The following is a 144,179-nucleotide window of genomic DNA, read 5'->3' on the forward strand; positions in this document are numbered from 1 at the left end:
TCTTTTGAACGCAGATTCAAGCACGAAAGCCATGATGCGAGCAATTTAAGTGACTGTTACATATCTATATTTAAGTCGTGCGGAAAATAATGACACAAATATTGTCACAGAGTAAAGTAATGTTAATTAACAAAAAACTATTATTACGCCAGATATAAATTCCAACCAACGTGAAATCACTTCTGTCATTGGCTTTGGTTTACCAAGTCGAATAGCTCTATGGGGATATTGGTGTATTAGCTATGGAGTATGGATAGTTAAATACGATTTTACTGAAGATTGAATGGGTTGGTCTTTTATCAAACAAAGCGTAGTTCGAGGGGCGTGATCAACAAAACCGACAAAGCTGCCATACTGACGTGATGGCACTGATTGTCCCAAACTGACATTATTTGCCACGGTCTCTACTCGTTGCTGAACTTAGATAACTAGCTGTAGACAATACACATTGAGGGTGTAAGGTCTGTTAAAGGTCCAAGATTGGTGGAAACTTTCTTTTCTTGGAACTTTGATCGTATAAACCATAATCTGAGTTTTTGGTTCAAGGTCTTGGATCAGCGTGTTCTTTCCAGTCAAAATTTTCTCATTTAACCAATCAGCTTCTAAATTTTCATGACGTCAGCGAGTATGCCTCTGATCACGTCATTTTGCTGAAATATATTAATCTGTTAGGATGTATATGTGGTATTATTAATTTAATAGTATTTAGTTTGTAATTTTAGATTCATGTAAGTGTCATTTTATAATGTTGAATATGAACTATGCTCATCTGAAAGCTTTTCATCCAACCTATCAGTGACACTAAGGAACTTGGGTAGTGCTGACGAATTATCCAATTTCTTGGGCAGAGAAATTCCTCCAAGTCCACAAATTCAAGAACTTGGACCGTATAAGCAGCCCTATAGTTTCGTTCTAACGCATCGACACCATGCAATAATGGATTTTACTATTCCATTTTGAAAAAAAAAACTGGTAATAAGAACCTCAGATAAAAATTTTATAGCTGCTAATAAGTTGTGGCAGTCACGTATCGTCCTTTCCATTTCAAGAAAAAATATATAAATTAAATGTTCTTACTACCGGTTTTTTTTCTTTTCCTTTGATATGCACCAAAATTAACCTTTAGAGGTCGAAAACATAAAGTTACAGGAAGCATAAGATTGCATTAGGGTAGAAAAATTTGTGAGTTGTCAGATCAGCTCATCTTGATACAATGGAATCTTGTTTTATTCTGTTGTTGCTGTTGTTAATTTACGTCGCACTAGAGCTGCACAATGGGCTACTGGCGACGGTCTGGGAAACAACCCGGAGGATGATCCGAAGACATGCCATCACAATTTTGATCCTCTGCGGAGGGGATGGCACCCCCGCTTCGGTAGCCCGACGACCTGCGCGCGAAGTCGAGCACTTTACGGTAGCACAGTTTAACGAGGACCAATACCGCACACCCTCGGTCCCTACGCAGACTGATCCAAGTGGTCACCCACCCGCACACTGACCGCAGCCAGTGATGCTTGACTTCGGTGATCTGCTGGGAACCGTGTCTTAACGATCAGTCCACTGCGGGACGATCCTTCTACTACTAAAGATATTTCACGTCAACACTGTAGTCGACGTAAGCCAGATGCAGAATTCGATCAGCCATCGCCGGGATTCGTACCCGGTTCACCTCATTGGAAGGCGAAAGCTCTATCCCCTGAGTCATCACGGCTCCAGAAGAATGTTTTGAAAATATGCTGATGTTCCTGTACATTCTAAGCCACATTTTCTCGAGTTCCCTGAAATGTAATTTAGTAAACTTTTCCACCAACGCTCACTAGTGTACCATCTGCGTCAGAGCGTTAAAGTCATGTTCAAATGCTATTTTTATTGTACATGAATGAATTTAAACAATATGCTTCTTTTTTTAAAACTTCACAATAAATATTTTCACATACCACCCGTCTGGACCCGAACATATTACCAGAGATACGCGTACCATAGGTGGAGATAAATCAATTCTCCCCAGATTTCACTTATTTGAGTTAAACATCGAAAATCCAGTTTATTTCTTTTTCCCCCATCAATTTTACGAACGTCCGAAACCGCCGGTTGAGTTGATTTTAATTTACATGACCTATTTCTAATCCTCCCAAGTTGCATCATACCGGTAGATTAGTTTATTTTATTTTTTTAGTTGAAATAATTGTTTTTACTACGTATTGTTACAGCGGAAGCATGCATGCAGCGAAAAAAAGAAGTATTTACGATGCTACGGAATATTGGTTTGTCTGCATACAATGAAGTCATTAGACATCCCAAATTCTTGCTAGCCTTGATATAAGTTTGAAAAATGAGGAAACACTTTGTTTCAATCATTTTATTATCGTTGCACCGAAGAGAAAGAATTGAATAATTACATTTTATTGGCAATAAAACAAATTTGCTTGTCAAATAACACGAGACTTTTATATAAGAGAACATAGAAAGCTAAAATATTATAAATATACATTATTGTGTTTTCTCCGATTATTTCGATATAGAGATTAAAGGTTTAACTAAAGTTCAAATATTTAAAAGGTTTATATAAGCGAGATCAATGTTAATGCGAATTCTTGGTACGGAGTAACTGTTTCAGGGTACGACCTACTTTTTTGCGTCGATTATAAATAATATATAATAATATTAATTTTATTAAATATACAATACTGGTGTTAAAAAAAATCTGATTTCTGCTATTAATTCAAGAAGAAAAAGAAAACTGTCCGTAATTTATACTACTTATTATTAGTTAATATACAATGATTCAAGAGGACGAAATATACTAATTAATAAGAGCAAATGATATTTTAAGTTACGAAACCAAATACAGAAACGTACTTTCTGTGTTTAAATATACCTTTTTTACGATTAGTATTTCTGACGCCCTAAATATAGGGAATATAACCGCAATCTGGTAAGTACTGTACCAATAGTTTGGTCAGGAGAACGGTCTAAGGTTTGGACTAGAAATCGAATCTTAAAATTCGTATTTTTTAAATTTGATTTCTCAGGAACTATTCGACCGATTTCGCTTAAATTTTGTTGCCATGTAAAAATCAATTCTTTTTTAAAGGAGGGAAAAACTATATGCTTTACAGTTGAAAGGTTTTCCAAGTATTATTAAAAAAATAATAAATATTTAATAGTTATTTTTCGCATGGAATTATCCTTGAATAAACGAATTTTATAATTGTGCGCGAAATTTTTTCAATTCGCTTAAAAAGTTCTCGAGATATGGGGGAATACGCAAAAAATAAAATTAACATTAACTGGTCTAAACTTTGGACAGCACTCCTGGCCAAACTATTGGGACCATATTTCCTAGATTGCGGCTACCTTCTATATTTTGGGAGTCAATTATTCCGAATCCATCGAAAAAAAGGTATGTTTAAACGGAGAAAGTACGTTTTTGTGCTTGATTTCGTAACTTAAAACATCGTCTGCACTTATTAATTATCATATTTGAGGTACTCCGTGGAACAATTAAGATTGTGTCCTAAAACATGAGGATCCAATAATTAGATCGAAAGTTATTAAGAAAGATCCGTTTTTAATTTGAACACTGTACTTTTGTGCTTATAAGTTATACCCCATATTTTTACATTATGGTTTTATCTGTATAAAACTACACAGTCAGAACTCAATGATCCAGAATGAATACTCCTTTACTTTATTTGCATTCCACCATCTTATCAAAACACCAGGGAATTCAAGTAAAAGATTAATGGGAAAAGGCCTGCACACGACCTCAGATGCCCAGATATTTAATAGAGTTATGTTCAGTTCATTAAACTAAAGAAAATGTGCTAGCAAAAGTCGTTAATTTTAATCTCTTTCAGTAGATTTGCATTGCCTTTACTACCATTAGGAAAAATATTTTCTGAACTACTATGATTCCGTAGTCGATTGAGTTTTTCCAGATTTACTGGTGGAAGTTCGCAAAATATCCCTTTCTGAACTTCACTGCTGCTTTGTTTTGATGAGGAAGTTAGTATACAAGATTATGCAAGTTCATTGCATCAAAATTGAATTATTCGCTGCCTATTTGATCACACAAATACAAATTGTTATATTGCTGATTAAGGTAGTTTGATATGATCCGAAAATTTTCCGTGGGTCTCAAGGATTTTTCAGGTCAATCCAGATGTATTAAATTGTTTGTGTGTTCATAAAACTAGTCGCATATTCGTTCAACCTGATGAATTTTGCCATTGTCATCTTGAAAGGGGTATAGGTAAGATAGGGGTATCAGCTGCGTATTCGTTGTGAAGATGTTGCACCAGATCATTCAGAATATTAAAATAAACATACTTGTTCATTGAAGTGGTTGTTTTTATTAAGTCTCTATCTATAGAAAGAAAAACGTCCCAGACCCACCTCCAGTTTTTTATGATTTCTCTAGGGATGGATAATTTTTATGCCTAAATTCCGTGTAAACTCTCATAATTTGCACCCGGTTGCAGAAATATTTGTAAAAGTAATGTCGGATGGTGTAAATTGTTCTTAAAAATTGGCTATCTGCAGCGCCACCTTTTAAAAAATGACTTGTTTGTCCATGATTTTCTACTCTGTAACATGATTAAATAATCTTGGAAGGGAACATCTAGTTATCATGCCAGGGTGGCCACAGACTAGAGAAACTTAAATAGAGGTGTCAACTGTTTCATGATGTTGTCGTAAATAACGGCTTTAATTTCATTTCACATTTAGAAATTCAATTGGTCTATTGTAACACAGATATTTAACTTGCAAATATTTTTAGTCGACAGTAATTAGTTGAAAAAATTTGTTTCCATGATTTTCTACTTTTTCTGGAAAACCATTTCCCGTGGTTTTACTCTTGAAAAAAACCATTCGAACTGAAGAAACAACTCAACGTAAACCAATGCGATACGGTTTACCCTGCACCACTATTCGAATGACGTATCTTCGTATTCACAGTAATCGCCAGCACACTAGTCTGGTGTCTGGAGGATATCTCGTGATGCCTAGACAATACCTTTAGTTTCATTGAAAAGAAAAGTATCTTGTGATAATTAGTTTTATCTTCATTGAGATTCTTATGTCCCTACACGATGTAAGAAATCGTGAACTACGATGTAAGAATGCGCTAGTTTTGACCATTTCTTATCTTAACATCAATAATGATCAAAGTCCTCCTGACACATTCGCACTAAATAAATTATTCTGCACAAATTTGCTATTCAGTTTTTTTCTGTTTCAGTTCGTATAAAAAAAGTTAATTCAGAAGAGAAGTTTTCCACCAATGATGCTGTAAGTGGCATCAGCTTGTCGAGCATAACCACTTTACTTCTTGCCAACTAAGTTTGAGAGCTGGATGCAATGCCTTAAAAAATATAAACTGTTGTCTTGTCTTCATGTAAAAAATATCAATATTTAAATTAATCTTTAAATCAAATGCACTCCTAAAATGTTTTTTTTTTTTTTTTTTTTTTTTTTTTTTTTTTTTTTTTTTTTTGAAAAGAAAAATTTTTTGAAAACAATTGGTATCGAATTGTATAAGATCTTCATAGCAAAATTGCTTTATTTGAACTGTTATCCATATCAAAAAGTGTTTTTCCTTTAAGACAACGTTTTAAACTTTAGTTACTTTTAAATTTTTAAAAGTTCACTATCAGCGAGAATTTCACACAATATACAATGATAAAAAACCATTGGAAAATTTACTGTTAAATTGCTATTTCGTTCCATTCAAATAATACTAATGTACTTTTGTTATTATAAACTCATACAGAGTGATCTAAATATATTATGTTTCCTTTCATTGTTTTTAGATTATTAAAATAATTTTCCCTTTCGTTCAAAGAAACAATGACAATTTTTTTTATCTTCATTTTAGCAAAATATTTAAAAAGATTACATTCACTGTTATTTAAATATTTCATCACCTTTTTTTTCTCAAACAAGGAACAAAGTTGAAAACAATCCAAAAACAAACAAGACATTCATGCATTTGAATTTCCTTTAGGTGCATATTAGTTTTTTTTGTTTTCTTTTGTGGCAAAGAGGAAATTTTTTAACCAAATTCTTTTGTCGTGAGGAAGATGAAGGCTGACCTAAATTTTCCTGGAAAAGTTACATCAATGTTCCATATTAAGTTTTATTACTATTATTTTCTAATATACAGTAACAAAATATTTGAATAGAATGATTTATAATTAAAAATAACACCATCTTTTGTAACGCGAAAAAAAATGAATCTTATTTTTAAAGAATAACTCATTCGTCTAATTTGGTTTCATATTTTCGCTGGCTGATGTATCCTAAATTTTCATGGGAAAATTACAATTAAAAAGTAGTGAACGTTGGTGGCTCCGGATATAGAGCGCTCCCATCGAGTTAAATTGGGTTCGAATCCCAGTGATTGCTGGTCGATACGAATTCCGCACCCGGTTCTCTCCGACCACAGTGCTGACGTAAAATATCCTTAGTGGTAGGCGGATCATGGGTTAAAGTCCCCTTGCTGTCAAGGTAACCTTGGGAGGATTTCTCTCCATGTAACTCAAATGCGGGTTAGTTCCATCAAAAATTCTCTACGAAGACAAATTTCTCCCAGATTCAGGAGTTCCTTTGTCATCTGGATTGAGTTCAAAATTACAAGGTTATGGAGTTGAACATGGGTAGAAGTAAGCTCAAAATTCGGCTGTTCAACGCCGGTTATGAAATAAAATAATCTTAATCTATTGGTAGAAATATTCTTTGATATAGTAATGATTTATCAGTGTGAATAATACTTTTTTTTTTAGAACAAAAAATCCTAAGAAAAGTAACTGCAATACAGAAAAACTAAGTCGACTCTTTTTTTAACACGATGAAAAATGAGGATTATTTACTGAATATAGAAAGCAAACAAAAAAGTTATTACCCTGAATAACTTTTGTTCTAATGATTTGGTTTTTCTGATATAAATACCATTCTTAATGGTTGACCTCATATTCTAATTAGTGCTAACTATTAAGTTAGGAATCTGTCTCAAAATTTTGTGCTTTCTCTGAATAGATGTACTTTTTTACGACGGACATAATTTTTTGACCATCAAATTTTAAAGGCGGTGTGCAGTCACAAGATCAGCCGAATGTTTGCTCCTCTTAAAATTTTATTCACTTTTTTATTATTTCACCATATCTCAGGAAGCTTTTAAACGAATTGAAGCATTTTTTACACACAATTGCGAAATCCGTTTATCCAAGGATAATTTCACACAAAGCAGTAATTATTTAATTCCTAATTATTTAATTTTTATTATTTTATTCAGAAGTGGTGGAAAAGTCTTTGAATTGCAATTGGAATTTTTATTTCATTTTAAATTGTCTACCTTGAAGCAGCAACATACAAAATATGAACGAAATCGGTGAAATAGTTCTTGAAAAATAAATGTTTAAAAAATACGGCATTTTTTTGAAATTTTAAAACTCAGAAACTATTTCACCGATTTCATTTTTTTTTTGTATTTTGTCAATTTAAATCATAAAATTAATATACATTGATATTATAGTTAATATCTCATTATTAAAAACATTTCGACTCTAATTAAATAAAATGATAATAAATGATTATTAAGAATTACTTTTATCCTTAGATAAAAGAATCTATAATTTTGTGTATATGTTTTAATTCGCGTGAAAAGCTCTTGAGCTATAACAAAATAGGCAAAAAAGTAATATTAACATTAATAGGTTTAAACTTTTTATTGCTCTTTTGACTTAACTATTATGACCATATTTTCAAAATTGTGGTAACAGCTCACATTTTTATGTTCGAAATCCAAATCTGTTAAAATTAGAATTGGTATATAAATTCAGAGGAGAGCCTTCTGCCTTTTAATTAATAGTTAGTACTTGTTAATTTTCATATTTGAGGTCACCTTTTTGAACCATTGAGATGGACACTTAGTTTGGGAAAACCCGATCACGAGAGCAAAAGTTATTCAGATTGATAAACCTTTTCATCTCCCTGCTCACACTTTTCATTTATACCTTTTATAAGAACATTTCTTATAAAGTAAGGACTTGTGGTACAAATTCTTCATGGTAATAAAGTTAAGAGTAAAGTTATAAACTAGGCATTATTGTCGTTTATCAAGGAAAAGTAAGATATTTTTATCATATAAAATTTATTTATAATATTAAATTCTATGTTTGGAATTCAAACTTTTACGTTAATATTTTTTTAGCTGAACTGAAAAGAAGAAGAAAACATATTAGAATTGAAATTTTTTTGAAATTCACTTAAAAAAAAGTAAACGCACTACTACTTTTCACTACTTTCTGCATTATGTAAAACGAAAACTACTTTGGTAACAATGAAAAAGTTGAGCATTTTTTAAAACAAAATGTTCAAAATGTAGAGAAAACATGGAAAAATTACAGAACAATGAAAAAAGGGGGAAGTAAAATAAAAATAAAAATAATAACAAAAAAGATTCCGGAAAAAAACTCGAAAAAAGGAAAAAAAAATTATTAAAAATGAATAAAAATCCGGAAAATAAAAGATATAATCCTTTCATCAACTAACACGATTATGTCCGCAAAAGGGAGAAATTCTTTTCGACTGTTATGAAATAAAATAATAAAAAATAATAAATAATTATNTATTAAAAATGAATAAAAATCCGGAAAATAAAAGATATAATCCTTTCATCAACTAGCACGATTATATCCGCTAAAGGGAGAAATTCTTTTCGACTGTTATCAAGTAAAATAATAAAAAATAATAAATAATTATTAGAAATTATTTTCTGCTCGGAAGTATCTTTGGATAAACGAATTTTATAGTTGTGAGCAAGATTTTTTTTAAAATTCGCTTGAAAAGTTCCCAGGATATGGCAAAATGCGTAAAAAGTCAAATTGACATTAAGAGGTCCGTTTTTGGACTCTACTCTTGACCAAACTACTGCGACCATATTTTACAGATTACGACTTCCTCCTTCACTTTAAGGTTCAGTGTTTGTTTATTCAAAGAAAGTACGTCTTCGTGTCAGATTTTGTAGCTTAAAATATCGTCAGCGCTAATTAATTAGCATTTTTAAGATCACCCCTTGAACCATTAAGATTGAGTCCTAGTACATGAACATCCGATCATTAGATCAAAAAATATTCTGGGTGTTTTTGTACGTTACAAAATAGATGAGCATCATTTCAAAACTAATAATATAAAGTTTAATAACTTAAGTTTTACCAAGAGAAACAGTTGTAGTTACAAATTTTTAAGTGTTTTCCAATTGCTGATTTGTTGAATTTGTTCTTATTTTCGATTTTGTGTTTTTGTCTGAATTATGAATTAGTCAATTAAATGTTTCGTTATTTCGGTCTTAAAACAAACCTTAGGTGTCAATTTGTCTATCTTTTCATAAACATCAGCTACAAAAAATGCACTGCCTCTATACTCTGTTGCAAGTTAAGAAAAAAATGGAGTTAGCCTGTTTGCATCTAAGTGTACGTTAAATGGATGCCAAGATCCAAGCGCGAACGTATATCAACATCGCGAACTCTTGAAACGGCGAAGCATGGCCTTCTTTTTGCTTAAAAAAATAGCACGAATTAAATTTCTGTCCGACGAGTTTAACTTTTAAAAGCTTTTATATTGTTTTGAAAGCAAAATTATATAATTTGATTGCTAAAAAAAAACGGAACTATATGCAGTCGCAGATGATTATTTAAATCCTTTACCGCAATGGTCTTTTCTTAACTTGCAACGGAGTACAGTTATCGTTTAAAATAATTTTCATTTAGTTTTTCTCATATTGTTATTGAACTATTGTTTTTAACTGAATTAGATAATTCAAGGAGACATTAATCATTAACGCCTCACGCATTGAAGACCTACTATTTTACTCGTTACAATCAACCAGATTAGTGAAATTAAAGCTTTCGTAATCAATAAATTATTACTTAGTTTCCTAATCTTCTCCTAATGCATTACAATCATAATTAATTTATTTTCTACGAATTATGGGTTAAAGTAATAACGAAAGGCAAGGTGAACATCCATTCTGTTACCAAGGTAACGCTGTACAAAACATCAATGACTAATAAAAAAATTGCGTGTCGTGGCAAAAGAATTACAAAATGAACTGATCATCATTTATTGGCCAATGTAACACGCGAAACAAAAATAAAAGTTATGGATTGCAAATAATAGAAAATTCAGATATTTTTAGATCTTCGAACAAAGTTAAAGTGTTTAGTTCATCTGATTTTTTTGCTTGAGCCATGGCTATTTTCACTGTTTCATAATATTTGTTGAACGAAAAAGTAAACAATTATGGTTATTCGTGTGAAATGCAATTATGACGTTTTTATTAATCTATCATAAAGATACTATCGTTAAAGTTTTAAACTTAAGCAACGCGTTAACCCATGAAACGACTTTGTTACCATTTTAAGAACATGCCCATTTATTAAAAACCCAAAAACCGATTGCTCAATTGAATCATTCTTTACCCATTTTGTGCCCAGCATCCTAAAATGAGGACGGCTTCTTTTTCCTAAAAGGAAAAAAATGGTAGTAAATGTGGTAGTGGTTTTGCCTACCATATTTTATTAATAATATAAATACTTATTACTTATCTGACGCACATTGTTTTTATTAAACATTGTTTTTATTAAAGCTTAAAGTGGTAGGTAACAGAAAAAAATATCCCGTTTGACAAAACAAATATGTACAATGAGCAAAATAAATAAATAAAGAAACGAACCACCTTGTATTACTTTTTATCTAATAATCGGATCTTCGCGTTTTTGGACTCAATGGTTTGAGGGGGTGATTTCAAATATGCAAATTAATTAGTGCTGACAATATTTTAAGTTACGAAATCAGACACAAAAACGTACTTTCTCTGAATAAACATACATTTTTGTCAACAGACTTGGATTTTTGACCCCCAAAATATAGGGGGACAGTCGCAATTTGGTTAATATGGTCCCCATACTTTGGTCAGGAGAGAGATCCAAAATGTGAACCTCTTAATGTTAATTTTACTTTACGTATTTCGCCATACCTCGAGATTTTTGTAAGCGAATTGAAAATATTTTGCACACAATTATAAAATTCGTTTTTTCAAAGATGACCATGTAAAGAAGAATATGTGAAAAATTATTTTCAGCAAGTATTTATTATTTTTTAGAATTTTACTGAATAATAGTTGAAAAATTTTTGAATTGTAAGGTATAAAATTTTTTAGGTAATTTTAAAGTATGTAATTTTGCATGGTAAAATGCAAAACTTGAGCGAAATAGGCTGAATAGTTCCTGAGAAATCGAATTTTAAATATTAAATTTCTTTAAAATTCAATCTCTCAGGAAATATTCAACCGATTTACCCGAAATTTGGTGTTTTGCCATGGCGTAAGAAATTGTATACAATTCAAAGTTTTTTGGACTATTATTTAGAAAGATCATAAAAAATAATAAACACTAACTATTCTTTTTAATGGAATTATCTTTATAAAAACGAATTTTATAATTATGTACAATTTTTTTTAAATTGCTTAAAAAGTGCTCGAGATATGGCTACATACGCAAAAAATAAAATCAACATTAAAAGGTCCAAACTTCTGACCAAACTATTTACCATATTGCGGGCACTCCCCATATTATTGGTGCCAGAAATCCGAATTCGTCCTAAAGAAGGTAAGTTTGTCTATTCAGAGAGAGTACGTTTTTGTGTACTTTTTTGAAGTTTAAAATATCGTTTGAACTTATTAATTAGCATATTCGAGGTCACCCTCTCGAACCATTAGATCAAAAGTTATTGGATTAAAAGTTTTTCAGGGTGGTTAGTTTTGTTCGGCGCACTGTACAACCACTTTTTTTATATAGGCATTATAGACCACTTTTTGTGATTAGGCATTAATGGGTCCTTAAAAACTAAAAAGTGGTAGCGAAAATAATTAAATAAGATGTATTTTAATTTATAAGTGTGTATTATATTAACAGCTTCAAACCCTTACATAATGAAATCTACAGCCTCATACATTTTTGACTTTTTAACCACCACTAGTTTAAATAATTGAAAAATATATGTATAAAATGATGGAAAGATCATGTCAAATCTATTATCAATAAAACACAAGCATGTCACAATTCACAAATTTTTCCACTCTTAGACTTAAATACTTACTCTACATCTCAATGATCTGCCCCATTCTAACTTAGGCCATCTCCATCCTGGTGTAACAACTCCTCATCACTCTTAGAGAAACTCAAAAGATGCCAGAACAAAATACTCCGAAAATTAACAGATGAAAGCTGGCATATCTGATATTAAAACATATATCGCGATCTCAACATTGATTTTTAAACCATCATATTACAAAGCTAAATTGCAAAGTTTTAAAAAAAGCCATAAGCCTCAGGCCAATGGCAGCCTATGTTTACAGCGACGCACCTTTATCAAAAACACAAAATATTTAATTTTCACTCCAGTTAGCATTCCAGTTACCAGAAAGAACCAACTTGAAGTTAAAATTCCCAATGAAATGATATGCTTGGAAAAGATCAGGGCCGCAATTGGCCCTAAGTGCCTTGCTAAAAGATCAGAATGTTTCTATATCAGGGCTGTTTGCATCATGGGAAAGAGAAAAACTAGTAAAACCATTTCCTTACTCATTTGTTTTCAAAAGAAATGAATATCCGTGATTACCAAGACTTTTTATCAATTATCTTCCACTTATGAAAACAGTATTCATACTTCATAATTTTCGATAAGTCTTAATAGCCTTTTTTTCCTCCAGAAGCGCGCTAGGAATAAAATGGTTTGAATATAGAATTGCATTGAATTTAGTATCACATTCTCTTTAAAATGATGCATGCAGGTTTGGCATTTTGTAACAAATAACGGTATCTATAAGCATGCAAATTTAAAAAAACATAAAAGCTTCCAAAAGTGTCCGCAGTTTTGATCACTATTCTAAGGATATATCCAATTGTTAATTAATCGTGGTAATTACAGCCAGTTCCCTCCTCCAGTTGAAGGGTAAAAGGAATTGTCCTTACAACCAGTATTTTACCTGTTTCAGGAAAAATGTTAACCACAAAAACGATTTCAACTCTATTTAAAAACCTTTTAGCTCACCTAATCCATTTGAGATTTGCCATTTACGAACCCCACCTCGTGAATGAGCTAGATTTTAACCACACCTCTGACCTAATTGTAAAATACTTCGAAATTCGTTAATGAATTAAGATTTATTAGATCATTTTTTTTTTTAAGGTTACGTTAAAAGATCAAAACATACTTTTTGGCAAACATCTTTATTTTTCGACTGACGCCTATTATAAAAAGCTTTCGCTAGAAAATAACGCAATTATTTTTCTGAAATTTTTTTTCTTAGGTAGGTTAAACACTACTTTCTGGCTTGATTTGATCAGAAAAGAATGTTGCTGTAAAATTATTGATGGATTTTTCGCGACTCCGCCCTGAAATTATGTGCTTGTTTTCTTTTTATATGTTACATAATGAACTAACCAGATTTCATATTGAAATTTTTACATTAAAATAAATAAACTTTTTTTCCGTAATATACTGTGAAAACCTCTTTTATGAAAGAATATTCTTTGCTGGGTAGAAAATTTTAATAAATAAATTTTGTTAAAGAATTGTGGTCATCGCGTGCATACATATTCAAATGCGGTTGATCAAAAACCTCGTTGTTTCAGAGATAAAAACTCTAATAATTTTAGTGGTTTATATTATAGTCAAAAATAAATGGTACAGTTTTTAGCCCACCACCCCTGAAAGAATTAAGAAAGTACAATAATGTTAGAAAACATTTGTATCTATTCTCTTCCAGGACTCATTGTACTCCAACAAAAGAATTCAAGCGATGGTAAACCAATCATGAAAGCAAGGTTGATATTTCTTTGATTTAGCAAACACTTAAATTTAAATAACTTTCACTCATTTGATATCAGAGTTCCTATGTGCACATATTTGGGTTAACTAATTGTCGTGGTGATTAGGAATCTTTTATAATGCAGGAAATCAGGGTTCATCTGCATTTTGCGAATATTGTCTCCATTAAAAATAAAATCTACGACGTGCTTCCTGATATTTCTCAGAAACGAACGGATACAAGAGTTTCTAATAATATCCTATAATATAAGAGTGCCAATCACGAAAAAAAGCGAGCAAATTTTAAACTATTCCAAAGAACGGGTATTTGTAACGTGTGATTTTGTATCGTATTAGTTGTAACACTTACAGATAGCTGTTAGGATCCATATCTAGTTTTTTCGCTCGTTAAAAATTCTAGTAATGAGAAAAGTGCTTTTAGTATGGTTTTGAAAAAAAGGGTATTTTCCAGAGTCAGCTTGAGCAGCGGTTCCCAATTATTTTCGGCTATGGAACGCAATCGACTTTCCTTTAGCGGAACTCCGAAACTTAATGAAAAAAATATTTTTATTAGAAATTGTGAACGCAATAATTAATGAACGACTGTTAATTATTTTAAAATTATTGAAATTTTATTAATCATTATGAAAATATCTGATGAATGTTGAAGAATGAAATTTTTTCATCATATCGTTTTATCACAATTATCCTTAAAATTGGGTTCTATGTGAGACAGTTGAATTTGCAGGTCTTGAGCAGCGTCTAGTCTAGTTCATAATTTTGTTTTAGTGTATGTATATACTGAAAATGAATGAGTTGAAATATGATTTTCATCGAAATAAAAACTTAAAATGGCGAAAATAAATGACGATTTTTCTAAGTTTCTTTTTGCCTCAATCACAGTAGAGCCCGCCATTTACTAAACCTTTAGTTGATTCTGCAGGTTTGAAGATTAAACACTCTCTAATTTAATGCCTTATATATCCAATAGGTTATTTCCATATTTTTATTACTTTCTTAATTAAATTCTGTTATATTATAAATTTTACTATAAACAAAAAAAAGAACAAAAAAACAATCGATATTGATAATTTATCAAATTTTTGTAACAACTATAATCAGTAACACATGTTATTACTTATTTCTCTGTTGGTTTAAAAGAATTAATAGAGCGGGCCAAATAAGTAATCAATAACAAATGTCATTAGTTATTTTTCTGTTAGTTTAAAAGAATTAATAGTGCGAGCCAAACAAGTAAATATGTGTTCTGCCGGGCAATAGAAAAATCATCTTAAGCGATAAAATATTACAAATTGTAACTTTTCTAGATTTGGCATTTTTATAGAATAAGTTATATTTCAAAAATTAAAAAGAACATTGTTTTATCAGTTTTCAAGAATTCTATTTTAGCGTTCTAGCGATAGAAAGAAGATAGTTGTCAAGCCACTTTTCTCGAAATTTATCGTGATGTACTTATCAACGTGAAAATAAATTTAAGAAAACGATCAATAGTAAGAAGTTAAATTATTTCAATCATATCGTAATTTACTTTAGAAGTTAGGAAAAATGTACTGTTCTCTTCTTTGACATTGGAAATTCTTTACGAAATATTCAAAAGTTTTAATATTGGAAGATATAATTTATTTGTTGTATTGTAGACTCTAGATTTTATTGAATCAATATCAAAGAAATAACCAAACGATACAGTGAATTTCGTAAATTCGATTAAAACGAAAACGATAAAATCATCATCCAACACGTAGTTAAGTTTAATACCACAAGAGAACGCTGTTTATGTTAGGTCGAGAAGTATTACCATTTTGTTTCGTTTTATAGAAAGATGTCTCATTTTTTACATACTCTAGCAATAACGTAGACTTATAATAAATTGACGTTAATTTCGATCAAAAAAAAAAAAAAAAAAAGATTTTAAGATAAGAGAACATTTTATTTAAAAACTAGCACAGAAAATACATAAAAATATTAAGTGCTAAAAAAATATTTATACGTGATTTTTTAATAGCTTTTTTTAATTGTTCAAAAATTTCTACGTGCTAACTTGATCTCAAAAGAATATCAAAATAATTGAAGCAGTTTTCAGAAATGAATGAATAAATAATTTCTGTGTAAAAAAAATATTTATATATTTATTTAAATAGAAGATGTTATTCTTTGTTAAACAATCGCATAAGACTTTTCTTCGACCATAACAAGATTGTTTATTTTTATGAGATTTACTTTCAATTCAAAAGATGCAATACGAACATAAATTTCTAATAGGGAATAAAAAAACAACATATAATGATAATAATCTAGCGCCATTGTATAATCTCGAAGCACAAAGCAATCTCATTAAATAAACCAAGCTGTCTTGTTACTTTTGTTGTTTGTGTTTATCTCTATATTAATAAACATTCATGTTCGAGAATACTTATTACTGTTGTGAAAGGTTGCTCTGAAATTATATGAATGACCAAGAAGAAAAAAAAATATTCCGTTGCACTATTATGCATGTGATTAAGGTCGGTGATTTTGCCAGGGTTCTTTGACCCTTTTACATATGACTGTCGAACATGAGGCTAGAATGAAACGTCGGCTTTGATTATGTTTTTATTACTTTTATTATTATTTCCTTCGACCGCAATTGTTGACATTGCATCTTTTTTTCCTCCAGGATTTTTAATAGCCTTTATCTGTGGAGGATTCGAAATTCTAACCTTCAAGTTATAGAGAGTAGCTGTAATTTGGAAAATTACGTCCCTATGCCTTAGTCGCAAGGAGGTCGAAAGTTTGGTTGTCTTTTGAAGGCTCCGTCTTAACATGAAATGATGCTTTTTAGCGAATAAGCTATTTTTTATAACTGCTGTGAGTTTACAACTGTTACTCACGACAGTTAGGTCAAGTTAAGCCTATCTAAAGCTTTGATATCTACGCTTATTTTGAAAATGGCTCAAAACGTCAATATGGAAAAAAGCTACAGCTTTGTGAAAAAGAAAAGCGTTTGTGGTCTAATTCTTTAATATTTAAAAACTTTTTTATTATGCACTACTTGGGCTCATAAAAATTTGCAGAAACTGAGAATAAGGCAATGATTTTGATCAATTTCATGTAGGTGGAAAAATGTCGCCAAATTAACGATTTTTGAAAAAGTTTAATAACTTTTAAAATATTTAAGCTATTAATCTGTTCTAAAGCCCAGATAATACTTCACGGTAAGTGTCAGGATCCTGATTCCTCTCCCACGCATTTAATTGCCCCTTGACCTGAGGGTCAAGGACACTGGAAGTGTCGTCCCCTACATTTGGGGTGGAGCGAAGGACTTTTTCTTATGAGAAAGAATATTTTTAGATCAGTATTAGTTTGAACGTGGAAGAGTTGAGCATTAGCTGGACTAGGAGAGTGAAGGTATGAACTGGAAGGGAGCAGGAGAGCTCCGGACTTTAATGCCATGTAGATTATATATATACTCATATTTTACTTTTCACTCATAATTAATCCAGAGATGATTAAATAAATACTTATACCTGAAATAATCCTTTGTCATCCTTATTGAGGATTTCATTAACACGAACCGAAAGAGAAATGTCTCACACATGGACGGATCGTGAATTTGTGGGGCCCTGGGCTGAAACTACTTTGGGGCCCTAATAGCCATTTTGTCAAAAAACTGTTTTCTATAGTGATGTAGAAAAGTAGATNTTAAACTGTGGCTTTTTTATTTTGCTTGGCGACAGAGCTTCGAAAAACACAGTTAAATATTGTTTCAAAGTTCTTTTGCAACGGGAAATAGTCACAGTTTGAGAGCCTTAAAGTCGAAGTAAAGTTTTACTTTTAAAATATATCACTATCTTGCTAAAGTTTAAACTTTAATAATTTTAAAACAATATATATATATATATATATTGATATTTTCCACTTGCCATTGCTCACCTGGCCTCGGAATTGTTCGCGCAGTTATCAGATCGCTTCACTCGTTCATTTCACGTGTCGTCCAACCCACAGGACGAATCACTGATTAAGCAAGCAGTGTAAAATTAAATTATAGTGGATTGATATTCGTTCGAAGAAACATAACTTTATTATTTTAAAAATTAATAGGAAATTTAAACTATGACATATGGTTGGTTCATCTTGAGTTCTATGACATATGGTTGGTTCTATGACATATGGTTGGTTCATCTTGAAACATAAGGGTACGCGGATGCCAAAATATCTCAATTCCACTGCTAAAAGTTTTAAAAAGTTTCAATCCTTAAGGCAGAACACCACTGCGATTTTCTTTTACAAAATCTATTTAAAGAGAATTTATGAATTTTTATAATTTAATGAAACATATATTTACTGTCAAACTCGTTTATTGTGCATCAAAATTTTATAGGGCTTAACGAAGTAGGGTTGCCACAGAAAAAATGAACAAAATAGTTGCTTTTAGTAGCCTAAAACATGAAAATAGTAACCAAAAACTAGGAAAATAGTTGCCTAAATAAGAACAAAAATTCATCAAAAATATGACTAAAATTTTGTTAATGACTTAATTGTCATATACCATGATCCATTCAGCCAAGTAGGTGGCAAATATGATAATTTTTATATAAGCGTATATGTTTATATACAGGTTGATTCTAAAAAGATGGGCAAAATTTTAGGAAGTGATAGTACACACCCAAGCAAACAATTTTTATCAAAGAGTGCATGGTCGAAAACAAAACGCAAAACCGCTAGAGGGAGTCAAAGTTTATATTCCTATATGAGGCAAAAACACTCAAGGAACGATGAAGTTAAGTTATAAAAGCAAATTTAATGGCATGTGATTACAATAAGTGTTCAAAAGAGTGGCCAGCAGCGGCTGTGCTCGTAGTAAAACGGCGAAGAAAAGATATAGGCGAACATTCTGAAACACAACAGGCATATCACGGGCTTTCCTTGCAGCGGTCGATAGCTTGGCGACAAGTAATGCAGCACAGTAACTCGCAACAGGAATGAAGTTTTCACGTTTGCATCAAACAACTTTTCAAATGTGCCAGCACCTTTGCGTTTCGTTTTCGACCATGCATTCTTTGATAAAAATTGTTTGCTTGGGTGTGTACTATTACCTCCTAAAATTTCGCCCATCTTTTTATATGAAAAGTGAATACTCAAATTCGAAATTCACGCATCGTAATATCGTTCTTTTAAAAAAAAAAATCATGCGGAATTTCGTAGCAATAATCATTGAAAAGGCGATCGAGAAATGAAATAGACTTACTTACTATAGAGTAACTATAGAGTTTGTGCAGATTGAACGAATTAAAAAGTGAAGACTCAAATTTATTTGCAAGTCAAAATTTTCAAAATTTTTTATGAAAAAAAAAAGTTCAGTGTGTGCAGAAACTATCTTGGGTGCAGATTTTCCACTCAATTTATGCTTTTTAACAAAAATAAAAAACGTCGCTAGGGGTTTAGAAAAGTCTCCTTTTCCTGAAAATAGTTGCTTTTTTAGCCACAGTCGCCTTATGCCAAAAATAGTTGCATTTTAGTCGCCTGTGGCAACCCTGCGAAGTAACTTTTATTAGAGAAATTTAAGTCTNGCGGAATTTCGTAGCAATAATCATTGAAAAGGCGATCGAGAAATGAAATAGACTTAATTACAACGGAGTCTGTGCAGATTGAACGAATTAAAAAGTGAAGACTCAAATTTATTTGCAAGTCAAAATTTTCAAAATTTTTTACTTTTTATGAAAAAAAAAGTTCAGTGTGTTCAGAAACTATCTTGTGGGGTGCAAATTTTCCACTCAATTTATGCTTTTTAAAAAAAAATAAAAAACGTCGCTAGGGGTTTAGAAAAGTCTCCTTTTCCTGAAAATAGTTGCTTTTTTAGCCTTTTCAGGCAAAAAAAGTTGCCACAGTCGCCTTAAGCCAAAATAGTTGCATTTTAGTCGCCTGTGGCAACCCTGCGAAGTAACTTTTATTAGAGAAATTTAAGTCTATTTGGTTCTTCTAGAATTTTTTTTTTTTTGCATTCGTCAGAGAAAACGTAGTTATTTGTTTATGAACACTTCATTACTTTGAGGGTGATAAAAAAAACAACCCTTTAGTTGAAAATGTAAGCAGTTGAACATGGGCTTACACTTTCTGTGAACCAGGATCAATCTTTAGAAACCAGTGTGTTATGGAGACGGAAGAATAACAGCTTTTTGCTTTTAAGAAATATAACATGAAGACAGCTATTGTATTTATTGATTATTATTTAAAAATACATAAAATGGTCAGAAGCAAGGTATACAAGAAAGTCGTGATGTATGTCAGCGTCATCTTATCGTTTTTTATAACCGTCGTTGAACAGCCGACCCAATTTTCGGGTTTACGACTACAAATGTTCAACTCCGTAGCCTTGTAATTTTGAACCATATCCAGAAGACAAGGGAACTCCTGGATCAAGTAGTGGGAGAAATTTACCTTCGTGGTGCGTTACATGGAGAGGAAGACCACGAGAACCTCCCACGGTTAGCCTGATAGCAAGCGGACTCTAACCCTAGATCCGTCTACCACTGAGGATATTTCACGTCAGCACTGTGGTCGGTGCAAGCCGGATGCGGAATTCGTATCGACCAGCCATCGCAGGGATCGAACCCCGGTTCACCTTATTGGAAAGCGAACGCTCTATCCCCTGAGCCCTCGCAGCCCCATCTTATCGTTTATAAGCAAAACGGTATACAATTCTTTCTTGTCTTCATCTTTGATTTAACTTATATTTATTTCAAATGTATTTCATTGTAACAGTGCTATATTTTTGTTTTGTGTTAATTTCGATGCCTAATTAGTTAGTTTATGTTTTACATGGCTTCATGCCTGTCTTTGTGTTACTTAAGAAATATATAGTGAAAGAATCTTTGTATAAGAATACAGAATGTATCCTTAAGAGAATTGATACTTGATGGGCATGGCTTACTCAAAATGGAACGGAAAGAACAGGTGCTAACATAAACAAATGCCAAGTTTCAACAGCCAATCAGGATCGAGATACCCACACTAGGTCACTTGCAGGTATCCCATTTCATTACATATCAGCTTGATATTCAAATACTATGCCTATTAGATTATTAAAAACAAACACCAGTACATATTATGTTCAGAAATATATTTTTTTAAGGAAAAATTCAGGTTATTAAAGTTTTTTTAACATTTAAAAAAAAATTTACAAAAATTTTGGGCATTAGCTAAATATTTTCACACTATGGCGACATTATTCATTGACTGCTGCAGATGAGCAATTAAGAATAACAATGTAAAGACTCTGAGTCATATGGTCAAGAATAACGGTAATATAGCAAGCCAAGAGATGAATTAGAAATTGTGGATGGCGATTGAAATGAATAGCTAAAGATGCTGTTATACAGACAATTCCTGAAATAGTGTTATTTATGCATGACTACATGCTTAAACAGATGATTATACAAGTCTTTTAAAAATAAAAGACTTGTTATAAATAAAACTGACAGAATTTCTAGTTAACCATTAAATTGAGAATGTATATCATTTAGCTTTAAATATAGTTCAAAAGTCAATCTAAATCGCAAGAGAAATATGAATTTCTTGTCTAACTACCACTAAATTTTTTTGAGCATTTAGATATTTCAGTCCTACTTTGATATTTTGTTTTGAAAAAAGTGCCTTCATATAAAATACAGTAGATGCTACAAATTTTGTTTAATAAATTCTTAAACTTTTGTGACTACATGTTGATTTCAAAAGTCCAGTGCAAAGTCTTTATGTGACCAGCAGAATCGATAAAGCTTCACGTTCATGCACTTCACATTTACCAACAGCATACCTGCCAACATTTCAGAAATAAAATAACGAAGATATTACTAGTGCAATTTTTTTAGGTTAAGAGTTGAAATTTGATGCATCATACATAATCATGTAAATCAAAAAAGAGAAATTCAAAATTGGAAGTAATATAAGCACTTACATTTAGCAAAGTAAAAAATATGTACATAAATCTTAACGAAAGATTTTTTAAACCATTATTTATATTTATTTAAACTATTAATACTCACTGGCAATAGTACTATCTGTTAAGGAATAAGATAAGTATTTTTTCCATCAGCGGTTATTTTATCATCAAAAGTTTTTTGTTTAACAAATACGGAGAAATGTGAGAATAAATGGGTAAACAGGAGATAGTAGTAAAATACAGGAATCTCCGTTAAAAAAATAGGAGAGTTGGCAGGTACGCAACAGTACCAATGTCTAAAAAAGATGAAGCTGTGATTCCAAGAATTTTTTAGTAATTTAAAGTTTAAAAACACCAATATTTTTAAAGAAGAAAAAGATCTGGTCCAAAGCCTTGAATAAACTTAGTTTTTTATTAATAACAAAATTAAAACTCTTTAATTTTCGATTTATATCTAGATACATGGCCTACTTACGTTTAAGAAAAAAACTGCAATGCAAGCAAAAAAAAAAAAATTAAACAAGTCTAAATGATCAATGCTAAGCTTAATCATAACTGTTCAGTAGTCTATTCTGTTACATACGTGGCACACAATGTTCCCCAAACTGCCTAAATTACATCAATCTTAAATACTATTTTCAAGTTTTTTCTCACAACTTCAATTAAAACTATATTAATTACATCAGTAGGCATTTATCTGTATTATTTACTTTTTAGTTTGTTGTGCGAAACATGCTTGTTTTATAGTAGTTACTTTTAATGGAAATAACATGGATTGAAAAGATAAGTTTATCTAGTCAAAAGGCAAAAACGAGTATCTGAACTAAATTAAATAATTGAATGAAGAAAAAATCATTTGGACAATGAATGAAGAAAAAAATTTATGGTCAAAACAAAAAACTACACTTTTAGTGGCCATGTTTAAAAACATGTTTCAATTTACATGCAGAGTATATAAAAAATGTATGGACATGTGTTCAATTATTTTTTTTTCACCAAAAATTGTGCTTTAACTTAAAATGCCTATATGCAAACCATTAAATAGTTTTTGCCTCCTTTCACTAACGTGTCTCTTTGAATTATGCCAACATTAAGTTTGTGAATCATATGGCCAATCTCCTCATATTTGTAGAGTTTCATTTCTTTTATCAAAAACACATATCATAATGGATAAACAAAAGTTTGTTTCACAGAAAAAAGAAAATTTGAATTTTGCAACAACTTAGGATAATTTGGAATCTTTTCCTTTACATAGCATTTTAAGAAAAACTTAAATATTTCCATCATAGCCATACAATTTTTAATGACAGGAAAAAAAAAAGTATTGTGCTTTAAGGAGTGAATTGCCATTTTCATTATACATGAGCTGAGCTGTATAAAAATGCTTAAAAAAAAATTCAAAAAAATTTAAGATAAGGATTTTTTTAAAATAAAAATAAAGTAATAGAGTTATTTTTAAATCGTGCTTCTACTGTGTGTTACTGGATATTTTTAAAAGAAACAAATTATACTGGTACTTAAAATATATATTTATTTTTAAAAAAATGAGGAGAAACAATGAAAAGCAAATGATACAAAAGACATCATGATCGCAGAACAATGAAATTGATTTTAGCAACAATAATTAAATCTGATTCTAAAAATTTATACCAAATATGATACCCACTGATGAAATATAACATAATAAGGGTGAAAAAACAGGATTATGAAGACTGTAACTACCACAGTATTATAAAATGTTCATAAAACGGTTTTTTTTTCTTCTTTTTCTTTTAAAGTGCACAGCATCTTAAGGTTGATTAGCGGCAGCCATGTTCATTGTTTCACTGCTACTACTGTTGCTTGAATCACTTACATCTGGAGGTCCTGTAACTGCAAAAATATGAAAAATGCATTTAGAATATTGCAAATTAACAGTATTTAGCAATTAACAGTTTTTGGAAATGAGCAATTAACAGTTTTTGGAATGTCTTTAAACAATGACACTTGGAGGGGAAGGAATGGGTTGTAGAATGAAATTGTAACAACGGAGAGGGGACAACAAGTATGACAACATACATTTTATTTAAAATAAAAACATTTAAGGATCGCAAATTAAATAATTTTATATTTTTCGTTTTTATGTTATTTGTTTTATATTTTTGTAATCAAAATAAGTAAGGTTAACAAATAAACTTTTAAATAAGATCTAAAGCATATTACTTTGTTTATGAATTATTAGTGTACGTTTATGAAATTTAGCAAAACACGTGACAAGAGAGGGTAGAAGTATGGTAAAATGTGACACTTTCTGACAAAAGGGAGGAAGGGGTCAAAATATTGAAAACTAAGTGACATTTTTGAATAGCCCCTTTACACAAAGCAATCTTTAGACTTTTAACATGGTATATAAATAGAGTAGAATATTAGCTAGATTGAAACTAACACTGTCAAATAAATTTAAAAAATAAATAAACAGTGAAACTAATATTTTATTAATAATTCAGAGAAAGACATTTTCAATAAAAAGGTTTAGGCAGACAGACATAAACAATCATATAAAATCCTGAAATTAGAGGGAATCAGACACAGAGAAATAAAGTTAAGTATGAAAATATTAGGATTCACAAAATCCATATTTGAGGATTTCTAAAACACAGAATTTTAAATTACCAAATACAGTCTATTCCTGATTATCCATGTAAAAATTATTCACAACTAAAATGGCTATTTGAGAAAGGACAAGAATCCCATTTTTGAAGTTTTAAAAGATTCAATGCTAAAAATGTATTCACTTTCGAGATAAATTATACATAGCAAGAGTTTTTTGTAGCAATGAAGTGTAAGCAGGAACACAATTTCATCTTATTTAGTCTTTCAAATTTAAATTTTTTTATAGAAAAAATTGCTGCTAAATCTTTTTTTATTATTTAGTAATCAATAATTTAAAAGTCAAATAAGAAGTAAAAAAAAAATAATGAAGTAATAGATTTATTTCAACTATTCAGTTTATATGATAAAAATTAATGTTAACAAATCAATAAATAAAAAATGATAAAAGAGAAATAAGCCTCAAGCCCTTTCTGCATTAAAATAAAATTGAGACCATTAAATTGTGCTTAGTTAGTAATCAGACTTATTTCATTTCAGCTCCAATATTTTTTTTTACTCACAAATCTAACAAAATCACTACTAACCTAATTTCATAAATAAATATTCCTAATATAAAATACTGAACTGTAAATATCATTTCTTATTTCAAAAGCATTTTCTTTATGCAAGATGATTATCTCTTGAGATATCTTTCCATTCTAAACTCTATTACTATCAGACTATCATCATCTTTCACGAGGTTTTGTCTTCGGACCATTCGTTCGGCAATATTTAGCCATAAAATTATTAGGAGAGACAGTGATAAGTATTTATAATTTCATTTTTTGAAATTATATTTTTTATTCACTTGCAATAACAAGAGTTGAAAAAACTTTATTCTAAAAAAATAAAAAAGGGAAGATCAAAAATTTTCTTTAATTATTTTGCAAAATATCTTCAATTTGCTTATTCGTAATTGCCCTGGATAATCAAAAGTTTACTGAATTTTATTTACTCAGACCAATCATCAAACAAGTTAACTCTTAACAAACTAATGCTGCCATAAAAAGGACATGACCCTTTTACTTGTGGGTTCAATGATGACACTAGTAACAACTAGTGTGATACACACTAGTAACAACAGTATTAGCATTTGATTTCCCTGTAAATACTTATATTAGTCATTATAATAAATTACTATAATTAATTATATTATAATTATACCTGGAGGAAAGTAAATTTGAACTACTTTGGAACCATTAAGGGTGAATAAAAAAATTTTGGTTCAGTTAAATTGTCCATATATACAAACTCATTAAGAACTTTAAGCATATTTTTCCATTTTCAAAAATTTTTTTAAGGGTAAATAAAAAAACGTTGGTTAATAGTGCAGTTGTTGTTGTGTCTTATACACAAAGTGTTAAAGTGTCCATATACACAAATTCATTAAGAACTTTAAGCATATTTTTTTTTCCATTTTCAGAAATGAAATTATTCAAGCCTGGTCACAGAATTGACCAGGTGATTTGATTTTGTTGGGATTAAAGATTTATGTAGTAAACCTGCAAATAATGGTAATCAGAGCAACCAGTCATTAAAAATATATAAACAAGTTTCTTTTTTTATTGTTACATCAATTTTAATGTCATTTGTTTTTTTTTCCCCCTAAAAAATTCACATTTGTTTATAACTAATATATTATTAATTTCAATAGTTAACTCACTAGTACGAAACTAATTTCTTATTAAAGGTTTTAATTTTGTGTCTTGTTTTAAAAAAGAGCACATTAGCAACTTTTAATACATTCCTGTAATTAAAACAAACATTTGCTTTAAAGTAAATGGCAATAAACTTGATGATTAATTATAAAATGTGAGGATTAATTACAAAACTATTTAGCTGCTATAAAAAATTTAACATATAGAAATTTATCATTAAATTACAGATGGGGAGGGGGGGGGAATTACACACTTCTGACTTATTAAGGCCATTACTTTCTAATTTATTTCTCTAATTATTTCTATTTACTCATTGTAACAAAGTTTCGATAATTAATGATTCATGAAACAGTACATAATTCTCGGACAGAATTGTCCATCCTTATGAAATTTAAAGACTAGGTCAAAACTGTTTTATTTAACAAAAAAATATCAATTTTTTTTTAACCATCTGTTTCTATGCTCTCAGATAAAAAATAATTCCTCAAAAGTTTATAAGAAAATTTTGAATAGAAATATGATAAGCGGACTTTCCTTTGAATTAAATTTTAATCTTGTAAAACAGTAAGTTTTTAGATTTGAAAAAAAAAAAAGTAGTTAATTTCTAAATTTGTTTTTAGTCATTTGAAATAATAGTAGTAATAATTAAAAGGTAAAAAACAAATTTCTTTGTAATTGCAGAATTTTATTTTAAATTTCATGTTTTCAACAAATTTAGTCATTTAAAATAATATAATAGCAATAATGAAAAAGTGAAAATCAAATTTCTTTATAATTCTAGAATTTCATTAAAAAACACCTAAAATTTTTCTTAATGATTATTATAGAATTTTATTTTTCTAAGATAATTAACAAAATTGCAATTAGAAGAACAAAGGTAAAAGAATACAATTTGACTTAAAGGAAGTAGAATTTAAAGATAACAAATTACCTGTTAAATAAAAATAAAAAATAAAAAAAAAGAGACCAAAGAAAATATTTCCTACTGATCTTGGTCATTTTAGAATGATAATAAACAACTCTTAAAAAATTAAATATTTACATTTTATACAATAACAATGAAAACATAAATTCCAATAATTAATTATGATAAAGAACATTTTACATGAAAATAATTATCTTTGGAAAAGATAAAAAAACATTTTTATAAAATACATGCACATAACACTATTCGACATAAATTACATAAATGAGAAAACTATTTGAAGATAGGAAAAATTAATAAAAAAAAAGACTACCTTAGTTCAACCAGAATATCTGTCTATTATTTGTCTACATATTTAATAAATTTTTTTCCAGAATATAATTTGCTTCCATTACGCGTATATAAATCTTCTGGAAAGATAAATCAGTTAAAATTTTGAACAAGTAAAAGCAACACACACAAATGAAGAAAAAAAAACTAATATTTTTACCTTGTTCTCAGCAGTTCTGATATAATATAAATTATACAGAACTGATTCTCAAGGATAACCTACAAATATTTTATGGAAATAAACTACAACTGCTATGTAGTAAAAAAAAAAGATTTTTATCAAAAGCGCATGCATACAGACTTAAAAACTAAAGCTTGTGCACATGCAAAGCAAAGAAGTAACTAATGCGAAGGAATTTTATTAAAAAAAAAACAATAAAAGCATAGTTAACTGTGATTAATTCATGAAATATGCCAAGTTTCAGAGCAAAATATGTTAAAAATACATTGCTAACAGGTATCATTTAAAAACTTTCATAACATTTAAAATAATTTTAAGAAATTTGTAATACTTCAAGAATAAAATTAATAACACTTTACTAGTTTCTGAACTGTTTAAAGGGCCTTTTTCGAGTAATGTTATATTGAAATATTTTTGAGATTGAGATAAATTTATAAAAAGAAAATCCAAATTTAATTATCTAAAATTTTTTTCAAGATCTTTTTCTTTTCTTGATGGGGAGTAGGGTTATTCAAAATTTTACATGCAGTAAAGAATTGGCCATATACTTGAAAATATAATAATAAATATAAATTACAAATTCTGCGCTTATTACAACTAATAAACTTCATGAAAAATGATGAATTGCACAAACACATAATGNGAGCGAGACTCTGTCAAAAAAAAAAAAAAAAAAAAATTATTCTCCACTGTCAGGCATGTATAATATACACAAACACCTTTAGGGAAAAATATTTTAGTATTACTGAAAATGAAAAAAGGGGGGAAAAATCAAAATTTCCTTCTTTTAATGAGCAGGTCAATTTATCAGATATCAATGAAAGAATTTTTTTCTGCTTCATGCAGCTTTACTTTTATCGCAATTATGTAATTGCATTTGCCTTTTAGGGATGAGTTTTTCAGCTCTTTTTAAAATTTAATAAAAAAAAATAATAATAAAAAAAAGAGATTATTTTTTTTTAATTCTTGAAAAAAATTATCTGTTTTTAAGCGTATTCCTGACCATGTGGACGTGGACAAAATTGCTCCATTATTATCAAGAACAGAAAAAGATGACATGAACTACTTTAAAAACCTAGTAAGCAATGCAAATAAAATCATTTTTAAATTTTTAATTTAAAATATTGAAATAGTAACTTAGGTAAAAATTTTTTTAACATGTAATAGGATAGTCTCGATTTAATTGATTAAAATTTTTAAATCTTGTAATTAACTGAACTGTAACATCAAACCCTGTAATAAAAATTTTTTTCCTGTAATTCATTGAAAATTTCTTAGTGAACTGTAAAACCCTAAGATAATTTTTTTAAAATTGCTTTGAGTTAATAATTCATAAAGAAATTAATAATTCATAATACATATTTTAAACATTGAATGTTGAAAATGAACTGATCAACACCTATCAAGATTTTTTAAGGCACATTTCCTACTTCTTGATTACTGAATTTTGTTATAGGTTTTTGAACTGAATAGCATCACATAAAATATCAATTTTAACAATATAAATTTTATAAATAATTGCATTACTTAGACATCAAACAGTATTAAAGTTAAATAGTGAAACAGAATTTTTTAAACATATTTTTAATATTATTTGTAACATAATTTCAAAATAATTTACTTTGAGTAAGAATCATATATATATATATATTATAAATAAAAAAGTTTTTAAAACATTTTTGAAATATCATAATTTATTTCATCGATATAATAAATAAAGTCATCAATATAAAAAAATTTCCTATAAAGCACAGAACAAATAATGCTTTAACGTTGAAAAAAATATGATTTCTAATTTAAGTTTACTTTTTAATGCGTCTTTATATCCCAACCAATTTTTTTTTTTCTAACTGAGAAACATTTTATATATATTTTCTTAATCTTTTAAAATTAAGCATTCCTTACTATTCTATCACAGTTATCACTTTACATGTTAATGAAAACTTGATTTTTAAGGAATAAAAGTGCAATTAAGAAATAGGTTAAATAGAAAAATCAATAGCAGTGCAGAAAGTCAGTGCAAATGAAATTTACGTTTATTTTGTAAGCAGGCAGATGTAAAAAATTTAGAAAAATAAACAGAATACATAAGCTTTTTTAAATGTTTAATTATCAATTGAAAGAAAGATTTATTAAAAAAAAAAGATTTAGATAAGGTTTTAAAAATCAAAAGTAGCAACTAACCCAAAAGAATATATATATTTTTTTAAATGATTTTGGAGCTACAACAGCAATTTTGAATAATTAAACTGAATGAATGATAAAGCAAATCGAATAACTAAAATAAATATTTCTACTATCTTCCAAAGAGCGACAGCTATAGACAGTAAATATCAAATAAAAAAATATAAGTAAAACTTACCTTGTGCTTGAGGAGGACCGACCATTGGATTTTGCATTGGTGGTTCGCTGTTCATGTTAGGATGGCCTTGGGTAGGCTGAGCTGATGGTACTGGTGGCATACCTATTAAAATAGAAAAAGATACATATTAATATTGCAATGAATTTAGTGATAAATTATATTAAATTTATTATCTTCTACATTAAATATAATAAAAAATTCATAACTCTGATTTTCTAAAAATTAAGAAGTTTTGCAATATTTACCAACAGAATATCAATTAATTATAATACATAAGTTCATATTCATTGAGGTAAGTTCATATTATACAGTACAGAACCTCTTATCCGGAAATCAGAATACCGGAAAACCAGAATGAAATTTAATACATTTTCCCGCCATTTTTTTTAAAAAAATTTTTTCCTCAAAAGATTTCAGAATTCTTCTTTATTTTTTAAAAGATGTTTACCATCATTTTAGAAATAATCATTAGTTCCCTACACTCTCAAAAAAGGAAGAGCTTTTTAAAATTATTTTAAATATACATATATTTTTTTTAGTTGAGTTTGACAGTAAAAAAAAGGCTTTTTGTAGCGATTCAGAAAACCGGAAAAATCAGTTATCCAGAATAGCAATGGTCTCGATCGTTCCGGTTAATCGGTTCTCTACTGTACTTATACATGCATCAGCACTCATAGATAATTTTAGATAAAATTCCTTTGCAAACAATTAGAAATTAAATTAAAAGTATTTTCCCACAATACTTTTGAGAAAAATACCTATTACCTACATTTCATACCGTATAATAAAACCAAATAAAATCCAGTTAAATATGTTTTAATGAATGAGAGGAATAATCTAATTTATTCAGTGAGACCTCGATATAAGGTCACCCTAAGGGACATCACAAAAGTGACCTTATAAGCGGGGTGACCTTTTAATCGATTCATTAGCAGTTCGTAACTAACATAAATAGCTAACTAAGTACATAAATAGTACACATTATGATTTTTTAAAAATGGTTATACAAACGAAAACGATCAGCCATAAATTAAATATTTCAGTCAATAAATTTTAACAGAATTAGTAAAGAATTAAAGAAAGATAGATTTTTAAAAAACTTTTAATTTAAAATAAAGTTGTTTACAAATTTCCTCAAAGTGTACATACACACATTACATCTTATCTTATTTAAATAATCATTTATGCGGGTCTGTCTCGTTTCTGGTTTCATTTTTCGAACAATGATTTCTAGATTTTGTAACTTCTCAAAATATTACTCAGCTCCCTCATGGTTTGTAAAAAAAATTCGTATGACATTGAAGGCTTCCACTTGAAGCTAGTCTCAGGATCACTGTCATTGTCCTCAACTTGTGAAACAATTTCAGAAATTGCAGTTTGTTCGTTGGCTGCAACATTTTCCTAAAACTCGAGAGGGGTAATTGCCTTGTAAGGAAGTTAAATAGGCTTTTGTTAGAAAAAAGCTTCCCTCACCTCAGATAAAAATGACCTTATAAGCGATAACGATTTTAACAACTTGACCATATATCCGATAGTCTGTAACAAAGAATTTCTATTCAGTGAGCCGGGACTTTGGAAAAGTGACCTTATATGCGGGGTGACCTTATATGCGGATGACCTTATACCGAGGTCTGACTGTATATTTACGATATTGGGTGCAGACAAACAATTTTTAATAACTTATTTAAAAATAAATAAATTAACAAAATATAACAAGAGTAAACTTTTACTGATAAATAAATTTAATTGGCTTCAAAGTGGTCACCTTAAGCAGCGATGCAAAAGCTTAACCACAAGTTCACAACCTTCAATTTTCCCTGTTAATCTTTAAATTACTGCTTTAGCAAATCCGAGCTCCTTTATACAGCATTTATGTAAGCAAATGATTTCAAATTGTCATTTTCCATGCAATAACAACTCTAAAATAGATTTTTTATTCAACATAGTAAAAGAGCCAGAAAAACAATATGTAAACTAAGAGATATATTTAAAACTAAAGTGGTAGACAAAAATAAATAAACACATAAATTAAAAAGAAATTAGTTAATTTCAATTCTATAATGCAATAACTTGGTGAGAGTTTTTTTTCTTTTTGCTGTACAATGTATATAGTTTAATAGTTTTATGCCAAAGTAATAAAAAAGAAATCAAGGTTAAAAAAAATACATAAATTACAAATCTGATATCTGAATTGAATTGTAAATCTGATAGTGATTACAGTCAGTATCTGATTTAAAATTTTTTTTTTCATTTTAGGTTAAGGAAAATCAATGTCTCTTAAAGGGATAGAAAATGTTACTTTTAACTTAAAAAGAAAAGAAAAAACTTTTACTTTTAAAAACTATAGCATGTTAAATGATTTTCCATACATTAAACATTAGCGCAGAAAGCACAATTCATTAAAGACATATTTCTATTAAAATCTCAAAAACTATTCACCAACAGCCCTATTTTTTAAAAAAAATTTAAATTTTAAATGATAATCAAATAAGCTAAGATTTTTTTTAATATTTCTATAATTCAACATTACGAATTTTTCAAAATATTTTCTTTTCCCTCCTTTCTTTTCTTTTAATGCTCCAAAATGAAGAAAATAAATGAGTAAATAAATCCTATGCACTTAGAAAAAAATTAGATTGATCCACACAGGCACCAGCTTTCCTAACTACCAATAAGTAATATATGCAGTTAGCATTTACAAAATTTTAATTAATTTTATGGTGTACTTAATTCTATATACAGTACAGAACCCGTTATCCGGAAACCAGAAAACCGGAACGTCAGTACATTTTCCCGCCATTTAAAAAAAAATTTTTTTTTTTTTTTCCTCATAAGATTTTAGGATTTTTCGTTCTTTTTTTGAAGATGTTTACCATACCATCATTTTGGAAATAATAATTAGTGTATTACTTCATCGTTTTTTCTTCTTTTTAAGATTATTTCCAATTTTTTTTTTTCAGTTGTGTTTAACAATAAAAAATAACGGCTTTTTGTAGCGATTCAGAAAACCGGAAAAATCAGTTATCCGGAATAGCGATGGTCCCGATCGTTCCGGATAATCAGTTCCCTACTGTAGTATACAATATTAATAAAAACGAGCATGAACTTGCAATTAAAAAATTTATATTCAGATAAAAGCACTAAATTAAAAATTATACACAGATCTCCCTAAAATAAAAAGACAGGATGCTTTTTCAAAAACAAGAGGACCTTTAGTTTTGAAGGACAGTTATCTTGTAAATTATATCTTTACATTAAAAAAATTTCCTGGGAGTGTAGTGTCACTCAGAAAAAAAAATTTAGTTTTTAAAATTTATTAAGCATGCAATATTTTGTATTTCATAATTTGAATTCTAATGTATGAGTGCATTGTTAGTACAGGAAAGTCAGCAGTGTCTGATAAAGAAAATAAAATTATGCATAACATTAAAAATGAAAAATTATAAGAGAAAGTGAAATGAAAAATTATAAGAGAAAGACAGAAAGGAAGAGAACACAACCCATAGAAGCAAGAAACTAAATTAAGGAAAATGTCAAATGCATGCATCTAAGAGCACCCATGAAGATGACATAGCAGAGCAAAGATATCCCTGTTCAGTTGAGAAGACAGGAGCCCAATCTTCCAAGAACTGTGCATTTGTTTAAACTGCAGTGCAACAAAAGAAAAATATATTAGTACCTTCCAGTTTTAAAGTGAAAGGTCAAACAATGACCAATTTAAAACTTTTAGTTTTAAATATAATACTGGTCCAGCGATGAAAGAAAAAAAAATTTATGCAGTAAACTAACTGAATAGCTTCGAAAACAAAACAAAATTTCTTGTTCTATGTATTTTAATACTTTAGACTCTGACTCAAATTGAGTGGATAATAAAGAAATGAAAAGATTTCCAATAAAATTAAATCAAAAAGAAAAAATTAAGATGAGTAATTTTTAAGGTCAGCTACCAGACACTGCTTGTACTAATAAGATACAAATATTTACAATCAAATAAATAACAACTATAAAGAAAAATATTCAAAATACTGAATTAAAACACTTGTGCCCTATGCAAAAAGATACTTTTAAACATTTAAACTGGAGTGGTAATTAGATTTTTTTTTCTTCACAAATCAAAATAATTTATTATTATTTTTTATGAGCCTAATAAGACACTAAACAAATTGTTGTCAGAAGTCATTATCTATTTTGAAATCTCAATAACTTTTTTGTAGAAACTAAAATTTCAATTCAGTCTCGATTCTTGAGATTGAATTTTACCAATGTAGCAGAATTAATGTAATGCAATGTAAAATTCAAGAAACAAGAGCATACAACTTAGTTTTCTTAAAATTCAAGTTAAAATTTTATTGTAATATTTTACAGAAAAATTCACTCTTGTTTTAAACTTTGGTATTATGTGAAAGCATAAATTAAAAATTGTCTCAGTTTGACGAAGTAAGAAATTAATATGGGTACAAAGCAGCTAAACCATTCAAGTATTAAAATGTGAATAGATTATTTATTAAAAATAGTCTATTTTAATAGATTATTTATTTAAAAATAGTTTTGTAGTCTGCATAATATTAATTGTATTTAAAAAGTATTACAGAAAAATTTTCAGAAATAAAATTTGGTAAACTATTTCTACAAATATAAGATTAGACTGATAAATAAAATAGAACCTTTTCAAATGAAACTGTTATTTTAATTTAAAACTAGATACAATTTTATTAACTAATTCTGTGTGCTGATGCAATTGCTTTTGAAAAGCATAATTTCCATAACTTGAATAAACCACAAACAGAGATTAGAATAGGCGAAAAAATCTTTTTAGTTACTTAAATCAAAATTTTATAAAATTAGATATAAAGCTAGAGCCAAACTAATTAACTAACTCAAAGCCAACTGGTTAGTTCTTGCTTTCCAGTTTTTTAGAGAAAAAATTTTATTTATGCAATTCTCAAAAACTGAATACATAAAATTTGACCTAATTTTTCTAGAGCTGTAATACTTACAGTGTTATGTAGAAGCAAATTCATAATTTTTAGAATTATAATTGCTGCAGATTCAAAACATTTTTGGAAATTTTAAATTGTCATAGTTATAAAAGCTGTTAGCACTTTTGAATAATCCTATCAGGGGAATGCACAGAGTGTACCTGAAGAACTTTGCATTTCGCACACTGTAGCTAAACAAAAACCATGAAAAACACTAAAAATTCATATTAAATAAGGTACCAGTAATAATGTGCCTACCATGCTGAGGTCTTGGTACTCCTCCAGGCATCATGCCTGGCGACATCATTCCAGGTCCGGCTGGTCGAAGACCACCGTGAGGCATCATTGTTCCATTTGGTGGATAATTTCCTGCGGGTGGATAGTGAGGACCGGGCATTGGAGGTGGGCGATTATGGTGCTGCATCATTTGAGGGGCCATTCCCATGTTGGGAGGGGGCCCAGGTTGTGGGTGGCCTTGCATATATGGATGCTGTTGCATAGGATGTTGCTGAGGCGGTGGTTGCTGCTGCTGCTGTTGTTGTTGCTGTTGAGGCGGAGGTTGCTGTTGTGGTTGTTGTCCAACATAAGGATGCATTGGCATTTGTTGATTGGAAGGAGGAATCTGAGGAGGTCCAGGAGAAGGTATAGGTGGGGCTGGGGATGGATGCGGAGAAGGGTGTGGAGAGGGTTGAGAAGGAGGATGAAGAGTCGGGGCAGCAGGAGATGGAGAAGGTGGCACAGGACTTGGACTGGGTTGGGGTGTTGTAGCAGTCACCGGTACTGGTACAGCATGCGGGGAAGTTATTGAAGGTGAAGCAACCGATTGATGGTTAACAGATGCACTAGTAGATCCAGGAGACTTGGAAGTGGGATAAGTGGCCCTTGCCTGGGGTGGACACTGACCTGACAATGAAACAGGAGAGTCACGTCCTTGTTCTCCACTGTTACTGTTAGGGGGTGTCATCATCATAGCATGAGCCTGCTGTCTGGCACGGAACTCGGCAGCTCTCAACTGCTCCATGTGAAACTGCTGCCGTTCTTGGATCAATTGTTGTCGCTGATATTCAAGCTGGAAGAGGGTTAAATTTTTATAAAATCTATTAATGCAAAAAGGTCACAAACAGAATCATATAATGTTCATAAAAATGTGAGATTTTTTAGGATATTATATTCTTATAATTCTCACAAAGCTAAAAAAAAATAGAGATTATATGAAATAAAACTATTAAAAGCTTACAATTTTCATGTAAAAAACTTCTTTAATTTGAATTTTAGTTATTAAAACAGAAAACAGTTCTTTTAATTTTGTTAATAAATAACTATAATATAGGAGAAATAAAAAAAATTTAAATAATGCAATTTTAAAAAAAAGTAAAAAAACTTAATGAACAGAAAAAATTTATTGACTAGTCATATTTTTTTGAAATGCTCATTCACGATTTTCTAATTATGAATAACAATAAGTTACTGTACGCTTTTTTAACTTTTAACAAGAAGATAACTCAAATTAAAAAAATAGGTTAGAAAAAAATAATGGAATGCAAGTAACATGAATTTTAATTTTAACAAGATTAAATTGCTATCCATTATTTAATAACTTTAAATGATAACAGGATAGATTTAGATAAAAAGTTGATCTTAGAAACATCATTTTGATTCAAAAAAATCTATAACTTTACAATTGATCATCTAATAAGCCACATTAAAAAATCCATACTTTCATTCTATGATCTCTATTTTTATCAATATAAGAACTCAAAACTGATTTCAATCATATTTTCCAGTTTGAGGTTAGCCCTATATCATGAGGGTAAAATATACAAACCCGTTGGGAAAAAAAATTTATTCAGAGAAAATACGTTGTTTGATATGATTTTGCACTCAAATGAGTTTTTATTATTTTGCTTGCTATACATAAAAAAAAAAAAAAAAAAATTAGATACCTACTTATTGATGTATTGTTTAATTTAACGTAAACTTTATCCCGAACTTTCAAGAAAGAAAATGCAGTATATAATGACTTAATTTTAAAGAAAATTAATACTTACAGTTTCTCTCTCTCTATCCATTATAGCTTCCAGTTCTTCAAAATGGCGAAGTTTGATTTCGAGTTTTTTCATTTGTGTTTCAACTAATAAAGCCACTAAAGATTTGATTTTTCTCTCTTCAACAGCAGCCAAATGCTAAAATAAAAAATAATTTATTGCAACTGACACAAACACATAAAACAAAATCTTTTAAGCAGTTTTCTCACTAACTTTAGCTTTCACTGCAGCAGCACCAAGAGCCGCTGCAGCAGCGGTAGACAGCTGAGCATCTTTTACAGTCCTTTCTTGCTCAGTTTCCGGAGCCTTAGGAGGAGTTGTCTCGATCGGCTCTTCTGGAGTATCCTCTTTCTCTTTTTCACCATTTACTTCAGCATTTTCTGGATTTTCGGGAACAGCTTCACCAGATTCTGAGTTAGCTGCATTTGGTGGCTTTTCAGCAGAAGTTTCAGTTTTATCTTGAGAAGATTGGTCAACATCCATTGGTTCAGTCTAAAAATAAGATAAATACAATACTGAGATACTTATCATACAACATTAAGATATGAAAATTTTGAATTTGAGTAATCACTTCTTCTTGCTTTATTTTTGCCGATTTCCTCTTAAATCCAAATGATTTTTCGACCCATTTTTTTCTTTTGCCAGTTTGTCTACAAATTTCCATGTGGTTTTTAAAATCCTGATACATTTAATATGATACAACAACTTGTGAGTTTTAAATTGTGCATTTTTTTACTCTCTTTATTTACATAAATTTCACTGTAAAACAAAATTTTTTAAAAAAAATAAATAAATCCTTTTTTTAAAGGCAGTTTTTGCTGAGCCTTATTACGTGATTTTGAAAATGCCAAATTTTCAATATATACATTTAAATAATCACTTTTTGATGCGCTTTATTCATACCGATTTCATCGTAAATCCAAGTTGTTTTTCAACTATTTTTCGGTAGTTATTTGATTTACATTTCTAGATGGTTTTAAAAATTGAGAATTTTATTAAAACATGGGAATTTTAAATAACGCATTTAAATAATTACTTATTGACACGATTCATTTGTGTCGTTTCCATTGCAATTTGAACAAATTTTTTGTGTTGCAACTATTGCAATGTTTTTCTTTGTGATTTTAAATAATTCCGTTTTTCCCACAACTACGATGTTATTACAACATTAGAGTATTCAATCATGCATTGAAATAATCACTTTTTGATACAATTTTGAGTATTTTAAATCATAAATTCAAATTATTCTGTCACTGTTTTCCTGGCAATTAGAGCCATGTATTCATATATTTTAATACAATGTAATCGCAACATGAAAAATTCATGAAGTGTCAGAAAACATGAATTTTTAAGCTGCTCACTATTTGCAATTTTTGTAAAAATTTTTGCATAACTCATGTGATTTTTCAGGACAAAACCGACAAAGAAAACGTTTCCTATTTAAAATTCATGAAACCCCGTAATAATTGAAGAAAAAGAAGTAATATCTGAAGTATAATACCAATTAAATATTGAATTTTATTTTATACTATAATAGTTTTACTTTAATCTTTGGTTTTTGTTTAAAACCTATAAATATCCTTCAATTAAAATATTTAATTTAAATTTATATAACTCATCAAAATATGTATTTATTAGTTAATTTTTTATACTTTCATTCTGTAAAGATTATGCTTTTTTTTAAAAAAGTTTTTATTTTAAAATGATTTTTTGTACTAGGTGATATGACAAAAAAAGCAATAAATGTAATGAATTTTACAATGAATTTAATAAAATTTAAGTTTTGGTTTCTAGCAAAATTGGCCAAATTAAAAATAAAATCTTTTCAAGAGTCTTTGCCTTCTTATATAGAGTACTAAATGACACTGTTTTAAAACCTATTAAACCAAAAAGTTTTGGTTCCTATCCCATTTTGGCTAAGAGTAAGCAGAAAATAAGCTTTCATTTAAAATGTTATATTTTGGAGATGGCCAATTTAGCAACTAAAATGACAATTATATTAATCAAAAGGTGCTTGAAAAAATAATCTTGTTACATTAAAAATCAGTAAACATTCATTTAATTTTATCTGCTTTTTAAGTAGAACACTAAAAAAAAGTTGATTTTTTTTCAATTATTAACTGTTTAAAAACTTCACTAACCTTTCCTTCCTCAACCTCCATTTTTATTTGTATGTTGGGTCCAGCAACTGCTGCTGTATCGTTTTGTTGAGCTGGAGCTGGCGCATTTTCTTTCTTGTTTTCTTTATCAGCTCCTTCTTCTAAAGAGAGAAACATAAAACGTAATTATTTTTTAAAAACCCATTAATCCAAAATAGCTGGATGAACAACTAGTAAACACGTAGAGTTTAAGGTTTGAAATTGCAAAACAATATTTTCCCTCCTTGGTTCCTGAATTAGGCCTTAAAAACATTCCTTTTAAAGCTACTTGCTACACTCCAAAGTCGGAGTCACCAACCTATAGGGGATGAAATCTTCCACGATAAGTAGCCAAATTTTTGTATAAAATAAATATTTAATTTTAATCAATCCTTAACTAATTTATCATTTTTATATGAAACTTTGAACATTTTACAAATAAAAAACATAATTTAACAGGAAGTGTAAATTTGGATGGTAAACTATCATTCTATAATATTCAGTTTCTTGAGAAAATATTATTATTGGAAACTCCTATTATTTATGCAGTTTAAATTTTATAGATAACCCTATCGATTATTTGATAACCTTCCATTTTTTTCTATCTTGAAAAGTGTAAATTTTGTTGTTCTTTAAGTTATATATCCTGTCCAGACCTACTAACTTTAGACATTCAAAAGGTCTGAGACTTTCCATTGAATTGAATGTAAGTTTTAATGGCGCAAGGTCCAGAGAGGACAAGCTGCGCCCTGAGACTTTCCATATCCATGGCATAGCGCAAAAAGCAAAACAATAAATATATAAATATTTAAAAAAATAATAAATTTAAACACTTTTTTAATTAAATTTACATAAACAACTTTTTAACGTCTAAAAATTACAAAATAACAAATTAATCTATTTATTTAAAAACAGATTAAGTGGCTTATTTAGCATTTTTAAACAACGTTAAATAAAAATTTTTCAGAAACTCTTTCTGGTATACCTATCAAATTAGTTTGTTCTGATAAAGAACAGAATTAAGTCTGGATTTTCATCATAGGGCTAAATATTTCTTCCCAAGACAATACTGCCAGCTTTAACTTGGCCAACACAACACACTGTTGGTTTTACTTTTCCTGCAATTGATTTTACACCCTTTTGTCCAATCCAATCAAAAGAATAAAAAAATTCTGTTCCGAAATGTCTTTGCACCATAAAGTACAAAACAGAGTTTCTAGAATATCAAGAAACAGGCTTTGCTATTTTTTCCTTGAACTTTCGCGAGCACAGAAAAACTATCACCAAAAATTTGGTACTCAAAAAATAACAGTTGCATTATTACTCAAATTTTCCAAATATTAAAAAAGGTTTTAAAAAGAAATATTAACAATAAACTAAATGCATTCAAATTACAAAACTACTGACATTCGGGAAAGTTTTCAGGGGTGAGCATGGACCCTATTTCAATTTGTACACGTATTAAAAAAAACAAAACAAAAAAGCCTGAAAAATGCTTTTTTGGCTTAAGGTTCTGAGATTGAATGCAAAAGTTTAAAACTCAGGCCTAAAGCCCGAGAGTTAACAGGTCTGCCTACCAATCCTATTTTACTAGCTCTTATATTTACGTGGTTCCTTTAAAATCTCATTTTAAGTCCTTTTATTGCTTTATTAATAAACAATGCTAATTTTAAAATAGATTTTTGAGCAATATAACTAATCTGACTATTGCATTTGGTTAATTAATCAATGTTAGGAACTCTTGACCCAATAATTGTATTTAAAAAAAAGGACTTGTTTCATTTAATGAGAAGCAGAGAATAAAATGATAAATCAAACATCCAACTCAGTTAACAAGAGAGCTTAAAAAAGATAAACTCACCTCCTTCTTCTCTTTCTAAAGTGCCAGCAATGCCAGTCATGTCTAATCCTGATTTAGGATCAGAATTACCATCAGCTGCGGCAGCTTCAACATTTTTTATGTGAGCATCAAGAAGAGCAGAAGGAACTTCGTCTTTTATTTTCGCAAACTCATCTGCAAAATTTATTGGAATGAATAAGAAGAGTTTAGCAATAATATCTGATAAAATAATCAACAAGTATTTTATCAGAAAGTACAATTTATTTATAATTAACATATCTATTATATTTAGATATCAAGATTCCATCAATCTTGGAGAAATTCACTTTCATGATACCAATACTAGATTAAAAATTAATATTTAAAATATATACATATTCTCAACTAGATTTAACCAATTGGCAGATTAGCAAATGGCCAAAATTGGGATATTAATTCTCCACAATACACTATTTCCTCTTCAATAACATGGGAAAACCGGTTTTGCTACACAAAGAAGACTGCGAGTTAAAATACAACTTTGTACGTGCAGAATCATCAGGTGATAAAAAAATGATCACAGATCAAAACTAGAACACATTCAATCAAAATTTTGAACATGCATTATCTTTATTAAAGCCCTTAAATGTTACAAGCCTGCATAAAAATTTCATTGCTAAGAAAATCGTTTTTTCCCCTCCAATAAATGAGATAAAGGAAAAAAAGCTGGTCGGTTGTAAAACAAAGCAACCACATTTTACTATGAACTCAGGTAAAGGATGGGCTACCAGTTACAAGCAAATAAGAAATGGCACTCATTACTTTTGAGTCCTTTCTTACAGCAAAAGTATGGTAAAGTTCATAAAAATCATAAGGGATTTAGGTACCTATAAGATTACACGTTATATACAGATACTGTTATTTAAAACTTTTTTAAAACGGTTAAAAAAATTTTTTTAACTCTTACCCATAGCAGCTTGAGCTGCTGCAGCAGCAATGCGAGGATCAACAACTGATGCTAAAAAGGAGACTGTTGACATTATTGGATTTCCAGCCTTTGAAAATGGAATAGGTTGAAATGCTAGAGGACCTGTTAATTAAAAAAAAAAAAAATTATAATTTAGTAACACATTTTATAAAAATTATTGCAAGATAAAAGATTACTTCCAGATAGTATTTTTTCCCCTAACTGATTAAAAATAAAAAATAAAAAAAAGATAGTTCTTTTGGATAAAGTATTTTTTAAAAAACCCATTTAAATCTATTTCACTGCTTTTACCATTCACCATTCTGGTTTTGGTGTAAAATTGTTAATAACAGATATTCTCAACCTTAAAATGAAACCATAAAGATAAAATAGGTTAAAAATTTTAAGAAAATATTGAGCCTAGCTTAACGTCGAAGAACTTCATCAAAATACTTTGAAACTAATGTAGAAATTTAATTTCTTTTTTTCTTAGACAGTTAATATTTTATGGTGACTTTTATTTAGTCACAAAGATCAAAAATGGCAACTGATAATTTTAAACTGTATCCAATTAAGTTAAAATAATTTTAGGTTCAGTTCGCTCAGGCTTCTAAAAATCCTATGGTGAATGAGTGTACTCTTACAAGGACAGAGGCAAATTCAAATATAACTAAAGGGAATATGTAATTGAAAAATTATGAAAAAAGAACACTTGGTCTAAAAATATTTAATCTTAACTAGATAGAGATTTTTAAACCAAAACTTGTTTTCTACTAGACTTAGGAGTTTTATTATTTCAAGCTGTACAAAAATGTCTTTAACCTAAATGACTAAAATTATAAAAGCATGAAAATTTCTGGCCCATTTTCACTGTATTATAACTAATTTATTTTTTAAAAAGTATATTAAAGTTCCTTAAAATTTACATAACAAATAAATATCTACTAGTCAATATAATAGAAAAAATTACATATTTCAAAACAATTACTTTTGCCAGAAAAAGAACAATTATTTAACAGTATCAAAAGTTTATTCTAAGGATAGCAGCACACTCATAAGTTGGTTATTAAAAAAATTAAAATTATTTTTGCAGAAACAAGCTTTTTGAAAAATATTTTCAAGACAATGATCTAGGCTCATACAAATATTTTTTAAAAAGGCACACTAAAACTACATGGTTTATATTTTGTATTTCACTATTGTTTCTGAAACCATATCAACTTTATAAACTAATTAAATTTTAACTTCAATAGCTGCAAACATTTTTGAATACTTAGAGAATATTTTACCTAGGGCACCCCCTCCTGCTCCAGGATCATCAAGATATGGATCTTCGATCGGTAGTCTTAAGAAATGCAAGATGCATTCATCTTGAGTTCGGCTGCCAACATGCTCACATACTTTATTCCAATCATCTTTATACATTTCTAAAGCTTCTAATAACAGAAGAGTTTCTTGCTCTGTCCATTCTCTTGATACTGTTGCAGCTGCTTTGTTCTAAAGTATTCAATATTAAAGTGATATAATTTTAGACATATTTCAAAATAATTTAAATAATGTATCACAATGAAGCTTTAGCAAAAGTAAAGTAATCAGTAATCAATAAATAAGTTAAATAATAATAAATAAGGCAAATTATAATAAAGTTAAATAATAATAAATAAGTAAAATCATAATAAATAAGTTAAATAATACTTCAATTTCTTTTTATTAACATGTTTTCTTAGATAAAAAGCATAAAAAATGGATCCAGTTTTCATAAATGAAAAAAACACCAATTGATGATCATACTACGATATATGAGAAAATAGTCACCTAATTCTTCAAAGAGTCACCATTTTAAAAAACAAGTGACAAATAAATAAATAAAAAAGGCAGTGGCAAACCCAATTTTAGGTCTTAATTAATTTTTTATCTTAAAAAAAAGTAAACAGAATAGTTTCCTACTCTATTAATTCTCCTGATACGTTGCAGCTTCTTAGTTTAAAAATACTTAATACTAACTTAATGATTTCATTTATACATATCCAAAAACAATATAAAATATTAATCAAAATTCCGATATAACATTTGCAGGCTTCTTAGTGGACTAATTAGAACAAAATTTGGAAATTTTTGTAACAGTATACATATACCAGGGTTGGGTTTTTGACGTCAAAAAGTGGTTTTTGACATGACATGGGTATAATACTNAATACTTCAATTTCTTTTTATTAACATGTTTTCTTAGATAAAAAGCATAAAAAATGGATCCAGTTTTCATAAATGAAAAAAACACCAATTGATGATCATACTACGATATATGAGAAAATAGTCACCTAATTCTTCAAAGAGTCACCATTTTAAAAAACAAGTGACAAATAAATAAATAAAAAAGGCAGTGGCAAACCCAATTTTAGGTCTTAATTAATTTTTTATCTTAAAAAAAAGTAAACAGAATAGTTTCCTACTCTATTAATTCTCCTGATACTGTTGCAGCTTCTTAGTTTGAAAATACTTAATACTAACTTAATGATTTCATTTATACATATCCAAAAACAATATAAAATATTTATCAAATTTCCAATATAACATTTGCAGGCTTCTTAGTGGACTAATTAGAACAAAATTAGGAAATTTTTGTACTGTATACATATACCATACCATTCTTCTTCTAAAGCAAACTAAAAAATATAATTAAGATTATATTTTTAAATTCAGAATGACTTTGTTTAGAAAAAGTTTTATTTTATCAATACTGAATTAATCTTTAGTTCCAGTTTTATTTTAATATTGAATTACTCACAATAGTAAGTCAATTCATAGAAAAAATTTATATCACTGTAATATTTAAAAAATATTAATAATCAGAATCAAATCGATAATATTTCTTCGTACCAATCTTCATATATCTATCAATCTGTATCTCCCTATCTATCAATCCGTATGCTTACTCTAAGGGTGGTCCTCACAATGTCTGAGCCCCTATCCTGTAACATCCACCATGCAAAAGGGCGCAACCACAAACGATTTGTAGCTTACAAATTTTGGGGTGGGGTTAAATTTCACTGCTGAAATCAAAGCTGCTTACTTGCAGGCTTAGCATATCTGATATATTTAGTTATGTATATATCTGATATATTATAAGTTCTGATTGATAAACTTCAAACTAAATGATAAAGAATTTTTTGTAATTACATTATATTTTAGAAAGTACATCACAAAAGCAATTTTTTTTTCAATTCCTTTGTAAACACTTTTAACGCTTTCCTTGGTGGCATCACCCTTCATCATTCTATAATTGTTAGCTATGCTTTTAAAATTGCATCACACTCAGGTTATTATTTTTTAAAAAATACAGTTTACTTTATTCACATTTGTTAACATTATTTCTTCAATGAATTACTTTCTAACTTGCCCTTAAGCCTAACTTTCCTCATGTAAGTATTGATAAAAATTTATCCTAATACAAAAACTTATTTTGTAAGACCAAAAAATATAAAATAAATAAAAAAATTTACCTTCATATAAGCATTTTTCTTGGCATATTGATCCAACCTCAAACCAAAGTTATCATTGATAGGAGGTTTCGTAACTCCTTCTTCAGTTTTGACTTCAGGAGTTTCTTTACCTTTATCCAGATTAAGCATTTGTTGTGCTGCTGAGGGCTAAAACATTAAAAGAAATTGTTTTATGAGAAAAATTTTAAAGAATGTGGGTTTATTACAACAGCAAACTAAAAATAAGAATTGCGGATTATCATGAATAAGTATCAAAAAATGAAATCTCAAATGACTCAAACTTATATCAATAGTGAAAGAAAACAATGTTTGATATCAATAGGAGATAGAGATGATCTCCGGGTCACTTTTAGAGCATTACTTAGCATTACACCTAAGCATTACTTAGACCTAATTTTGTGATCTAGTTAATCAGCCTTTGATGTCTAAACAAGGAAATTAGTAAATTAAAAACTATTCTACCACCAATTGGAAGAAAAAGTAAAGAGGAAAACTGAACCAATCAAAACTCTAAGATGACTAAAACAAAAATTAAAAAGAAAATCAAAATCTTAAACTAAACTAAAGTTATTCGACAATTAGCGCTAGCCTTACAAAGCAAAAGCACCAAACAAAAGCAGCAGATTGCTAAAATTTTCAAAGCTTATAAATTTTATATTATTTATACTTAATAACAGAAACAAATGTTTGTTTAAAAGTGGTAAGAAAGTTGATGAAAATTTTATCCTGTTTTGTTCTTAGTTGATAAACCCGTCCCACACTTTATATAGCCTTCCCGCAAGGTACGGCTAGATTTTGCAATAATAAAATGCTGAATTTGCATTATTCATTAAATCAGATTGCTTTATGAGTTGTAAGTGAAAATGAAAAGCAATACTGAATGCATAAACAAATTTTCATTTGTCAATAAATAACCAATCATACATTAAAGAAAATCATAATAGCCAATCATACATTAAAGAAAAAACAGTAACTTTAAGGCAAACTATATTTAAACTCGGATAAAATGACCCCATTCATAAGTAAAGAGTGGACAGCATTTTTTGTTCTAAATAGAAGAGAGGCACGGTAATCTAAATTGTTTAATTTCGAACTTAATATTTTGAAAAAAAAGACGAAACTTACTCTTCAATCTTAAACATTTGATTAGATTGGCAAGATTTCGCACAGTTCAATAAGGAGACATTGTCCTAATTTTAATTTTTCCTTATACACTTTGTCTTCCTTTCTTTTTATATATTTAGCTTCCTGGTACTCTTTTATTTTGATAATAAAATTCAGATGAATTAATACATTTTTACAAAATATATTTTAGTTAGTGTATTAGTAAGATTATTTAATTCACCTCTAAATTTTAGACTAAAATTGATTAGACTACAATTGATTTTGACTATATTTTCAGTTCACTAAAACTGCATGCCTTTCTTTTTAAAAAATGCTGCTTTACAACTTTAATTTTTTTCAAATTAGTATGTACTAGCTTTAGGTACGGAATAAAATAAGAAACTAGAAAAGTATCTTAATCAAGATACCATTTCTTTTTCTGGAGGAGAAACTAAATGAACTGCAGTGATACATGGCAACAAAATCAAAACAATAAGGCAGGCAAGAAAAAGAAAAACATTTACAAGCAATTTTTGACATTTTATTTAATTATTTACTAACTAACATTATAGGCAACTTAAATACCTGATTAGTGCGAGGAGGATTCAAGGGCTGGAGACCAGAGGGTGTATCAGCAAGAACATGGAAATGCGAGGTAGACGGTGGGCCCATAGGAGTTGGCCTACTGTCTGCATCAACTTGGTAGTTTACGAGACCCCACTGCTCCAAAAAGGCATGCACCCTGTTGATAAACAAGGAAACTAATGTATATTTAAATGAATACTAGATAAGTTATGATTTCTTTAAAAAATACATAAACACTCTGAGAACTGACCTTAGACTACATCAATACAAGGTTCATCTCTAAGTGTTAGCGTTTTAATTCTCTTTCAAAAACAGAAGACAATTTTTAAGCATTCCTTACAATGATTTAATTCCTTATAATATGAAAATATTATACCAACACTCACAGCTTATTAAAATTATATAACTGTATATAAGTCTAATAAAGAAAAGATCAATAAGGTACTCTTAAATAATAAAATTAACCCCTTGAGGCAAATAAATTATTACCTCATGATTGCACAAACATCTCCAGCTAAGTTTCGCCTGCAAGCAGTTACAGTTAAATACTCTGTGGGATTCAGTCGATAAGTATCAATCATAAAATTCCTATATGCAATGTAGCTGTAAACACAAAAATATACAACAATGATTATTCAACACATAAAAGAAATTTAATGCGAAAATATTTTAAAATTATATTTCATATCCTTACACTTCTGGCGTTTTAGATTTGTTTTTTAAGTTGAAGAATTCCGGCAACCCTCTTCTTTCTATAGCATGAACACTGAAATAAAAACAATGTTTTTAATGGGGTAAGGAAATTAAAATGTAAAGTTAAGAGAGTGAAAGAAAAATATGTTTTACCTATTATAATCAAACCAGGCTGCATAACTAGGGATCACAATATGATTGGCTTGCTCAGTCACATTGTCATCTTGGTTGTCTTCAGGCAATTTATCTCGACTCTGACTGTTGGGAGAACCAGGACGTGATGTTTTCATTTTCTCTTCTTTGTCTCCCTAGAGTATTGACAAAAATTATTATATGCTTTTAGGGTGCATAGACAAATCTTCCAACAAAAAATAAGCACCTTTTAAGAACTTTTTAAGCACTCAAAAAAATTTGAAGCACTATATACATTAACAAAATGCAAAATTATTTTCCAAGACTTTACATGATCATGATAAAATAACTAATTTCAAACAAAGAACTTTTTCCTTGATTATATTAACCATCATAAAAAGATCGAAAGGTTTTTCAGTTCGATTTCAGAAGGTGGAAAATGAAGCATAGAACCATCCATACCAGGAAAAACTTTCTTCATGGTATGCTACCTGTTACAAAAACAGTGGAATTTACCTAGAAATGCATCTAGCTCAATTGAACTCTTGAAGAAAGAAAAAAAAAAAGATAATTGTTGCTATAAACAAAACAATCACCCAATAGAGAACTTACAACAATGATCTTAATTTCTAGCTCATAAGCCAAAAGAAATGATAAAGCAGCAAAAGAGGAAAAGTCATTTTGTAAAGTTTCTTAGATGCGATTAATTGTCTACCTCTACCATCAGTATCAAGTACATAATATATTCGTAAAAAACTGCTGCACAGGTTTAATGATTCGTTTTTTATTTATTAAAAAAATAAATAAATAAAAATCCGATTAAACAGCTTCATATGTCACATCTAATTTTCAAATTTAAAAAATAAAATATTATTAATATAACACTTTTCGAAACTTCATGCAGTAAAAAGCATAACATACCTTATCGTCAGTGTCATTTCCATCTAATTCCAAAAGAGTGCCACCTTTCAAAGGCTGAGATTCATCTTTATTGCTTCTAGGATTATTTGCTATAAAGATTAACATGTTTTAACATTCGAAACAAAATTAAAACAACAAAAACCTAAGGAAAATATTTAAAACTAATTAAAATGGAAAATTCCACAATAGATAAACATAAACTTCATATTTTAATTTTATACTATAATAATACACTAATTCAACATCTTTATTTAATTTATTGAAAAAAAATTAAAGCAATTTTGATAGTAACCTAACTAAAGGCAATTTTATTTTAAAATTTCCAGTTAAGCTTGCCTTATCCTAACATTTAATTAGATTATTACTTGTCATCCAAAAAAAAACTGAGTTCTCACAACAGTTAATCTCAGTTTATATATAAGGTTCTCGCTAGTATTGTGACAATTGTCGCCAAACGCTCTGCAAGTGTTGCCAAATGCAATTCAAAATTTTTTATTTTTTAAGAAAAAAAGAATTCAGTGTGATCAGAAGCTCCCGCAGGCTTTCCATCCAATTTATGCTGAAAAAATCACTAGGCGTACAGAAAAGTCTCCTTTTCCTGAAAATAGCTGCTTTTTAAGCCTTTTCAGGCTAAAAAAGTTGCCATAGTCGCCTCATGCCAAAAATAGGTGCAAATAGTTGCATTTCAGTCGCCTGTGGCAACCCTGTGTAAACCATAACAGGAATTATGTAATAGTAAAGTTCGATTTTTTTCTTCTCAAGTTTGCCAACCATATTTAGTTTATGGACCCCTTAATGAATATCTAGGTGGTCCTATTGGACCATTAAATTTTCATTGCCAGTAAATGCAAACCTATATGATCAAGTCTATAAAAATAATGCTGTGCAGGTAAAACTTTATAAGCGAAAGAAATTATTATTAGTGAAGATATTTTTAAAAATGGACAGCCCTAAAATATATGAAAATACCCATATTAGTGAGATTTCCACTTAAGATAATCAGATGATTTATTGACATGAATTAGAACTGGCTACTGGTTTTTAGCAAAAGGCTCATTTTTTGATAAAACTTTTATACCCTTGAGTTTTCCTCGAGAGTTTTTAGAAACTCTGATTAAGGAGTAAAATGCACTTGAAACAAATTTTAAATAACATTGCAATATGAGTTAAGCAACTTTGTCTTACACAAACAGCTTTAATTAATTATTTTTCAATAAAAAATAGATTATACTTACTGTTTTTTTGAATGTGTACTTCTTGCACATTAGGTTCTGGGGATGGCTCTTCCATATCCTTTGTTAAATCATCCATTTCGTCATCCCCTCGCAATGATTTCTTTTTTGTTAGCAGAGTCGGCCCTCTACTGCTCCGACTAAAATATTAACAACACTTTATATTTACATTTCATATAATTACATTTCAATTAGCAAATGATTAATATATGAACCATGAATAACTGCCTAAAAAAAATGGGGTTTTGATTTTAATTCATATTTAGTGAATAACAGCCACAGAATTTGTATCTACCTAGCAAAAAAAAGAACCATGCCATGGGATTTTTACTCTAATAAAAATGCACCATCAATAATGAGAACTGGTTAATGTGTTTACGTTTTTATGTTATATGTAAATATTATAGAACAATGTTCATAAGACAAATTTTAGTATAGTTTAGCCTTTTTCTCTAATTTTAGGATTGAAAATAAAATAAATTTGCAAACATTTTTAAAAAATTGCTTTGAACAATGTAATTTTATTTATATTAAGTTTTTTCATTTTCATCTTGCTGTAGTTCTCATAAAAACTAAAATTTTTTTTTAAATGTTATTAATTTTAATGACACTAATAATAAAAATCACATAAATTTTAAAAATATGTATTTACGACTACATAAATTTACACACTACTCATAATATAAAATAAAAAAACCTTTTGTTTTTGCGCTTTTCAGAAACAGGAGATGGAGATCGTTTTCGTTTCTTTCCTTTTTTGTCCTTTTTATCACTATCAACGCCAGCAAGTAACTGGAAAAAAAATTATGTTTTATTATGAAAATGTAATAAATTTGTCACCAAAATTGTTTTTTAAACAATTAATTATTATTATATAGCAATGAACTTTCTAGAAAAATACTATAAACAAGTTGAAGAATAAAGTAGTTACATTTTTAGCTCAATAAAATAATTATTTTAAATAATAATATAATTTCAAATGCAAAGTTTATACCTCTTCAATAGTGTATTTGCCTCTAGGAGAACGCCTACGTCCCTACAATATAAAAGTTTAATAAGTCAGTTTCAGTATGCATTTAGAAATAACATTTAAAAATTTATAAAATCTAAAAATAAAATCACTCACAAAAAAATTATTTTAACAATACACAATTCAGTTTTAAATAAAGTTAGTGATTCTGCTGGACTTTTGAAATTATGTGTCCTTAAATTTATAACACTTTATTCATCTAATAATATTCATAATATTATATTATACATTGAGAGACAAAATAAATAATTTCAAAAGAAGAGTAACATTTGAACTATTAAAGCTCTTAGGATTGATCAAAGAAAAATAACGATTTAATTTGATATTGAGAGTTATAATAATTTTCAACACTCAGCTATTAATAACAAAGGAAAAGAAATCTTCTGATATATGTTTGAAGTTCAATTTTAATTTTGCCAACATAAATCTTAGTATATATATTTACACACACACACATATATATATTCCTTAGCTAAAGAATTATGCATTCTGAGAAGACTGAGGGGGTGACTTTAAATATTAATTAGTGCAAACAATATTTTAAGTAACGAAATCGTACACAAAAACGTATTTTCTCAGAATAAAAATACCTCCCCCCCCAACAGATACGGATTTCTGGCCCCCAAAATATAAGGGATCGGGAATCTGGTCTCAATAGTTTGGTCAGGATAGCGACGCAAAGTTTGGAACCCTTAATGTTATTTTTACTTTTTGCATATTTCACAAAATCTCAAAACTTTTTCAACATTTCATTTTTAAAGTATTACACGGCAAAATACAAACTTTGAGTGAAATCTGTTGAATACACAGAGATCAAATTTTAAAAAAGTTCTAAATTTAAAATTCGATTCTTCAGGGACTATTCAAACAATTTTGATCAAATTTTGTGTTTTGCAATGTGAAATTAAGATAATTTAAAATGATGTAAAAAATTTTATACATTACTATTCAATTTTTTTAAGACTATTATTAAATAAAAATATAAATATTTATAGAAATAATTTTTTGCATGGAATTATTTTTGGATAAACAAATTTTATAATTGTGTGCTAATATTTTATCAATTTGCTTCTTGAGATATGGCGGAATATGCAAAAATTAAAATTAACATTGAGAGGTCAAAAGGTCTGACCGTTCTGCTGACCAAACTATTAGGACGTATACACCTCATAATTTGGAGGTCAAAAATCCGAATCCATAAAAAAAAATATGTTTATTCAGAGAAAATATGCCTTTGTGTCTGATTTCATAACTGCCTGCACTGATTAATTAACATATTTGAGGACACCAAACCATTAAGATAGAGTCCTAGAACATGAAGTTCAAAAGTTATTCAGGGTGGTCCCCTTTTTTTTGGCGCACTGTACAAGGGTAATTAAAATTAGCATTTATTATACAATAAAATCAGCCTAAAATATACAGAAACTGCAAGTTTTGAATACGCAAGAATACTAGCTTGGTTTCAGGCATGTGATGTTGGAACAATAAGGTCCTTTTCCAGATGTGTGATAATGGACTCATCCCACCACAAGGTTATATTTTGAATAATGAGACCAGTATGGAGTATTAAATTTCAGAATGATGCAAAGAGTCATTTTTAGGCTATTAAATCAAATGTTTGTCTACACTAACCATGTGAAAATGGAATGTAACATACGAACCAATATTCCTTTCAAATTTGTTTTATAAGAATTATGTTAAGTAAAATTAAAATTTTCTTAGCATCTTTAATGTACATCTAAAAGTAAAAAAAGACAAAACAAAATCTCATTTCAACGATATTTATTTTTAAAGCATAAAATTTCCCATAATAGAAATAATTATTTTTACTCTTTTAATGCCTTTGATTTAGAAGTTGTACCAAAACGAATTAAGGAAATACATTTCAACTAAAGAAAAAACTTACTAAAGCATCCATCTCTACTTCATAATCATCAACATTCATCCACTCATTAAAAGTATCCAGATCAAGCAACCAACGAGCATTAACCTGAAAATATAAAATAACTTTGAAAAACAAGTCTTAAAATTTAGAAAGGTTAAAATACTTCAAAAAATTTAAAATACTTAAATTCAATAGTAAGTTTAAATTACAATAAAGCATTTTATCAACAATTCATTTAAATCCTATTGTTTTTATGTTATCTGCAGAAAACTTGTAACTAAAAATCAATCCAACTGTGCTCAGATACAAGTTGTTGATACTAAGTTGTAAATAAGATACTTAATTTAGATTGATAGTAAACGTAGTCTACAATAAATAAATACTAAAAATAATAAAGTGCTCCGGCAAAAGTCTGCTGTTTACTAAGGGGGTCATGATTAAAGCAATGTGGTTAGCATTGACTGCCAGTCACCTAACCCAAAGAAGCTGGTACCCATCTAACTGAAGCTGGGTTCTTCATATTGATAGTTCACGTTAACATGGCTCAACTTAATTTATACTCAATCAAATATTGTAAAAAATATTGTTAAGACAAAAAAAAAACCTTTTACATCAACAGTACTTAAAGCACATTTAATTAAACAGCCATTAACAGTATCTAATAGAAGGAGATTTTAATTTGAGATGTTTAAATCACGAAAGATTAGATTTGAGCTCACATTGCAAACGAAATTAGTAGGACCACTGGTAAGTAAATATGAATCTAGTACAGATTACAAACAAAACTAATAGGTTACATTATTTTTTGTCACTTACCTCATAAGGCCCATCAACAGGATCAGGTATATCTGGTTCTTGGTCGATTTCGGCCCCAGTCACCCAAGTATCGAACCTAAAAAAAATATATATAATTTATCTGATTAAAATTAGTTCGAACAAAAAAAATTACTTCAGAATAAAAAATATTTTTCAAAAAATGAAGACCTGGCTAGTCTAATAGAAAAATCTGTGAAAAATGCTAAGTTAAATCACAGACTTCTTGCAGCTATAATGCAATAAATTTTTTAAAAAAACTTATGAGTTTCAGATCTGTTTAGATAATTATCACTTTTAGGGTTATTTAGGACTCTATTCTCTAAAATTTGAACTAAGTACAGTTGAACCTGTTTATCTCGAACCTGCTTATCTCGAAATTTCTTAGTTTCCCGAAATTAATGATTTAATTTTAATGTATTTTTNGAAGAGCATATAGAAGCACCGAAAGTGACAGTAAAGGAAGCTGAAAAAGCTGTGGAACGTTTAACAAACTTTCTTGAATGTCAAGAAAACGTTGGACACGAGGGGTTCGCTGCTCTCTCCAACATTCGAAAAATTATCGAATCAAAGAAAATCCGACGTCAGAAATCATTAAAAGACTACCTATGAGGTGCGTATGACTGTTAAAAACTTTTATTAGATGTAATTAATATGTAATCATAATTAAATTCTTTACAACATAAATGATTTAGTTTCTTTTAATTAAACATTGCTGCTCGAATTTCATTTTTTAAACTTACCTGCATATCTCGAAACCTCTCTATCTCAAATTTTTTTCCCTTTCCCGTGAGATTCGAGATAGGCAGGTTCGACTGTATTGAATTTCAATCAATCCTATATTTAAACTTCACTGATTTTCCAAAGAATTTGACTGCATTAAACGTGAGTGTTTGTGGTGGAGAGTATTAACATAATCAAAGATTTGAGTAGAAAAGGATCTGCTCTAGTAAAATGGCATAGCAACTGAGAGTTTTAGGATAGAAACCAGTATAAGGCAAAGCTGTGTTCTGTCCTGTCTGTTGTTCATTACTGTCATAGACTGGATTATAAAGAAAACCACCAATAAAAGAACAGGAATTCAGTGGAATTCTACACACCTTTTTGAGGACCTTGATTATGCAGACGATATTGTTATGTTATCAGCCAGATTCAAAGATATCGTATGAAAAACACAAGATACGACAGAAACTGTAGGCCTAAAGAGAAATACTGAAGAAACTAAAGCAATGATATTAAACAGCCACATTGTAACTAAACTCAATGTCCTAAACACTAGATATCAAAGACATTGATATTTTTAGTTATCTTGGTTCAATAGTGTATACTACAGGTGGAACTGACCTGACTAAGATGTTACATCCAGACTGAAAAAAGCATGTGGTGTTTTTGAAACATTATATAAAATTTTGAGTTCTTCAGCATTAGTAATCAATAAACTACTCATCTTCAATTCAATGGTTAAAGCAGTCCTATTTTATAAGTGTGAAACTTGGAAACTTACTAAGCCTAAAGAAACCTTTGAATCCTTTCAAACTAAAGCTCTATCAGGGGTCTGTTTAGAAGAAATTTGTGTCTGTTAACGGACCCTTCACAAAATATATTTTCATAAAAATGGACCCTTCACAAAATATTTTAACTTAAAAACGGACCCTTCACAAAATGATTTTTCTTTTAATTGAACCCTTCACAAATTTGTTTATCTTCTTTATTGTTTTGTTAATTGAATAAATCCTTCCCAAGGAAGAAAACAAGGAAGATGGATGTAAACGAATTAAGTTTTGTCTGCTGCAGACGATTCTTCCATTATTCGTCCGAAATGAATATTTTGCGTTCAGCAGTATAGGCTAAATACCAAATATTTGTATGTTGCACCTCTAATTTAGATGCAGCAATTGCTGTTTATTTTTGAAAATTTAATTTTTTTTAAAATTTAATTTTACAATGCTGAGCATAATCCTGTATCAATTTACAATTTAAACACTCGTTGAAAAAGTTTTTTGCAATAACCGGACCCTATTTTTGCACAAATTCCTAATAGCAGGACCCTGGTTGAAAGAATGTGAGTAATTTTTTCACAATTTCACAAAAGCCGGATCTTTCACAAAATGTCTGGACAGACCCCTGTCTATGAAGGATTTTCAAAATCTTTTATCCTTGCATTATTTCAAAAGAGCAACTATATTGTGGGGACAAAACGAGACCCATTGCTGAGGTTAAATCAAACATTGAAGATGGATGCGGATGATACACATTCTGCGAATGCCTGCCACTTAGCTTCCTCATGTAGCTCTCACCTGGAAGCTGAAGGAGGGACAAAGGAAGCGAGGAAGACCGAAACTAACATGGTGAAGAATTATAACGCATGAAAGAGATGAGCTTCAATGGTATAGCTGAAGCTTGGCTATGGAGGACAAGATATGAAACCTTAGGAGCCAGAATGGTGTAAAAAAAATCTTCATGATGATTCTCTAAAATATTGTACTTTAATTGCAAAAACCATGAACAGAACAGTAAAAATAATATTAAACAACGTTCCCCTAGTTATACAAGATTTTCATAAAAACCTTCCAGATTAAAAAAAAAAAAAAATTACCATTTATAATAATAAAAATAACTATGACAGATACAGCAGAAATATGTCTCAAACTTTGAGAATCATTTCCACAATTTTTTTTTTTTTAAACAGGCATTTCATTAGTTGATTAAAAGGAATTGAAATACTTAAATGTTAACTATTCTTTATTTGATAATGTGAGAGGGAAGTGGGACTATGAGCTTATTATTAAGCTGTTGTTAGATATGACTTAAATGTTTATGCTAAAAAACATGTAGATATTTATTGCAAAAATAAACAATTAATGCAGATGATGACAGTGACACTAACTTGACTGTTTCTATTGTTATCTCTTAGATTACTTTATATAACATACTCAACTTAATCAAAAAAATAACTGCATTTCATTCCTATGCCAGAGCAGTTGCTGAAAAATTCTGAACTTTACATTTTAACACAAAATAACTTGAATCTTTAGATTCTACTTACGAGTCAGGATAAAACCACCAGTGTAGCATGACATTTTTATCCCGTCTAAAAACCACACGCACCCAATCTTCTGAAATTTAATAAAGAAAATTTAGTAAACATTTTAAAAACATAAATCTAAGGTAAAAATGTTTCAAAATAGTAGTCTACAAATAAACCAAAGAAAAATACAAGTTGCTAATGATAAGTACAATGTCTTAAAATAAGTTTTAAATTTTCTTTATTTTTTTAAAGAAAAAGTTTTAGAGTTAAGAATTCTGAAACATATTAGTTTTATTAACTAAAAATAAAAGCAAGAAATGCCTGAAATGTTTACAAGTTTTTACATAGCTGCCAACATGGATAAGAAAAAATCCAGTAGACTTTGCGAAATACTAAATATTTTACAATGTTTTATAATACATACAAAATACTAAATATGATACAATATACTAAATATTTTACATATAGGGAATTTTAAGGATTTTTATTGTCATCAAAATACAAAAACTTAATTAATGGTAAGTAAAATTTACTAGTTACGATTGACATTAAATGATGAACTTAAAATGCTTTTTCTTATGTTAACTCATAATTTTTAATAATAATAGACAAATAATTTATTATTGATAGTTTAAAGATATTCAATAGTAATTCAATTAATTTAAAAAGAGAATTCCAAATAAAAATAAACTCAGAATTTTTGAAAAGAAAAACTTTAAACTGAATACTATATATGAAGCTCACATCATTATGCAACACCAATTTAAATATTCAAGCAAGCAATAAACTGAGAAAAACTCTATTTCAATAGGGATTTTTTTAGGCAACTTAATTTTAGGGAATTTTCTAAAATGTACAAAAACTGGGAGAAATTAGATGAAACCAGTAAAAGTGGCAAAATCCAGTAGTCTACTGGTAAATCCAGTCGAGTTGGCTATGTTTTTATCATAAGATTTATATAATTTTGTATTGGGGCAAAATCTTCTGAACTATAATTATTCTCAATCCACATATGATCAATTAGAAGTTTATAAAAATATTGTCATACAGGTTAAATGACACCAATCAATTGACATGAATAATCATTGTCAATTTGACATGACAAGAAATTTATTGTGCTTAAATTTAAATATTTGTATAAATTAAAATAAATATTTGTCACGTTTAAAGAATTTTTTGGTTTGAATCACAACTGAAATACTTTATGAATTAATTTACGCATATTAACTTCTGAATATTACATTTTAGCAAAAGGAAAAAAAAAAAAAAAAAAAAAAAAAAAAAAAAGAAAGAAATTCATACAAATCTAAACAAATGAATTTCAAATCAAATTCTTATTTTGAAATGAAATAACTCACCAGGTCCATCTGTAGTTGGTAAAGGTGGGTGTACTAAATGAGATGCATCATCAGGGTTTTCTGCTATAGTGCCTTGATGACGCTTAATGATGTCCTTTAATCTGGGTACCAACTGTTTTTCCACTTCAGGCATTATAAAAATGTGCGGAAGGGTTAAACATTTATTTTGGACCAATGTTTTTTCAATCGTCATGAACATTTCTACATTGCGATCCATACGAGATGGAGATTGAAAATCAAATCTGCGCCTGAAATAAAAGAATAAATTTCTTTATTGGATTGGATATCCGTGAACTAGCATTAACATGTTTATAGTAGACATTCAATATAAATTTATTCTGCAAAATTTTTAAATGAGGAAAAAGATATTTAATTACCTTCCTTATTCTATATTCAATGCGTAGTAAACACATTGATTTCCAAATTGAATTTCATTAATTGATGAGCAAAAGAGTTTGCAAGAGGATGAGAGTAGAGAAAAAAAAGGGAGAAATAAAAGATTCTTAAATATAAATAGAATCTTTTAATTCCAGTATATAACAAAGATTATTAGATAAGTGGTTGGAAACAATCTTTAGAAAAAACTCAAAAAGTAATAACAAGAAATTAATTTATACAGTAGAAAGTCCACAACGGAATCATTGAGAATGGATTCCCTGATGAGGAAAATGGATTTTTCGGGATAATAGATATTTAAGGTAAACGTGCACAATTCATTAAAAAAAAATCAACAATAAACAATAATTTTAATTTCACACAATAATTGTAATTTTCTATTTTTTTTCTTTTTTCTCATTTCATGAAACGAATTAACTGGACAGAAAAAAATAGCATTAAGAAAAGCATCATATTCTAAAAGTAAATTTTAATTACCTAATATTATTCCATTTAATAAAAAAATAATAACATAAACATGGAACAGAATTGGGTGGATTTTGCTTGTAAAAACATTCACAATTTGTCTGCTAGTGTTTTTTTCAAACACTATCAATATTAATCTTCATTAATATTCATAGTTTACTCTTCTTATCTAAGTTTATTTTCCTTTTTTTTTAAATAAAAAAAAAACTGCTCTTTTAGGGTGCTTATAGTAGCAAAATAATTATTTAGATATAGAAAAAGCGACAAGGAAAAAAAAATTATTATCCTTTTTCCCTCGCATTGAAATGTTTTTTTAAACTATCTGTTTATTTTGATTATAAAGATGCAAATTATTTTAGTAACTATAACAAAAAGAATTAGAGTGTTGCTTTGAAAATACATACAAAACATAAATACTTATTTTGCAACAAAAATAAAGAAAAAAATTAAATTGTTTTTTGAATAACATAAAAAAATTGACAAAATATTACAGATTACATAAAGCAAACAAATCGTTTTTTTTTCTCAATTACTTGCTATATTATATATATATATATAAAGTGACATATGGTGAAGAAAAAAAATTAAAGATGGATGGATCAAAAAATTTTCCAGCAATTTTAAACCCATGCTTCAGTTGCATAAAAATTATTTTTAAGCACGATTTCATTTTAACAGAAACTATTTGCAAAATGAAATTTGTCAAATAAAATTTCAATTCGCTGAAAAATAAATAAACAAAACAGCAAATATTTACCATCCTTGTTCACTTTTGAACTTGTAAACAGCAGCCAAAATGTGACATAAAGATCCACTAGGTCTGAAGTCCAAAAAACACTTCATCTATAACAAAGGTAAAATATTATTTTAGATAGTCTTAATGTGGAATAAAAGAAATCGAGGCATAGGAGATACTATATTTACCGGAAGTCTAGTAAGAGGAGGTTTGCTGACAGTTCTGCCAAAAGCATCTTCTTGGAATTGTACTAGTTGGTTTACAAGAGCAGCTAAGCCTTTTGCAGTAGGTGGATCAGCTTGTATGTACTGCAATAATTAGTCAAATCAATCATGATGGTTTTACCAATAGACTTTTCAATAATTAAAAATGTTGTGGAAAACAAAATTTATTTAGACTCTGATTTAAAAAATTATAATAAAAAAAAAGCAATTTTCAAAGCAAAATATTTTAATTGAAGTTTAACTGTAGGTTTGGTAAGAATTTGCTGCATGTAAACTGCACCTGGGGGGAGGGTCACCTATTTTCCATGGCAGAATAGTATCGACACAGTCCCAGATTGTTACTAATTTCTAGCAGAATGTTTTATTTGGGTAGCAAAAAAGTCTGATTTTCTTTTCAGCAGAATTCTTTTCAAAAGATACCTTTTTACTAATTTTGCTTTTATAATTTGATAGAAATAAAATCAGTTCAATATTTTTAATATGATATTCATTGATTCAATATTTTCACAGTGTCACAGTCCCAGATTGTTTCCAAGTTCTAACAGAATGTTTTATTAAAGAAGCAAAAAAGTGCGGTTTTCTTTTCTGCAGACATTTTTGAAGAAATGTTCTGCAGAATTCTTTTCAAAAGATAACTTTACTAATTTTGCTTTTTTAATTTGGTAAATTAAAATAGATTCAATATTTTTAATATAATATAACGCTCAAGAAAATTTTAAATGACACATTAAGTCTCCCCTTTTTTGCTAAGAACTCATGAAATTGTAAATGTATGTATCCTTGTCTCCAGTTAGGATCAAAATTGGTTCAATATGGATCCTATAAGAACTTGCACCGAGGGACTTTTAGGAGGCATGTCTAGGTTTTTTTAATATTGGTCCTAGAATGGCCGAATAATGAATATAAAATATCAGGTTAATCTGACAATTCTATATAGAGCCGATATTGGTTGTAAAATGACTGTAAAATATCCAGTGAATTGGATAATTCTATATCGGGTCAATATTGGAAAAATAACGGCTCTTTGAACCCATATTGAGCAAGAATTTACAAATATTGGTACAATAAGGGCTCACGCCCTGTCGCAGAGTCGTGGCAACATGGCGACATTGTCGCAGAACGTTACGGAGTTCTTGCAGAGACGTTTTTCCTTTGGGAAGTAAAAAAACTTGGGTTTTCCTTTCTGCAGAAATTTTTTTTCTTTTTCTTCTGTATTATAGTCGAAAGATGCTTTTCTTGCACATGGGAGTGAAAAAAAATGCTTGTAATTTTTCGGTTCTCATTTAAGGATAATAAAAAATAAAGAGCAATGAAGTAAATAGTTTGTTTTCTTTTCTACAGAAATTTTCGTTCTATTTTTTATGCAGTTATTACTATTAATTTACACATAGCTTTTAAAATCAAATATTTTTAATACTTTATTATTTATTACAACAACTGAATCTCAAAATGAAAACACGCATTTAGTAATCTCTTTTTGAAGAGTCTGAGATTTTGGGGTCGAACTTTTTTTCTGGTAGTTACTACTACGGATTTAACGATTTTTAAAAAAAGGCTACGATGATTTATAAAAGATGAAAAAAAAAACTAATTAGTGTCTTTTCCTTCTACATAATGCAAGAATATTGTCATATTAGAATTAAAAAAAAAAAATATTACAAATGCAATTAAAAAAGTTTTTTTTTTTGTAGTTGACGCTTCTGTTACTTTAAATTAGTAACATGCATATTTGTTATTTTCAAAAGTATCTTTCAGAAAGATATTAGTATTAGAGAGGTATGTTGCAGAAAGCCCGAAAATTATTATGCCGTTAAGGTAGTGTTTTGTGAATTTTTTTCAAGAATTGCTATGATATTACACTTGGAAGGCCAGATGTATTTCATTGCTCAGTTATTATCATAGATATTCAAGCAATCATTCTTTGGTATGCTTAGTTTACATACACTGTAAATTTAAGGGGTCTTTCCACCATTTCTTTTTCACTGTTATTGCTATGGATACTCACATTTTTTAAGAAAAAAAATCTGCGTATTTGTCTATAAAAATTTTATTAGTCCCGAATTTTGATTATTTATTTTCAATATGACCATACTTTTATTATGATGTGGGCATTTGATTATTTACTTTTAATATGGCCATACCATCACTTTTTTGACATAATCGCTTATTTACTTCTTCACACGCTGAATGTACTCCATTAGTATAGAAATCCATGTAATTGTTTCAATTGTTTTTTCGGCAGCTATTCATAATGATTATTGCATGTTTTTTAAAGATCTCAATATATTTCTGATAATATGGGAAAAGCGAATCGTACATTAGAGTATTTACTTTTTTATGCAAAGATTCTAATGTAGTTTTAATTAAGTTCTTGGAAGAAAAGAGTGCGATATTATAAATTAACACAAGATTATTATTGAAATGTTAACACTCACAAGTTAATGCCACAAATTTTAAGATTTTTTAATATCTTTTTCATGTGATTGGGATTTACAAAATGCAAAAAGGGAGACAATGTATGTTTTTCTCCTACAAATATACCCCATAATTGGGTATAATATTAAAAAAAACACAACTACTACCACTTCGAAAATTTTAGTAGGAATAACATGTACTATCGTGCAATGCTAAATGAATGGAAGATAGTGGTTGTTGTTTAATATTGTACATGCGTTAATTAAATTTGATTTGAAAACATTGATTTTTTAAAAAATATGGATTCTATAGAATGTTGTCTGTTAAGATTAATTGGTTTGATGTCTTATTCTGTCTGTCAGAAGAGAAAAAAAAATTCTTAATTTAATTAATAAACTGAGTTTTAAATACGTTTACTAAAAACACTAACTTACTTAGATGAAACAACAAAATCAATTATTACAAAACGAACTTTTCTTTATAATACAGTATAATCTGGCAAGCAGCTATTTAAAAGATCGAACACTTCGTTTGTTTATTGGTGGCTTGAAGTCAGGCTCGCAGAAAATGCCGTTCACTGGGTAAATTTAGTAAGAATAACACAACCTGTGACGCAGGCGATAGTATACCCAATATTAGAATATGTATTCTTTTTTCAGTAGATGAAAAAAAAAAACTTTAGAATTAAAACTACTCACAGTTTTGTTTTGTATGTACTTTGTGCAGCCTTTTTTTTAAAAAAGAAACAAATTGCTTCCGTTACTTTAAATCAGGAACATATAAGTTTGTAACTATCAAAAACCATTGCAGAAAGATATTAGTGCTATAGAGATTTTTCATAGAAAACAAGAAAAAAATTCTTCCACAGAGCAATGACAATAGAACATAATTTGCTTCAGCATTTGTTCAATCCATCACAATATTACAGCTTTTTTTTTTACATCAATAAATAAATATATAAAAAATATTATACAACCATAAAACTCTTCATGGAGTGATCTGTTACACCAAATATAATGATCAATGCATGAATGACTTCAATACTTGTAGAGGATTTGTGAAAAACAAGTAATGTTTGCTTAATGGTGACTGAGTTTGCCTCCTTCAGCAAGACTTTTGCTTAGTTTCTCTTGTGCCACAGAACGCAAGTCCCCAAATCTTGGTGATTGTTTTGGGATAGATCACAACATTGAAAACCACACAATTTCATTATCATTATAAACACAAAAAATAATCACCAAGTCTCGCTGATTTCCAAACAGTAGCCCACAAGAAAACTTTTTAAAAAAAAGATAAATAAACTGAACATCACTGAAAAAATGTACTCTAAGTATAAAACTGCAAACTTCAAAAGTTTTTACTTTTAAATTTGAAAGTTTAAAATCCATTTGGTGTCTTAGTGGTTGTAGTGTGTGCAGCAGATCATGATAAGGAAATATTTCCCTATTGATAGGGTATGTGAGAAACTTATACAACTAATGATACATTAAAATACCAATAGTGCTTGTACATCAGATAAAAACGAACCATTTCAAAAAAAATTAAATTTTATCAAAATTTTATTAAACAAATTTAAATTAATACACCTTATATATCAATAGCAGCCAATACATAAAAACAAATTTTGTAATAACTTCTGCAAATAATCTTACTTAAGATATCAAAATTTGCAATAAAATTCAATTATGTAATTCTCTCTCACAGACAATATCGAATTAAACGGTTTTATTTGATTATCTTAAACTATAAAATATAATAAATATATGAAAAATTGAGGTATTGTTACTACTTAAACTATAATTCAAACTGAAATGCAAAATGAATCATTAACGGAAAAGGTAATACTAGAGCTTCTTTTTTTTTTTCTTTCGTGTTATACTACGTTACCCAGCAATGCATATATCGTTTTATCATATATAATAATGTTTAAATCATAAGAAAGCAGTTACAGAAGAAAATAAGCAAATAGGTGTTAGATAATGATCAAATTGAAACGTGAGTAACAGTTACACATTGAAAGTCTAACAGAAATGACAATTTACCTTTTTACAATTTTTTTGCAGCCATTGACGCACAGTATCAAACTGGGCGATTGTTTCAGGAGATTCGTAGAACTTGACGTTTGGCCCACCATCTTTCTTTCGATAGCAAGTCATTTTTATTTAACATCAAGTATCTTTCTTGATGAAATTATACGTTAATTACATTATTACGTAAAATATTTAATTGAAATTAAAAAAGCTATATGGATCGCTAAAAGCGGCTTTTCTTATTTTCGACATTGAGTCACTTCACTTCAGCTTCATTTTTTTCTTCCTTTATCTCTCATAAACTACAAATTTTAACATTTTAATTATGAAAAAAGTTTTATTTTAATAGAAAAACTTATTCAACAACTTACAACTGAAAATATGATATAAATTTTAAAGTTGAAATTAATTAATGAACGAAACCATACCATAAACATCTCAACTTTTTTAATAACACGACTGCAAAACACGGCAGACGGCAACAACAAATTAATTACTTCATAAAAAAAATAGTTTAGTAAATTCATATGAAGTTTAAGAATTCTATTATTAGCAAAATGGAATCAGGTCTGATGGTAATAAAAGTGTATAATTTGAATTATTGTTTCTATCTATTCTTTTCGGATCAAGAGAACCAATTGAAAATACAAGCTTCATTTATAAATATTGTGCATATTCTGTTACTTTTAACTTGTACCATTAATTAATTTTTATAGTATTATAATTTTCTTTTTTCTCCAAGCTGTAATATTTTTTAAAGATTACCTAGTTATTTAATTTTTGGTACTTATACTTATTTACGAATGAGATTGGTTTCTTTGGTATTTTCTTCCTAATTTCCCATCTATTAAGAAATGTATAAATGAAAATGTAATTTTATAGGAACCTACTCTTTATTCTGTGGAAGCTATAGCTATTCTGGATAATGATGGAAATCGAATATTGGCTAAAGTAAGTTTTTTCCCAGCAGTTACAAAACCTATTACACGGTTATTACTTTTGTGATATTTAAAAATTTATTAAATTTTTGTGAAAATTTTTCGCTTTAGTTGAGGTTATATTAAATTACCGGGGATATTTCCGTATCGTCATCTGTCGCGCCAACTACTGTCGCCAAAGTGCCAAATAAATTTTAAACTTTCGAATTTTTGTTTAAAAAAAAATATTTAGATGTTTGCCCCTTTCTCCCATTTTTTTTTTTTTAAGTCTCTCGCGGACCACTGCCAGGAAGTTGCAAAAGACTTTGCGATTATTCTGCTTCAGAATACGGAAATCTCCCTGCTATGAGTTATGCCTTGAAATTGCAATAACTTTCAAACAATAGAATTTCAGAAAACACCTTCGTAGTACTTTTTTTGGCATATTTACTTAATTTGTTTTAAACTGTTTTATATCCTTATCAAACAACTTTTGTAAATTTGGAAGATCAGATTGCAAAAAATATGCATAACAGTAGCAGATGTAGTAAAAATTTTATTTTATGAATGTGAAAGTATATATATAAATATAGGTATGTACACATAACTTAAAAAAGTTTTTTGCCCCCTCAAAAATTTGCTTCATGCTACACCTATGCCAACAAATAATATCTTGGGAACTTTTATATTTTATTATACTTCATAAAGTCCTTTTTGTTAGCATAGTTATACAGAGAATTTAAAAGTATAATAAATATTAGTAATGGTCTCATATATTATGAAGAAAAAAAAATAGTAAAATATTGTTTGATATTTAATTTATATAACTTTTAATCCTTTAATATACAGTTTTATTTTATCTAGACTGACAGATAAACCTGAATTGTTAGACTTAAAATTTATGAGGATGATATTTCCATATCGTGATTTGTTGCGCCAACTACAATCGCCAGGGCGCCAAATGGATTTTAAACTCGCAATTTAAAAAAAAAGAAACATGTAAAGGTTTGCCTGAGGGTGGTTACATCTTCGAATTGGTACCCTTTAGCAATATTTTTATTAAGTTTCTCGTGGGCTGCTTCCTGTAAATTGCTTAACCATGACAATTATTCTGCTGCAGATCAGGATATGGAAATCTTCCCTTTATTACTTACTGACTAAAAGTACTGTTACTAATTTTCTTAATAAATTAATATTTTTATTTTTAGTATTACGGAAAAACTTTCCCAACAGCAAAAGAACAAAAAGCTTTTGAAAAGAACTTATTCAAAAAGACACATCGAGCTAATGGTAAGCAGATTATAAAACTGAGGCGCCCTTTATAAAAATAAAGTTCATAATAATTTTTTTTTCCAATGTTTTCTATGTTTAAATTTATTTTCCAAGCATATTTCTGATGTTGTTTCTATTATAACATCCTTCGATAAAAATTTGATGATCAAATTGTAATATTTAATAAAACAATTTTTAAGGGTAGTTTCAAAAATATTGAAAATTAGTTATGTTTCATGATCAAAATTATCTCAAATTAAAATATTTATCAAGCAATTTCTTTGAATTCTTTTTAGCATTATAAAAAAAAGAAATGTGTTCTTGTACTTTTATTTTACGTGTTTTGTTTGGGGTAAGTTGTAAAGTATTGAACTACTTTAGAGCCCTGATTATCTGATATCCGTGGGATCAGAGTTATGTTAGAAAATTGAAATAAGTTGGATTATCAGGGGACCTTTTCAAGTTCTTTTTTTTGTGTGTGTGTATATAACCAATTAAACATAAAACTATGAGTAAAAATACTCTAAGTAATTAAGCCAGTATAAAAAAAAGCTACAATAAACTATATTTTTATCTTTTTTATCATAAATAACGTTGTAGAATAATGTAAATAAGATCATTTATACATTTTATTTTCTATTCAAATATTTTGTAGCTGTCAATTTTTGGAATCCCTCTTACTGCAGTAATTGGATGTAACTGCATTAAATGTGGGATTTATTGGTAAAAGATCCTCAATGGAGCAGTAATTGGGTCAAGTCTTGAAAATGTGCTGCCATTTTGGAGCACTTGAACTTGTTAACTGTTATTTCCGATTTATATGTTTTTGAAGCAAATGAAGTTTTTAAAAATTAATATCTTTCCGCTTCAATTTCTTGGGATTATTTATTTAAGTATTAAACCTATTTTAAAAAATATTATCCGTCATTAGATAGTATTTGATGTAGTCATTCACTTAATTTAGAATGCATTTTAAACTATAATTGTTTCATTTTACCGTTTTTTTTTCCTTCATAAAATTAAGAAAAATTGTGTTAATTGTAGAATATAACATTATATTTTTAGCTGAAGTTATTATGTTAGATGGTCTCACTGTAGTCTACCGGAGCAATGTTGACCTTTTCTTCTATGTCATGGGGAGTTGCCATGAAAATGAGGTCAGAAATTTTTGACGTTTATTTGTATTTTTAGGACTTGCTCTTTCTGATTCACCATTTTTTTTTAAATTCATTGATTTGTACCAAATTATAATTTTAATAATAGGTATTTTTATTCTCAAGAGTTTGCATATTGATTTACTTTTATAAATTTAAGAAGCTTTTCTTTTCTTTTTTAAGAAAATTTTTTTGTAGTCCCTTTAGGGGATTAGATAATTTAAAAAAGACCAATGTGTATTTTTTTAATGATTCTACTGTTTCACTTACCATTTAGAAATTACTGAAAAATTTTAATTAACCTTCTAAACCTAGTTGCTTTCACGCAGAGAAAACTATCATAATATTCACTGAGAAATTATGTTTGATATGCAAATGTTTTTACATTGTATCTAAGTATTGCAATAGTTTAAGGGTGTGATGATGATTAAAATTTAGTTCAGTACAGAACCAGTTATCCGGAAATCAGAAATCCGGAAGACCAAAAAAACGGAACGAAATTCGATACATTTCCCCCCGCCATTTAAAAAAAAAAAAATTCCCCTCATAAGATTTTAGGATTTTTCTTTCTTTTTTGAAAGATGTTTACCTTACCATCATTTTGGAAATAATCATTAGTGTATTACTTCATCGTTTTTTCTTTTTTTTAAGATTTATATATATATACCAAATATTTTTTTTAGTTGGGTTTAACAATTAAAAAAAATGACTTTTTGCAGCGATTCAGAAAACCGGAAAAATCAGTTATCCGGAATAGCGATGGTCCCGATCGTTCCGAATAATCAGTTCCCTACTGTATTGTATTCTTCTCTAAAACACCGCTTGTTCTTGACTTTCCTCGTGTGGCTATAGTTGCAACTTTTGGATTCGTGATGTAACATGATTATCTTCATGTTTTGCTTAAACATTGTTGACTTTTCTGTATTTTCTATTAGTATGATTAGTTAGGATATGACTACTTTGCATTTGGACTTTGCTCTGTTTGCTTTCTCTAATTTAATGGAGAAATATTGGGAGTACCTGTGGTTTATTGACCAAATGACTGGCATTTAAAAAATAAATATTTCATTGTAATGAAAAAAATGCCATTTTATCATTATTGAATGCAGGTTTGAATATCATCAAATTCGGAAGAAAAAAAACTATTGCTTAGTTTCTAAATTTAGTAAAATGTATTAAACACTTATAGCATTGTATTTTTAGAAATTGTAATTCTAATTTCTTTGATTTATTTATATTTGCCTTTTTAATGTTTAGCTTATTTTGGTGAGTGTCCTGAATTGCTTGTATGATGCTGTGAATCAAATTCTAAGGAAGAATGTTGAAAAAAGAACTCTCCTTGAAAATCTCGATATTATATTATTAGCTATTGATGAAATTTGCGATGGAGGGTGAGTGGAATGTTTTATTTTGTTCTTTTTCAATGATGGCAAATGAAGTTTAAGAATCATTTAAAGTGTATGAATCATTTGAACTAAATGTAATTTCTTAAAATGAATCATTTTAGAAACAACTTTGTAGAGTTAAATCACAAATATAGTAAACTCACAATGTACTAGATTAGGTAGTTAGAGTGGTCACAATCTACTGGATTAGGTGGTCACAATCTACTGGTGGTGGTGAATGTTTTATTTTAATCTTTTTCAATGATGGCAAATGAAATTTAAGAATCAATTAAAGTGTATGAATCATGTGAACTAAATGTAATTTCTTAAAATGAATTATTTTAGAAAAATCTTTGTAGAGTTAAATCACAAATATAGTAAACTCGCAATCTACTGGATTAGGTGGCATGACAATTGCAAATAAGTTAACTGCAGCTATTTTTATAAATTTAGTAATTACAAAGTATTTTTCAATATAGTCACTACTGCATTACTTTATGAGACAAATTTTGCTGGGAGATTAAATTTAAAAACATGTTTGAAATTTGATATTCATTTGTTATGAAATTTTTCTTTCAATTTTACACTTTTTATGCTTTTTTATATCAGCCAGTATTTCTTTTATGATATGTTAGAAAATGATAAAATATTTGTGAATTTGTTGAGTGTTTAAAAAAAAAAGTAAGTAAAGTACATTAAGAGCATTCTTGTAAGATTTGTGCCAATCAGAGTAAAAAAAATAAATTGTTTTTTTACTAAATTAATGTTATAAAAAATTGCAAAGAATCACTACAAGCTGCCTTTTTTTTTCTTATTGCACTGCCAACTTCACTAGTTTTTTTTAAAAAAAAGAATCACTACACTACAAATTACAAAAAAAGTAGTGACTACTATAGTTTCATTACTTGTAACTTGTAAATTTCCACCCCTGTTAATTCTGTAAAACAAAATACATAAATTAAAATATTTTTGATAAACTTTTATTTTATTTACAGCTAGATGAGAATGATTAAATGCACAAACTAATGCATAAATTATAAGAGTGATATCAATTTAATGTAGGAAGTAACATCTGAAAATGTCAAAATTACAAATTACCATACATTATTGACTTCTAAAAGGAACTAGAAAGAAAATTATCAAAAATTTTTATCCTTGTATGACATACTGCTTTTAACATATTTCTTTCAGCAGTAAAATGGTGAAATGATAGAAAGATATTTGTCGAGATACAAATTTGTTATGCTAGTTTTTATTCACCATAATAAAGTGTAATATCTTTACCAATGGCTTTTGCAGATGCATAACATATCTTGTGCATTATATTTTGAAATGTGTTTATTTGTTTCAATGCATTCTTTACCTTCACCTGAGTTTTGCAAATTTAACTGCATTGTTTAGATCTAATTTAGAAACTTGTATCATTGTTAAACATTTTATTTTGATGCCATAAAATTTATTGTTGCAAGAAAAAAAATCATGAATAATTGTAAGTTTATAGTATTTATATTTCTTTAATCTGTCACTTGGCATACTTCTTTCTTTTTGTTTAAATATGTGTGCAACCTTTGAATTTTAACCTAATGAAGTCACTCTGGAAAAATATGAATTTTCCAAGGACTTCAGCAATTATTGTTTCGGAAGTTGAAAATTTAAATTCTTATTGTATAAAAGAAAAATTTTTCTGTAATGTTAGAAATGTTTTTCTCTTACATATTTCTTACAGAAAAAAAAGTAGTGTAAATGGTGTGTTTCCTTTCACATAAATGCATCGCTGCAAACTTTTATATTCCCTTATAAAAAAAATTCAAATGGTAGTAAGGATGTAGAGCAAAAATACTAAAGTATGTAAAAAAATATTTTATTTTTGTCAGTATTTAAAAAAAAATAAATGTTTTTCTATTACGTCTTATATATATATATATATATAAACTTATACTTAAGTTTAGTCATTATTGAAAAAATAATCAAAACTTAGCTATTATATTATAAAGGAAAAAAAAAACTATCATAGAAATATTCAAGATAATTATATATTAATTTAATTAGAAATATTTAAAATATTTAGAAAACTGAGTAACTGCTATTAAAAAAAAAAAAACTGAAGTGGTAAAGTTGAAAAAAAGAAATAGAAAGAAATATCCTCTTAATTCTTAAAACATAGCTTAAATGCTAAAAATAATATTTTCCGAAAAAAATTATTCATTAAACGTTAGAAGAAATATCCTATCAGAAACGCTTTTAAAAATGTAGTGCTATCATGAAAACGCCCTTAAGAATGATTACATACAAGAAGCAAAACAGAAAAATTGAAAATTGATCATAATTTTTGAAAGAATATTTTAAAGCTGAACATCTCAGTTTTCTATACCANTAGAAATGTATGTAAATCAACACGTTAAACATTAAAATTAACTGAAAACAGAGTTAGTTTCAGTTTTAGAAGTAAAAATCGATTATACGACGTTATCGTTTATACGACGTTTTTCGGTGGTCCCTTCGGCGTCGTATAAACGATGCTCCACTGTATATATATATGGCTTATTTATATGTTGTTGTAATCAGAGTAATTTTAAATCAAATTTATAATACCTGAAATTAAGCATTAAATTTTTTTTTTTTTCATTTTAATAAAAATGTTCCTCGAAAAGCATAAAAGCTTATTAGTATGGAAATGCAGTTTTTTAATTATACTTTTAGTTTGCAACTTGTTTTACATTAAGTTGATGCAATTGTAATATTGTGTTAGTAATTTCCTGCTCAAATTTATTACTTTAATAGAACTCTTAACTTATTTAGTGTGATGCAATTGAAATGTAATTGGAAGTTGGAACAATATAGTTCTAAAAAAATAATATAAAATAAATTTAGTTATGGTAAATTATCATCACTCCATAAATAAAATGCAGTCAATTTGCTTTTTGTATGCATAAATCTCTGGTTTTAAATTTGAAGATTGTATTTGCAACTTTTGTCACAATTGTATATTGGTTGGTGCAACATTTCTGAAAATTTGAATTGGAAAAGTTTAGAATGGTGACCTGTGGGGTTCACTTTTTAAATATACTAAAAAATTTATAAATAAATATCAAAATTAATGCAACAATTTAAATAATAAGTACTGAAAACTTTCATATGTTTTTAGAATTGTACTTGAAGCCGATTCTACATCTGTAGTACAAAGAGTTTCTGTGAGATCTGATGACATTCCACTTGGAGAACAAACTGTAGCTCAGGTATTTATAAATTATTTCTGTTCTTTTTAATCATTTTTATCCTTTAACTTTACTGAATTATTTAGTATGTGTGTAAATCCTCAAATAATAAACTTGAAAAATCTTGCTTGTATGTTAATAATCTTGCTTGTATACTTGTATATTATCCATAATAACTATAAAATGGGTGAAAAAGAGTCAGCTTTTAGGTGCTGCTAGAAAATATTAATAAGTAACATAATTGCTGCTACAAACTGCTTTATTTCATTTCTCTCACTATTTGTCTTGGATGAAAGTTTTAGTGGTAATGACATAAGAAATGCATCAATAATTGCAAGTAAATTTTTATATTTTGTCATCATCAAAACCTTGAATCATACGACTGCCAGACCTTTTACGTGTATACATAATGTTTTAGTTATTCATATATAATGGTGGCCAAATTCTTTTTAGATCTAATGAATCAAGAGTAAGTTATTACCAAATAGAATTTTCACTTTTTAAACAAAATTCTTGGAGGAAAAAAAAAACTGGAAGAATTACCAGTTATGCACCTTAGATGAGATAACCTGTTCTTAGACAGATTTTTTTTTTCCCTTTCTTAAAATTGCTCCTAAACCTGTCCCAATTCATTCTAGTTGTGTTCTAAACTGCTCAAAGGAAATAATGAAATAAACATTTAAAAAAAAAAATTGGTATCTGCTTGAAGAATTTAGTTATCAGGGAGAGGACTATTGGGGCATTTGTCTATGCCCTGTATTTTTAGAAGTCCCCGCACCAGAAGCATTAAAAAACAGTATTTTTTGCTATTATTCTTTATCAAAAAAATTTTTAATATTCATTTTTTTAATACTGAATATTTTAAAGCTTTTTTTAAAAAAAAAATTTGATTGTGGAAGGCAACCTCTGGCAAGGCTTTTTAAGTCAATGAGCTTCGCACAAGAAAACTTTTCTTAGAAATCAGAATCTTAAAATTTTAAAAAAAGCAATAAAATATGTAGAATTTTTTTTAAATGGTTATTTAATAGCTGCTCTTAAATGAAAAATTTCTCGCTTCCGGGGGCTTCACACTTGATATATAATGTATAGAAATTAATCAGTGGTATAAAATTCCTTAGAAAAAGTGTACAATCTATTTCAAAAATGTAAGCAAAAAAATTTTGATTCAATAATTTATATCTATTTAAGTCTTATAACTTAGCAAAATTTATACTTTATGCTTGTAATTGAGATTGCTTTTAAAAAAATAAAATAAATTAAGAATAAAAATTATGCATTATTCTGAGACTGAGAAAGGAAGAGCACTGATTTCTACGGTGGTCTAAACTTACTCTCCCCCCCCCCCTTTCATTCTTATCAAGTTCATTTGAAGTATTAATAGACATATTTTAAAACTGCACACCATTCTTGTTTTTTAATTATTTAAGTTCAATTCCTATTATCAAGTTCTATTTCTATTTTGAATAAAGTTCTATTTATCAAAATCATAATAGGGAGGCACCCTTTTCAACCTGCAATGACATTTTCAGCTATGGTTTGTTGTAAAATTCTCAATCCTTTTGACAACTCTTACCTCTCCGCTTGAAGATTGTAACTGCTGTACTTATAATTACCCTCTCAAGTCGTTTAGATGATAAGACTTGCTAACACTTTTGGAAAAATCATGTTTCTCCTTATCTTCAGTACTATTTTTTCAAGCTTAGTTAATAAAATATTAAAAATTTTAAAGGAAAATCCTATGTTTCAGAGGATTTGTAAAATTGTTAATTAAATATTTCTCATGTTTAATTTAAGCTTTGCATGTCACAATCTAAGTACTTGTCAGTTATAAAAATAGTGATACTTAGAAAATAATTATAAAAATATTTTTAGAATTATAATAATAATTTTTTTACATGGATTATTTTAACACAGTAAAAGATCTATGTAATGCTTTTCTATAAACTGCAACTTTCTATAAACCACATTAACTTTGTGGGTGTAAACAATGAAAAGTGAATTGCAGTTAAGGAATTCTGTAACTGAGCAAAAACTATTAACTTTTTACATTTAATTGATTATTTCTTAAGAGGTAACAAACTTTAAAAGCTAAGCAAGCCAAAATTATTAAAATATTTCTTTTTTTTTCTTCTATAAATTATAAAGTGCATATTTTTTATGTTTTTAATTATTTTTATCTAAAAATTATTTTTAAGCATTTTAAGATTGATCTGTTTCAGACTAATATTGCCATGTTTAAAAGGTAAGTTTAAAGCTATATGAAATGATATGTATATATATAAAACAAAATTCTGTAAAACACAAAACCTTGCATTTCAAGCTCTTTCACAGAATTTTATTAAGTCTTCTGCATTATAAAGATCTTCTACTGTATATGCAAAGCCTCAAATTCCTTCTTCATTTCGTTTCAAAGTATTTTAAAATAAAAGTATAGTAAATGCAAAATAAAATTTAAATTTGTTGTTAACTTATTAAAAATTAAATTTTTGTTAGTTAAATTTAGTTTGTCCTGTTCTAATTAAAACTATTGTATTTCATAATGTCATATGGCTGATTAAATGTTGAAAGTGGATAATTAAATGGTCCTAAAAAGTCCAGAGATTCCATTAATTATGTACAAAAATATAAGTTATGCTGTTATTAGTTGATGAATTTGTATAGGATTAGAATTTAGGTAGCTACAGTAAAGTTAGTGTTCTCATATCTAACCTCATTATAAAAAAACTGTTGATTAATTTCATACTTTGATTTGTAAGTCACTAGTTATTTATAAATTTTTATCTTATATTTACTTGTTTTTATATATTTCTTTTAGTTTATTTGTATTGAATATAGACTTTTTTAGAAGCCTAAAATTTTTGATATGTGTAAATTTTATTTCTCTTTTAACATTTTTAAAGAACTTTTTATTAAACATTATTAAATGACTCTTATCTCTTTTATTGATCATGCCTTGAGTCTGAGGTAATTAAGGTTGCATTCAATAAAATTTTTTTACTAAAAAAGTAACAAGTCANTGCAACCGTGATTTCTATATCACACGAGCAATTTTTGGAGAAATTTCACTTACACTTGCAGTTACACTTGCAGTTGCACATATTTTCTCTCGTGTGATATAGCCATAAAAAAGGCTATAAAGAATTTTTTTTTAAAAATGTTTTAAAATTTTTTCAGTATTTTTTCTGAACGACAGCAATGTTAGTCATTTTGTGGTGGGTTGGATAGAATCATAGTACCTCTTGTATTCATATCAAAACCAAACATGTGTATTAACAGTATTGTCTTTTATGAAGAAAAAAAAACATGATTTATGTTTCTTTAATTTTTTTCAGGTACTTCATTCTGCAAAAGAGCAGCTAAAATGGTCTTTACTGAAGTAAAAACAAAAATTAACAGCATTATGTTTATTGTCTTATTGTAATTTTTTTATCTGTTAAGTATGTTTGTGTTACTAATAAAATATATAAAAATTGAAGCTGCAATTCCTTATAAAATTATTGACTAATATATATATTTTTTTAAGATTATAGGACTGTATACCCTTAACATTGAAATATCCTAATAAATATAAGTCCAACCGTTAATGTTTCATATTAGAAAAACTCAATTTATTAAAATAAATTTTTTAACTTAAATTGTTTTAAAAATGTGTACTTTTTTTAATTTCAATGTTTTTTTTTAAAAATCTGTGCACATCATATCGAAACACTTTCTAATAAATAGTTATATAGTTAAATCTGAGTAAGTTGACCACTTGCAGTGAATTTTTTTATTAGTGGTCCACTTAGAAAAAAAGATAAATCTTTTTTTAAAAAAAAAAAAAAAAAAAAAAAAAGCTTTATTTTGTCTAATTTCAATTTTCATGCTATTATAGTCTATATTACCAATCAAAATATTGAAAAATGTACAAAAAAAATATTAGATAGATAAAATTTAAACATGACTTTAGTTTTATTTAGTAAATACTCTATATATCATAAGAAAATGTGATTAGTTAACATAATGAATTACTATTCCTTATTTAAAATTTATATTAAATTGATACCCTTGCAAACAAATATGTATATGCATACTTTAAAACGTGAAGCATGATAATTATTATTAATAATTTCATAAAGTATCGAAGAACAGAAAGTAGTTTATAAACTTAATTTTTGAATATTTATTTTGACTAAAACATTCTGAAATTTATTTTATACTTTTTTTTTTAACCATTTTATGTAAAACTTATTTACAAGTGTGTCCCTATATGATCAACTTACAATGGAATTTAAGCTAGCTTTCAATACTTTGCGGTTGAACCCCTATTATCCGATCAGTAATATGTCGAAAAATCAAATTTGTCAGATAATTGGGGGACCTTTTCAAGTTGATTGTTTAATTGTATAAACATTAATCAAGTGAAATCATTTAAAATAACTAGTGATTATAAGAAGGTTTAAAGAATCTTACATTTGTCTTATTTTTGTTTCAAAAATAAAGTTACAATGTTGTAAAAAAAATTGCTGCTTTTTTTTCTATATTTTTATTGTCTCTTGGAACCTAATTTCTAATTCGTCGTTAGAACTGTAATTGGATTGAAGTGAATACAGCGTTTAGTTACACAAAGTAAAAAAAGAAAGCAACAGTAATTGTGTAATACTTGTTGTGATAATGATATAATGTATGAAGCATGTATCTCATAATACTTGTGTTGGAATACCGGTGATCGAATAATTGGAGTTCTACTGTTTAATAAAATTCTGATCCTTAACATAATAGAATAAAAAATTTGCTTAAGTTTTTTCATTGATCAGATCATGAATTGTGAAAAAAACAATTTAATAAAACTTCTAGATGAATTAGATTTTTTTCAGTGGTAAATATGAAAGACAGACTAGTGATCCTAATAAAAAAAAAATGTCTTTTTTTTTTAAATTCAAAGTCATTTTGGTTTGTTGACTAGGCAGGATTTACTGTATTATAAGTATCTGTATGAAATATCAATTTGTTAAATTTTAATTTTCATGACATACAATGGATTTAAAATTATAATTAGTGAAATAGAAATTTTCAATATGAAGTAGTATGCTTCGATTTTAAATAAAATCAATTCCAAATTAAAATGCTTTTTGGTTTCTACTTTTTAAGAATTTTCTTTTTAGAATTCAAAAATAATGAAATGCGAGAGCTTTTATTTTGAAGGTTCATATTATTTACAAATAAATCATTTGAAAATGATTGCGGTCTTAATTTTTTTTCTTCTGATTTTTGTAATAGCCCTTTTCAGGAAATTATGAATGAATAATGTAAAAAATTTATTTTATATAATTCTCATTTACACGTTCACTAAGCTTCCTCTCTGGAGTAGTGACTATCATCTCAAAGTACTTTTTTTTCTTTAAAAGAAAAAGTCTGTTTTTAAAATAAACAATTAGTCTCAATTATTTTTCCACCAATTACAATTGTACAATTTTATTAATCGCAATTTTAATTAAAAAAAAAGGTTGCAATTGGCTAAATCCAGAGCCGTTTTTAAGGATGGGCCAAGTGGGCCCTGGCCCAGGGCCCCGAGTTCTAATGGGGCCCCCANCATAATTTGATGTTTCTAAGTCTTACAGATTTTGAGCTGCAAAGCAAACTGTATGTCTTACAGGAAATTGATTTTGATGATGTGATAGAAGATTCGCCTCTCAAAAAGCGCGAAAAGTATTGTTACCTTAAATTTTCGATAAAAATAATGTATATAAGTTTTTATAATTAATTTATATGTTTTTAAAAAAAATTAAAAAATTATTCAAAATAAAATTTTTTTCTCTAAATTAACTCATAAAGGGCCCCCAGATAATGACAGGCCCAGGGCCCCTATAAACATAAAAACGGCTCTGGCTAAATCGTTGAAATTCTTAACTATACAAAATATAAAGGTTGGTTCTTTTTTCTGTGATTAAAGCGAATTTTTTAAAAATTATTTAAATGTAAGGCTGATTTCAGAAAAGTTATAATTGGAGGTAAATTCCTGTGGGTTCGGCTGACCATCCAGCCGAAACATCTGCTCCTGAAATCCAGATCCCGAGGTTAAGAAAACTGGGATGGGTATATAAGACCTTGACTCTTCTTGGGCTGTCCTGCCATGTCACGATCAGTGCACTGAGTTTAGGCTTGTTTTGTATAGTATATTTTTTTGGTGAATTCAGAGAATAAACGGGATTTTGATTTCCAAGGCAGTCTCAATAATGAGAGAGAGAGGTGGTTGTTGTTTTTACCAGGCAAATATATTACCATTCAATGTATCAATCGTATCCCTGATTTTTTTTTTCATGCAATGAAGGGCATTTTCGCTGCATTCGATTTATGCACCTTCGATTACAAAATGCCAGCAATTAAGAATGAGAACCTAATTAATGAAATATTTTCCTCACAAAATTCAGCAATCAGGTTCTCTTCTTTTTCCAACGGCGATCGGAGTTGCATGAATTGTAAGCAACGTGAACGGTTCATGAAACGCTTCTTGGAGTATTCTCGCTTCATCCATTTTATTGCACGTTTATGCAAATTGCGCATGCGCAACCAGCATGATGGCATCGCAAGTAGTGAAATTGCTTCTTGAGGTTGAAATTTATTTTTTGATATAGAGGAACTTAAGATAAACAGAAATAATCAATCAAAAGCTTATGAAAACAATCAATCAATCAAATTAGATAAACAAAACAGCCAACAATTTAATTCTTCCAGTAACATTTTAGGTGTCATTTTTTCCCTTCCTTAATTCATCGAAATAAAATATGTTAAACGAATTGAGAGTCGCTGTTGTCTGTTCCAGTAATCAAAATAGAAGTATGGAAGCGCATGCTTTTTTAAGGTAAAAATCTCATACATTTAGTCTTTTGCCTAACATGGCAAAAATTTATGTTGTATTTTTATAAGAACAGCATTTTTACTCCCGAGAAATTCATAAATAAATATTATATTTCAAAAAGTTGTAATGTACTCTTTTAGATATTAATAATATTTCTTATTTTAAGAAAAATTTTGCACAGCCTATATAAATATGTACATATTAGTAATCTGCTTGGTTTTTATTTATAAAACAGATATTACGAAAATTGTTGTTTTAGTTGTGTAATGGGCATTTTTACAAACTAGTAAAACTATATATTAGGTTTCTTGAACTTTGTTTTCTGTTTTGCATGAAAAAAAATAATTTTAAAAAATATTGTTATTCAAAAAGGTACTAAAAAGAAAATTTCTGTGATAAATTATCGCTTCTAAAATTTATTGCACCAAAGTTCAAAATATTTATATTTATTTCAAAATATCTTGATTAATTAAAATTTCAGGTGGTGAAACTGCTTTATTTGCATACAAAAATATAAAGCAGATGTATTAGATTTTGTTAAAAAAATATTATAGTTATCTGAATTTTATGTATCATTGTATTAGTTCTATTTTCTTTCTAAACCAAAGATTTAAAAGTAGAATAGAAAATAAAGCACTCCCACGTTAGGCTTGTCATTGGTCAAGGGAACGAACTAGAGTTTGAAGCTGCACAATTTCATGATCAATAAAGTGAGGCATTGTGCACAAGCTGCCTTTATTTTCTGGTCGATCTATAGTTTTGAAAGAGATTCTAGTCATTTCTGTTAAATTTTAATACCTATAATATTGCCAGTATTGATTTATAGTAGGTTACATAATTGAGCATTGTGATCTAACAGACTTTTATGTTTTATGTAAACATTGTTTTATCGATTCCTTTATTGTTACACTGTTCTGAGAACTTAAACAAAATAAATTTCTGGATAATTTTTTTTTTTGCATTTTGATTTATAAGTCTCAATTTGTTTAATAATTTTTTAAAAAATAAATAAATAAGATATTTGTTTGCATAAAAATACTTAAAATAAAAGTGTTGATTCTTATTTTTCTAACAAACAAGAAGATTGCTTGTTCTTAAATATTTGAATAAAAACAAACTACTTCTAGAATATTTCCATACATTTCATGAGACAATATTTTGTAAAGTTTGATCAATAATATAGGTGTTATTGGTACAGGGTATTTTTTTCCCCTATACAGGTTATTTAAATATGGTTCTGATGTTGTTTTTTGGTACAATAAAGAAAAAAACTTGCATTTAAGAAAAAAAAAATTTTTTTTTAGCAAAAAGGGTTTTAAAGTAAGATCATTTGGCTCTGGAAATCAAGTAAAGCTCCCTGGACCAGCTCCTGATAAGCCAAATGTTTATGATTTCAGTATTTCATATGAACAGATGTATCAAGATCTGCTATCCAAAGATAAAGCCTTGTATCCTTTATTTACATTATTTTTTTATTTTTTAAATTATTATTTTGATAAATTCTTTTATTATGTAATAGATTTCTTATTCATCATTCATGGGGTTTTGTATAACTGTGAAAATAATATGACATATAACTAATTAAACTACCATAAACATAACTCTTATAAGAAAAAAAAGACAAAAGAATATTATAACTTTGCTTGTCTAAATTTGAACTAAAAATTGTACAAATTGCAAATTTTTTCTTTATATAGCTGTAATAAAAAAAGTTGAATGAAGTGTTTCAAAATAATTTACTTTTCATTAAATACCCACATATGGTAATTAGGAAATTTTATTTTGCATTTTGTTCTGTCTGTAGAGGATTCATATTGTTGGATGATTTTATTAATAATATTTTGATTTCATTGGGCTGTACTTCTGGCAAAAATTCTGGCTTAGTTTGTTCAATTTTAGTTGCGACACATGAAAAATAACTGGTTTGTTTTCAAAATTCAAGCTAGTTTGTAGTGGATAAACTAAATCTGCCCTTAAATTTTAACTTAAAGGACATGATATATAAGTCCAAAATCGGCACATTAAGGGATCTTCCATCAACCTACATAGTTGGAATTCAAATCAACTAAAAACTATAATCATAGATTTGAATTTTCATTTGCTAAAATCATTCAACATTGCTCTTCGCCTACTGATCTTGATTCCCGAGAATCATTTCATATTCAGAAACATTCTAATGATTTTTCTAAAAATTCTTTTCTTTCCCAATATTTGGAAACCTATTCTAGTCAAATTTTTTGCTCTCTGGGGCTCGTAGCGTTTTTAAAAAGTGCTTATTTTTGTTTTTTAAAAGCCTTAAAGGTGCTTTTTTCATTGGGTGTTTTTAAAAAGTGCTTAATTTTCCCTTTTCGAAAATTAGATTTTTTCTTTACCATGTCAATTTTCGCCACATATTATGCAAAAGTGTGCTTTTCCCATTGTTCTATTCAACGTTTTCACAATTCATTCAACCACAATTTATGGTGGCGTATCGTCGGTCCATGCGTATGAAAGCTCTAATCATGTTACAGGTTTGAAGAAATACTTGCGGTTCCACATGTGCGTATACTGAGTTGGGTTCGGAGAGATTATTGCACTCTCATGTGCAATCCTGTTTCTTTTTTAAGGTATTCTCAATTTCAGGCTTTATTTCCCCCATTTAATTTTGAATCAAAAAAATCTCTATCTTTTTATGGTAGCTAATATAATCAAGAAAAGGGTTATTTGTCAGAAACTAGTTTTTTTTTTATATCAGGACCATGTAGTCTTTGAGAATTATTTTGCATTTTGTTACAGTATGTAGTGCTTAAAAATATTTTTTGAGTGCTTAAAAAGTACTTAATAGGTGATTATTTTTTTATTGGAAGATTTGGCTACACACCTTGTGCTAAACCCGCTCACTCTTATTCCTTATTTACCATAACTATAATATGTTTATTTCTATAATATGTTTATTTTATTTGTGTTTTTTGTTTTAACTTGTCTACGTTAGAATCCAATTCTCTTTGTCGGGGATGTCATCTAGAAGAAGAGACATCACGACACATACTCTGTGATTGTGAGGTCTATTCTGCTCAAAGATTTGAGCATTTAGGNGTTTTAACTTGTCTACGTTAGAATCCAATTCTCTTTGTCGGGGATGTCATCTAGAAGAAGAGACATCACGACACATACTCTGTGATTGTGAGGTCTATTCTGCTCAGAGATTTGAACATTTAGGGCAGCATATCGTCAATGCCTGGGAACTGCAAGATGTTCCTGTAAGGTGCTTGCTGAATTTTATTTCAGCCATAGGGCTTTCATGATAATCATGATTTTAGGGTTTGGGTACAATAGACCTCTGGTCGATGTGCCCTGCTCGTCAGAGCTGCCCAACCTCTAAGTCTAACTTGTCTACATTTTTTCAGCTTAAGAGAAAATTGCTTGTAATTCTTTTCATATGTTGTTATCATGAGAGGAATGCAAAGGATTCCTTAATGTGTCAAAGATATACTCAAAATGGTCTACTTCACATGTTAGATCGTAATCGAAGAATCAAATCTCATCCTGAAAGATTCCAGCAGTGTTATGACACTTTTGATGTAATTTTCACAGTAGAAGAGAGGGTATATGACCAGGTTGTTGAAGGTATTTTTATGTGCATTTATTTAGCTTTTTTTTTGTTTGTATTTTTGTTAATTCTTAGTTTTTGTTCAAATTTTTTTTTTTACGACAACTTAATACCAATATGGATATATTTCACGGACTTGTAATTAAGCACTCTTGTGGCGTTGTCGATTGAGGCGTCACTCATTTATCTGGTGGAGAGTTGGTGAATGAGTTCGATCCTGGTAGCCAACAATGCAATTGTCGTGTGGTATGCATGCAGCAAGATGCTCATAAAATCTGTCGTGGCTGAAAGTCCTCTTGTTGATTGTAGTGTGAAAGTTTGGAGATCAGCTCAGGAGTTGTCCTAGTCGTCTCCATCAGGGTCAAAATTATGTGCACTCCTACCATGGCCGTTAAAAAGATAGTCTTAAAAATGGGGCTATGGGACTGACCGTGATTTGGTGATGTTTGATTTGTAATTATAATAAACATAGTGTTTATTTGTATGTGTGTACACATATCTTGTTAAAAACGTAAAAATAGTTTTTTTTTAATTTGGAGCTATCAACTTTATATGTAATGACTTTTAAAATTGCTAACTTTTTATTTTTACATTACTTGGAAAAAAAAAGCAGTCCCTTAATAGCTAAATTAAATTGAAAAAAAAATTTTTTTTTTAAATGCTTCCCTGTCTCATTATTAGAATGTTTCTAATTCTAATTATGCATGTTACACATATTGTAACTATGCATCACATTAAAGAATATATTTGACTTAAATTAATTATTTAAGTTAAGTCTTTTGGTAACTATATTTCAGCATGTTTTTACTAACAATCTGTTTTTTAGTTTAATTTTTTAATTAATTTCATTACAATTGCATTGTATATCTCAAATATTATTCAAACTAATAAAATAGACATAGAGTCGTGAACATTATGTTTTATTCTTAAAATTATTGCCTGTAATGCTTTTTGGGTAACTTTCTAACTTTTATTTTCCCATATATGTAATTTCCCGGCATTTTCAGTTAAATACATGCCGAATCTTGAATTTTGATTTCATAACTTAAATATAATCTACACAGAAATTTTTTTTTCTAAGGTTTATTTCTTAAACCATTGAGGTTGGATCTTAGTACATGAAAATCTAATTATTAGATTAAAAGTTATTAAGGTGTTTTGTTTTTCCCACTTTACTAGAAAATTATCAATTCTTATTTCTTGTCAGAAGTATTTAAGAATAGGTTTTAAAATTTTGTACTTCCTTTTGAATATGTTTACGTGACTATTAATTTGTTGAAAAATTTTATTATTATTTTATTCAGAAACAAATGTTTCAAAATTGGAAATTAGAAATCATTTTTTATGTAATTGTTTGTTTATAAAATTTTATTCTTTTTCTACTGCATTTTTTTCAATAAATAATGGTTTATGAAAGCATTTATTTGCTAAAAAATTATTTAAAAACCGTAGAGTGTTAGTTTAGTTATTTTTTAAAACTAATTTTTATTACATGTTTTCTAATTTGCTTTCCTTTTCTGTAATGATGGAATCTTGCAATCGAAATTTGATCCTTTTCTGATTAGCTAGAATGCTCACATTTTAATTTTAGCTCTCTACTTGATGCCAATAAAAATTTCAATTATTTCCTGACAAAATTTATTCTTCTTTTTACCACCAATTTGAATTTATAGTTACTTAAGGTCCCAATAATTTTTCTCTTTAATAAAAAACCCCAAAAATTTTTCTCTTTTTTAGTTCTTTTTCAAGAACTTTTGAAAAAATTTTCATTTCATATTATTTATCATAATTCTAATAGAAATTGTTACTGTATAGTTTTCTGTATCATTAATATTGAGGGTATATGGCATAAAATTTTTTTTAACGTTATTCAAAGGGGGAATACTGCTTGGTTAGGATAATGTTTGTACAAATTTGTTAAATTAGAAGAATTATTAATAGTTTAATTTAAAATATTCAATTTATATTTCAAATAATCTGCTTCATTTTTTATGAAGTAATACCTATCATATTTATCTTAATGGCACTCTAATTAGTGTTTATAAAATATTAATTTATTTTATTTATTATTATTTTTAGAATTAGCCAATAGGCCGCAGAAAGAAATTGCAGTTGTTCACATCGTTAACATTGATGTTCAGGACAATCATGAAGAAGCTACAATTGGTGCTTTCCTAATTTGTGAAATGGCCACAATGGTATGGGATGTTTTATTGTTTAGTTTTAAACTTTCATAAAACTATGGGAAGTATACTTCCTGTCAACTTCATTGGTTTTTAAATATTGATGGGAAGCTAAGACACTTCTTTCCCACCTTGGTATTTCCACATCAAGTCAACTAATAGTAAAAAAAAAAATTCATGGTCAATTATTGAGAATTTTTTTTTGTATTTTTGTTAAACCCACTTGTGACATGAAAAATATTGAGTTTAACATTTTTTGCAATTTCAAAATTTTCAAACATTTATTAACCTGGGAACTTTTTGATCCTAAAGAGACAAATTTTGTATAATTTTGTTTTGAATCTAATGAGATTTTATAAAATATACAACTTTGCTAAATCATTTCCTAAAATAATTTTTTTACAAAAATTTAATTTTAAAAATCTCAAAATCGAAATTTTAATTGTTAAAGAAAAGAACTTCCTTAGTAAGCTTTTTTTTGTTTTTGGCAATGTTAGTGCCAAATTTCACGATGGTAATCTTGGGATCATAATGAAAAAATAATTTGCTGTTTAACATTGACATAAATATTAAAGTAAAAAAAAAATTTCATTTTCGCTATACTTTAACTACTAATTAAACTAAATTTGTTAACATATATGCTGAAGAGCCAAAAAAACTGGTATACCTGCCTAATATCGTGTAGGCCCCCGCGAGCACGCAGAAGTGCCGCAACGAGCAGGGCATGGATTTGATCAATGTGTGAAGTAGTGCTGGAGATAATTGACACCGTGAATCCTGCAGGGCTGTCCATAAACCAGTGGGAGTAAGAGGGAGTGGGAATATCTTCTGAACACATTGATCGAATCCATTGCGGCACTTCTGCGTGCTCACGGAGGGCCTTACACGATATTAGGCAGGTATACCAGTTTTTTTGGCGCTTCAGTGTATTATTCATTTTATGAAACAGCTCTTATTAACACAAAAAAATTTTTATTTCAAAGATTAATTATAAATGTAAAAAAATGTAAAAATCAAAAAAGAAAAAAAAAATCTTATATTAATTCTGAAAGAAAAATAAAAAAAGAAGCATTTTATTCAACTCCTTCTTAGCAGCTTTTGTGTCTAATTTCATGATTGTGTTTATATAATATCATAAACAAAAATAAGTATACTCTCTGTTTCAATATTATCACGAATTTAAAAAAAAATTATTCAAAACATGCTTAAAATATTCAGTTCTAATGCAGGCATTTCTGCTTTTTATGTAAAATTTGTTTTGCTCTAGCCCTCTCCTCTTTTGGAACTTGATACTACTATTTTGATAAAATGCAATTTATATAAAATAAAGTTGTCTTCCTTGAATAAGTAAAAGAAGGTAATGCTCCATTTGGATGAAGTAAAAAAATTTGATTTCTTCTTTTGCCTGTTCTTTAGAAAGGACATATGCCAGCTACCACTTATTGCCATATTCACAAGCAACTTACCTAGCAATTTCTTGAAAAGAAACGTCTTCAAAGGAGAATTAACATGAACTTTCTGAGTTTCAGTATAGTCTAAAAAAGAATAAATTTTAATTTGAATTTGGTAGTTAGGAAGATGAATGCATGAAACTTTTGAATGCCAGCAATGGACACAGCTTTCGCAAATCAGAATTTTAAAAACTTCTCTTCCACTATCTATTCTTGATTAGACATTTAAAAAAAGTGATGGATGGTAGATTTTTTGTGCCCTATTGTAAAGGTTGATATTTAATGTTAATATCTGGTTTTCCAAGAAATTTTTAAGACTGCAATCCTTTTTATGATGCCACCTTTACCATCACAAACACCTTTTTCATGTGCAGTGGTGAAAAAATGCCACTCAGACTCAATTTCATAAAAATCCTCTTTGTAGTGACAAAGATTTATGAATGATTTGCTGTTTTTGTACTGCAATATAGATGCATCTGAAAAGTAATATTTCTTCAAATAAGACAACACAACTCAAATACTCTAATGTATTTTTCTGAAAATCATGCATTAAAACATTATTGTGTGTTGTACAATCTGAGATGAATGTAATGTTTTCCTGTACCAAAATCTACTTTCTTGTCTCTTTGTCTTTGTAATACAAAGAAATATACGTACCGTAGCCATCGAGTTGATCCAATGGAAACCTTGAACTTCATCTTCTAAAGCAAAAGAATAATTTTTAGCCAAGTTGCGTGTTACTGCAGCTTAATTTTTTTTTTTAACATATCCCTTTAATCAGAAAACTAGTGGGGCTGTTTAGCTATAAAATAATGTCCTTTTAGTTGCACCAACTGGTTGCATTATTCTTCAACAGGTTTCATGATTGTTTCAAAAGTACAACAATCAACAGTAGCCCATTATTTATAAGTTATATTTTCCACCGTTTCCTATTCAAAATATGTCAGTAAAGCTTCTTTTAAAAGTCAATTTTGTCAAACTTCTTTTAAAAGTCAGGTTTGAAAACTTTACTGTTTTCATTTAAAAAAACATGAGTGAGTTAGTGGATTGCACATAATTTTTTCTGTACTTTCTTGGTAAGTTTTAAATGGATTTTCTGCTTGGGATAGCATAATCTTCTAAAAGTTACCTTTAGTTATCATCAGCTTATTATTATTTGTGTGTTTTGCTGGCACAGGCAGAATGAGTGCTACTAGCAACAGCAATGCAGTTTTTAGGCCTCAGCTCTGAAAATTTTTAGAAACCAATTTTTAAATTGGCAAATTTTAATTAAAAATGTCTATAAACATCCTGCAAGTTTTCCAAAATAAGTCTATTTTGTATGCTTATATATTGTTGCTTTGCTTGATTATAAGCAAATCTTAAGAATATAAGTTCTTCATTTTTGTATGAAAAATACTACGAAGTTGATAAAAATATTTGGTGATTATGCTTTAATACTGAAGCAGACTAATTTCAGAGGGCTGAGCATAAAAGTATTCATATACATATAGGTTGAACATTTTTAAAATATTAACATGGTGCGTAATATTTTAAAAAAGTGTTTAAAGGTGCTTATTTTCGTTTTTTAAAAGCTCTTAAAGGTGTTTTTTTCATTGGGTGTTTTTAAAAAGTGCTTAATTTTTCCTTTTTCAATATGAGATTTTCCCTTTAGCATGTTGATTTTCGCTTCAAATTATGCAAAAAGACACAGTTCTCATTGTTCTACTCAACGTTTTCACAGTTAATTCAACCCCAATCTGTTTCGCTGTATTGTCAGTCCATAGCGTATGAAAATGCAATTCGTTTTACATTATTCAAAATTTCAAAACAATGATTCAGAAACAATGCCAAATGTTTTTTTTTTTTTTGACATGATGGTTAAAGCAAGATAAAACCGTCAATTGTCAAAAAATTTCCAAACCTGCTTAATTATGATATTTTTTAAGTGCTTGAAAATATTTTTTGAGTGCTTGAAAAGTATTTAAAAGGTGCTTATTTTTTGTTGAATAATTTGGCTACGCATCCTGATTAAGACTAATCTCAGTAACTTACTAAAAAGTGGAAGGGAAAACTGTGATAGATAATGTTGCATTTTTTTTACATTATACCAGAGTAACAGGCTGAGAAACGATTGCGACAATAAGATCCTAATAGAGAATACTACTGAGACAAGCCTTTGCTAATAGCAGGCAGAATTGCTAAGGAAGAAAAAGAATAAATATTTAAATTTTTTTGTTGTTGTTATTATTATTNCTGAGAAACGATTGCGACAATAAGATCCTAATAGAGAATAATACTGAGACAAGCCTTTGCTAATAGCAGGCAGAATTGCTAAGGAAGAAAAAGAATAAATATTTTAATTTTGTTGTTGTTGTTATTATTATTCTTTTCAGCCATTGAAATGTTCTTTTCGAATTTAATATATTTTAAAACTTTTCTCCTTATAATGTATTATTTAATTATTCTCAATTAAATAGTCCTCTGTCAGTTAAATAGTTTTCAGAACTTTTCCAGACAATCAATTCTTCTCTCCTGGTCTACGACTTTCATGGGTACCTCACGGTTTAGCTAAGAACATCTTTTTAATAACTTAATTATAATCCAATCTTATTAAATTTACTGAAAGAGTTTTGTAACTTTTGTTCACATAATGTATTATTATTCTGAATTAAGTCTGTTAGTCTTATAATAGTTTCTGGATTTTTTACAGTTAATCAGTCTTCCTGGTATCCTTTTTTTCTAAAACCAGACAGTTTAGCAAAGAAGATCTTTTAAGTGACTCAATTATAATACAATCTTATTGAGCGTTCTACCCATTTAATCCATTATAATGCTATAATAGTAGTGATATCTGGTTCTTTATATAGTTCGTAAATTTCTCAAGTCTTCAATGATTATTACACTTTTTCCCTTCTAAATATGCTTCTTAAAATTCTTCTTTCAAATATAGCGAAATTCTTATTTCGTTCAGTCTTTTCAGTTTTATAATCAAAGCTTTGTAACTCTCTTAAAGTTAAATTGTTTGAAATTTATTATTTTTTTCTTCTTGCAGATGGCAGAATCTGAAGATTTGGATAATGATATTGATGAACTACTTCAAGAATTTGAAGCTAAAGCGCAAAGGCCTATATTACATACAATACGTTTCTATTAAAAATAAAATGAATTCACCTAAACGTTCTTTTAGTATAAAAAATACTTTGATTATTTCATATGAGTTATGATTATGGCCTGGAAGGCTTTATACAAAGAAACATTGTCATTGTAATATATGTCATAAAATAAATCATTTTCAATCTTGATACTGTACATATGAAGTAAAATCACTAGTTCATCCAATTGATGATTTTTACAACATTTTTACATGCATCATACATTGAAAGTAACCTACTAACTTGGAAAAATAAATGCATTTATATTCATTATTTACTCTACTAGGAAGTAATGTTCCTAGTATGTCTACTAGGAATTTAATGCCATTGCTCATATACAACTTGTATTTTTTTAAATAAATATATTATTTATTGTTTCATAACTTGTTTTTTTTTTGCTATAAATTCTTTATTTCTTCAAGAATTTTGAGATAATATATGCAGGCATGATATAGCAAAAAGAGGGGAAAAAGAAAGAAGAAAAGTCAAGGAAAGAATGCATTTGAAAAAAATTTCGACTATTTTAAGTGTAGCAAATTAATTGACTGACAATGTTTTTGTTTAAATGTTACTTCACTGGATTAAAAGCATTAAATTTAATATTTATTAATAGTTATGTAACTTTATTACTAAGTAATTTATTGCAGCTTTTTTTTTTTACTTCAGCTTTTTGCATATTATGTTGATCTTTAAATGAACTTTTTAGTTATATTTAATTGATCACTAAATTGGTAAATGTGGCTTAAAATAATTGAATGAAATTAATATAAAGTTTTAATTTAATAAAATTTAATTACCAAATGAAATTAAGTTTTTAATATGAATATTTAAGACTTTTCTAAAACTGATTGTTTAAGTTCACAGTTTAATTTACAAAACTTTAAAAAAAAATAAATTTGTGAAAGATTGTGAGACAGTTTTGTGATTTTGTAAATAAGCCACATTTAGAAATCGAAATTGCAATCACCTAATCTCAATCTTTATCAATCAATGGATTTAAAGTTGTTTTGATTTAGTGTTTACATTTTGAGAAGGTGTATAGTTTGTCTACCATAAGAACTCGCCCCCAGTCACAAAGTCAGGGGCGGGGGGGGGGGAGTGTGGTATGGAAACAAGAATAGCCCATTTCAGGGAGGGTGGCTTCTCTTCATTCTAGGGCTAACACAAGAGACTGAAGAAAAAGATTCCCTCTCACAGACAGGATCCAAAACTTGTCCTAAACAATGACCTCACACCCCTACTTGAAAAAGTTATACTTCATTACCATAGTCACGGGTCCAGACGAATGGCTAAGGGAGTTCTTACTTTAGACAAACTGTAGTTTGAGCGTTTTGTGAAACACTTTAGACTGTGCTGTCATTTATCAAAATCTTGAAAGTATAGCAGAAAATGATTTTTAAAATTAAAACTAAGGAATATAATGAAAAAGACTAAAATTATGAATCCAAGGACGAAATTCATACCAGCATAATTTATAGCAACAAAATTTCTTGGTAAACAAGATTTACAATTGCTTATTTGTAAATTGTAGAACTTAGATCTTTTTTTAAATTGACTTTAATAGCTTTATAATATTTTAGATTTTAAATACTTGTTATAAACATTAAATTTTTAGTGTGTATCTAGTAAAAATAATAATTATTTGCCTGACCTAAAAAAATTTCTCTTAAATTTTAAATGATCTTATTTAGAAAAAAAAATAAATTCAGAATCAAAATATCACATTTATTTTGCAAATTTTATTGTAAATAAAGAAAATGTTTCAGATAGTAAATATTCAGATTAATTAAAATATATCATACTTCATGTCATGGAGATTCTATAATTGCTATTCAGAAGTATTTTACTGTATCTGAAACAGTAATTTTGCTTAGATTATTCCCCCCTGCTGATTATACATTTGATTACTTAAATCCAGGATATTTTAAAATGTATGCAGGTTCTATTTTTTCATTGGAGTATTATTCGGTTGTTTAACAGCTAATTCCAGATTTTATTTTTAGTATTTTTTCCCTATTTTAACATTTGATTGTTGCCTTTGGGTAGATTTCAGTTTTTTGTTTTATTATTTTTCTTTATTAAATCCTTTTCTCCTTTGAAAAATTATTTAGGTGTTTCATATTTTGAGATGACTTATTAATGGATAAGTAAAATAAAAATACTGTTTGAATTAAATCAAGTGGCATTGTGATATTATTAATCCAAACTTCAAAGGTGACAGGTTTAAAGACTTAAGAGGGGAGAGCATACTGCCAAGTCTCCTGTTTTTTAACGAAGACTCCTGTATTTTTCGAATTTGTTGAAGAAATTAAAGAAAAAAAAAATGGTTATTAAATATCTATTAATGGCAAAAAATATTTCTCTTATTCCTCAACAGATGGTGCGATTGCCAGTACTGCAGTGTGTTGAGTGTTAATTATTTAAGTCTAGCCAAGATGGCTCAGAGGATTGAGCATTTGCTTTCCAGTGAGGGAAACCCAGGTTCAAATCCCAGCGATTACTGGTCAATACGAATACCGCACCGACCACAGTGCTGAAGTAAAATATCCTTAGTGGTAGACGGATCACGGGTTTAAGTCCCCTTGTCATTAGGCTAACTGTGTGAGGTATTTGTGGTTTTCCTCTCCATGTAACTCAAATACTGGTTATTTCCATTAAAAAGTCCTCCACAGAGGCGAATTTCTCCCAATACTTGATCCAGTACTTCCCTTGTCTTTAGATTGGGTTAAAAATTACAAGGCTACTGAGTTGAACATCAGTAGTCCTATACTCAAAATTGGGTCGGTAAGTAAAATTTCCGTCATTTTATTTCTTCAATGTTAGCAGGTATGAGAGTCCCTGATCTAGACATTTGAAAAAACCCTAAATTTTCCCAGTGGTGCTAAGACATTTCCAATCAATGTATCAATTGTAAAGCAGAAGCCACTTCAAACATCTGATTAACTGTGTTAAGTGGATACCAGGGACTAATATAGATACCTTCTGAAAAGGAATATAATCTGTCTATAGAAAGAATTCCCATTGCCACAAAGTCTAAGATCATCTGCTGGAAACACGAAATAGCACATTTGCAAAAGAGGTGCTTCTTTCTACCTGATTCCTTTTCTCTTTTCGACCCATGCCAAAATTGGTCTTAAATACTGATAGAACACCCCCATTTGAAATAGTTAAACCTCATAACTATTTTCACCAGCAATGCTCTACTAGAGGAATGGCGAGGGGAGATCTATGCATAAACAGATGTTTTGGTGGTATTTTAGGTGAATGAACTCATGGATCTGATTCAGATCAGAGTGTTTGAGCATTATCATCATTAGTGACTTTAAAAAACAAACCATACTCTTATTGTGGCTTACATTTAGTTGCTTCTTCCAGTTAAACATAGTCTGTCTAAGCTAAGAACTCCTCTCGCCACAAAGTCTGAGGCTGTCTGGTGCTATGGAAACAAGAATGGCGCATTTTAGGGAGGGTAGCTTCACTCTCGGACTAACACAATAGACCGAAGACTCACTGGCTAAGCGGAAACTCCAAAACAGTGACCCGCACTCCTACTTGAAATAGTCATACCTCGTTTCCATAGTCACCGCCACTGGTCCAGACGAATGTCTGGAGGGGTTCTTATATTAGACCAACTATAGACCTCTTCTTTTATCAGGCATCAGTTAAAAATGTTTTCATGTTCAATACGAGAGAAAATGTTTAATATAAACTATTGTGTACATTAGGATTTTTAAGCTAACTCATAGTCATTTTGAATTATCTTTAAAAAAAGTAGCTTTGCACTGAATTGTCAAGCAACTTAATGAAAAGTTACTAAACAGTGTAGTAATTATGTAGAAAACATTTCTAATTTTGCTCAATATATTTTAATCTCTTCTGTTTGTTGCATATCAAATTTAATTCAAAAAGATTTGGCGATAACTACAAAATTACTTTGAATTCCAAAATATTTACATTATTTCAGCACTGTTTATAAATTATCAATGTGAGACATAGGATATCATGGTTCATGCACAAAAGAAAAAAATAATAATTCAAGGTCTTTTCAAGGGAAAACAAATAAAACTTCAAGGATAACAATTGATTGCTGCTGAATTGTTTTAGACCTGAAATCTGTATCTTGATTTTTAATTTGGGTATCATTTAATCTTTAACGTGTTTGTTTTAAAAATATAATTAATATTGTTTTCTTTTTTAACAGTAAAATATCATTTTAAAATAAACAGAATATTTAAAGCAATTTAGAGGTTTGTGGCGGAATATTTTTATTACTTTGACAATATATATAAAAAAAAAAACTGTGTTCTGAAGGGTGATTTTGTAACAGTAAACAGAAATGAACAAAATTCAGCGACTTTATAACAAAAGTAATGACTTTAATGCTATTTTTTAATTTGAGAATTGGAGTAAGGGTAAATGACAAATGTTATTTTAACAAAAATTATTAGAACAGCTTGATTTTTTAGTTGAATTTTATGCATTTAAAGTCTGCAGGACATTCTTAAATGGTGGAATTATGCAAAAGGAAATACAATTTACATATTTTTTACGTTGCATGCACTTGACTGATGATGGCAAATGATGATTGGACAAATGATGATTGATTTCCATATTATAATCCATTTACCATTTATAATCCATTAATCCAATTAATAAAGTTTTGTTTCATTTTTTTAAATGTTTTATTGTAGTGTTCTTTAAAAAAACGCCTTCATTAGATCACTAAGATTTAAATATAATAATGAGTTGTATTGAAATTTATATTGTCTTGTTAAGTTGCAGGTGGAAAAACTTGCAAATTTTCTTTTAGTATAGAGCTTAAATTTTATGGAGAGGCTGCAAGCAAATCAGGTTTGTACATGAAGTTCGTACATAAAATATTATCAAGACATTCTTTAGACTTGACACAAAATTTTTAAAATAAAATTTTATTTACCATTTACATAACATGAACCAGAAAAATTGTGATATAAATATTATCAACATATGGAAACATTTATCACATGAAACATTCATTATTTATATTCTGGCTCGAAAAACACTTAAAAAAAATTTGCACATTTACTTACAACAATTCAATTTATGAATTAGTAAAAAAAACTTTTAAGTAGATCTGAAAGATGAAAAATCACTGTCAAATTTGGAATGACTATAGCACTTTATTGCCACAATAAGTACTGAAAGACCAATAAAATCACAAAAATAGTATCAAGTTGCATAGTACTTGTTCGAAAAAGGTAACTGTTTTTAGTTTTTTTTTAAAAAAGGAAAATAGTATTTATTCAGTTATTTGGGGTTAATATTAAATTTCATGAAACGAACTAGAAAAAGTGCTTTAAAAAAAATCCTTTTAAATAATTTTCGAAAAATTTGTTAATTTTTAGGTTGTTATGTAAAAAAGAAGAAAAACTTTAACATCTAAAAAATAAATACAATGTAATTGTATTTGTTGAATATAAAAAAAAAATGAATTCAAACAATATTAAACTAATATTATTTGTACTTTTTCTTTCGATTTTTTTAAAAATTGTTAATGAGTAAGTTATAAAAGTTATATTATCATCTCCAAAATAATTTATATATACTGCTATTAATAAAATTTAAAAGACATCAACAAAAAAGTCATGAGAAATGATGTTATGATAAATTAATTTTAAAATTTCATTAAATCCTAAAAATATTCGCTATGTTTAATTTAGTATGCATTTGGGTTTTCAGAATAATTAGGCAATGCAAATTTTCATGCTTACAAATTAGACCATTTTTGAAGATGTTGGTGATGTAGCATGAATAATAAATGGTATTTAATTTATATTCATTGATTTGCCCGATAAAATGAAAACTTAAAATTTCCAAATGATTTTGCCAGTTACCTTTTTTTCCCCTTCTCAAGCAATACATATACCTTCAGTTTCATTCAATGAATTTGTTAGATATTTAGACAATTTAAGAAATATTTGTAAAATTTTGTAACTCTTTGGGCTTTAATAATTATACAGGTAGGTTACGATCATAACGGTGGCTCAAAAAGATATATAATTTGCCTCCGAGATTAAAAAAGAAAGAAAAGAAATCAACAAATCAAATGAGTCATTTAACAATTACAATATATTTCAAAATAATAATAAAAGCATGATTTTATAATGAATATTCTATAATCATCCTAAGCTAAAAAAAACTTAATCGGAAAACAAAATATGCAGATGAAATAAATAACTTTATTTTGGAAGGAAAGGAAGATGAATTCATGATGGTGAAGTGAAAAAAAATTAAACAAATAAGAAAATAAACAACAAATGATTGTTAGTTATTCCCTAAAAATGCCCTTCAGAATGACGTGAAAAATATAAATAATACCCAATTTTTCAGTGACCTTAGAATGTGACTAAATGATAAGATAAAATAAGATAATAAAAGACCAATGTAAGATAATTAGATTTATTTAACTTGAAAATTTATAATATATTTTTTTTTCATTAAACAATCGTATCCTTGCGGTCAAAAGATGTCCGTAACTGAAATTAGTATCATAAAAAAACAGAAATTAATAANGATAAAATAAGATAATAAAAGACCAATGTAAGATAATTAGATTTATTTAACTTGAAAATTTATAATATATTTTTTTTTCATTAAACAATCGTATCCTTGCGGTCAAAAGATGTCTACGCCTCTCCTCCAAAGGAAGTAACTGAAATTAGTATCATAAAAAAACTGAAATTAATAACTGGAGCATTAATAAGTATTAACTGAAATTAGTTTTATAATGAAGCATTTGGCTTGTATGAACTCTTGTACTTTTCAATAAATATACAGTGAGTAAACTAGCTCTTACTTATCAAATTAATTTTTTTACTTATCAATTAGTACAAATTAATTTCTTACTTATGTTAATGCCTATTTCATAACAAAAAAAAAAGAAAATTTTTTTAATTTTTCTTTTTGGATAGTTTATTATCTTATTCTCCCTTAAACTAATTAAAAAGAAAAAATTGTAAGTGTACACCCGCTCAGATTTTGAGTCAGCTGCCAAAAATAACAAGAAAAAAATACACATTAAAAACACAGCTCATTATGTTACAGTAAAGTTTTTACAAAGTATGAAAGTTTTGAACACTAACAGAAAGAATATTTGGAAGGAGGTTGCTATCTTCTCTCTGAACAAACACCATCCTTGCAAGCTTGGCAGAGCTCGCTGTTATGAGGTGTTCTTGGTTTACCAGCTCGTCTTGCTCTGTGGTAAGGTGCTTGTTGAAATCCATAATATACTTGTCCTACTCTATTGTATATATTAACCAAAACCTAGAGGAAAGAATTAATTGGTTTAAAAAGCTGGATAAAAATTAAGCAAATGGAGATTTCACAATTTTTGTGAGCAGTGGTATGATGATGTCAAAGAGATCAGCAGCATTGGGACAGCTTGCTTTTACTTTCTGGACCATTGATTTTTTAGACTGTTTTTCAAAGGCTTTTTGACAAGAAAAATGTCGCCAAAATGGCGATTTTTAAAAAGTTTTAAAATATTTAAAATTAAATAATTTTATGGCATACTACTCAAATAAGCTAAAGATATAATTGCTCACAGTGTTCTTTACTTTTAAAACTATACTGATTACATAAAAATTCTCAATTTTTTTAATATTTACGTTATACCAAACTTCTAAAATATTTAAGTTATTTGTCAGTTCTGAAGCCCAGATAATTCTTCACTGCAAGATTACGTATATAGTTTAAAATCATCGCATTGCTTCAGGTGTAAGGCACTTCAACGATGGCTTTTTTTAGTTTCTTTGGCGACAGAGCTTCGAAAAACAGCGTTAAGAGGACGTCACACCGAGAGAAATTTACCTCCAGAATTATTCTCTTTCACTTCCATAACTAATTTAATATATAGAAAACGTGAGTTCAGACAAACAATGTAACAATGAAGTTTCAAATGTTGAAAAAAATTTGAAAACATTAAAATTTAGACAAATTGTTGGAAAAGTTCCTTACTGCGTAATCCTAAGTTATCTTCTCTTAATTAATTTTCATTTTGATATTTTGAAAATTTCTTCTTAGTATTTATAACTTCATGGTTTACTTTAGGTTTGTTTGAACTCACCTTTTCTATACTTTAAATTTTAAATTTCTTATGGAGGTGAAACAGAATTTGCGATGAAAAGTTTCTCCAGTGGTATAGCGTCTTAGCAATCAAGTGCAAACTTGATCCCTGGCTTGTCTCAAATACAGATTATTTTTTTTCCTTATACTTAACAGTATAGCTGAATGCTACAAATAATGAGCATTGATCTAAAAAAGAATTTTTGAAAACATCTCTATAAGCAGGGAGGGGGAATGTTCTTTGTCTTCGATTGTTATTGAATTGAGTATTCTTAAGAGCAAGCTTTTTTAACCTAGTCTTACGACCGGAGTATGTTTGGTCGGTCACATACTAAAAAAAAAAGTAGTAATACCTACTTCAAGAACGCCACGTTTGGAAATTTTCACTACCCATACTCCTGACTAGGACTGGACGATGTTGAGATTTTGGCATCGCGATGTATCGTTACGCTAACATCGTGATATTTTGATGCATCATGATGTCTCGGTACATTTATGTTTTATCTTTAGTACTGCGTAAATTCGCAATTAGTAAGTAGTATTTAAAAAAAAATATTGCATTTTTTTAAAATTATTTTTCAATATTTAAAGACGTGGATGTCTGCAAAATAGCAATTAAAAAACATGAAACGGCTGGGTTGATTGTAAAAAAATCAACAGGATTCGCACGAACACAATTTTAAAAAAAATCCCTTCCATAAGAGATTTAACAATACTTCGATTCTCAATCGCATTCAGATTCATCACGCGCGAGCTTGCAGGTATCGATGTGCTATCAGAAACAAGGATCAATATCGTGCGTGCAAACATCGGATGTCAACGATACATCGGGAAATATCGTACACATCTCTGTAAATCACAATTTCCGATGCTTCGAAAAATTGACAATCCGAACATCGGATCGGCTGTGATTGCATAGAATCGATATTTTCCGATACATCGATTTATCGTCCAGTCCTACTTCTGACTCCGGAAGAGAGGACACTTAGTTATAGAGAGGACGTAAATTAAATTAAACATAAAATAATTCTATGGAAAACTTGATCAGTTGCCATCGATGAGAATTATAAACATTTCACTATTAAGACATACCTTCAAAACTTCTTCTGGATACCACATGGCTGCTTCATAATTCCCACTTTTGCAGCGATCGCACTGTTGACCATAAAGCTTGAGGCAAACTACACCTTCTCCAGTGGCTGGATTGAGTACAAACCAAAAAGCCACGCGTCCTTTCATAGATGTCCAACCGTGTCCGCATTCCTGTGAATAGCAAATAACATAAATTTTTTTCTCTTGCTTAGATAATATCATAGAATTGCAGAAGGGGTTTATGAGAAAATTACCTCGCAGCAAAATCGCACTTTGGCTGAATCCACGTTGGAGTTCCATATGCCGTCAGGTTTTGCGAGGACAGGTAACAGAAGCCATGAATGAGGTATGTACTGTGAAAATAAGGACTTGAATTCATACTGCCATACTTGTTCCATGCCACTGGAATAAGAAAATCAATTGATTAGATAATTAGTTTTCCATGCTAACGTTTTACAGACAATAGTTAAATTTCAAAACTTGGGTCATATATTACCCTTGAATTGCTAATGCTCGCCAACATTTTCTAGCCAATAAATTATCGGAGGATTTTTGAGAGAAAAAAAAAATGGGCTTGTCCACAGTTTCATACCATTGTATACTGTTTCACTAAGTGCAGGAACAGGTCATGAATGTTGCAGACATGTTTTTGCACTAGAGCATTGAACATTGGTATTGTATATAAAGAAATGGTAAGAAACCAAATATGACATAGCAATGACAAATGAGCGAGGATTTTAAAAGAGAATAAATTAAAAGATTAGAGGAAGAATCCAAGCCAAAGACTGGGGTGAGAGGGCATTTAGAAGTGCTATGCGACAACCAGTGTGAAGAGCCTAAGTAATTCCTTACTTAAAGAGATAGCCAAAGTTTTGATTATCTTCATTTATGCATCAAATTTTTGTTCAAACATTTAAAGTACAACAAATTAAAGTAATTGAGAGACTTGGGTCCTAGAACTATCAAAACATCAGAGGGAGGGGATCGAAAAATATTTTCTTTAAGCCTAACTCTGCTTTAAGTTTCTGATCTATTCACAACTTTTTTTCAAAATATTGAAGTGAGGTTATGTTGCTTTGCCAATTTTGTTTGCGGCAACGGGTTCACAATTTGTAGTAAACTGTTATTTCTTATTAAAAGAATACTAATAAACAAGGCGAGAAAATTGAAAAATACGTAAAAAAATATCATATAAATCCGATACTGCAACTAAACAATTTTAATACCAAAAAAAAGAAAAATCGAAAAATGTAACTGTTGGGCAAAATGAAAAATTTTACCTTTAATGAAAATATATATGGTAAAAATCTGAAAAGATTAAAATAGATATTCATATGTTAGGTATATAATTATATTTTAAATAATTTTAAAATTGTCTAAAATTTGAGCAAGAAGAAAGAAATTATCTACGTTTTAATAAAAATTAATCAGGGCACATTTTTTATTAAATTGTGAACACGAGTAAGTTTTTTTTAAGTAAGTTCTAGTTTTTTTTAAGTAATACGAATCAAAGTGTGATTTTAAAACATGGGAATGTAATTTCAAATTGCGTTAACATAGCATGAAAAACGGATATTTTTTTCTGGGATTTAAAAAAGCGGAACCTTTTTTGAAAATGACGATTTTTCTTTTTATTTAGTTGGAAAAAAAAGCAGAAAAAACTCATCCCTGTTTTTTTTTTTTTTTTTTTTTTTTTTTTTTTTTTTTTTTTTTTTTNTATTTTTTTTTTTAATTACATAACATCGATACGGTGAATGTGCATATCGTGCCCAATGAATATTTACGACACCCTAACATTTCTTCACTTCGGTTTGTTAAACTTGATGTCTGTTTTTTGATGTAAAAAAAAAATCAATCAATATCGTTTTCGTAACTGTCGTCTAACGGTAAAACATCGTTTTCTCACCATCTGTTTCATTTTACGGTAGTAATGATATTAGAAGAAGAGAAACGCTCTATCATCCTTGGAGATTTTATTGTTTTATTTTCATTTTTATATCCCTGCTGTGTTCTGATTCACTTTTACAGATCCTTTTGATAAAAGAAATAACACATCTCTTCCTCTACTGTTTCGATATTTTTTTGTTTTTGTTTCAGTCTAATGAGTTTATGTGTGTGTCGCATTTAAAGTCTAGTGAAGGATTTCACAGCCATTTTGTTTTTATGTTTATTGTGACAGCTTATGCACCTAAAACAATGTCGACCTATTTGTGTTAAAATATAAAATAAAAAGAATTCGATTTTTTTTTACGAAAAAATAATCATAATTATTATATTAATAACATTCATTATTATACTAGCTGAGGTAAAAAAAATGGTAAATGTTTACTGCACAAAATATGCATGATGCAGTACAGCAATGCTTAAAATTGAAAGATGTATATCGATGCAATTAAAAAAAAATCATATAATAATAATATTAATAATTAGTTTGGCCTTGCCATTCTCGCAGGCTTTACATTGTTCGAGTAGGCCTAAAACACTTTTAGAAGTTCACCATATTAAAACGACAAATTACCTATATTCGAACTACATCAAAAATATTTCTGGTGTATTGGCCTCTTTTTTCATGTTTTAATTACTGTTTATTACCGTTAAATTACGGTTTATTTACATTATTTATAATTATACAGGTAGAAACACGCTTCCCAAGCGCTACGCTTAAAAAATATTTGAAAACCTGCTTTCAAATCGCTTTTAAAAATTTTTTAAATTGAAGACGTCGATTCTACGTGTCATCCACGTTGAATCTATTTGTGCTCACCTCGTATAAAGGATTTGATACCTGCAGGTGAAGTCAGTGAGATTCGACACACACGCGTGACGTCATTTAGAGGTATCGAATTTAGCTAATTTAAGAGACATGATTAGGCGTAATCACTCCACTTCTTCTCGAGTTGCAAGTACCCTATTAAAGGTATATAGTAATTGAAGAACGTGCTGTACTCCAAACTTTTTTGAAATTCATTAATACATTTTTCATTAAGTAGAACTGTAAGTCAGTAAACATATATGGTGCTCTCTTTCAAATAATTGGAAGGGGAAAAAAAGAGATTCGTCTGCTGCAGCTAAAATTGTATCAATGTTTAATGCTACTCATAAGCATAAAGTCGGTTTCCAAGCACCCTCTTCCTGGACGGGATAAAATTTGTTTCTTAGGGGCTTATATTATCGGTGATCAAGGTTCAGTAATTTGTTCTGAAATTTTAAAGAGAAACGTTAAGACCAACTTTTTCTTATTATTAAGGCCTTTATTTTATTCAAAAAAAAAGTTTAGAATTATTTTATTTTTAATTATTATACTCGAATAAAGATATTTCTTTTTATTTTAAGTAATCAAAATATATTTTTATTTTAAGTGATTAAGTAAGTGGTTACTGTTACGTATATTATGTTATATTACTACAGTGGTTCCCAAATGGTGTTCCGCGGAACTTTGAGGTTATTAACTTACGGCACTTTTTGTAAAGAAAATGCAATATTTCTAATAATATATTGAAAAAATTATGAAAAGAACAAGCATTTTTAAAATGTTCTAGCCTTGTTTTGGAATTTGATACAATACTTTCTTCTGATTTAAAACAATTTCGAGTTCAAAAATAATTCATGCAGTTTTTTGCGGAGGAAGGTGGACATTTTGTACTACACATTGTAGTTTAATTTTTCGACTTGTATGTTCTGTAAAATGAAACCTAATTTTCTGTAAAATAAAACCTAATTTAAATTAATTTCTTTAACAAAATTTTAAAAAAATTATATCCTATACTTTACCACTAAAGTACAAGCAACTTTAAATGAAAATAAAATTAGTTGGGGAAGAATTAAGGTAATAAGAGAATAATGCATGAAAATACATTTAAAGCACTAATTTTTACACTTTTCTTTATTTTGCAGCTTTAATCAATGACAATCTGGTGATTGAAATGAATCTTCTGGAGTAGATCGTGTGAAACAATCAAAAAAAAAATTATAACTTCCAATGAATTGTTTAAAAAATTTTAGTCATCCTCATTTTTATCTGATTTAAAGCCACTAGTTTTAATTAAGATGCTCCAGGGATTTTAATTATAATTTGTTTTCATCTCTTGATTTGAATCAGTAATTTGATTAAATTAATTAAATCGCATAAAATTTTCTTGATTCCTTTTGAAAATAAATTGATTTGAATAAACGATGCAAATCCATTAACTCGAATTATTCGATTCGATTTAATCTTAGACCATTCATTTGAATTTATTGATGCACAGATCAAATGTTTAATCTGAAATCACCATTATAAGTATAAGCATAATCAGGCTGATTTTGAACATCCTTATCCTTTTTGTCACCAAAAATAAGCAAATCAAACCCTGCCTATTCTCTTTGAATGCTTCAGATCTTGGCGAACAAAGTAACGTATTCTTTGGCCAAATCATCCATACTATTAATTAAAAAAAACCCGACTGTTTTAACTTGCTCATCAAGGATGTAGGAGGATTTTTGTATCCCAAGGTTTTGGATGAGCAATAGATATTTTGTCAAGTGAAAAATCGTAATAAATAAAAGAGTAAGAAATCTGCAAGTTTTCAGAAGGGAAGCAAAGGAGAAGCCACCCACAATCAACACATTTCCTATCTTATCTTTTCTAAAATCTCAGACTAGAGACTTGCCAAAAACATTCACCGCCAAACATTGCCAAAGGCGATATGCACTAATAGCGACAAAGGAGACGTCTCAATTTACAAGGCCTATACCATCCACTTTCCGTCCCTTCTTGGTCACACTCGATTTCGAACAAAGGGGCCGAAGAGCAAACAACATTCGGGATATTGCATCCCAAACGTTCCACTCTCCCTGTCAGGTTGTTTCTTAATTGGTCGTAAATCCCAACACATATGCTGAGGATATCTTCTTCCACACAAGCATTTCCTTTTCGGTAATTTCTAAAAAAGAAAAAAAAAGACGCCAGCTTTGTGATCTCTTTTTCAACCCCAATCACTCTTTTATTGATGACATGAGTTGCTTTTCTTTTCACCGGAATAATTGTAGAAAAAACTCGATGTTTACCATCTCGCCTATTTAGTTTCCGGTACGACCATATAGTAGTTTTTCTTCTGGAAAACAAAAAACTTTTCTCTATCAAAATTAATAGTTCGGAAAAAGACTGAGAAGTTTTAATCTGATAAACAAATATCTAAGCATCTTGGTAACAAACCACATTTACACCCTTTATTTATATATTATTACCAATCCACTTCATTAATTTATCCAGGTTTAATTATTTATTTATAAAATATTCATTAGAATATTTTTAGAAAAAATTTCCTTTATATGACTTAGAAGGTTTATTAAGAAAAATAACATTTTTGATAATAAATAAAATTGAACATATATTTAGGTAAAGGATTTCCTTAGAATTAATGTATGAATTCGGTACATTGAAATCCAGGTTTATTGGAGCTTAAGATTTGGATAAAATGTTCCTTTTGGATAAATATTTTAATGAAGTTTTGAACCGAAAGGGAGGGAAAACGATGTTTTGAATATGATAAATGATTATGATTATAATAAATGAAGGTAATATTGAAATATGTAACTTTTGGTTTAAAAAAACATGAAGTGATCCCCTTAGCAAGCAAAAGACTTCTATTATTTATTGTTAACACTTATCACTCAATACAGTTGAAAGCTCAGTTTTTGGAGAATTGATGAATTGACGGAGAATTACTAATCCCCTTGGCAAAATTCACTTTAATTTTCAAAAGATTATCAAATATTCAAGAAGTTAGTAACAAGCTAAATTCGCACTATTTATTCATTCATGGTTAAGCAAGCAAAAGAACAAAAAGAGAGAAACTAATACAATTAGTATTATTTAGATTGATTTTAATTAACTTACTGACAAGGGACAACACCTCTCAAAATAAAAATAAAAATGAATGGTAATCTTAAAAAGCCATCTAAATACTTGTTCAGTATACTTATAACAGTTTTTTAATATTGTTGTTCCCAGTTTTTTAATATTGTTGTTTGGGAATATGGGTCTTAAAGGGTTGAACAAGTTCACATATTTTTTATCCTTCAAAAATAATGTAAGTTTGATAGTTGTAGCCTCTTAATTTGGCGAAACTTAAGGCAAAAAGAAAGGGAAACTCATTCCATTCAAAATTATTACTATTGCTGTACTTTTACAACTTCTTTTTACTATTCACTATAGTTTGAAGTTTATAGAGATGTAATCATTTTATTTTAGTACTTTATTTTTCGTTAAATATGTCAATGAAAAAAAAAAAGAAAAAAAAGAGCACGTAACTTTCAATTCGCGTTGAAAATTTTATATTCCAAAAAAATAATAACTTGTTAATTTTTGTTTCGATGCACTCAATTTTGTTGGGTAACAAAAAATATATGTGAATTTTTTCTTCTTTAGAAAATAAATTCGCTCAAATCACTACAATTATTCTGCATAAAAAACTTGGCAAAGAAAAAAAAGCATCTGTGTGAAAAACTTGGACAATAGATAATTTAATTGTTTTTCACCTTGCTTTTTCTTATGATTTGAGCTTTATCGCCACACACTAGGGAATTTTTATTTTCGTCACTCGCTTTGCGAAAAAGGTGGCGAATAAAAATACAAAAAAATTATACCAATTACAATACAATAGTTGTGGGAACTGAAAATTTCAATGTTCCTAGTATCAATTTTCTTCAGCTATAGCGATTTACTGTAACATTTTAAACATATTCCTACAATATTTATCAAAATATTAATTAAAGTGAAAAAGAAACTTAAAAAGTAGTATGTGATATTGATATGTATATTCTTAAAGTTTAAATCGTAAGCAACGGATATTAAACCATAATGTTTTTATTAATCATTTGATAACAAATCTCCAATAGCTTCCGAATTAATATCTCTTTAAAGAAGTGTTAAAATGCCCCGCATCCAAAGGCCATGGAATGCTGATGTATATAAATATTATAAGTCTCGTTGCCCGGATGGCTACACCATTTTAAAAATTATAATTACGGTATTCCTCGAACTTTTAATGAAAACAAATGCGAACTATAAATACGATTCTATCGTAATCCGCTGTCAATTGTGTTTTCTTATTTGAAACCTTAACTACCGGATATTAAACCACAATAGTTTTATTAATCATTTTCTAACAAAGCTCCAATGCTTCGTGAATTAATAGGAATGTTATAATGTTAAAATACCGTATTCAAATCGAGGCCATAAAGTGTTTATATACATGAATGATGTTAAAAGTCTAATATTACATGGCCAAGGTTGAATGCTATTCGTCTAGAAAAATATTACCCCGAGTGAACTGAGTATAATGAAAAAAGAGTGAGCGCATCTTGTTTAGGATATTCCAAAATCCGCAAAAAGCTTCCATGGAGAACAAGTAGCCGTAAAAAATGGAATGACAGTTGTTTTATTTTTTTTGCCTATGCGTCTGCTTTAAGTGGTCAGACAATGGTCCTGAGTTAAAATAATTGTTGATCTTGCAAGAAGGTGTGCTTTCCACAATGGGAATAGTTGCGTAGCTGCGCTAGGTGTATAACTCAAAACAGAATGCGTTGTAATTCATAAGGAAATTCCGGAAACGACAGCCCAAGGAATTGAATGTTCAGCTTATGGCATAAAATCTTTTTACAGGCGGTACTTTTTTTTCCATTGATTTATTTAAAGAAAAATAAAAGCATTATGGAAGATAAAAAAAGATGACGTTGGATTACTGGATCGAAAAAAAGGGTAATTTAGAAAGTGATTCTGGATGTAGCTCAGTTTGAAAGAAGCTGTTAAAAAAATGGTCCAACTGATTTTACGCATGAGTTAAAGGAGAACGAATTGAGAAGTGGAATCTAGCTTTTTATTTTATTTTATTCATTGTTATGACAGTTTGAAAGGCTAGATTTGTGAATCAGCTTGTATCATTACTTGTATTAATGGCTAATAAAATTAATGTTAGTGATTGTTAAGAATTAACATTAGGCATTAACAATTAACTTTTTTTAAACCCTTCAGTATGTATTAAAGGTAATCATAAAATTCGTACTTAGGGATCGTTTAAATATTACGTAAGCACCTTTAAGGAAGGAGTTGAGGATTGATTTGCCTATTTTTGCTGGCATGGGGGAGGGGCATGGACAATGAACTTAACCCCCATTAAACCTCTAGAGGGGCATGAACAATGAACTTAAACCACTAATAACCTTTCATTTTTAATTTTTTTATGTGGTATAAATGCAGGTACAAAAAAGATTATTAAAAAAAAAATTTTATTCGGAAAAATTTAAAATTCCAAAAATTAGAACACTACAGTGGAAGTCAAAGCAAAAACTAAGTAATTTTCTTATGTAAGCATGAGAAGGGGGTTGTATATCGATTCTTGTTGTTGACAAAGGGGAGTTCAAAATTGACGAACATACGCTTACGTAATTTTAGAAGAACTTCTATTGCAGGCAATTCTGCGATAGTAAATTTATCAACTAATATCTTTCTGTTTATATACAAAAAAAATCATTAAAATCAACACTTTTAAAAAGAATAAATAAAAGCTTTTTATACAAAAATGAAAATACGCTATGTAAAAATGATTTTGAAAATTCTGTATGACCTTTAATTTCTTCTTATTTACTTTGTCTTAAATTTCTTAAACATTTTTATTTCTAAAAAACATTTGTTTAGAAAAATGTTTTATGTATATTCACAATTACATACATAATATTAATTATTGTATAACATGATGCTGAATGTGAAGATCTTATTTGATAAGTGAACAACCAGTAAGAGTAATATTTGCTTTTTTCAGATAGTGTATAGGCTAATCTCAACACCTGGTAAAGGTGAGGTAGATTTTCTTATTCTGTTTACCAATGTACACTATAAAAAATGATAAAAAATTAAAAAGATAGGACAAAACTTACTAAGATTGCTTCCATGAAGATATTGCTGTAGATCCCACAAGATTGGAAGAAAAGGAAGGTCCATGGTTAAAGTAAATAGTCGATGTATTAGGCACAACAGTGGTAGGTAGTATAGTTAAAGGTGGCTCCATTGGTGGATTGGGTGGCAATATAGTAGGCGCCATTGGACAAACTCCTGGGGTACATTGTAGCACTGATTGTCCAGTTATAATTCTCGGTGTACATTGTACTAGTCCTGTAGTAGTCAAGGGTGAGTAGATGCACTTAGGTGGGGGTGTAAAATTTGTGGAAGTAACTTGAGTATTGGCTAATTTCGGAATATATGCTGACGTGAATCCTTCAGTCAAAGGTACTACAGGGTTAACACCGTTAGTCAATGAAACTAAATTTGTGGTTCCAGGGATTAAGTTTACACCACTGCAAGGAATGACAGTTGTTTCGGTTGCAGAGTCTGGTGGAGTATTTCTTGGACTAGATGGCGGTGGAAGACGGATTGTGGCGGAAGGGAGTACTGGTGGAGGTCCTGGAATAGGAGCTCCAGCTCCTATCAACGGTTGGAATCGTTGATTACATGTTATAGCAGGGATTGCACTTAATTGGCATAGTCCGGAAATGTAAGCAGCCGGAAGCTGCATCAGTGACGTGTTGCACACAACCATGACTATGGACGGCTTTTCAAGGAAGCCCCTGCAAAAAAATAAAAAATAAAGTTGAGCACAAAATGAAATATTGTTAAATACTATGCAATGACAAGTTAGAAGTCGATATGTGTGTTAGTTGAAATATTAGTTGTTAATTTCAGATTGACCGTAACCCCTCTCCAGACAAACCCTAATTTCCTGAAACATCCAGAAAAAAAATAGAAAATGTGCGATTAGAATATGTGATATTTTATTAATAATTAAAAAAATTAATTAAGTTTGTATAATTATTATATATAATAAAAATTATAAATATTAATTTTAATGAATTCAAGGAAACGACTGCGAAATAAACAATTTTCAGAACATCACAGTAATTCCATATTTATCAAAATGATAATAATAAAAAAATGCAAATGTGGTACAATTTTAACGCAAAGAGGCAACTGTTGGATTATTTTTTAATCGCCATTTATTATATCCAGNATTTATTTAATTTATTTATTTAATTTATTTATTTAATTTATTTATTTAATTTATTTATTTAATTTATTTATTTAATTTATTTATTTAATTTATTTATTTACTTTATTTAATTTTTTTAAATTTATTTGAAATATCATGAACGAGAAAGTTTCTTTAAACTGAGGATAGAGGATTGCTGAGATATTTTATTGTGAACAATTTTAAATAAGTTTGCCCTCTCATCATATTGAACTTAATTTACTTTGTTGTCTTAGTACAAAAAATAATTGGTAATTGCTTGAATGATGGCTAATTATACCTAAACTTTATTTATACCGATGCTATTAAGTAAACAGAATTTTGTTTGATTCTTCTAAAATGTTATTTCTGGTTAAAAATTAAAATAAAAAGTAAGTAATGTATTATTACAGTCTTAGAACAGACTAGCACTAGAAGATATAAGCCTAAAAGTTGCAATAAACTAATGAAAATTATCTGAAAAAGTATCTGGAGATATACTAAAACCGAACACAAATTTGTGTTAGCTAAACCGAACACAAACTGTCTTTAAACAGACTGGCTCTAGAAGATATAAGCCTAAAAGTTGCAATAAACTAATGAAAATTATCTGAAAAAGTATCTGGAGATATACTAAAACCGAACACAAATTTGTGTTAGCTAAACCGAACACAAACTGTCTTTAAACAGACTGGCTCTAGAAGATATAAGCCTAAAATACGCAATAAACTAACAAAGAATATCTTAAAAAAGTGTCTGGAGATATACTAAAACAGAACACAAATACTGTTTTTAAACAGACTGGCTCTAAAAAATATAAACCCTAAAGTTGCAATAACTAAAAAAAATACCTAAAATAAAAAGTCTTGCGTACTATCTAAACCAAAAAACTTTCTAATGGTTTTTTTTTCCTCACACATTTTCTTAAAAGTTTTTTTGTGTAAAATTTAATTAAAATTTCTTTTCTAATAATCCAACTGCGTAATTGTTTATCTTTTGTTTGACACGAATATCACACTAAATTGTTAATGGGGCTGGGAAAATAATTTCAAGTTCGTAACATAGTATTTTATGAAGTTTACACATTTTTGTTCCGCTTATACAGCATTCATTTCTAAATCAGTCAAAAAAAGTTTTATTTTTTATATCTAACCAAATACAATAACATCTACAATTCAAATTATTTTCTTTTTTCTACTATCTCTCCGCCAGCGTAACTTTCAACAATTACTTCTCAAGCACAAGGTTTGCATTGTACTACCTATACCTCTGATTTACGACCCAAACAGCCCGCAGCGCCAGAAGGTGGTTGACGAAACAATTGGGCAAATTCTCTGTGGATAAAGAATCAGTGATGACGTTTATGAGTCTACTGAGTCTAGATAGCTCGTTTTATATTGGGTACTAAATATCATCATCTCTCATTCTACTTTGGACAAGGCTTACGATGGGGAAAAGTGTTTCATGGGATACAGACTGAAGAAGATTAATTGTATGCAGGAAATGATGGAATATAATTGTTTCTTTAAATTTTAAATCATTTTGAGCTTTTTCATATTTTTCTTAATAAATGAGAACTAAATAGTCACATTTACTAAAAAAAAAATGCTTCATACTAATCTAACGTCATAAAATAGTGTCTTCTATCAAGATAATCTTACTAAAAGAGAAATATTTTGAAGGAAGAAAGAACAATTTTCTAGCAAGCGATTCTTAGAATGAATTTATGAAATCGTCTTCTAATTGATCTAATATCATAAAATGAAGCTAACCTAATACCTTAAAATAATGTTAGTGGTTTCTGTTCAGATAATCTTACTCAAAAAGAAATATTTTAAAGCAAGGGAGAAAAAAAATTAGCTAGCGGTTTTTTAAATGGTGAATCAGAAATCGTTTTCTGATTCACCTGATTGATAAAAAGCAGTTTTCATAATAAATTTTTGTAGTATAATCTAATGTCATAAAATGATTTTATTGTCTACTGTTCAGATAAATTTACAAATAAAGTAATATTTTAAAGATAGAAAAAAAATTTTAGCAAGCGATTCATAAAATAATGAATCCATAAAATCGTTTTCTTATTTCCACTTTTTAAACTTATTTTTTAACTAATCGCAGCTGGTTACGATATTTTTACGATAGCAAATTCCTTTCAAAGACATATTTCCTATAAGGTTAGAAAAATGTGAATGTGGAAATTTCCTATGCTTAATGGGATACCAGCAAGTGACGTAGTGTGGCTACCTCGATTTTGATTGATTGTTGAAACGCGGCACTGTTCTTTCTATTCTATTTTGAGTAAGTGAAGCCCGTTACCCATTCTATATTCTTACTCAAAGATTTTTTTCACAAAGATTTTAATTCTTTCACTATATATTTCTTACTTAACAAAAGCAGGCATGAAGCCATGTAGAACATATGCAAACTAATTATGCTTCCAAGTTGCCTTGTACACATAACAAAAATATATCATGGTTACAATAAAATACATAAACAAATCGAGTTAAAGACGTAAACGAGAAAGAATTATATTTCAACAAATTCGATGCTCGAGACGGCGCTGTTTTTAATTAACTTCACGTTAATTAACATTCTAACTGATGTGCAGTGAAACTTAGCACGCCATTTTGCTTAGAAACGATCAGCTGGCTCTGACGTTATCGGTCACGTGTGGGTATCTGTGATCTTCTTGAAGTGTAAGTACCCAATTATATAGGAACTTATTAAAATTTTAAGAGGATAGAAATTTTAAGGCATAAAAAAACAATGGTGAAGAATTCAATATGCGTAGCTTAACACAAGAATTTGTCGAAAATTTAAACGAAATAATGTTCCAAGTATTTTCAGCAAACGATCCTGTAAAGTGCATGTATGGAATCGTTTCCTATTTTTCTTTTAAACTTGATTTGGAACAATTGCATTCTCGTCAAAATGAAAAGGTAAAAATTCTTTCGATTTTACGAAATAAGAATATTTTAGAATATTTACGAATATTTTAGAGATTTTTATAGTAAAAAAAATGCAAAAACTATATTACACGAACAACTAAAATTTTAAAATGACTGCCATATCTTACGGTTGACAAATGGACATTGATATAAAAAACGTTTTTATCTTCTTTTTGAATTCATAATTTTTAACAACAATAACGCAATTTAAATGCATAGTTAAAACATATTCTTGCCATTTAAAAATAAAAGATTATTTAAATCACATAATAAATTAGGCTCATTTCATTGTGCAGCTAAAATAATCTAAGTCCTAACTTTTTGTAAACTTCTCCGATTTTATTGAAAATTTATCGAACTAATTTCATAAAATATGCAAATTGAAAACATGCAATTTCATAAAATATGCCAAAATTGAGATTATTATTATTTTTTTTTTTATTAAATAAGAAATCAGGAGATACTGGCAAACTTCAAGGTCAACTGAAAAATCCAGAGTTGGCAGCTTTGTATATGTAAAAGGTCGTGTGAATTTGAGGTTACGAAATTCCTTCTCAGTTAATAAATGCGAATGTAGTTTTTCCACATAAATAAAGTAACAACAATCTTAAGGAAACTACTAACAACTTTTCAACGTTTTAACTAAAGTTAATAGTTAGTGGAGCTCATTAGATAAGTTTGGAATATTAAAAAAAGAAATTCCTTTCTCTGTATGAAATAAGTACACATGTCGCTATAATATTTTAACTTATAAAATAAATGCTGTAATTATTTAAACTAAAAAAAAGTTCAATGCATGGAAATAATTTTTGAAGCAACAATTTACTTTCTAATTTTAACTGAAGATGATAATTACAATTCAATGTAATCGAATTATTAAAATATCTTTTCAAATATAAAAAATAAAAAATGTCTTAAATATTTATATCCACTAGAAGAAGGAATTGTGGCTAAGCTCATTGGAATACGAAGTTTTTTTTATTTATTTATTATTTTATCAATTCGAATAAAATCGAAACATATTTCCTAAAATGTTAATGACAGTTTAATTGCGTCAAATTTTTTGAAAAAATTATCGGTGTACTAGAAAACCATAACTATAATATTAACTATAACTATAAACTGGTAAACTATAAAATTCTGCCTTGCAAATTTCGTGGCTAAATATATTAATTCGGAAATAACATAGTGGTCAATACAAAATTATCTTGCCGGGCAACGAATTTAGGTTCAAAAATTTAGCCAAGGGATCGAATGTAAGGGAAAGTGGGGTAAGAGCGGTTAGCTAAGATTCGAAGGTCTGTTAAAACTGAACTGTCAAATTCAATCAAGATATTAATTGTTTAGTTATTATTCTAAATGATTTTTTCCCAGAGAAAGTCAAAATGCGGGTACACATGTAAACTCCATGGGAAATTTAGAAATACTAAAAATTCAACGAAAAAGTAGTAGACGTTTCTATTTTATATGACAATTTAAGAAAATTATGCATCTAATTTACATGTGATGTAGTCAAGTCTGGACTAAAGGGGGGAGACGATTGTCCTGGGGTCCGGGGCTGGTGAGACCCCGACTGGAATTCTTAACAAAAAACCTAGTGAAAAAAAAAGAGCATTAGGGAGTTGATATAGTGGAAAAACTGCGCAGGTGCCATGAAATAATCAACAACACACACAATATGGTAGGTTCTTCTCCTTGACTTGCAATTTAGAGTTTGTCTCCTTGAAGAACTAATTTCGACACAATAGAGGTGCCTGGTTTCACCCTATTACACGGTCTTACCCGAATCTCCCCTTCGTCTACATAGTACCGATTTGTTTATATTTTTCATTATAGAAAGGGATTGTTTAAAAGCTAAAAAAAATTACAATATATATATAGTGGTATAGTATATACAAAACTGGAGGAAAATTGTATCGCAATATTTGAGAGAAAGATTTAGCGGGGTATACTTGATGGTGTAAATGAAAACAATAACTGGAGAAGGAGATTTAACTTTCAACTGTACAAGATTTATAAGCAACCTGATATTATTAAATACATGAAAATAAATGGAATGAATTGGATCTCCCACGTAATTCGAATGAGTGACGACAACACAGTAAAAAAGATACTGCTTTTTAGACCCACTGGAAAAATAAAGCGGGGAAGGCCGCGGCTGAGATGGGCTGACTCAGTGGATTTTCTCGCAATTAATGAAAAGAACTGGAGATCAAAGATAAAGCGGAAGTCGTCATTGAGAAATCTTCAGAGGAAGGCATTGGCTCACATTGGGCTTTCTTACCAACTATGATGATGATATAGTGGTGTACATTATTCTTAAAAATAAACGAACAGCCTTTATTCCACCCTATTCGAGTAGTTATTTCATTCCCTCTTTATTTATTATTTTACATTTAACTATGCGAATCAATATGATAAATGACTTGAATAGTTGTCAATTATCTTTTAATAATATAGTGATTTATTTAGCAAAAACGTATAAATTCTATACATTTATATGTTCATTGGAGAAACATGACTTATTTTAATATCATGCATGAAAATTAAAACAATTAACAGTGTTAAAGAAATTAACAGTCGTATTTTTACATTAAATTTAGATTTTATGCAAATAAATAAGTATTCACTCCCATTTTTCACAAACATGAGTAAAAAAGTTATTAAAATTTGCGTAAAAATGATTTTGAAATTTAACAACTAGACTTCGATTATTATAACTCCATTTTCATTGATTTCTCAGATTTCAATAACTCCTCCTTGTTGGATGTTGAATTTTAACTTTTCCCTTAATTAATTTCTTAAGAATTCTAAATAATCATATTAATATTTAAGGAAAGCAATTACAGAACACTTTGCGAAGCACACAGATCGCACACACAAAAATAGATAGTCATTTATGACAATATACATACATAGGTGTTTTGAATAAAAGCACACCAGGTGCGAGGGAACTACACTACAATCATATAGTGTATATTTTTAAATTCTAAATGATATGTAAGTGAAGGGGTGAGGCCAAGGGGTGAAGCAAGTCAAACCCCCTTCATTCACTGCATAACTGCCAGCAAGATTTGGTTAATTCTAAAACTATACTCCTAACACCTGTTCAGAGCAACAAATGCACAGGAAGTCTTTATTGAAGTGACCGCCTATTGTATTCTTATCTTCCAAACTGAAATTTCATTTTAACTAATAAAACATTTAAAAAATTTTTTTTTTCTTTTTCTTATTTGAGTACCTCTTCTTAATGCAATTAAGCTAAAACTGGAAAACAACTACATAATATCAATTTGAAAGACGAAATCCAACAATTTTTTGATATAAAATGATTTGTCCTTATAAATGGGTTATTCAGTTATCCGATATGCATTTTAAGTGAGGATGAATGTATTACCGAAACTGGTTGTAGTTATCGATGTTATAAATTTATCGCCTTACCATTTAATAAATCGCATAGCTTTATTAGTTCATCATTAACGCATCCAAGTAAAATGTAAACTTAGTAGACTGTGGAAGAAAAAATTCCGAAAAATTCCAACAAACAATAGAATAAATCATCATCAAAAGCAAAAACAAGTTCCGGCTACTGTGAATTATTTGAAACACAGCTAACCTGACATCAAAAAGTATTAGAAATTTTTTTGGTAAGTCAAAATTTTAATAAATTGCGAAAAATTTAAAACAAAATTAAAGTGCTCTTCCAAGTCAAGAAGTTATTTAATGGTTGTTTTTTTCCATATAAATTACTAAATTAGGATTAAAGTTATTTTTTGAATCTTAAATATTCATATACAGTTCATTTGATTTAAAAATCAAATTAAATATGAACATTTAGATTAATACTGTATTACAAATAATGCAGCACTGCGCGTAAAATGAAGAGATTTTAAAAGAAAAACCAAAGTCTGTATTAAAATGGCCAGATATAATTATTATATTAACATAGTTTATCAATTTCCTTTTTATATTTAAAAAAAATGCACATTGGAACTGAATTTCTTTTTTGTCACGCAATTGACTTCAAATTAAAATAATCATATTAAAAACTGTTAAAATGCGCACCAAGACCAATGCAGGAGCAACAATGAAAATAAATTCGTTGTAAATCTAATTGATTCGGTAGCTTCTGACAGAATATATAAAATTGCCATAAGCCTAGATAGAATAACTCGATACCCAGTAACATATCAAACCTTAATAGCAAACTAGTTATCCTTAATTTCACGCAAAAATATGGTCAACAAAAAAACTTTTAAAATGTAATTGAATTTATTTAAATGCAAAAGTATTTAATGTTTAATAAACTTCTGATATTAAGAAACTAAAATCAAAATTAGTTATTAGATTAAATATAGCCATATTAATAAGCGTACTTTTTTCTTATTAAGCATTATATTGCCTTTAAACATCTAGCATTAACTATGATGTAAAATATTAATACTAAAGTCTTAAATGTTTAATTTACACATGATATTGGGAAACTAAAATCAATATTAGTTATTAGATTAATTACAGCTACAATATGCGTACTTTTTGCCTTTAAACATTTCTAACATTATCGATAATATAAGATATAAATGCAAAAGTTTTAAATTTTTAATAAGTTCATAATATCAGGAAACTAAAATCAAAGTTAGTTATTTCAATTAAGCATTATTAATATAAGCACTTCTTATGTGTAATAGAATAAAATAGTGGGACATTAGTAGTACCTATTCTACAAGATAGCATTAATGTGCAGTATAAATTAAATTCAATTATTTTTCTTTTTCTACTGTAATAGTTATTAACTTTAAGACAATGTAATATTGTATGTAATCAATAAAATAATAAACATCAACACTTTATAACTAAGATATAAAATGCAATACTTTTTCTTAAGTAACTTTAAGGGATTAATTTGTATTCGCACTGCAACACTTAAAATTTCTCTACATAATTAATATCTCTAATTTATACTCATATTAATAAATTTAACTCATATTATTAAATCAAGCCACTAATTTTGTTCTGGTTGCTGATATTTATATACTAATATTAGTAATTCATTACTTATTATAATTATGCCATTCATTAGTGCTTTCGTTGTAATGCTTTTGTGACATAATAAAGGCAAAAATAGAACACTACAGAAACTTTACATACAACATAAACAATAATTAAAATAAGTAACTATAAAGGGTAAATTTGCTTTAGTATTGCCACAATTCAATTTATCTTCAACCTTAGATTTCTATGCACAATTAATATCAAACTTATACTCATATTATTTAATTTGGCAACTTTAACATAAAACGTTAATTTAGAATAATTAGCTAATTTTTTTCTAGCTGTTGATATTTATATATTAATATTAGTAATTCATTACTTATTATAATTATACGGTTTGTTAGTACTTTCAGTGTAATGCTTTTATTGCATAATAAAGGCAGAACCAGAACAATATAGAAACTTAATATACTACACAAATATTAACTAAGATTAAAAATGCTATACTTCCTTGCAAGTAACTATAGAAGGCTAATTTGTTTTCATATTGCAATAATTCAATTAATCTTCAATTTTTATACATAATTAGAGTTTTAAATTAATACGTATATTTCGTAATTTAGTAACTTTAACCTAGAACGTTCATTAAGATTACTTAGCCTCTTATTTTTTTTTCCGAGCTGTTGATATTTATATACTATTAGTAATTTATTACTTATTTAAATTATATCATTTATTAGTAGTTTCAGTGTAATGCTTCTATGACAATTATTATTTTATATTAACATGAAGGCAGAAATAGAACAATATAGAAACTTCACTTACCTAAAAGTCCTTAAAAAGATGAGACAGCGAAATCTGTCTTCCTTGCAGCACGTGATAATAAAATAACGGTATGCTACCGGAGCGAAATTTACTATTTGTAAAAAAAAACTTAAGCGATTGTCTTATTTGGCGTAGGTATAAAATCGCCAAGGTAATATCTTCTTAGGAAACAAACTTCTGAGAGTTATGCGGAAATATCGGAGAAGATGAATTCGTGCATTTGTAAAAAAGCTTTTGTGAAGCGAAGATGGAACATCACATAAGATATAAACTAACAGTACATGGTTGCTTGTCGGAGGGGGGTCATGGGTTTTTTACCCCATTATTCTAATAGCCAATGGCTATACGCTGGTACTGCGGACACCTGACCATTGGCTGGATAATGCCTTTGCCCCTACAAGAAGAAAGTCCCCTAAATGGTTTAGGGGTCAGAGGAAATATACAAGTAAAAAAATTGTCACAATGTTTTAAGTAGAGGAGGTTTGGACCGACAAATAATAAAAGTCCCAAAATGCTTACAATTTAACAAAAAAGATTTATATTTGATAAAGTTTACGTAATAATTTTTATTACGATAAACAAAAGCATTTTTGATGTTATTTTTTTATTACCCATTTTTTAAAAAAAATATTAGCAACTAGTTTGAAGACGTTCTAAAAAAATAATATATTAAAAAAATTAATTAATTAATTGTAAATTTATTATTTTATTTTAAAATGGCTTTCATTTTAAGTTAACAATAAACAGCTTTATTTAATAAATTTTACTGTTGTTTATTACCATTCAAATCTTACGTAAGCAGATTTTTGAAAATTTTGGTCTCTTGTCAGCAAAAATAAGCAATTTGCAAACCATACGTATATATAAGAAAATCAGAACTCCCCCCATTGGTTTTTACTTTAATTTTGACATAAGCTGTAAATGTCTAATTTCAGGATTAAATTCGAACTTGGCATTAAACAAAATTTATGTTTTAATTCACTTTATAAAATTTTGAGTAGAATATTCTTTAGAAATCTTTATCATTTTCTTTTTTGTGGTCTCTGAAACTTTCGGAGAAAATTTTTTCCAATCGTTTTTTTCTTTTTCTTTCCTGAATTGAATTTTTATTCCTGTGTTTTTGTTAAATTTTTATTTTGCTTTTTAAGAAAATTTTGAAAATGATACTCTCCTTCTATTTGTCAACAAAGATAAGAAAATCACAAACCCTTTCCACCTATTATGTGCTTACGCATTATTTGGACTGCCCCTATTCGCAAAGAAATTTTTGTAATCATCACTAATTAGTTTTCAATTTTAATGATAGTAAATTTGTTCTATTGCAACAAAAAACTATTTTAAAAATTTTGTTCTATTGTAACAAAATTACTTTCTTTACTGCCTGTAGAGATTGTTTTCGATGTCGTATTTTAGAATGTCTCAGTTGGCAGAATTTCTTTTTTTTTATGGGGTCCTCTTTTCTTTTTCTAGACCTTTTTTTTATTTTTTTTTATTTTTCTGCAGTGACTAAGGCACTTGGCTGTCATTTTAAAGGACTGGTGGCAACTTAAAGCCCAGTAGCGTGCAGAAGAGGGGGCAATAGGCACAGGTATTCAACTGAGTAGGGAGCATAAAATGGAGAAAAAACTACTTATTACACTGTAAAAAAAAAAAAAAAAAATCATGATCTAATCACGGTAAAAAGTACAGGCAATTTGAGTGCAGCATCTGTAAAACCAATTTTATCGTAAAATTTATTTTTACCGTAAAATTTTATATCGTACTTTTTACAGTAATATTTATTTAATTACAATAGTTCAGTGATTTCAAAATAAATATCACTGTAATAATTACGACACATCAGATTTTTGTTTCGCAAAACTTTACGGTCAAAATTGCCTTTACGATAAAAGCACTGGCATTCTGAGTGCCGGTACGTTTTACCAGAATTTAATCCAGAATTTTTTTTACAGTGTAGTTCATGAAATTAATTACCAATCAATTTAAAGAATATAAAGCAAAAAATTAAATGTTTAAATTTTTTTTAATTTTTTATAACCGTCGTTGAACAGCCGACCCAGTTTTTATGGGTATTGCTTTAAATTACGGTAAAAAGTACCGGCACCCTGAGTTCCGGTACTTTCTTACTGTAACTTGATCCTGAATTTTTTACATTGCAGCATATTACCGGCTCCCGAGCTTTTGCGAAAATATAATTATTAGGAAAAAATATCTCATGAGACAGAGTTATGGTGTAAATCAAAGCAAAAAGAGAGTAATGAGAATTTGTCATACAAAATGTTTTTCCCGAATCAATAAAAATCATTATCCTTAAAATAGCCTAATTTCTGATAAAATAATTGTTAATTTAACGAATATTATTATTATTCTTCGGAAAGTCTGCAGAGTTTTGATGTTGTTGCAGGAAAGAATCGTAGGAAATAAATAAAATTTTACTTACAGAAACAAAATAATCTTCCAAAAACAGTAAAAACCAATACGCTCATAATGGTTTAATTAAAAATAAAACACTTGTTAATTCAGAGAAAATATTATTAATAATCTTTAAGAGACCCTGCTATCATTGTTAGTAAGTAGTAACATAAGAGAATGCAGCATTTAGTTAAAAGCTGTTCAAACAACAGTATAAATTATTTTTTATTTCATTTATTTGTGTCAACGTTAAGGTCATTTGTTTTATTGATTTCTTGAATTTAATTGTTTTTGATGTTATAAGCATAATGTGTAAACTAAACTAGCAAATGATAGAGTGGCATTGTGAAACCACGGAGTTAGGTAACTTTTTCTACAACGTTACGTTGGCTTAAAATTTTTTTAAAAATGTCTTTCCGTTGAATGTTTTTCAAAGTTAGCTTTTAACTTTTTTAAAAAATGGATAAAATAAATTTATTTTACGACGTGTTTCTTTTTTTTTCTTTGTTAAAAACCTTTATTTCTGATTTTATTTATTAATTATTTTTTATTTGTTAGGTTCGACCAAGCTTGTCACCAAAAACAGCAATTTTTTTAGAGTTTTTTTCCTTCCGTTTTTAAAATAGCAATTGCGAGAAATACTAGTTTTAACACTACTTTACCGTTACTATCAACAATTCTTTTTCTTTCATCTCTACCGAAATGAGGTTTTTATTCAATTTTTTCAATAGAAGATGGATTAGGGCTGAACAGCCATATTTTAACTTCAAATATAACAAGGGCCATTTTATACAACTTTTGATCATTCATACAAAGATGATGAATACTATACTTCTTTGAGAGAACAAGAGATAACAATAGTAAAGGGTTTTTCAAAATGATAAGAAGTCCTTTAATAGAAACCGAGCAACCGCACACGTTGTTGCCAGTGAAGAATTTTTCCATTTCCAGAAAAATTACTGTTTTTCATTAAGAAAAAATAATATCCCATATAAAATAATGCAAGCACAAAAAAATAGCAATTGCGAGAAACGCTAGTTTTTAACACTATTTTACCGTTGCTATCAACCTCAACTGATTTTTTTCTTTCATCTTCACCAAAATGACGTTTTTATTCAATTTTTTCATCGAAGATGGATTAGGCTTGAGCAGTCCTTATTTACTTCAATTGTAAGAAAGGCAATTTTGTACAACTTTTATTCATTCATACAAACGTGTTGAATACTATACTTCTTTGAGGGAACAAGCGATAACAATAGTAAAGGATTTTTCAGAATGATAAAAAATCCTTTAATAGAAACTGAGCAACCGCACACGTTGCTGCCAGTGATAAAATTTTAAATTTCCGAAAAAGTGCTGCAAAATAACAAAACGTCTTTTTTTAAAAAATTTTTTGAAATGAAGTATTTATAGGCCAAGGATCTTTTATAGTATACCAATCATGAATATTATAAAGTGATAAACTATACGTTTATTTTTCTTTAAGAAGAAATAATATCCCATCGAAAATAATATAAGCGCAAAAAATAATATATAAATAAATAAACTAATAAAAAATTAAAAAAAAAGCATTGCCAATTAGAAGATTATAGAAGGTTTTTTTTAAGAAGTATTAAAAATGGTAAATGATATTTAAAATTAATGGTGGAAGATTTGAATAGTTTAATTTTCATTTTTACTTTGGCTTCACTGAAAAATGAAGTAATAAAACTAAAATTTTTGAACTTTTAAAATGTTGAAATTTTTAAAATTGAAATAAAATAGGAAAATCATTTTTGTAATGTATAGCTAGAAAAAAGAATCAATGAAAAATTAATATGATATTGACTCTTTGATATTAATATGATAGCCTTTTTTTATGTTTTCCTGCTTGATAACCTTTCTACTTTCTAAAAACTTAGTTACTAACCACATTAATATTTTCACCAACTATATTTAAAACTATATATTCGTCATCAACAACAACGATTTAAAATTACAAATAAAATAAGAATTTTTTTATCAGGCACATTAGAAAATGTTTCAGTAAAGATAATCATTTATAAATAATTAACTTTCCTTGATAATGTGTTAAATAAAGAAATAGTTTATCGTATTTTTTTAAAATTTTATTTCAGTCCTATCGTGCTAATAATTTTCATGTCAATCATGCTATCAAAAAAGTTCACTATAAAAAAAGAAGCTATTCTGTTCTTTTAATTTTTTATGTTTGTGTAACGAAATAAGTATTTAAAAAAATAGATATAAAATTAAGAGAGATATTTTGAAACTTCACAACAGAAAAAATGGTATTTAATTCGAAAAATGCAGTTTATTTTAAAAAATTTACTGCTTTACTTTAATAAATTTTGATCTTTTACATAAAAATCATTGCATTTTGTATTTTAATAATTCATAGAATTTTCACTAACATTTTATTTTTTTCCATCTTCCTAAGGAAAGGTCATTTATTAATAATTCATGATTGAAAAAGAATAGTAAAGAATTAATTTTTTTTACATGGTTAAAAACGTGGTTTACATGGTCAACATTATATTCGTCTTCACGCTTGCATTTTACTTTTCTAAACAATTTTTTAAAAAAGGGCAAAAAAGCAACGTTCATTTACTTAAATATTTATGTAAAGGTTTAAAATCTAAGTAAATAAACAAATGAAGAAAAATTCCGTGCAATAGTTTATACAATAATTTCATTATAACTACTAAGGTAATTTTAGCAGACTTGAGTTCTTATTTTATTATGAAGTATATAAAATTCTTATAAATTGTTATAAAAAATATGTTATATTGTTATATAAATTTTTATATTGTTATATAAATAATTATAAAATTGTTATAAAAAATATTGATAAAAAAAGTTATAAGTGTTAAATGCATTATCAAAACAATAAAAAAAAATTTCGTTGATCCTTTTATCTGGATATACATTGTCTTTATTATGTAATGCGAAAAACCTTACGGATTATTAATAATATGCTCAAACATTTCATATTAAAATAAATTGTTTGTTCACTAAAAACATGCATTAAAAGAGTTCCAAATTATAAGAAAATCTCTTAAATAAAATATTTAAAATACATCGCAATTACGATGTAACAAGTTTTATGATTACTGCATCATAATTACTATTTTAAAAGTTTTATACAAGTTAGAACTTAGTGGCCTACATTTTCAGGAAAGCACATTTAAAAAATTAAATAAATAAATAAAAAGCATGCGTAATATACATATTACCCTCTGACAATGTAAAGTTAATCAGAATTATAAAAGTTTTACACTCTTAAATACATGCTTAAATACGTGTATTTTAAATACATGCAATGTCTCAAACTTGATAATGATAGTAAACGTGTCATTTTCAGGAAGGCATTTTAACAAGGGGAAACAACGGGTTTGAAAGGGATTCTAGGAAGTACATAGCTGGAGGCACGTACGGCAAGTTCAAAGGTAATTCCTTACAAAGAGAAGTCTTCCTGTCCTTTCAGAATATCAGAATTCATCTGGAAGACTGTAATAAATCTTTCAATCACTGGTAGGCCAAAAAATGGTATACTGGATAATTTTTTTCCCCGCTGATTTTAATTTTGTTTCGCAGGATTTAATTCTTAGCGACAATTTAATCATTCCAACATATATTAAAACTGTAAAGGTCTACAAAATAGGTGTAAAGAAAAAACACCGGAAAAATATACAGTGGAAAAAGTCTGGAAAAAAGTAGCAGAAAAAAAAAAGAGTATCGGAAAAAAAAAAAAAAAAAAAGGAAGACCACCGGAAAAAAAGCATCGTTTAAATTATTGGAAAAAATGTAATGACTAATTTAATTCGGGCCATCGAACTCGATTTTAATACGATTAAATAATTATTCGGATATAATTATGCATTTCTTAAAAAAATTAATTAATATACAGTCCCTGGTCAAATTATTAGACGCACTAAAAGATTCTATGTAAAATCTTAATTATCAGGTGAGACTATACAGCCTTATTGTTCTACACAGCTGGAATAGGTTTGCATTGGTTTACGTTCGTGTATCAATTGGTTAAATTTGACGATATATAATGTAAATTTGATGATATATTATATAAATATAGAATATTTTTTATATCAAGCCTTATATTAATATATTATAATACAGTAGGGAACCGATTAAACGGAACGATCGGGACCATCGCTATTCCGGATAACTGATTTTTCCGGTTTTCTGAATCGCTACAAAAAACCGTTTTTTTTTATTGTTAAACCAATTTAAAAAAAATATTTGGAAATAATCTTAAAAAGAAGAAAAAACGATGAAGTAATACACTAATGATTATTTCCAAAATGATGGTAAGGTGAACATCTTTCAAAAAAGAAAGAAAAATCCTAAAATCTTATGAGGAAAAAAAATTTTTGTTAAAAAAATGGCGGGAAAATTTATCGAATTTCGTTCCGGTTTTTTGGTTTTCCGGTTTTCTGATTTCCGGATAACTGGTTCTGTACTGTACTAATATAAGCATACTTATATTAGTGCGTCTAATAATATGGCCAGGGACTGTATGAGGATTTAATTGAAAGTATAGGGTACGAACCCTATATTTTTCCATTTTATTCTATAAGACTGTTTTTCGAAGGCTCCGTCGTAATATGAAACGATGCTTTTTTACGAATAATATGCTATTTTTATAACTGCCTTGAGTGAGTTAGCAATTATTACTCACGGCTGTTAGGTCAAGTTTAGTCTATCGAAAGCCAAAGCTGTCTACGCTTATTTTGAAAATAGCGCAAAATGTCAACATGGAAAGAAGCCACAATGTTGCGAAAATGAAAAGCGTTTGCGATCTAATTCTTCAATACTTAAAAGCTTTCCCCAATGCTGCATACTTAGGCTCATAAAAATTTGCAAACACTGAGAATAAGGCAGTGATTTTGATCATTTTCATCAGGGTGTAAAAATGTTGGCAAATAGTCGATTTCTTAAAAAAGTTTAATTACTTTAAAAATATTTAAGATATTTGACTGTTCAAAGGCCCAGATAATTCTTCACGACAAAACAATTCGGCCCAGACAATTCCTTCACGTCGCATTGTTTCAAGTGTAAGGCGTTTAAACTATGGCTTTTCTATTTTCCTTGGCGACACAGCTTCGAAACACAGCGTTAATAATTTGATTAAGATTCTCAAGCAGTTCTAAAATTGTTCTAAATTTCACCAAATAATTTTTTTGTAGTGTGATATAATAGTATGCAAACAATATTTTTTTCAACTAGTTAGCTTTTTTAAAAAAACAAAGGAAAATTGAATTAAATTGAAATATTTTATCCTCTTTGTTAATATTTTTAACTCATCAAAATTTTTACCCCAATTAGAGACTATTACTAATTGACAAACTACCTATAATAATACATTAATTAATTATATTTTCAATTAAAAATATTTAAAGCATTAAAAGTTTCGTTCTGTCGATTTCAAAATAAACTTTGCACATTATTTAATTTTGCTAAGAGGAATTAAAAAGCCACAGTAACTTCAAACTCTTAACTAAACTTTAATTTTAAACTAAGTGTACCTTTGAATCATTAAAAATTATTCATACGAATCTTAAAAAAAAAAGTACTAGATTATTTTCAAATTTTTAATAAGATGATCACAAAAGCTTTTCCTTTTCTTAAAACTATAAATATTTTTCAAACTGACATTTATCACCATGATTACAAAAAAAAATTGCTTGCTGAATAAGACGAATAAAATTCAACGGAATAATAAAAGAAGAATAAAATTGAATTAATAAATGTTATCAACTCTCAACCGTTAAAAAAATAAATAAATAAAATAAATTATTATCTAAAATGCATTAGTTCAAACAATGACAGAGCCTTAGAAATATTAAATATTCATTCAAATATTGAAAATTTGAAACTGACATTTTGAGCCATTTTCCCTATTAAAATTGATATTGGTAAATGAGAAGCAGAAAATTTAACACTCATTTATAAATGTTAATTAATGTCTGTTACTCACAACAGTAAGAATTAATAAATAAATAAAAGAACATATCATATTTTTTAAAAAAGTGTTATTTCAAATCATGACAGAGCCTTTGAAATATTAAAAAATATTGCTTCAAATATTTATAAAGTAAACCGGACATTTTGACGCCATTTTCATTATTTGAATTGAGACTGTTTACCAAAAATGCGCTAATCTTGTCACGTAGAAATGTTACAAACTCATAACGGTGAAAATAAATAAACAAATAAGCATTTTATTTTTCTAAAGTGTTATTTCAACTTAAGACAGAGCTTTTGAAATATTAAGAGAAATATTCATTCAAATTAAGAAAAAATTATAAATTGTTTTTAAATATTAGATCACAAAAGCTTTCTTCCCCAAAACTCTAGCTTTTCTTTATTTAAATGTTACAAACTCACAAAAAATAGCATGTATTTTATTTTTCTAAAAAATATTATTTCAAATAGTGACAGGACTATCGAAAAACGCTTTTAATCAAACCTCAATTGAAAAAATAAGTAAATGAAAAAAATAAATAAACAAATTATAAATAAGCAAATTAATTAACAAATAAACAAATTAATTAATATATAAACAAATTAATTAATATATAAACAAATTAATTAAGAAAATAAACAAATTAATTAATAAATAAACTAATTAATAAATAAATGAACTAATTAATTAATAAATAATCTAATTAATTAATAAATAAACAAATTAATTAATAAATAAACAAAAGTTCTGATAAAACCGGTAGATTCTAATAAACAGTTCATTTGGTATGCTTATTTTACATTTATATCGATAGAGTATTATGAATTCGATATTCATTATTTGTAAATTATAGTAAATAAATATTTCTTCCAGTCGATAAAAATTATGTACAATTTATTTATTAATTTAGAATTAAATAATAATTCTATGATGTAGATAAGGCTAATCATCATTAAGATTTCGATTTTCAAGATATGACTTTTTTCTCTCCTTTCAGACTTTTCCTTTTTATAATTAAATAATATTTCATAGAACTTAGTGCATGCTTTTGTGAGTCTAAAACCGAGGTAAAATATAGCCGGGCAGTCGGGCCCTATAAGCCGATTAGGTAACAAATCATTACGAGCAATAACTATGGGTATCGTAATCAAGTAACCAAAATATAAAAATAAAATCAATAGAAGTGGATCATTAAACTGGGATTCTTAACATCGGAAATAATTTTCATGCAATCATGTTTATCACTGTACATGTTGTGATATATTAGTCAGCATTTTCCACATGATGCATAAAAAAAAGAAAGGTTTTCCTCGTGATCGCTATTCATGAGTGAGTATTAAATAGAATGGAACTAAAAACAAAATTGTGTTTCGCAATTAATCTTTACATCGATTTTACACCAATAATATTCTTCACTACTTTCGATTTCAGCTGCAAGGCTAATTTTTTTTTATACAATAATCAAAATTATTATCACTATTTTTTTTAAAAAATAGATTATGTATAATATATTATACGTTATGTACCGTGGCTAATATATATATATATATATATATATATATATACAGTGCACTCCCGATTATCCGGGTTAATCACCGGTACAGGTTGCACGGACAATCGAGAAACACGGATAATCCGAAAACTCCTTTTATTAAAGAAAAATTCAATATGAGTACAAAAAATATAAAAATTACTGACATTTGCATGCCTAACATCAAACTAGGAATTTTCCTTATTAAAAAATGTGTAATGCGTCTTCGCCATATATCGATACACGTATTTTACGAACCGCAGTAATGTCACCGTAATCAAATCCTCCCATATAATCTAATAAAGTTTCCNATATATATATATATATATATATATATATATATATATATATATATATATATATATATATATATATATATATATATATATATATATATATATATATATATATATATATATATATATATATATATATATATATATATATATATATATATATATATATATATATATATATATATATATATATATATATATATATATATATATATATATATATATATATATATATATATATATATATATATATATATATATATATATATATATATATATATATATATATATATATATATATATATATATATATATATATATATATATATATATATATATATATATATATATATATATATATATATATATATATATATATATATATATATATATATATATATATATATATATATATATATATATATATATATATATATATATATATATATATATATATATATATATATATATATATATATATATATATATATATAATTCGGTAAGCAAGCAAAAGAATGCAATAGGGGTAAACTGCCGTATAACAAAAAAATCAACGGAAACAAAAGTAAATTTAAAATTAAAGTTTTTAGGTATTTGGCATTTTTGTTTGATAAACTATAAATTGAAAATAAATAATAATAAAGAAATATGAGAAAGCAAGGAAAAGAAAGAAAATCAGAAATCAATTTTTTTAACTTCTATTTAAGCGTTGAAAGAAAAAGAAAAATAATTGTCACGCAGTTTTTATTAAAGTCCATAGAGAAGAACTTATGTTTTCTCAGTTGCACAGCAGTATATTGGTCTTGTGTTTTTTGCACCAACTCAGCACTTCCAATCATTTTTCAATATTCCTAAGCAATAAAAAATAATGTTCATCTAATTCTAGCAAATTGACGCAAATAGGAAAACAGGAATTTTAATTTGCTGGCATCACTTGGTTCGGACTACAGTTCCAAGTTCGACAGCTCAGTTTACTACAAAACATCAAGGGAACCGGCAGACAGGTAACACACTGAAACTCCTATTCAAAGAAGCTTGATTATTCTAAAAGCACAATGAACAACCTTTTTAAACGTGACGGTTACGGCACGAGCTAGGAACAGGTGTAAGACTAGAAAAGGGTTGAGGTCTTTTATTTATGGAAGAAGGCGGGCCAAGCTTCACACATACTTGTATGTTTTGCCATGATACTGAGCAAAGAAAAAAATATGCCACGTGACAACAATAGCAAAGAAGTACTTTGAAGTACCGTTCACCAGGAAAGCCCCAAATTACTTTTAGTTATTAATAGTAATAAATGCAATTACTTGATTGCTTCTATTTACAATTTAAATTAAATTATTTCAATTAGAGAAATTTTAAACTAAATCAAAATACAAAACAGTAACCTAAACATGCTACTAGGAACATGCGACCGAATATAAGTAGTAGGTATAGCGGGGCATAGTAGATAAATATAAATTGGTGTCACAGTATTGCATGATAGAGAGTAGAAATAAACGTAAGTACACTGTAAAGATTCAGGATCAAAGTGCCATAGAAAGTGCCGGCACTCAGAATACCGGCACTTTACGCCATAAAATCTATTTTTACTGTAACATGTTACACAACAAAAATTTGATTTACCGTAATTTTTACAGTAATATTTATTGTAAAATCACTGAATCATTCTGCTTAAATTAATATTACTGCGGAAAAAAAACGGTACAGTATTTTACAGTAAAAGTGCATTTTACGGATGATGCATTCAAAGTGCTGGTATTTTAAATCGTAGTTTGATTGGATGTTTTTACAGTTTTTTTCTTTCTCCCTTTTACATGATGGCAGTCAATTTTACATAACATTTCAATTCAAAGGGCTTCCGAATTTTTATAAATATATAAGTAGTTGTTGTTGTTGTTGTCGTATGCCATTGAGGTAGGGTGCGATCAGCTGCTAAGAATTCGACTTCTGTCAGACCCACACCGCACACCTTTTTATAAAGCGGACCCACTCATACATCAATTCATTCATCCACAGATCGTAATTTTGACTTGAATCAGAGAATGATCAATCTCTAATTCAGGACCACCGGTATAATTTGTAATGGGAACATGAAGGACATGGGGACTCAACAGATTTAACGCGCACCAGACACCATTTGCTACATGGAGAGTCTTCGGTTGACTGGATTCGAAGTCCCGTTCTCACGAATGAGAGTCCAGCGCCTTACCAACCAGGCTGCCCCGTCCCATATATAAGTAGTATATCAGTTTAATGTGAAACTGAAAAAGTCATTGAATTTGTTTAAATATTTTCTTTTAAAAACTCAAGTTTATGAAATAATGAATCTTAATTATAAAAAAAAAAATGCTTATTTTACATATTTACGAAATATTATCTCCCTTATTACTCTGAAACCAGGCCCTACGTTTGACCATTTTGCTTCAAAACTGGTTGTCACAATGATCTGCGAACTTTTATTTTAAATTGATTTTCCAAATGACTTATTTTCTTCTAATGTTCATAAGCTTTTTTCCACGTAGTCTTCAAATGCGTGATTATAAAACCAACTTTTCTAAGAACATGATTAAAAATGACGGGATAATAAAACGAATAGTTGATATTGAAAAATTAAAATCACTTTATTTTAAATTTTTCGTATGAACAAAAAAAAAAAAAAAAAAAAAAAAAAAANAAAAAAAAAAAAAAAAAAAAAAAAAAAAAAAAAAAGGGAAAAAGTTACCCTTGAAAAAATTATAAATTTGAAACATAAGCTAAGTTTGAGCAGGAAAAAAAAATGTTAAGAAAAAATTCCCTTCTGTGTTTCAGAGGTCAAGAGTTACCAAAAGATTCCTAAACAGTATTCAACTCAAAATTTTAGAAAATGAATAAAAACTTATAATTTATATAAAAGTAAATAATTTTTTTGAATTTAATCCTAAAGTGAGAGTACTACAGTAAAAGTCAAAGATAAAATCAAGAGTTGTTACAACTTTCATACATGAAGCTGCAACACTCGCATGGGTAAAAGGTAGCGAGCGATTTGCTTTCTTTTGCAGAGAATAGGGGAGTCCGAAATTGACCACAAAATGCTTATGTAATGTTTGAACGAACCATCATCTAAGAAAGACAGCTAATGTCGTGTCTTACGCTAATTTTATTTATAAATGTGATTTCTTTTGGACATCCTAAAATATCATTCTGTAAAAATAAATTTAAAAAAGGCCGATAGATATGTAAATATTAATACATTGCAGAAATATTGAATTATATTTGCTAAATTCGAACAAACTTTCACTTAACAATGTATATCGGACAGCACTACACTGCATATTAATTACATCGCGGTACCTTTTGTTGGTTAGTTTTCTAGAGATTGGATCCTAAACACATGCTGTCAGATTCACAGGTGGTTAAATGTTCACGGCTTCTCTTTGTAAAACTGTCAAACAGACGTTACTTCGTTTGGCTCCAAGTTTGCATCCCATTCTAAAAACTTCCAAGAACTAATCCAAACAGAAAATTCTAATCAACATGACTAAATAACTCAAAAAAACACCGCTTGTAGATTGCTAACTAATACCCCAACAACTTGATGGGAATTCCTTGCCCGGGGACAGGAAGAAACTAATCAATGTCTATTGATGGCTGGCGGAGATCTGAAACCTCAGCTTGAAATCTTTTCTTTAGAAAACTCAAAGAAACGTAAAAGGTTCGTAAATACCCTTGTCTTATTTGACGGTAACATCAAAGACCAAAGCATGTTTGCCAAAGACCACTCATGAAACTTATTCAATTATTTTCGAGTTCTGATTATGATGCTAAACAATATGTGATTTCCCCCAGTGATTTGATGTGTCTCATTTTTCTATTATATTTCATTGGGGAGAAATGAAGACATCAAATTATTGTTTGTTTGCTTTCTATTGTGATTTTTTTTTCTAATAACGTTCGTTTTCTAATAAAGATTCTTTGATACTTGCTTTATCTGTATGAAATGGTTTATTAGGCAAGAAAAAATAAATTTTAGTTCCAAATTATAATAATCGTTTTTTTTTTTTTAACCCCGCTTTCTCAACTTTTCTTAATGTTTAGGAAATTGTTCGATGAATTGCAACATTTGTTTGAAAAAAAAATGAAATGAAAAATAAATAGGCAATTGGGAAATTTTAAATATTAAAATGTTCGTGATTTCTTCAGCATCATTAGAGATTATTATATTTATTATTTTCAATAAGTATACTATGACAACAAAATCTTCGGATGTTAGGGGACATTTCTTAACCCCATTTTCTGAATTTTTCTAAGACCATATACAGCCCCTGGCCGATTCTAAGTAAAATCTTAATTACCACGTGGTACTATACAGCTTTATTGTTTTTACGTATAATATAGTATAATTATCAGGTATTATATAAGTATATTATAATAATTAGAACAAATTATTCGGCGTACTGTTGTGTTTTAATAATTACATGTTTTGCAAGTGTTTATATGCAATATTTTTATATTTAAACAATGGGTTTTTATTCAGAATATTTTGCACTTCCTATTTGTGCCTATTTTTAACGTATTGCATTAAAATGTTAACCAATTGATACACGAAATATAAACCGGTTTCAGTTAATTAAGATTTTACATGGAATCTTATAGTGTGTCTAATAATTTGGCCAGAGACTGTATTTTGTCAATTGTTTAATGAATAACTAAATTTGATTAAATTTAAAAAAAGGAAGAAAAAAAAGAAAAGGAAATGAGATGAAAAAGAATATAAAGGAAAAGAAAAAAGTAAAAAGAAAAAGAAGTATAGAACAGAAAATTTCAGATAAGTAATATCTGATTCAACCAATATGATTAGTTCATTATTTTTAAAATAATTTTACTAGGGTTATTTTGACCGTAACAAGGAAGTTTTAAAATTTTAATGAAACATTATCTGAAATAGGCAAATAAAACTAAATTGTTTTCAATTTCTTATTTAATATTATAATTTTTTTTTCTTTGCTTTGGCACTATCTGGGGATTAACCAATTTGACCGATTACTTTAATGCACTTTCCAAAAAATCAGATATTAAAATTTTATCTTTCTATTACAATAATTTTAATAACACTTTAAAATCATACATATTCTCACTATTAAGAATGTGATAAAATAAAAGTTATGTTCAGACATACAATTCTGCAGTTTCTTTTTTAAAACACATTTTTCAGAATTATCTAATACGTTCAATCGTATTAAATAATTGATATTTTTTTATTATAAATTATGTGGTGATTGAATTTTAATTTGTCAATGTTCTCAACGTTTCAATGTTCTCAACGTTTCATTTGTCAATGTTGTCAACGTTTCAATGTTCGCTATGATCAAATATTTTGAAATTTTTCTAATTAATTGATGTATGAGACTGCAAACCCTTCGAATAGGTCAAAAATAGCATTTTTATTCCGAAAAAGTACATATTTCTACGTTAATCATATATTTGAAATTTCATTAATTGATTCGTATTATGAAACTGTAAACACATTGAATAAGTCGAAAGCAGTGTGATTATTCCGAGAAAATACATATTTGTATGTTAATTATATATTTTGAAATTTCTTTTTTTAATTAATATTATGAGACTGCAAACACTTCGAATAGGTCAAAAATAGCATTTTTATTCCGAAAAAGTACATATTTCTACGTAAATCATATATTTGAAATTTCAGTAATTGATTCGTATTATGAAACTGTAAACACATTGAATAAGTCGAAAGTAGTGTGATTATTCCGAGAAAATACATATTTGTATGTTAATTATATATTTTAAAATTTCTTTTTTTAATTAATATTATGAGACTGCAAGCACTTCGAATGGGTCAAAAATGTTATGCGTATTTAGAAAAAGTTCGTATTTTTAAGTTAACCATGTATTTCGAATTTTTTTTCCATTAATTACTCTGATGAGACTGCAAACACTTCGAGTAGGTCGAAAATAGTGTGCTTATTCTGAAAAAGAACACATTTTTATGTTATTCTTGCATTTCGAAATTTCTGTAATTAATTACTCTGATGAGACAGCAAACACTTCAAATAGGTCGTAATTGGTATGTTTATTCTAAAAAGGTTCATATTTTTTTGTCTTATTCCATAACGCAATTTTCTTTTTCTCTCTCTTTAAGTAGCATATCCTAAATCGATCGTTTGACCCATGGAAATTTAAAAATATCATCAGATTTTTCCTTTCTTTTTAAGTTTTGTTTGACATTTTTTTTTCGAGGGCATTTCATAAAGCAATTCCATAATTTTAAGCTATACACTGGCCTACAATAATGTAAGGGAAGAAACACTCCCTGTCATTTTTAATTTTCTTTTCTTCAAATTTCTCAAGAAATACTTAAAGGATTATTAAGCAATTTGAGAGATGCTTAGGACAGGTGACAACTCATACTCATCAGTAAAGTTTAAGACGTTCAGAGGTTTGAAGAACCGGCAACAAATTACGAATGACAATCAAATTTTCCGGACATTCTATATTAGAACATATAGCAATAAGTTAATGGTATCAATTACTTTGGCAAAAATATAAGTTTTTATAAAATAAAATCGACCATGTAGTGAGAATGAGCCCAGAACGAACAGCATTAAGAGTCTTTAATGCAACCCCCTCCAATAAAAGACCAAGAGGAAGGCCCAAAATGAGATGGAAAGACTGTGTGGATGAGGATTTTACCATCCTAAAGGTAAAAAACTGGAAATCAATTGCTGGGAGAAGGCCAGAATGAGAAATCCTTCTGAGGAAGGCCCAGACTCACAAAAGGCTGTCGTGCCAATGCTGCTGATGATGAAATCGATATATCGATTAATTTTTCAACTGGCTTTACGAAATTTTATGCAGTTATTGCATAGAATGACAGAAATAATTCTTACTTATTGATATATTTTTGGACATGGAGTTTTCAAAAACACTCTTTTTCATCTATAAATAATTACCAGTCTCTCATCCCTCTGAAAGTTTTAAACTTTATAGCTGAGGATAAGAAATCGTATAACCTAAACACCTTTGAAGTAAAAAAATAATTCGTATTCTTTGAGAAATATGAAAAAGCATCAAAAACTGAAAGTGTCTCTTTCATCTTTGTTGGGAAGTGTATACATTATTTTTATTTTATAACCGTTGTTGAACAGCCGATCCAATTTCCGGGTTTATGACTACTAATGCTCAATTCCGTAGCCTTGTAATTTTGAACCCAATACAGAAGACAAGAGAATTCCTGGATCAAGTATTGGGAGAAATTTGCCTTCGTTGAGGACTTTTTGATGGAACTAACTCACATTTGCGTTACATGGAGAAGAAGACCACGAGAACCTCCCACGGTTAGTCTGACGGCAAGGGAACTCTAACCCGCGATCCGTCTACCACTGAGGATATTTCACGTCAGCACTGTGGTCGACGCAAGCCGGATGAGGAATTCGAATGAACCAGCCATTGCTGGGATCGAACCCCGGTTCACCTCTTTAAAAGGCGAAGGCTCTATCCCCTGAGCCATCGCGGCTCTGGGTAGTGTATATATCCTTTTGCTGTAAAAAATTATCTGGTTATTTAAAAATGACAAAATTAATATTTTTTAAAAGTTATTGAACTTTTCCTAAAAATCGCTTATTTAGCGAAATCTTTCCTCCCAGATGAAAATTATCAAAATCAATGAATAATTTACAATTTTTGCAAATTTTGATGTTGCCACATTTCCTGAATCCATTTAATATTTCTTAAAAATAAATAATCTCATGAAAACTTATGTGTAAAAAAAAAACAAAAAAAAAAACGTAAGTTTTTATGAGGTCGTCAAAATATCTTGGGATCTTTTTAGAAGACTATGCTACCTACCATCATTATGCGTGGTCTTCTCTAATATCGCCCTTATTAATTTCTTTTTTGCGCAAATATAGTGTAATTTCATGATTTATCTTGGGATCATTTTTTGCAAGACTATACTACTTATATATATTTTATGTTAAATTAGTAATACGGTAATTATACTGTGATAAAAAAAATTATTTCATGTTCTGATTTTCCTCTTTAATATTCTAAAAATTCATGCATTAAATTTGATTAAATTTTATTTTATGTTTTTCATAAAATATTTTTCTTCAACCAAATATTTACCTGTTAAAAAGTTTTATTTACGAAAAAGGGAATTAGATGTAGTTCGAACATCAAGTAAGCAACTAACTGAGGTTTGCAATTTGCTGATTTTTCGCTCGTAAGGAAGAAAGGGTGAAAGCAATGATTATGTGTGACATTAGAAGTCTCTTACTTTTTAAAATTTTCTCAAAATGCAGAAAAAAAGTAACAAAAATTATAAGTGGAACAATATCAAATTTGGAATAAAAGTTAAATTTGGAGAAGGAAAAAGTTGAAAATGAATTTCTTCAAAGAGTTGCAGAAATAAAGAATTCTGATAACAGAAGGATAGCACAAGAGATTCTTAAAGAATATTCAACTTAAAATCTAACAAAATGAATTAAAACGTAAAGTTTGTTTTATGCAAAGTTATAACTTTTAGTTGAATTTAATTTTAAAATTAGATTTCTGCTGTAAGTTCAAAGCAAGCAAATTCAGAACCCGGAGAGTTGGGTTATGCTGACTTTTTTACGTAAGCATGGGACGAGGGTTTGTGATTTGACATGACAAAAGGGGAGGAGTCCAAAATTGCACAAAAAACCTGCCTTCGTAAACCTGCCCATCTTTATCTACAATAGGCTACCCCAACACAGAAACAATCATATTACTTAAATGTCTAATAAAAATATATTTACATTAATTTGTATCTTACCTAAATTTTTCTTTAAAAACAGATTTTGATTCAAGTACAACGTTTAATTTCATTTGATAATAATGTATCGAATTTTCACAACACATTCCATAGCTCTTTTAACTTAATCAGGATAAAAAAATGAACTAGTTTTCCAATTTAACTGCAACTGCTGTTCAATTTCGATAAATGGTATTTTTGTTTGGACACTTGTTCATGTCAGCTGTTTAATCTTTTAAAGAAAAACATTAATTTTATGATCCGTGTCATAATCGATAGACTAGAATGATTTTGATATTTTTTTCTTCTTCTCTTTTGTATTAAATACAGTTTTCTCTTGATTTAAATGGCAAGAAGAGAACGTGATTGTTCGAATTTATCTTTAAACTAGATTTGATAAGGAAACGAAAAAGAAAATACGCATAGGATAATGTAATATCTATGCCATTTGTATACAAATATCTGATTAGTTGTATTGTTTGATCATATAATATTAAAAATAATTTGAGTGGCCGATATAATCTGATCGAAATGCTAGCATCTGCAGCTGTTGATGAATTGCAGGTTAGAGAGGTGGTTTCAAACTTCTTCGTTTCCTTTTTCTCAAGACTCAGAAAATATAGCCTCTTCTGTAAAAATCTACCCTTTTTAACACCTGCTTGGATTTCTAAGAATTTTGTGGGAGACTCCGGATGCTAGAGGGGAAAGAATTCGGGAATCAGCTGTCCATGATGTTACACTATATATACTATACATATCTAACTTTTACTGACTTTATCATACCCAAACACACGTAGATATACTCTAGGATTACGGCGAACCCGGTGAAGGAGCAATCCTGTAGGGTCCGAAGCAAGACGTTTTCGATGTCGAAAAAATGATTTTTTTCAACCATATCGACGAGCCATTTTTTCTTAATATTAAATACATTTTGAAACTTTAAACTTTACATTTATGAAAACTACATATTAATATCATTCAATAACAATAAAAAGGAATTTAAGATGTTTATAAATTTAATTTTTATAAATATTTGAAAATTTAATGTATATATAATTTTTTTTTAACCAGACATAGCTTTCGGTACGCTCAAAAAATTTTCTACATGAAATATCAACAAAAAATTGGCATACACTCATGTAAATATGTTTGAAAAATCAGGTGAAATAGTTTGTTTCATAATATGTACAGAATATATTATATATAAGCAAAATAAATGTAGTATTTCTGAAAAAAATGCAAAATTTCGTTCAAATTTTAAAAAACTTCCCCTGTATAACAAAATTATAATGAAAAAAATAAACTTTATATAGTTAATTAAATGTAAATAAGGTATATGTACAAGCATAGAAATTTTCATAACTTTACAATGATTTGTTTTTTGTACGAGCGTACCGAAAGTTATGTCTGGTAAAAAAAAAATTATATTTACATTAAATTTTCAAATATTTATAAAAATTAAATTCATAAACATTTTAAATTCCTTTTTATTGTTATTGAATTATATTGATATGTAGTTGTCATAAATGTAAAGTTTAAAGTTTTAAAATGTATTTAATATTAAGAAAAAATGGCTTGTCGATAAGGTTGAAAAAATCATTTTTTCGACATCGAAAACGTCTTGCTTCCCTTAAATTTAGTACAGTGAGCAACCCGGTACGAGCGGTGGTCTTGCGAGGATGACCGGGTCACTGTTTTAGCAGAGGTTCACAATGTTCTTTAATGTAAATAGTTTTATTATGTATATATTCTAGTATTGCTCTTTTAATTCATTTACGTACTTATTTGTTTTAAACACATGTTTTTGTATATAGTTAACATATTTTTACTTTCATGCAAATTTATCATAACTATTTTTACTTCAATCTTAGCACGACTTAAAACGCATATTGTGTATTTGACAACTAGCCCCTGGCTATACCTATACTATATATACATACTATATGCTATACATACTGTAAATAACATACTATATTGGAAAATATATTTCTGTGTAAACCAATCTAATTATTTTATTTCGATTATGAAAGCACGATGTAAAATACTAATGCAGTTTTTCATAATGCAGGTTCTTTTCATAAATTCGGATCTTTTTCATAATTTATACAAATATTGTTATTAGAAAAATAATAATTAAACGAGAAAAAAAATCGATTTTTTATCCATAGTAATTTTACTTTAATTTCATGAAGTGAGTCGAAATACTAAATAAATATTAAACTATTAATTAGATTTAATTTATTAATTAGATCTAATTATAAATTCAGATTTTCGACAAACAACACTGTAAGGTAAAAACATGCTGTTACTCTTGGAACCCTTTTTACCCTGTCGCGGAACACCATTGGGAAACCCAGCTCGGTTAGAGTCTATAGACGTCGGGTTGTTCAAGGAAGGATTTTTCAATTCTTATCTCTACTTAATTGCTGCCCCCGGCCTCATGTAAGTTGGAAACCCCTGTTATACAAGGTATCTTCTTTTACAGGTTCGACTACCGGCTGAAACCATATCCTCTCTGCATAATGGAAGACAGGTTTCACCGTCTCTTGGACAATTTTTATTGCGGGCCTCTACCTCAAAATGCAAGTCTTTTTCTGTGTGGGCCTATTTTGTGAGTCTTTTTCGGGATTTTTGGAGAAGCATTTTTCCAAAGATTTAGTTTATATTTTGATAAACGGAATACCTTTTTCCATTGTAATATGCTAAAATAACTTCCACTTGTTTTATTAATGCTCTTTCTTAACTGACTTCTCATTTCATGAAATACCTAGTTCGCAGTATTCTATGAATTAAAGAAATTCTATACTTTAACGGTAACGTATACACGTGCATAATTTAAATTTTTTTAATTCATATTTTAATTTTTATTACACATGCTGTAATTACTTCTTATACAATAAAAATAATCAATTCACTGAAGGGAAGTAAAAGTAGACACGAATGAAAAAATAAAATCAAAACTCGTTATGACGAATTAAACAGGAAATAAAGACGCAATGGAAGAATTTATTACAAAAACATTTTGGTAGCACAAAGTTTTATTTTTTATCCAAATCGGAAAAAAAGTTAGACAACGGTGCAGTGAAAAAACGTGACAAAGTTTCATTTTTTCTTGAATAACAGACGCATTTAGCAACATATTTCTGGAATCAAACAATAGAGACCGAAAGAGAACCACAAAATGCTACTAACTTCTTTTGGAAACAAACCTTTCATAAATAAAGAAATAACTGCACTTTTTGAAACAAATTTTTCATAAATGAAAAAAACAACAACAACAAATAACTGCTAATATCAAATATGAAATAAACTATAAATAAATACAATTTTAGACATGAATGTTCTACGTAAGAAATAAATAATTGATTAGCTTACAGTACTATTCATGGAATATTTTTTCTGTGTTAGTCTTTGTTTAACCCTTTGACGCTGGGGCCCCTTTTATATATATTTTTTCCTGACACCCTAAATTACGGTCAAAAATATATTTTAATACTTCTTAAATATATAAAAAACAGTCTAATAGTTACTAAAAAGGATCTATTAGATTATCGGAATTATATTTGTGCTAAAGTATGAAATCCAAAATAGTAGTAGCGTGAGGGGGGGGCACACTTTTTGTTTTTAGAAAACTGTTCGTCTATTTTGAGTTTCATACATACATTTATACATACAAATATACCTACATATACCTATATTATTCATATACATACGTATATTATTTTATAACCGTTGTTGAGCAGCCGGCCCAATTTTGGGTTTACTACTATTAACTACGTAGCCTTGTAATTTTGAACCCAATCCAGAAGACAAGGGAACTCCTGGATCGAGTGGAAATAAATATGCATATATACATAAAACGAAAAATAAGCGGTCAGTTTTCTAAAAACAAAAAGTATTCCCCCACCCCCTTACGATACGCATATGCTCTTAGATTTAAATAACTGCAAATAAGTGCAAATTTTAAAACTTGTTAAGAAGTGATCCGAGTTCGGAAGATTTTACTTTCAACGCGGAAAAAATAAATAAATAAATAAATAAAAAACACAGGTGCTTTATGCTGTATTTTATAATCATAAATTACTAAAATGCTAAATATAGGTTTAATGCTAAATATAGGTAAATGCTAATAATACACTTTGTAAATTAAAGAAATTTCAATGATGAATAGCTGTTTCTCTTAGATCCAAATAACTGAAAATTTTAAAACTTGTTAAGAAGTTGACCGAGTTCGGAAGATTTTACTTTTAACGCGGAAAAAATAAATAAATANAGAAAAAAACACCGGTGTTTTATGCTGTATTTTATAATATTAAATTACTAAAATGCTAAATATAGTTAAGGTTAATAAATGTTAATTTTGTAAATTAAAGAAATTTCAATGGCGAATAACTGTTTCTCTTAGATCTAAATCACTACACATAAGCGCAAATTTGAAAAATTATTATTTGGAAGTGAGCCATGTTGTGCTTGAAAGATTTTTACCTTTAAAGCGGAAAAAGATACCGGTGTGTGATGCTGTATTTCATTACCATAAGTTGTTAAAATAATAAATATAGTCTTTTTCACTTATTTTGATATAAATTACTACAAAATAATGAAAAAAGAATGAAGAAATATGTTCAATACAAATTCTGCGTCAAAGGGTAAACTGTCGAAATCATTAGTACTTTGTCGGCGAAGAAGAAACGCCAGTTTGCCTCATTTCTATACTCTTCAAGTCTATAACCCACAATGCTTCTTTTCAAACCATGTTTTTTTTTTTCCAACAATGACTTTGTAACTCTTTAAGTATACAAAACAGGTGTTCCTGAACACTTAGCAATACAAGACCGAAAATTCCAGGTAACATATAGAGCTGAATCCTTTGACACCTACTTCAAATAAAAGGGTTGTCTTCGGACTTCTGGATGCTGTCTTAAGTGATAAATGGGTTAGGGGGTGAAGGGAATTCAATAATTGAGGTTGCACATGAACTTTAACGGCCTGGTGCTTTGCACGTGACTGGCTACAGGAAAACGCGTGCTTTGAAGAATGTCTTTGATGCTATTGAAAAGCTTGAGTATGAAGTGTGCCGCTACTGTCATTCAAAAGATATACCACAACATGGCAGATCCATGACAGTTATTTCAATGGCGCTCTCCGAAAAATCAGTTCATAAGGTGAATCATGATATTGGTTCTTTGAACAAATATTCTAGTTCAATATCATTTATATCGTTTGGCATACAGTATTAATAAGGAATTAAGCTGCCTCTACTCTCGCCATTTTGGATTGTAGATCTTAAATTTGTGTTTTCTCGATATTTTTTTTCGCACTCGATATTTTTTAAATTCTTTTTTTTTTAATAATCGTTGTTGAACAGCCAACCCAATTTCTTGGGTTTACAAGTACCAGTGTTCAACTCCGTAGCCTTGCAATTTTGAACCCAATCCAGAAAACAAGGGAACTCACGGATTAAGTATTGGGAGATATTTTCCATCGTGGAGGACTTTTGCATGGAACTAACCCGCATTGCGTTACATGGAGAGGAAAACCACGGAAATCTCCCATGGTTAGCCTATCGGAAAGGAGACTATAACCCATGTTCCCATCTTTTTATAATCGGCGTTGAACAGCCGACCCAATTTTTTGACTTTACGACTACCAGTTTTCAACTCCGTGGCCTTGTAATTTTGAGTCCAATCCAGAAAACAAGGGAGCTCATGGATCAAGTATTGGGATAAATTTGCGTTCGTGGAGGACTTTTTGATGGAACTAACCCGCATTTGCGTTACATGGAGAGGAAAACCACGAAAATCTTCCATGGTTAGCCTGTCGGCAAGGGGACTTTAACTCATGATCCGTCTACCACTGAGGATATTTTAAGTCGCACTGTGATCTGTGCGAGCCGGGTGCGGAATACGAATCGTCCAGCTATCTCTGGGAATTGAACCCGGGTCACCTCATTAAGAGGCGAGTGCTCTATCCCCTGAGCCCCCGCGACTCGTTTACAAACTGTTGATGTTATAGTATTATTAAACAGACCAATACCTTGCAAAAAAGATAGAAAATAAAAAGGTCGCTTTATTAGATTAGGAGAAATAGTGCTTGATAATTTCTAGAATATCTATGAATTTTTTTCTCAAAACTATAAAGCGATAAAATTTTGAGTAAGTTTGTGGTTTTAAGAAAGTTATTTAAAACTACACGTTTCTCAGTTTTCAGATTTTTTTAAGACGAATCTTATCTTTGTTTAAATTTGTAAAAAACGATTTCAATGACGCTAAAAATTCTCTTCGTCGTAAATGACACAAGAATGAAGATACTTATCAACAATTTATTAACTGTTTACTACTTCAATATCTTTCAACGATAATTTATTGCAGAATTGTATTGGCATAATTTTGAGAGAAAAAAAAATTAATAGAGAATCTAAATTAACGCACGCTTTATATCTCAAATTCTGATTGGGTGACGTCCCTATATTTTACATGCATTGAAAGATAGTGACAAATAGAATAAATATCCATCATCAGTTTATTTGTGAAAATTAAATAAAAAGGATTAAAACATATTTAGAATTTTCCTTCTTCGTCTCCATCCCTTCGACGGTTGAGTTCAATCGGTAGAGGAAGGGCCTCTTAAATTAAGGTATTACTAAGGTACTCAATAAGTTGAACCTTGTTTCCGTTTATCGCATCGTATGTAATAAAGATCGAAAGGTACTATAAAATATGTTTCAATCCTGCACGACATTAAAATTGCAGCTGATTTGAACCGTATTAGGGGTTAAAATGCTCCAAAAGTTCTAACAGCTGCTTGCATTTTACTTTATTTTTTTTTTTTACTAGAAATTTTTTGTAATTGAAACCTTTTGGCGTGTTTTAGAGTTGCCGTCATCATTGGCTAGGCAGCCCGGGGTGGGTCCTGGCCTTCTCGAGGATTTTCTTCCATCCTGACCTGCTCTCAGCAACAGTTTTCCAATTTTTGCAATTCAGTATGAATAGCCGCGATGGCTCAGGAGATAGAGCGTTCGCCTTGCAATGAGGCGAGCCGAGTTCGAATCCCAGTCGATACGAATTCCGAATCCGGCTTGCACCGACCACAGTGCTGACGTGAAATATCCTCAGTGGTAGACGGATCATGGGTTAGAGTTCCCTTGTCGTCAGGCTAACCGCGTGAGGCTCTCGTGGTCTTCCTCTCCATGTAACGCAAATGCGGGTTAGTTCCATCAAAAAGTTCTCAATGAAGGTAAATTTCTTCCAATGCTTGATCCAAGAGTTCCCTTGTCTTCTGAATTAGGTTCAAAATTACAAGGCGACGGAGTTGAACATTAGTTGTCGTAGACCCATAAGATTGAGTCGACTGTTCAACGACGGTTATAGAATAAAATAAAGTCTTTATCTACAGAATAGGATCATCTGAGCTTGAGTCTTATCCCCTTGGTCTATTTTCAGCTATCCTAGTTATAAAAATCGTTTTAGGTGTACATTTATCTGGTGACAGCATTAGATGACATTTCATCCTTTAAAGTGTTATGAATATAGTACAGATAATTTACTTAAAATAGTTTTAGCAAAAAGTTTTTCTTATCAATTAAAGGGAGGAAGACAAAATCTCATCATGTGACCCTAGGCGGTCTTTATCCGTTTCCTAATGGTTCAA

The 144,179-nt window shown here is 28.6% G+C and overlaps 4 protein-coding genes across 9 annotated transcripts; 2 read left to right on the top strand and 2 right to left on the bottom strand.

Annotated features, from left to right (window-relative positions):
* Positions 1–23,322: 23,322 nt before the first annotated feature.
* LOC107439644 (SWI/SNF- related protein mor) lies at positions 23,323–64,686 on the bottom strand. 3 transcript variants are annotated; one of them, XM_016052416.4, is made up of 26 exons: positions 64,406–64,686; positions 59,913–60,032; positions 59,746–59,831; positions 58,128–58,375; positions 56,788–56,857; positions 53,745–53,820; positions 52,950–53,033; positions 51,008–51,049; positions 50,711–50,805; positions 50,017–50,153; positions 48,782–48,870; positions 47,882–48,036; positions 47,730–47,801; positions 47,525–47,638; positions 47,036–47,192; positions 45,347–45,493; positions 43,136–43,343; positions 41,847–41,969; positions 40,922–41,074; positions 39,064–39,182; positions 37,136–37,414; positions 36,926–37,060; positions 35,136–35,946; positions 29,899–30,000; positions 27,339–27,435; positions 23,323–23,683 (listed from the first exon to the last, which is right to left on the bottom strand). In XM_016052416.4, exons 1-25 carry the CDS (start codon positions 64,517–64,519, stop codon positions 27,365–27,367), a joined length of 3,807 nt encoding a protein of 1,268 aa, XP_015907902.2. In that variant the 5' UTR covers positions 64,520–64,686; the 3' UTR covers positions 23,323–23,683; positions 27,339–27,364. The 3 variants fall into 3 exon arrangements, with proteins under 3 accessions (XP_015907902.2, XP_015907977.2, XP_015907833.2); XM_016052491.4 differs by having other exon boundaries at positions 27,339–27,432; positions 64,406–64,667; XM_016052347.3 differs by lacking the exon at positions 27,339–27,435 and having other exon boundaries at positions 64,406–64,685.
* A 126-nt stretch (positions 64,687–64,812) lies between these two features.
* On the top strand, positions 64,813–75,811 carry zetaCO (COPI coat complex subunit zeta). Of its 2 annotated transcripts, none has more exons than XM_071184152.1 (7): positions 64,813–64,968; positions 65,276–65,344; positions 66,519–66,600; positions 67,648–67,739; positions 68,994–69,127; positions 72,267–72,357; positions 74,556–74,597. In XM_071184152.1, the coding sequence occupies exons 1-7, from the start codon at positions 64,921–64,923 to the stop codon at positions 74,580–74,582; spliced, it is 543 nt and encodes a 180-aa protein (XP_071040253.1). In that variant the 5' UTR covers positions 64,813–64,920; the 3' UTR covers positions 74,583–74,597. The 2 variants fall into 2 exon arrangements, with proteins under 2 accessions (XP_071040253.1, XP_042899474.1); XM_043043540.1 differs by lacking the exon at positions 74,556–74,597 and adding an exon at positions 75,669–75,811 and having other exon boundaries at positions 64,814–64,968.
* A 3,066-nt stretch (positions 75,812–78,877) lies between these two features.
* Positions 78,878–89,914, top strand: LOC107439991 (Ssu72 CTD phosphatase). Its single transcript, XM_016052788.4, has 5 exons — positions 78,878–79,177; positions 80,479–80,622; positions 82,641–82,780; positions 84,843–84,961; positions 89,432–89,914. The coding sequence occupies exons 1-5, from the start codon at positions 79,101–79,103 to the stop codon at positions 89,531–89,533; spliced, it is 582 nt and encodes a 193-aa protein (XP_015908274.1). The 5' UTR covers positions 78,878–79,100; the 3' UTR covers positions 89,534–89,914.
* A 6,195-nt stretch (positions 89,915–96,109) lies between these two features.
* On the bottom strand, positions 96,110–136,672 carry LOC107440074 (uncharacterized). Of its 3 annotated transcripts, none has more exons than XM_071184153.1 (5): positions 136,554–136,672; positions 107,643–108,329; positions 98,981–99,128; positions 98,727–98,897; positions 96,110–96,833 (listed from the first exon to the last, which is right to left on the bottom strand). In XM_071184153.1, exons 1-5 carry the CDS (start codon positions 136,637–136,639, stop codon positions 96,678–96,680), a joined length of 1,248 nt encoding a protein of 415 aa, XP_071040254.1. In that variant the 5' UTR covers positions 136,640–136,672; the 3' UTR covers positions 96,110–96,677. The 3 variants fall into 3 exon arrangements, with proteins under 3 accessions (XP_071040254.1, XP_071040255.1, XP_042899442.1); XM_071184154.1 differs by lacking the exon at positions 136,554–136,672 and adding an exon at positions 119,972–120,102; XM_043043508.2 differs by lacking the exon at positions 136,554–136,672 and adding an exon at positions 117,532–117,812.
* Between the last annotated feature and the right edge of the window lie 7,507 nt (positions 136,673–144,179).

This window comes from Parasteatoda tepidariorum, chromosome 8, assembly GCF_043381705.1.
Source record: "Parasteatoda tepidariorum isolate YZ-2023 chromosome 8, CAS_Ptep_4.0, whole genome shotgun sequence".
NCBI classification, from domain to species: domain Eukaryota; kingdom Metazoa; phylum Arthropoda; class Arachnida; order Araneae; family Theridiidae; genus Parasteatoda; species Parasteatoda tepidariorum.

Excerpts from the sequence above, each read along its gene's own strand:
- LOC107439991 (XM_016052788.4), top strand. The coding sequence starts at position 79,101 with ATGTTAAACGAATTGAGAGTCGCTGTTGTCTGTTCCAGTAATCAAAAT. Across the intron at positions 80,623-82,640 it reads CTATCCAAAGATAAAGCCTT|ATATACTCAAAATGGTCTAC; the intron begins GTATCCTTTATT and ends AATGTGTCAAAG. Across the intron at positions 84,962-89,431 it reads TTTGTGAAATGGCCACAATG|ATGGCAGAATCTGAAGATTT; the intron begins GTATGGGATGTT and ends TTCTTCTTGCAG.
- LOC107440074 (XM_071184153.1), bottom strand. The coding sequence starts at position 136,639 with ATGTGTTGTGAAAATTCGATACATTATTATCAAATGAAATTAAACGTT. Across the intron at positions 99,129-107,642 it reads TCTTCATGGAAGCAATCTTA|TGGCATGGAACAAGTATGGC; the intron begins GTAAGTTTTGTC and ends TTCTTATTCCAG. Across the intron at positions 98,898-98,980 it reads AAGTGCGATTTTGCTGCGAG|GAATGCGGACACGGTTGGAC; the intron begins GTAATTTTCTCA and ends TGCTATTCACAG.
- zetaCO (XM_043043540.1), top strand. The coding sequence starts at position 64,921 with ATGAAGTTTAAGAATTCTATTATTAGCAAAATGGAATCAGGTCTGATG. Across the intron at positions 66,601-67,647 it reads AAAGACACATCGAGCTAATG|CTGAAGTTATTATGTTAGAT; the intron begins GTAAGCAGATTA and ends TTATATTTTTAG. Across the intron at positions 69,128-72,266 it reads GATGAAATTTGCGATGGAGG|AATTGTACTTGAAGCCGATT; the intron begins GTGAGTGGAATG and ends ATATGTTTTTAG.
- LOC107439644 (XM_016052347.3), bottom strand. The coding sequence starts at position 64,519 with ATGACTTGCTATCGAAAGAAAGATGGTGGGCCAAACGTCAAGTTCTAC. Across the intron at positions 50,154-50,710 it reads GAAAAGCGCAAAAACAAAAG|TCGGAGCAGTAGAGGGCCGA; the intron begins GTTTTTTTATTT and ends TTAATATTTTAG. Across the intron at positions 30,001-35,135 it reads AGTACCAAGACCTCAGCATG|GTATGCCACCAGTACCATCA; the intron begins GTAGGCACATTA and ends CTATTTTAATAG.